The 138,341-nt window shown below is 42.2% G+C and overlaps 4 protein-coding genes across 6 annotated transcripts; 1 reads left to right on the top strand and 3 right to left on the bottom strand.

Annotated features, from left to right (window-relative positions):
- Nucleotides 1-27,898: 27,898 nt before the first annotated feature.
- PLRG1 (pleiotropic regulator 1) lies at nt 27,899-63,153 on the bottom strand. Of its 2 annotated transcripts, none has more exons than XM_034771111.1 (15): nt 63,023-63,153; nt 56,710-56,816; nt 55,238-55,380; nt 51,747-51,800; nt 50,551-50,644; nt 46,563-46,653; nt 46,210-46,311; nt 40,890-40,982; nt 39,879-40,028; nt 39,688-39,789; nt 38,793-38,895; nt 37,695-37,803; nt 35,768-35,907; nt 32,976-33,169; nt 27,899-31,787 (listed from the first exon to the last, which is right to left on the bottom strand). In XM_034771111.1, exons 1-15 carry the CDS (start codon nt 63,029-63,031, stop codon nt 31,728-31,730), a joined length of 1,551 nt encoding a protein of 516 aa, XP_034627002.1. In that variant the 5' UTR covers nt 63,032-63,153; the 3' UTR covers nt 27,899-31,727. The 2 variants fall into 2 exon arrangements, with proteins under 2 accessions (XP_034627002.1, XP_034627003.1); XM_034771112.1 differs by lacking the exon at nt 63,023-63,153 and adding an exon at nt 62,867-62,999.
- An 11,755-nt stretch (nt 63,154-74,908) lies between these two features.
- Nucleotides 74,909-86,498, top strand: FGB (fibrinogen beta chain). The gene is made up of 9 exons (XM_034772939.1): nt 74,909-75,049; nt 75,321-75,341; nt 76,564-76,767; nt 78,711-78,894; nt 80,053-80,280; nt 80,837-80,950; nt 83,480-83,602; nt 83,793-84,078; nt 85,771-86,498. The coding sequence occupies exons 1-9, from the start codon at nt 74,954-74,956 to the stop codon at nt 85,997-85,999; spliced, it is 1,485 nt and encodes a 494-aa protein (XP_034628830.1). The 5' UTR covers nt 74,909-74,953; the 3' UTR covers nt 86,000-86,498.
- Nucleotides 86,499-89,914: 3,416 nt separating this feature from the next.
- Nucleotides 89,915-99,137, bottom strand: FGA (fibrinogen alpha chain). Its single transcript, XM_034772940.1, has 6 exons — nt 98,982-99,137; nt 97,073-97,201; nt 95,381-95,564; nt 94,129-94,274; nt 91,087-92,203; nt 89,915-90,714 (listed from the first exon to the last, which is right to left on the bottom strand). The coding sequence occupies exons 1-6, from the start codon at nt 99,030-99,032 to the stop codon at nt 90,005-90,007; spliced, it is 2,337 nt and encodes a 778-aa protein (XP_034628831.1). The 5' UTR covers nt 99,033-99,137; the 3' UTR covers nt 89,915-90,004.
- A 24,824-nt stretch (nt 99,138-123,961) lies between these two features.
- FGG (fibrinogen gamma chain) lies at nt 123,962-131,494 on the bottom strand. 2 transcript variants are annotated; one of them, XM_034772185.1, is made up of 10 exons: nt 131,320-131,493; nt 131,173-131,217; nt 130,491-130,674; nt 130,296-130,389; nt 128,232-128,362; nt 127,297-127,430; nt 126,999-127,183; nt 125,780-126,060; nt 124,588-124,760; nt 123,962-124,206 (listed from the first exon to the last, which is right to left on the bottom strand). In XM_034772185.1, the coding sequence occupies exons 1-10, from the start codon at nt 131,386-131,388 to the stop codon at nt 124,192-124,194; spliced, it is 1,311 nt and encodes a 436-aa protein (XP_034628076.1). In that variant the 5' UTR covers nt 131,389-131,493; the 3' UTR covers nt 123,962-124,191. The 2 variants fall into 2 exon arrangements, with proteins under 2 accessions (XP_034628076.1, XP_034628075.1); XM_034772184.1 differs by lacking the exon at nt 123,962-124,206 and having other exon boundaries at nt 124,359-124,760; nt 131,320-131,494.
- Between the last annotated feature and the right edge of the window lie 6,847 nt (nt 131,495-138,341).

The raw sequence follows: 138,341 nt of genomic DNA on the forward strand, positions 1-138,341 counted from the left end.
GCGCCGCCGGACCCCCCCCCCCCCCGAGTGCCGAGCCCCGCGATGCCCGCCGCGCTGCCGGAGCCCACCCCCGCCCCCTGCCAAGCGCTGCCGGAACCCCTCTCCAGCGCCGCGCCCCGCGCTGCCCCTCCCGTCGAGCGCCGAGCCCCGCGCTGCCCCCCCCCCCGTCGAGCGCCGCCGCGCCCACACCGCCCCCTCGCTGAGCCCCGCATAACCGGAGTCCGCCCCCCCAGCGCCACGCCGCCGGAGCACGCCCCCCGCGGAATGCCACGCTGCGCTCCCCCCGCTGCCCCTTACCAGGTGCCGCCCCAAGCATGTGCTTGGGTGCGTGGTGCCTGGAGCTGGCCCTGACCAAGGGGTGCAAGGCTCCAACCAAGCCAGCGAAGCACCTCCTCTCCAGGTCAGCACTGAGAGAAGCTGGGCACAGGCCCCCGGGCTGCACTAGCAGCTGCACTGATACTGCCCTGCCAGTGTCCTGCCCTGGGATCCCCGCCTGGCCAAGTGCAACACTGCAGCCAGCCTGGAGACTCACCAGCAGGCAGGCAGAGCTGGAGTATCACACCAGAAGTGGGCAGGCAGGAAGAGGCCAAGCAGGGGTGGGGCCTCAGGGCAGAGTGGGGTCAGAGCACAGGCTGGGCCACAGTCCTGATGCCAGTGACCCCCCTATGTCTAGGGAGTTTCCAGTGCTCCTGGCTGGTGCAAAGGCAGCGGGCCAATGCGTGTCTAAAGGAGGTCACCTGTGCCACATCTGGCATTTGGCCCCTGCATGGTCAGCCTCCCCAAGCCTCCTATACGCATGGGCCATGCTCCTAGGCACAAAGGTAATACAAATTAATATAATAATGATGATGATGATGAAGTGGACAGGTCACTGATATAGAGTGATCAATATGCATTTAATTATGGCCAAATGTAAGGTTATACATTTAGGAACAAAGAACGTAGGACATACTCATAGGCTGGGAGACTATCCTGGGAAGCAGTGACTGAAAAATACGTGGTGGTTGTGATGCTGGCAGACCAGCAAACCATTTACATGGTAAATACCCCCTAACTAAATAACACATACGACATCAAAGAAGCCTTAGGGAATGCTAATGAAGGACTTCATCAGAAAAGGTGCTAATTCTAAAGCAAATGGCCACTGAGGTGATGACCTGAGGTCAGAGACTCAAAGTGCATTCCTCACTCATCATAATTAAAGGAAAAGCCCACATGGGTAGAGACACTATCAGCTTACTTTCTGTGAGAAGATACCATAAATATGAATTCAAAGAAAGATCCTGGATCTCTGGAGTGTTTGGATGCTAACAGGGCAGAATAACTGAACAAGACGACAGATCTCCAGAATTCTTCGTAGCCGTGACAGACTTTTGGGAAACTGGCAGATTACTACATCTCTGCTACCATTTGGAATTATAGACTTTAATTCACCTGTACATGTGTTTTTCCTGCTTTAACCACTCAATAACTCTCATTCTTTTTTTTTCGCTAATAAACCTTTAGCTAGTTTACTGTAGGATTGGCTGCCAGCATTTTCTTTAGTGTAAGATCGAGAGTACCAGTTGATCTGGGGTAAGTGACTGGTTCCTTGGGACTGGGAGAAACCTGATGTGGTGTGATTTTTGGTTTAAGTGATTATTATCACAAAGTCCGGTTTGTCTGCGTGGCAAGATAGACTGGAGAAGCTGAGGAGACTCCCTATGACTCCATGGTAAGATTGGCATGGTGATCCAGGAGTTCACATTTGTTACTGGCTTGGTGAAATCTAATTATAGAATGTACCATCAGTTTGGAGTGTCTGCCCTGTTTTCTGACAATCTGCCCTGATATAGGCACTCACAATTGTGAGCCAACCCACACAGCGTAACAGGGATCATGGTAAATAATCAGCTGAACATGAGCTTCCAGTGTGATGGTGTGGCCAAAAGGGCTAATTCCATCCTTGAATAGATAAACAAGGGAATATCAAGTAGGTAGGTTATATTACCTTGTATGTGCCTTTGGTGCAACCACTGCTGTGTCTGGTTCTGATATCCACAATTCAAGAAGTATGTTGAAAATTGCAGAGGGTTCAGAGAATAGCCATGAAAATGATTAGAAAAAAAACATACTTTATGGTGAAAGGAGCTCAATCTAATATTTAGCTTATGAAAGAAAAGGTAAAAGGGTGATCTAATAAGTCTGTAAGGACCTTCATGGAGAACATACATTTGATAATCTATCAGACAATTGTATAACAAGAGCCAATGGCTTCCAATGACTGGAAGTTGAAGCTAGACAAATTCTGACTAGAAACAAGGCACAATTTTTTAACCAAGAATGTAATTAACCATTGGAACAAATTGTCAAGGGTTGTGGTGGATTCCTCATCATTGGAAATTTTTAAAATCAAGACTAGATGTTTTTTCTAAAAGACATGCTCTAATTGAAACACAGCTATTGGAATTAAACCAGGAATTAATTCAGGGAAGTCCTATGGAATGTCCCTGCTCCTGGCTTTAAATCTATGCATCTTCAGGATCCAATTCCCTACTTTTCTTTTGGATTTAAATATCCAAAGCCTTATGGTACTTTTTATCGAAAAATATACAAAATAGAAAAAAATTGCCTAATCTTTACCAAAGCAAAGTTAGCATGTCCTTAAAATCTGCTCATAAGTGCATACATTTCTTTGGGTCTGTGTTGTCCTTGAGAGCTTGTTCTCAAACTCACAAAAGTTGATGTAAAAGCCTTCTAAGACTTCCTGGACTTCAGCGGCTCTGGATTTGACCCCAATATATCAGGAAATACAGACATTTTGTGTTTAAAAAAAAAAAAAAAGACACTACCTTTCTCCCCACCAGGAGTTATTTTTCTACTGCAAAAAATAAATAGTAATATGCGTGCTGGGCTTTACAAAGAATAGAGATGTAATATTCTTAATAGGAAATTGTCACAAAGTGAAAGGGAAGGCACTTGTAACTGATAGCCTGCTACCCAATTGACTGAAAGGTAGGATGCCTGGGTTTCATAAGGCAGGGAATTGAGAGCTCCCTGTGAAAGATAACAGCAGAGGAGTGTTTTTGCAGACCTGTTTGAGCTGGGACTGAATTCCTGGTAGGATTCTGGAGGGAAGCAGTTGGGGGAAAACCTTCTGGAATTTTCCCAGCCTGGGAGTATGGGCTCAAAGAGGGGCTTGGGTAACCCAGGTGGCTCCAAAGGGAAACAGCATTTATTTTCAGCGACTCCTTCCTCTGTGTTTAGCTGGGGAAATTGAAACCAGACCTCAGAGAAGAGAGAGTGTGAAAGGGAAATAGACATCACAAAGGAGGGATGGTGCCCAGTGGAAGACTCTGAAATTTTTTTTTTATTTGAAACTGCAAAATAGACAGACCTCAGAAAAGAGGGGCGAGTGGGGGTGAAGGTGATTGTGTTTGAGCATACTGTATGTTAATACACTAGCCCCCAGGAAGGGATGTTATTGTGGGACACAGACCTCTAAGGACATATTGGGGAGCTTTTGGGTGAAGGGAGACTGAGGCTGGGTGCTGCAGAACCATCTGAGGGCCAGAAGGAGGCACTACAAAACAGCTGTGATTTTTTACAGGAGTCTAAAAATGATGCATTAGACCCTGTTCAGAGCAAACCTAATAGCATACTGTTATAAATGCCTGTGGCTACCCTGCCTTGTGTTCACAATGGCACAGAACTGTTACAAAGTACCACTAGTTCACTAGCATAGACCTTGATTCTGCAGTCCAGCCCCATATTAAAGCGTTTAAGCACATGCTTAACTTCAACTTGAATTCAGTGGATTTTAACCATATGCTTAAAGCTTTACTGAATTAGGGGTGGGACATGTTTTTCCTCTCTACATAGGCAAGGATAATCCATATTGTAACGTGGTTTTCCCAGTACCATTTTATACACGGTTTCAAAACACTGATTTCTGTAGCATAGACGGGGCCTTTATTGTCTTTGATAACATTTTTCTTGTTGTCAAGCATCTTAACCACGAAACTTTTGTGGCTTCTGCCATTGGCATGTAAGTATCCCAGAAATCCTTTTTGGCTAGTTGATTAGGTTTTACCAAAGCTCTGAATTTATTTTTTTGCCTGATTTGGTTTCAGTAGAAATGTTGTGGATTATTTTTACCTCTTTTCTCCTCCATTATTATGGGTTATGATAGACAGCCCAACTGTTAGAGTTCACGCCATTGTAAGATGATACTAAAGGTTTGGGGTTTTTTTGGAAGAGCAATATACAATAAATGGGCTGTCAGTTCCATTTTATATCTCAACACACTCATGCTTTGCACTTCCATCACAGTTTTATTGCTGACCTTCCTGTATGAATAACAACGTAAAACTAGTGAGTAGTTAACAACCCTAAGTAGTGTTCTGAAACACTGCCACCTTGTGCCAGCATAGAAGGGAGTGGAAAAATAGCCTTTTCTCTTTTACTATTTTTTTACCTGATCATTTCACTTCCTGCATCACTGTCGTCATCACACCTGTTTTCTGATGGCTCTATTTGTAAACTCTACAACTTTTAGGTAATGTATCTTGTCACAATAGCATCTTAAAAAGAAAAAGGGCAAGTACAAAATTCATCCATATGTGTTCTTTTAGACTTGGCTACAAGATGATATAATGCCCATAATAAAACCCAATGATTTTTTCCACACTTCTGACCTTTAACATCTCCCAGTCCTCATGCTTATAGCTGCTTCAAGTGGGAGGATAGAAGCAGGAGATGTCAGAGAGCTGGATCCACTGGTGACTAGTTTATAATTTTCAGTTTGAGAGCAGCTTGTAAATTGGATTCTGATACTAAAGAAAACAAAACACATTTAAGTGCTCTTCTGAGATTCAATCTGTTTTCCCTCTCAGGCTCAAAGCTCAGTTTACACTCATACCAAATATTGTAGCCAGCATGAGCTCATAACATAGTGATTCCTTTCTCAACACTCACTTTGGCTCTTGTACTTGGAACAGTTTGCTGTTTTCTCTGCAGCTCAGTCGTGTGATATTATCTCACTCTTTGTCAGGAATCAGGATGGGGTTTATACTCCAAAGAAGTGAAAAAATGACAGTGGTTTCAAATTACTGTGCACATTTTTTAGAAGGACTATTGAAACTACTGTCACAATGTTTATTATAACAGAGAATGAGATCCTTCAATTAATAAGATTCTATATGAGGTGCATAATTCAGGTCCATCGTCACTTTCACTTCTCTTTCTCTGTGTCTACTTTCACTCATTGACACAGTAAGGATTTCAGAGCATGAAAAAGATTGCTGCTAATGCATGGGACACTCAAAGAAATAAACCATGTACTTGAAATATTTTTCATTTGAAGATCCCAAAGCACTGACAATGAATTAAGCCTCACAATAACCTTGTCAGATAAGTAAGTAGAATAAACCCATTTTCTAGATGGAGAAACCAAAGCACAAAGAAGGTAAGAGACTTACTTAAGGTCATACAGTAAAGGCCTGTTCCAAAGCCTGTTGAAGTCTATGAAAGGACTCCCTCTGACTTCAGGGGGCTTTGGATCAGTACCTGTCAATAGAAGAAATAGAATAAAACGTATGATTATCAGATCTGTTATCATATTGCTATATTAGGCCACATTCTTCCCTTCTGTCTTCAACTGGACTTAATTCAAAACATTAGCAAAGATATTGAGAATGTATTTTGAGAATGCAATATATAAGAGAATTTATGTGTGGGCTATCCAGGGAAAAATACGTACATGTAAACACAACTAATGGTGCTTTGTGGTCAAGTTTATCTTTGAGGGAGATCAGAAAAATCTGTATTATCCCTACAGGTTTCAACTCCTGAGCACTAAAGTGCTTATCTGAAATACTTATTTAGTGCATCAATTTCATGCTATTATTTTCTAGATTAATTACCTGACAAAAGTTACAGTGGAGGTATCGGCTAGAAACTAAGGCACACTGGTGTGCTCTCCAAATCACTCAGAATTACACATCATTAGGTTACTAAAACAACAGCGTGCAACATAATCTCATGCAATGAATAAAATAATCTCTTTATTCATTTTTAAAATATAGTTATTTTCTTGTACCTAAGTAAATCAGCACCTCACCATAGCCGTACAAGTCCATAGCCATTTTTAAATATAGTTATCGTAATAGATAACTTCACAATTACCAGCCCCAGCCAATAATAGCCTAGCAACAGAAACTACTAGAGACAATAACCTCACCTTCTCTACTCTCTCTCTCTCACACACACACAAACTCCAAACCACTTATTCCCCTAGTAGTTCTCCCCCTTTCCCAAAAGCCAGTGGAAATAGATGGGCTTCATAGAATGCCCTAAAGATCAATCCATTCAGATTATTTCAGATCAAGGGCAGGAGTAAGTTCCAACACCAAAGGACTTTCACTGAAAATGCCTTCCCAATAAACCCCCTTTCACTTATACCAAGGAGGCTTCAGCCTAAGTACCAGCACTGACTGTAGTCTGGCACAGGGGTAGAGGTCTCTCACATAAGTTGGTCTTTACAGACCAAAACCTACATCATAAAAATATCAAGCCAAAAGGCAGCCAGGGCAGCTCATGGAATGCTGGTATAATATGCTGGCCACTGATGCGCCTGATATAGGACTCCAACCAGAATCTGTCTGGAAATCCAGCCAGCCCCCTGGGATTGTGAATTTGGAACAACCTAAGGCAGACACATATATATGATGAAATCCTGCCCCAGCAAGGTTAATGGTAATATATATATATACATATACATATACACACACACATATTATATATATATTATATTACATACATACATACAGAGAGAAAGCGAGCTAGCTATAGATATAGGGTGAAATCCTGCCCCAACAAAGTTAATGGCAAAACTCCAATTGACTTCAATAGGGCCAGGATTTCAACCATCATGTTCCAAAATTTTTTGTTTCCTTGGACATTAGGCAACACAGCACCTATCATGCCATAGCACTGACGCTACTGAATGGTCATCAGGCACTTCAGAGCATTTCTTTACACTAAAACATTTTCTTCCCTTTCAGACCCATTAGAAAGTGTTCCTTGGAACAGATTCTTCCAAAACGAATGCAAAAGACTAGTTATCTGTATTGCATAATTTGGCAAATCAAGTGATCATTTTGGCTGTTAGCACTGCTGTTAATAGTGTGTAACACCACAGTTTGGACATTTTCCACTCTCATAATGTGTTGCTGTGCCCAATTTCAAATACAGTAAAACGTGGAAGGAGGAATAAAGAGTAAAGTAGAAAGGTTAAGCAAAAGGAAAATATAGCAGAATTTGTTTCATACAGTATAATATCAGTATTCAAGTGTCAGAGAGATGGAGTAGGGAAGAGCATAAGTTTGGCTGTTTGAGGCTTCAGGTAAAAGAGATTTCTCAATGTAAAACACGAAAGGACATGAAATTATTTCAGATAACAGGTAGCCAAATCCCCATAGGGAGTCAGCAGAAAAGTTAGTACCTCCTGGGAGAGGAAGAATGGTCTTGTAACCAAGATGCTAGTCTGGAACTCAGGAGATCTATAGCTAAGTCCTACCACAGACTTCCTGTGTGAACTTGTGCAAGTCACTCAATCTCCGTGCCTCAGTTCTTCAACTATAAAATGGATATGATTTTTCCCTGCCACATAGGGGTGTTGTGAGGATAAATTAACTAATGTTTGTAATCTATGAATCTATGTGGGGGGAATCGCAAAGACCAGAACAGAACACTGTGATCATCTAGTCTGACCGACTGCCTAATACATGCCATAGAACTTCCCTGAATTAATTCCTGTTTGAGCTAGAGCATCTCTTTTAGAAAAACATCCAATCTTGATTTAAAAGCCAGTGATAGAGAATCCTCCAAAATGCTTACTAAGTTGTTCCAATGGTTAATTACGCTCACTGTTTAAATTTGTGCTTTATTTCCAATCTGAACTAGTCTAGCTTCAATTTCCAGCCACTGGATTGTGTTATACCTTTGTCTGCCAGATCAACAATCTCATTATTAATTTTCTGTTCCTCATGTAGGTACAGAAGACCCTCGCAATAACGCCCTTTGCAATAGTGAAACTTGGGCTACAGTGAACGTGGTCTCTGGATCCCACCTCCAGCCCTGCCCACTGTGGTGGGAGGCTGAGAGCTACTCCAGTCCCAGGGCTGTAAGGAGGGGGTCTGTGCCTCCAGCCCTGGTGCCACCGCAGGGGACTAATGAGTCCTCAGCCCCCGGGGCCATGACCAGGGCAAAGTGTGCCCCAGCAGTGGCCCCAGATGAACTGTGTCTCCCTGCCCCAGTCCCTGTCCTTGCCACAGCCCCGGGGCTGGAGAAGCACTCTGTCTTGGCCGTGGCCCCAGGGCTGGAGGAGCTGTTCTCCACTCCCCCACTATAACAAACCCCTGGCTATACTGAACAAATGGCTTGGATCCCCAGGGTTTTGTTATAGCATGGGTGTACTGTACTTATAAACTGTAATCATCACCCTTTAACCTCATCTTTGTTAAGCTGAACAGGTTGAGCTCTTTCAGTCAATCACTAAGGCATGTTTTCCAGTCCTCTTATCATTTCTCTAAATCCTCTCCAATTTTTCTATTCTTCCTGAACTGAGGATACCAGAACTGGACACAGTATTCCAGCAGCAGTTGTGACAGTGCCAAGTACAGTGGTAATAAAACTTCCTTACTAATGATTGATAATCGTAAATCACTATAATAAGAAACATTGGTAATTTGTATTGTTATACGATATGTTGAGCTTCAACCCTAGTCTACAACAAGTGCTTGCAAGACTACATTTGTGTGTTCACTATATGGCTAGAACATTTGTTGTAGCCAAACTTGATCTATAAATGCTGAGTACATACATATGTGCTTTTAGTTAAGAGCACCAAGCATCCTGATTTGAGAAATCCTGTCCAAGGTCAAAACTGACCTGAAAAGAACCTAGCATTAAACTAGTAAACTAACCCTAGTAAGCTAACACTACTAAATAAATTTAGTTATCCTAACTAAATTCCATTCCAATATTGGCTATGGCACATAGTAAATTGGCTAATCTAGTCTGTTAGATTTCAGCTTTAAAATCTAACTGGCACCTTGGCAAATTCCTAAAATTGATCTCTATTCACCTTCACAGCTGCAAGACTTCTGTATTGGCCCAGGCCTTTGGGAAGAGTGAGGATGAATAGCTGGGTGGATTATGTAAAGCCTTTTGCTGGGGATTTGGAAGGGCCAAGGGATTTTTAAAAAGAGTGCATGTATACCCACACTACTGGAGAGCACATTAAAAACAAAGCTATAATCCCGCTATAGTTGTTTCTCAGCACTCATTTACTCCTGTACTTTGATTTTTCACTTCCTCCTGCTGAAACAGCAAAGCCCCTAAGCATACATGAAAAATACATATAAAATAAATTTTAAAAAAGGGATCTCTGTCAGACAGCTGACTGTTTTTAAAAATGATAAAATTCTTTAAAACTAATTTGCCCTTCCTTTCTACCATCCCTCTTAACCTCACACCTCAGTTTCCATCCCCTCTCTACAAATCAACAGGACTTTCCTCCATCTATCATATATGTGTTTACATTGGAAGAATCTCAGCTTTCTCCTCTCAGTTCTGAATAAAGCACAAAGTACATGAAAATCCATCATTCTAACTGGGGGTGGGGAAAAGAGGAAGCAGGGGGAGACCACCTTAGTTAATCTACAGGGAAGGAAGTGGAGGGAAAATGAGGAGGGAAAGGAAGGTAGTGGGAGAGAAGAGAGGAAACACCAAAAAGGAGTTTGAACTTTTTATTAAGCAATTTATCTTTCAATAATTTGACAGGCCATTCTGGAGGTTTTGATGGTTCATTTAAAATTTTAATTTGAAGTAACAAACTCTTCAAATGAATACAGGCACTAATGGAAAACAAATGCACATCTCCAAAGTGCCAGATATTGAGAAAACATCAATGAAGATACTTTGGCATGAAAACGAAACTGTAGGAGGGGAGTCTTCATAGTGACACCCTCCTCCTCCCCAGGCACGCTACAGTAACAACAGCTGGGAGCAAAGGCATATTTAGGCCTGACAGAAGCTTGCTATGAATGTCAAAGAGTCTGTTCTGATTGCGTTTAACAGCGTAAGCAGACCCATGCACGTGTAAGAAACTGCAGAAAAATAAAAAGATAAAGTAACTAAAAAGCTAGAAAAGACCGGTTTGAACTAACTGTGACAGTATACCCCATAAGGCTTTATGGGGAGGGGGTGCTTATAAATGTATGTATGACATAACTGGAATATGTTTTGTGCTGCCAGTGCCATATAATATATCTCCGTAAAGGTTATGGTCTACTATATCTGTTCATCCTATTTGTACATATATATATCATTTTCTACTTGAGGTTAAGAATATGGGTTGTATGCTTGCTTGGTTTCTAAGTAAGCTTTGGGAGGCATTTGGTCAGCATCTTTAGGAAGGAATTCGCAAGGTTAAGTATCTGATCAGGAAACACTTGGAGAACAATGCATCTTGGAATGCTCCAATCCACATAAGAAGTCTTCCTGGAGACATGCCAGATACCATGTGGACAATGGCTTTGGCCTGTAAAGACTGAGTCATGCAGGGACATGTGACTTGCCCAGGTGACTCCAGAACTCCATCTTGGAGCTGGACTTTGCATAGGAGGGAGGAGGGGGGTCTCCACCCACAAGAGAGAGTCTATTTAAACCCATGGGAGACCCCTCCATTTTGTCTTCAGCTGGCTAAGGAAGGACCCTCTCCACCCCCCAGGATACTTGAAGGGAACTGGAACAAACAACAGTAACTACAGGGGGTGTGAGTGATTGCTGGACCCAGGCTAAAAGGGGATTAGCCTGTAAAAGGGAGCATTCTGGAACTGGTGAGGAACTTATCTGTATTCAGTTTGATTAGACATAGATTTGCGCATTTTATTTTATTTTACTTGGTGACTTACTTTGTTCTGTCTGTTACTACTTGGAACCACTTAAATCCTATTTTCTGTATTTAATAAAATCACTTTTTATTTAGTAATTTACTCAGAGTATGTATTAATACCTGGGGGAGCAAACAACTGTGCATATCTCTCTATCAGTGTTATAGAGGGTGAACAATTTATGAGTTTGCCCTGCTTAAGCTTTATGCAGGGTAAAAGGGATTTATTTGGGTTTAGACCCCATTGGGTAGGGTTACCATACATCTGGTTTTTCCCGGACATGTCCGGCTTTTCGGCAATCAAACCCCCGTCCGGGGGGAATTGCCAAAAAGCCGAACATGTCCGGGAAAATGCTGGCTGGGCACTTCCCCTCCCGCGGCTGCTCTGCTCCTCCCCTGACTCTTCGGCTCTGTTTAAGAGCCAAGCTGCCCGAGCGCTATGGACTTCAGGCAGCCCCCTTGCCTCCGGACCCCAGCCGCTGGCCGGGCACTTCCCCTCCCGGGCTCCAGCGGCGCAGGGTCCGGAGGCAAGGGGGCTGCCCGAAGCCGGTAGCGCTCGGGCAGCCCAGCTCTTAAACAGAGCCGAAGAGTCAGGGGAGGAGCAGAGCCGCCGCGGGAGGGGAAGTGCCTGGCCGGTATTTTCCTGGACATGTTCGGCTTTTTGGCAATTCCCCCCGGACGGGGGTTTGANAGGGCTGCCCGAGCGCTACCGGCTTCACGGTTTGCCGGGCAGCCCCCAGACCCTGCGCCCCCGGCCGGCGCTTCCCCAGCGCAGCTGGAGCCTGGGAGGGGAAGCGCCCAGCTGGGGTGCAGGGTCTGGGGGCTGCCCGGCAAACCGTGAAGCCGGTAGCGCTCGGGCAGCCCTTTTCGCGTGGCTGGGAGTGGGAGGGAGGAGGCGGCGGAGTTGGGGTGGGGAAGGGGCGGGGTTGGGGCGGGACTGGAGTGGGAAATGGGCGGGGCCAGGGCCCCGTGGAGGGTCCTCTTTTTTTATTTGTTCAATATGGTAACCCTACCATTGGGAGTTGGGCATCTGAGTGCTAAAGACAAGCACACTTCTGTGAGCTGTTTTCAGGTAAACTTGCAGCTTTGGGGCAAGTGATTCAGACCCTGGGTCTGTGTTGGAGCAGATGGGAGTGTCTGGCCCAGCAAAACAAGGTGCTGGAGTCCTGAGCTGAAAGGGAAAACAGGAGCAGAGGTAGTCTTTGCACATCAGGTGGCAGCTCCCAAGGGGGTTTCTGTGATCCAACCCGTCACACTAACACTAACCCTTTACTGACAGTGGAGGAGAGGTAACATGGATATGAGAGACTAACACACATATATAAGAAAAGATTATAAATAAGTTTATGTTAAAAAAAAGGGAGGTTGAAGCTGTATTGGCCGGTGCTGAAGTGACTATGATGATATCGTGCAGATGACCTTCCTACTTGTAACTGATCACCACTTGCTGAATGTTTTGCCTTAATAAAGATTTGCCAGACTCATCTTCTGAGTAAGTGAATCTCAAACCAACATTCTGGTGAGTCAGCCAGTTTGTAGATTGCGCTAACACCCAATATCCCAGGGACTGCAACCTAAGAGTATTGATGGGTTTAAAGCATTTTTAAGGGACAATGGAGTCACTGTTAAAATACATACATAAATATCTGGCCGGACATGCGGGGGGGGGGGGGGGGGGGGTCCTCATAAAGAGGTGGATATCCTCACAACCCAGAATCCACTTGAAGCAGTAGCTAATCTGCTGGAAAGTAACTTTTTTGGCAACAAAAATGTTGCTAAGAAGAGGGTAAAAGCCACAGGTTTTTTTTCAGGATTTGGAAAGTGACAGAGCTTTTGTGAAACAAAATGAAGCATTGAAACTGGAATGCAGAACATATGAAACTCAAGTTAAAGAAATGCAAAAGGGTGAGAAGAACTGAGAGACAAGATCACTGAGCTACAGCAGCGTCTTACAAATTCCGAGGCTTTGACTGAAAAGCGCAGGAATGTGAGTTTCTTGAGCAAGGTAGTGTAGTTGGATATTAGAGACACAAGGTGGGTGAGATAATATCTTTGATCCTCAAAAGGAAACTTGCACTACACTTTCAAAAGATGAGCCTGGGAGCTTAAATTCATTACTCTGACTCGACACTAAAAATCATGGATTGAACAGAGACACTAGATTTATGGCTTATTACAACAATTTGTAACCCACTAACCCCCTCTTTTTGTCTTCTGACTGCAGAGGTATTAAAAGGTCCTGATACCATCAATGGTCCCTTACAACATGCGTTAACTACTTATGCTAAACAATCTGTTCCTCCTTGCATTGTGCTGGGACACTGGGAGAACCTTTCCCAGACCTGAAACTCTGTGGGTATGTCTAACCTGCAGTTAGACATCAGTGGCTGGCCCATGCCAGCTGACTCAGGCTCAGGCTGTGGGGCTGTTTCATTGCAGTGCAGATGTCCAGGCTCAGGCAGGGGCCTGGGCTTTAGGACCTTGCGTGGTAGGGGGTGGGTCTCACCGCTTCCTGAGCCTGGAATCTACACTGCAATTAAACAGCCCTGCAGCCTGAGCCTTGCAAGCCCCAGGCAACAGGCAGGGGCCAGCTGCAGGTTTTTAATTGCAGGGTAGACATGCCCTGTAGGGCTCAAAAGCTTGTCTCTCTCACTAGCAGAAGTTGGTCCAATAAAAGATGTTACCTCCCAGACCCAGTCTCTTGAGGAGCAGAAAGGTGTTCTGCAAGCACAGCTAGAAGCAGTGCAATTGGAGCATACAGAACTGACAGGCACTTTTAATCAGACAGCGAAAGTTTGGAAGGACAAAGCATTAATGTGGACAGTGTTGTATTGTCTGAGAAGGCTCCACCTCAGAAGCCACTTTTTCCTTCCTTGAGTAATCTGGCCTCTAAAGCGGTCCCTATGGTGCCTGTCTCTGTAGAGCCTATAATCATGTCCTAGTCTCAAACAATCAGGGTGTACATGTTCAGAGGTGAAGGTTAAAAAAATGTCACCAGAGGAGATATCAGCCATAATGAAAGAAATAGGTCCTTGTCCCAGAAGCAGGGGCATAGAGGGAGTGTTAAAGTGGCCTACAAAAACTAGCAAGTAGGCTAAATGTTGTGATCTGACTGGAGGAGATTGGAAGAGAATTTTGCAGAAGGTAATTGGCTCTGGGGTTTGGCTGCATATTCCACAGGGCTATTGAGGTCAGGGACTGTGGCAGTTCCTGTGTTCAGAGATTATCAGAGTTTTATTTGGAGCTGATGCAGCAATCACCACTGTCAGTGCTGTTCAGCAGAACTTAACAAGCCCCATGCAGAATAGGAAGAGCAACTTTTTCTCCCTTATTCTTTGATCACGAATAATCCAGTTTGTGACGATCCAGGTTACCAACAACTTATTATAGATGGACTGCTCCCAGAGGTGAGAGAGCAGTTAAAATGGTGTTTGACAGGAGTCGTGCTAATGTTCAGACTTTGGCTGAAAAAGCAGAATGTGCTTTTTGCCATGCCTTGGAGGGTAAGTATAAGGACCCAGTGGATGAGACTAAAATTACAAGGTTGAAAGTGGGCAGAACCCAATTCAGAGGGCAGTAGAGGAATCCCTGGTTATTGTAGAGGGCATGGCCGAGGGAAAGGAAGTGGCCATGACCATGGATCCCCTTTTATGAGGTAGAGAAGCATAACGAGGAACTAGAGAAGGAGGTGCAGAGGCTTTAGGAGCTGACCTTGTGGATGGGGAGCAGTCTGCCATCTGAAACTGCTTCCTCCATTTCCCAGTAGAGATATTGAGCCTTCTCCCAGTTATCCAGGATTCTTACCCACATTCCCTGGTGTGATGGGAGACCCCCTCCCCCACCCAATGTGTTATCAATTAGAGGAGGCATTCATAAGCAAGCTTTGCTTGTTAGTGGGGCATCTGTCTCTAACATCTAGAATTCAGGTGGAGTATGTCACACACCAGTGTATTACCATGACCAGAATGACAGGGTAAGGAGCCACTCATTGGCTGTCTAGACCCTTAGATGTCACAGTAGGCAGCTTTTTTGTTACTCATGTCCTTGTGGCTGATGCTTCTGAGGAAATTTTAGGAACAGATTGGATGAAAGGTGGGGGTTATATGGTGGAGTTGGCTAATCCTTTGCTGTGGGACACTTCACAGGGCAATGAGAAGATGTCCATACCAATGGCTCACACAGTGTTTACAATTAAGAGGATTCATTCTTTAAATTAGAAGAAGCATGTGACGGATGCTGAGGTTCTGGAACTGTGCATGCTACTTCCTGAAGTTTTTGTTTGAAGTTTTGAATGTGGGTGTATGGAACTGTGTATCCAGGTGTGGGACAGGATCCCACTCCCCAGTAACACTATTCTTACCCTAAAGAAGTAGTGGATTCTATTCAGGTGGGTATTGACAACCTGAGACAACAAAAAGCAGCTGTCCTTAAAGAGCTGTATATGCAGTAAGGCTTTGCAGTCACAGCTACAAAATGTGCCAAGCTGAAAAATTAGAATAAAAGATAGAGATAAGCTTAAAGCTGCCAGATATATTGGCTGAAAACTGTGTCACTCCAGGCAAAAAGGTAAAAAGTTTACAACCCCAGAATGTAGTAGGATATTTCCCAAGGCCTCACTAGCTATTTCACAATTAAAAACTGAATCTGAGTGGTTTAAGGAAAAGTAACGTGAAGTTGAAAGAAGGTTTGCACAGATTCTAAGAAACAGCAGAGCTCGGAATGGACTAGGCAATTGGGGATAGTGCAAGTGTTAAAAGGTCTAAGTTTCAAAGAAAAAGTTGATGATTTAAAAATAAAGGCGGGAGGAGAATATCTGGTAAGTTCAATAAGAAAAAATGAACACAGCAGCTAAGATTGCCTGTCAGAAGAACACGTTTAAGTGTAGCAGCAAAGGTACAGATATCTAAGTTGGATGAAACTCAGAAAAGAGTAAAGAAATAAAAGTGGCAGTAAAACTGAACATTGCTAAAATATAGCATTTAACAGGCCAAAAAAAAAATAAAAAATAAAAAAAGTTCTCACTTTTGAAAAATATATTCAGAGCTGAAATACAAAAATAAAATTGCAGTTTAGAAATGTGAGCTGTTTAATTTAGAGAAAGTCCAGTGAAAAATGAAAAAATATTTTTATGGCCAAGCTTCTGGCAAGGAGTATGAAGTAGGAGATCAGGAACTTGTGCAGCGTGTCCAAGATAAAAAGCGCTTTCCAAAAGCCATTTGAGGAGATCCCTGTTATTTAAAGGACAAGACTAGTCCATCAGGTAAGGGATGAAAAAGGGGTGGTGAATTGATGACTGCATGCTATGCAGTGAAACCATACAAGGAGAAGGACAGAAGTGAGTCAACTAATGTAAAAAGAGGGAACCAAGAATATTTGTTTTCTCTTTCAGACCTTGATCACTGTGGGAGGCATAATATCCACTGCACTGGGGTCTGTGAAATTTGGGATACAGCAGAGGAACAAAGCGGTGGCAGTGCACAAGGGGAAGAATGCCACCTTAGCCTTATGGTTCCCGGTAACCATGCAGGACATTTACAGTGTTCTGGTACAGACTGGACTGCAGCCAAGGTGGAGAATCTTGCAGCACAGGCAATTCTCAGGAGCAGGGACAGGGAATGGGGGACGGTGGGGGTGGTGTGTTTAAATGGGATGGTAATGGCTACCCTAACCATAGCGTGTAGTTATTACATGCTGTATATGTTACAGTTACTTCAGAAAATCATCAGACTACTGCCCAGGAGTCAACCTACTGTCCCAGGAAAGTATCTGACACTTTGACCTTCTCTGTGAATGTGATTAAGGATTGGCAGAGTACCACTACCATTCCTGAACATACTGGAGGAACAATGCCTCCTAACTCCAGAATTGAAGCAAGATGATGAACCATGCTCAGAAATGGAAGCAGGACCTGACATTTATGAACATCAGATCATATATAATATTGTACAGTACCAAATGATACCTGTAGTATTGAATTTAAGAAATCACAACAGTTCTGTCATGCAAAATATGTGAGCTTCCATATGCAAATGATAACAAAAGTGGTGCTACATTTCAGACACTCAATGGATGGGGTGGAATTGGAGAAAAATTGGTAGCCTGAGAAGGGAAAAAGTCAGGGGGAGAGAGATAAAAAGAGATATAGGAATAATACTAGGAGTATTATGGGAAGAAAATCAGAAAATGAGAGCGTTCAATTACAAAATCTGTTAATAAAAAGTTAAACAGAATTAAGACATAGGGTGGGCTTCAAAGGGTTTTCAGGATGCGAGAATAACAGGGAACAGCTGTTTAAGGAACTGGAAGCAGCAATCAATGAAATAGGAAAAATCATCCTAATGTATCAAAAGCGATTACCTCTTTGTAGTATGGCAGCTTCCTAATACAGGTGCTACAGGAAGGACTAAATGAAATTCAAGGTGGGGAAGTGCCTGGGTTCATAACAAATAAGATATTGGAACAATGGACAAAAATAAAAGAGTAGATTGGTGCAAGGTGAGGCACTACTCAAGAGTCTATAATGCTGAGAAAAAAGCCTTCCTATTGCACTAGCAGTACCAGTGGCCACAGGACTAAGTGAGGCATTAAGAGTGTTAGTGTCCAGTCCATAGATATGTTGGAAACTACCATGGCAAGTTATATCTTAAAGGAATATGTCATTCATCCTCAGATACTGGTAAGGATGTGTGAGGCGGGGTCTGGAAAGCCCCAGATACCTCATGTTGTTCCAAAAGGTGTGGTACATGGTTATATCATTGTGATCTATTGCAGAGCACATTGCCGGTGTTCACCTTGGGTTCAGCTTGGATAAAGAAACCCAAAATTGTACAGTATAGCTGAGGCAATGGAAACAAGGTCAAGCCAAGGTTGCGAAGGCTGTAGAAGGTACATATTATGTAACTTCTTGGATTAGACACTTCAAATATGGGACACAAACACATCATTGTGGCTGGCCAATGTTCTACTTAGTTCCAAGAAAGCTTACCGAAATAGGAAACAAGGTATTTTTTCCTGTTCTCCAGAATGAGATCCACAACTGATTCCACTCTGACAGATGCTGTTCTAGACACTGTGGTACTGCTAAACCAACTCGTACCACTATTGCATTTAAATGTGCAGGCCTTAATAAGTAGGCACCCTGATCTTAAGACAGGAGAATTGAAATATTCAAAATGACAGATGCACTGGGAAATGCCCCATGGCAGGAGTTAGCATACAATATTGAGGAACATCCATGGATATGCATGATATCAAGAGGCTTTGTAAACGTGCAATGTTTTGAACTGATCTTATTTGAACAACAAATCCATTAATTCTACAAAGGAATGAGGCCCAGTGAGATCTACAGTATTAGGGATTAGAGGTGCATGAGCTCCTTCCAAACTGCAGAGTAATGGGATATACTGGCTTTTAAGAGCAGAGGAGGCCAGAAGACCCTGTTCCAGGAAGCTGGGATGAACAAAGGCCCAGGAAATGGCCTTGTAGTGGAAGTGAGGAAGAAGTCCTGGGGAACTAGTAGTTGGATGGGGGAAAAAAAACCAGTATACTGGACCTGGGACCAGGAGCCTTTAGTGTAGGATGGGGCCTTTCTTGCAGCCAACTGAGAGGAGCTCTTTGGAGAAGGGCAGTATATAGCCAGCCTTCTTGCACAGAACAGGGGAGATGTTGATAGAAGGAAGATAGAGCCAGAAGGCTGAGCTCCCATTAGAAACTGCTAGGAGGGGTTACCCTATCGAGAACAGACAGTGGCAGGAGAAGAGCTCTGTGAGGGGAGCAGAAGAGCCAGAGGTAAGTGTGAACTCCTGGGTTACAATGCTGAACTTCATTTCTGAGATGTTAAGGATTATGTGGGACTGTTTGCAGTCGTTAAACCAGCCCCAAGTGGAGGGTGGTTCTACTCAGAAGAGAGACTGTGTAGAACTCATAAGGGCACTGCAGGACATCCTCTGGCCACTAGGGGGTGCTGAGTAAGTGGCAGCCCTGTGTACTATAAGAAAAGAAAAAAATATGCACCATCACTGGAACCTATCTGATCACTGGAGAGATGAGGGAAAATAACTCCCTCTGCTCCAGATAATTTTGTTGGTAGTGTTGATAGATATGTACAAAATGTTGGTGAGCTATTCCACTATGGGATGAGGTGGGGTGGGGTCAGGGGCTCCTCCTTGGTGCAGGGTAGAGCTGAGTGAACCATTTGTAGCAAACAACCAATTAATTAAGTTAGTTATCCCTATCTCCTGTTCATGAGTGATCCAGGCAGACTCCGGGCAAGATTCTGCCCTAGAGAAAGGGGCCGAGTTCTGGCCATAATCTGCCAGCGGAGAATTCTCTTGGAGGAGAGGAACTCTCTGACAGCATAAAGCCATCAGAGCTCTTGTGACAGCTGCCTCCCACCCCAGTGTAGGGGTCAAGCTGAGGATAGGAAAAGACATGACAGGAGCAGAGTGGGGGAATAACAGATCTCTGCTACACCAGTGCAAGTTCCCATAACTACCCTGCCAGCAGTGTGAATTAGAGAAGTCTAAAAACTCTGAAGAAAGTTGAATGCACAAAAAGGGTCAAGACAACTGAAGCAAGCTGGTGGGTTTTATGTGAATGAATGTAAGTATATATATTAATATGCACCCAGCCTTCGCATGGAACAATGGGTTAAGTGAAAACTTCTTTTTAAAATGTTTCTTTTCCCGGGTTAGGCTTTCAGTGAGGTTCCCTTTCATTTTCCCTCATTTAGTAATATTAGCTGTGATCAGTTCGATACTGAAGGATAAAGGAGGACTTATGTACATGTAACACCAACAAGTGGGCAGGATCGAACCTGGGGCCTCTGGAGCTTAGTGCATAAGCCTCTACTGCATGAGCTAAAAGCCATATGACTATTAGCTAAGGCAGTAGAGCAAACTCATTAATCTCTCTCTCTAAGTGGTCTTGGTGCCACTAGATGGGACAGAACACCACACCCAGAAAGTGTGTGGGTTACACACACTTCGCATAAGAATGTACAGAAACACCTTTTACAGGCAACCAAGTCAAAAAATGAGGACAATGTCCTGCTCCTATAAATTCCCATGCATGCCAAGTTCCAGCACACATTACTTAGGCCTCATCTGGAAGTGCACCATGTCAGAAAACATGTCAACTAACATGTCTTAACTAGCACAGTATTAAACACATTTTTGCCCTCAGTCTGGGCAACAGTTGTTTTAAAACAGCTGCAGGTGGCTAATCCTAAAGTGCCTCCTAGGGTAAAGTTAACATGTATTTCAAACATGACTTGTCCCTGTTTATACTAGGCACTAAGTTATGTTTAACATCATGGTTAGCTTAAATGTTTTCTAATTGATACATTTCAAGCAAGGCTGAAAGTATACATTTGCAGGACAGCACCTAGATATTTCCTTTCTACTATTTTCTTTTAAACAGAATGAAAACATCTATGGTTTCTTAATATAAAAAGATGGATTGAGAAGTATTTGGGAATAAAGCTATTAAAATGTTCCCAATTTTCCATGACCTTCTTAATTAATTTATTTTGACCCTCTTTTGCATTACAGATAGTGGCTGTTTGTTATTTTAAAAGATTTTTTTTCCATGGGTACCATGTCTTAGAATATTCTTGAGGCCACATTTTTAAGATGACCTTAAATTCTGTCTTGACCATTTTTTGTGGTCTGCATTACCTGGATCCCTTATTGTGCCATTTACAGCAATTACCTATGGGATTTAAAAATGAAAGTAGAAAACATTATTAGTCTTTCTTTAGTCAAAAGTGAAAGTAGCCTATAAACAGGATTTTGACATTCCTTCCTCCACCCTGGCCTCCTCCTTCCCATACCTCATTACCCAGCTTCATCAAAACATAGCCAGTCTAGCTGAAATTTCACATGGACTGTGTTGGGCCAGGGTAGAAATTTTTCTGGAAAGTCTGAGGCAAAATTGGACAAGATGGCGAAGAGAACTGAAGGTTCAGAAACAAAGAACAGACTCCCCCTCCACCCACAGAAAAACTCCAGAGATGGTTTACTTCAACATCATCTTAACTTTGGTTTGGTTTAAGTTTAAAATTCCATAACGACTTGATTGAGTTATGGATCTATTGGTCTTGGTGCCTTTGACTTTTTGGGAGACAAGGAAGAAAGAACAGTTGGCATAATTATTTAGTTACTAAAGCATTTGTAGTTATTTTAACCTCAAAACATTTACCAAGCATGGTCCCAGCATACTGACGAGGAAGGAGGATCAGGCAGGGAACCGGGGTGGAGGAGAAGAAACAGTGGGATCTGAGAGTAAAGAGGGTAACAGGAACATGTGGGGAAGCATCTCTGGGGAGAAAATGAGACTTTATCCAATGGTCTAGAAACTGTAGCCCACAAAAACCACTTTACAAGCCTCGATGTGTCACTCTCCCACCATGCTGGGTGGAGCAGGCGGCAGAGAGTCATATGGGGGACCTGGAGGAAGAAACTAATCCTTCCCTGCACAAAACCTAAGCTCCCCCAGAGCTGTTGAGCAGCTTGCAGGGTCCACCAGGGACTCCTCTACTTGAGATACTACCTAACCCACCTTGTCTCTGAAGAATTTCTAAACACAGGATTCCTCAGCTAAAATCTTTCATCAAGTCAAGACTTGTCGATATCCTTTCAGTTTCTCAATTCCTCCTCCTTTGAAGGTTGTAGTTGCCTTAAAAAAAAAAAAAAAAAACATTATGGAAATTTTAAGTGGGAGGACAAAGGTGCAACACTTAAAAAAAAGCAAACATTACAAAGTATGGAAAAGTTTGTCACCTAAGTTACCTTAATTCTGCCACTGTATCATCCATCACCTACAGAACAACCAAAAACCAAGAGTCAATTCTATACTCAGCCAACTTCACTGAATCAGTGACTGAAAACAGAGCAATCTAATTTTACTAAACCACCTTACTCTTGTTGACAGACTGTATGCTGCTTTAGCTTATAAAGGTAAGGGCACTGGACTTCACTTTATTGTAGCATGTAAAATAGTTACTGGAAAACAACTAGCTTTTGTATCTATCAAAAGGGATCAAATTCAGGTCATTTCCCCAAAGGTGTAAAGGGTCTGAAATGTGGAGGTACTGTTATACTGTGAGACTAAGAGCTATTATTTGGGTTATGAAACTTAAGGGCTGGACCAAAAATTAGATCATTTATCTGATGTGCAGAGTGGCAGGGTACCACACTTGTGTATCAGACATATCGGTACAAAACCAAGACCACATACTCCATACTTTAATGCTACAGACAAATCGAAGCATAAATGCAGTCCTTCATGCCCCCTCCCCTCCTTTTAAACAATTGATAGACATTTACATCTTTAAGTCCAATTTAACAAAGGCTTTCCTTTTGGAACAAGAATAAAAATTTGCACTGTACTGCATTAACTTTGATCATCAGAAAGAACATTTCTGTTTAAAATGGTTACATATAGTAGCTTCAATTTACTGATAATTGTCAATATTCCTACTAGAATAGAGATGTTGATTTGGAGTGACAAAGTAATAACTCATTTGCCAAGGTTTTCAGTCTTCTTCCTTCATCTGGCTTGGGTAAGTAGCAACAACTACAAATTTATATCCAAGTTCGATAGCCAGCACATTTCCACAGCAGTGAGCTGGTGAATGTCCTTCAGGCCCCCAGCAAAAGAATGAAGGGGACACTCAGAAAGGATGTGCTGAGGCTCCATCATTTGTGACTGGTGACCACACTTGCATACAGATGTTTGCCTCATTTTCCATTTAAAGAGGGTTTGTCCATATCTCCCATGAGATGTCCTGATGCAATTCAATCTGTACCAGTCTTTCTGGCATAAATCAAAACTCAGTGGTTCCTCAACAGGATCAATGACAAGCTGTTTGTTTTGATTGGTCAAAATGCTCCATGTGACTGTCCACTGAGCCTCAGCATTGAAGTTGGGCATAAGGGTGTTGATACGGTTCCACAGAGGGTTGCGGGATTTTAATCTAGTCTTTGGTGGGTTGTGCAGGTCATGGTGCAGCGGGATCTTTGCGTTTGCATTGACATGGTTCAGAAAGTGAGACGTCTGAGCAGTTCTTCTAATTTGTGGAGGTTGGATGTGCGATTGGACCAGCAGCCAGTCAACTGGAGTCGATTTGAGCATCCCCAACACTATGTGCATAGCATTATTGAGTTGAGTGTCAAGGAGTTTAGTGTTACTGCTGTGAGACCACACTGGCACACAATATTCAGCTGCAGAATATACCAAGACAGTGCTGCCCTATTGAAGCCTGGGAACCTCGCAGAGGATGCAGGCAGCTATTGCCCCATCTCTCTCCTCTCAACCACCAGCAAGCTCATGGAACAGGTGCTGCTCCACCGTCTGTCTGATATTATCGAAGATATCCTCCCAGCAGAGAAGGCAGCAGTTACTCTTTGGATGAAATCCTGTGACCAAGTAGCTTCACTTACTGGCCACATTGAGGCCAATTCCAACATAAGTTGGAGACAGGAATCACCCTTGTTGATCTGTCCTTGGCATAAGACACTGTTAGGAGACAGGGCCTCCTCCTCAAGATCTCCTGCATCATTCACTGATGGTGAATGATCTGCCTCTTTGCAGCAATGACTTGAGACCGACTCTTTAAGGCACACCTTAATGGCCAGATCAGTAAACCAAGAACTCTTAGCTCTGGCATCCGTCAGGGCTCTGCCCTGGCCCCAATACTTTTTATACCGCGGATATACCAGTGATGGAGTCAAGGAAATCTAGGTACGTGGATGACATTGCCCTAGCTGTTCAGCATACAAGCCTCCATACCCTCAGCTTCACCCTAACTCCAGATCTTAGCACAATGGCTGATTATTTCCAGGGCTGGAGCACCTATGGAAAAAAAATTGTGCATGCTTAGCACCCACCAGCAGCCAGCCGCCACCCCCGCGCCTGCTTGCTACCTGGATCAACTCCTCCCCCTCCCTTCCAGGGCTTCCCACCCACCGCGGATGAGCTATTCCGCAGGGTGCAGGAGGCACTCTGAGGGAGGAGCGGGGATGGGGCACGCTCAGGGGAGGGGGTGGAACTGGGTGGGAAAAGGTGGAGTGGGGGTGGGGCAAAGAGGGGTGGGAAGGGGTGGAGTGGGGGTTGAGCACCCATGGGGAAAGAAAGAAGCCAGCCTGTGAAGCCAGGTATGGGATGTGATACAAAAATATTTTTTCCAGTTGTGCAAGCTACACCCCTATTTATCTCCTGGCATTCTCACAACAGCAACACATGCTCTTGTGACCATGAGGTTCAATGACTGAAATTCATACATCACTACAATGCCATCACTTGCATTGTGCTCAGAATGCAGCAGCTCATTTATTTGCTCATAGGTTTGAATAATTGTGAGCAAATTACACTATTCTGCAAGCTTTACATTACATTGACCACAAAATTAGCCCTTTTGGTTTTTAAAGCTATTTAACTACATTACCAATAGTGTACAGCTTGGCTATATTCAAGACCTCATTCTTGAGCCTTGTCCAGACATATCTGTACTTAGTTTCCCTCTTTGTAGGAATCCCACAGCAGTATCATACACCACCAGAGTCCTGTCTTTGCTGTGGTCTCCTTATGCAACTAAACTACAGTGTGTTTATATTCAATATATCCCTTGACAACCTCATCTCATCCCATGCCTTCAACGACTAATTCTATGCTGGTGACTCCTATACTCTATCACTGACCTCTCTCTCTCAGCTCAGTCTGGCATCTCTCAATCCCAGACAACTCCACACAACGTCAAAGCACAATCTCAAACTCACGCTCCTAAAAACTAAATATCACTCTTTACCTTCTATCCCTCTCTTCCGCCTACCTTCTTTTCATTGACAACTGCACTCTTTTCTATCTCTCATGCCCATGAAATCCATCTCTTCTCTAGCCCAATATCAGCTGCTTTATATTTTTAAACTTCTGTTTATAATGACACTAAATTATTATAAAATGCTTACAGAAGAAACCACAAACAAAAGCAAAGTATTTAATATTTGGATTTTTTTATTTTAATGGATGCAAACACATTAAGTAATCCTCTTTTTAAAAACAGTTTTATAGGAGGGTTTCTCCTACTTCACACAAATTTAAGACCTTTTCCATTTTAACCCACTGGCTCTTTGTCCACATGATTTTTGCCTTCACTATCTAATAGTAGATGAACTATTGCCTGAATTGCCAGGATCGCAGACAGACCTAGTTAAGCCATGCGTGACTTATCTACACACCTGAGAGAAATAATTCAGCTTTGCAGGCCATTACATTTAAAAAATGCACTGTGGCAAGAAATGATTTGTCCTTGACAAATCAAAGCCAAATAAAGATTCCATTGCTACAGAAGAGGTAAAGGTGAAAGCTTGTCAGCAACATTCATAGCATCCAAGGAAGTTAAAGGAGGCAATAAATGTGTCCAGAATTCACTGCAAAATAAAATGCAATATACGTGTAATAATGAATACAGTTAGACACATTCAAATGCTATTGAATTCCAGGTTGACTTACATTTAAGCATTACAGACAGAGATAAAAAAAACAGGTATTAAATAAATTCTGCATAGGGAAGTATTGGGAGAAAGAGTCATACCAAAGGATTGACACTGCAGCTGCTCTATGAAACTCCCATTTAAGTCACTGACTTCAAAGGGAATTTCTTGTGCAGAGGGCTTGACAAATTGGGTCCTATGTTTGGAAACCAAAGGGAGGCTGAAGCTGAGGTCCAAGTATATTTTTCATGCCCCTATTAGATAGTACCTTTGAGAATTGAATAGACTTTGCTATTCAGTGGTTGCTAGGATACTTGCCCGTTATGAGAGGAAAAGTCTTCTTGATTATGTCAATATGGTATTTTTGCAGGAAAAGCGTTGCATGCTTTTCCAACATAAAAATTATTTCATGAATGCTTGTTCTAATGTTTTTAATTTTAAGTTCTTGAAACTCATTGAATGGAAGTTATAATGCTGTCAGTGACCAATCTCAGAGGTGTGGTTTTTTGTTTGTTTAAAGAAAGCATAGGGAAATGTATTGTTCCATCATCATGAACATAACTGAAAAAAGTGTTCATGAAAGGAATCACAAGCTCTGAGCTTAATCCCAGAAGAGATAGCACAGGGAGTGGCAATGCAAACTTCTCCAGATGGTCCAAACCACTGTGCTTCAACATTATCCTGGGGAGACCACTTCTAGACGTGAGATGGTAGCCCACATTCCATACCCACTCTCGGACCTCTCTATTGAGACTGCTAGTAAAATGCCAGTCAATTCTGTTAGTTCTCATTACATAGGCCAGTGCCACGTATACAACAGTTTAAGTCCACTAGACCACCAGAAAGCCGCCAGACTATAATTATCCTTGATCACTATCCAAAAGGTAGCTTCAAATTAATGCAGTGCCCTAGAGGTGCAAAGCTCTGCATCAGTAATAGTGATCCATTTAGTTCCCCTCCTGTCAAGTTCTGTAGCTATAGATAAACTGGGTCAATATCTCCCCTCTCATCACATGCCAATTCACTTCAATGAGAAGTTGTTTACATTAAAAAAAAATGTTGATCCACAAACTACAAATTCCATTTAAATGACAATTGCTATTAAAATAACAGCATGCTTTCAGTTGTCATTCTTTGCAAGGATATCTTGCTTTTAAGTGTTCAAAACAGCATTTAAATGATAGACCATCCAGTTACTTTTGTTGCTTCCTCCAAGATATTCACCTAAAATACAATTATAAACCTCAGTTAACCTGTAAAGAATCTACTATCTACTTTTGATAATAAAAGGCAAAAAGCAATCTTTGAACTTGAACTATTTTTCTGTTTCTCTAAAAGAAAACGCTGTATCCATTTTTGTTCATCATTCAAAACGTTAACTTTTCACATATTAATTTGTACAAATAAAATGGTTTTCATGTGAATTGCATACTGTGCTAATTGGATGCTTCAGCAACATGGTAAAACTCTCCACTACTTAATAAAGCAAAGAAGTAAAAAGACCAGTAGTTAGACGCCTATATTTGTTTAAAATATACAGAGATCTCATGTTATACGATAGGCTGTTTGTTTTGTAACCTCTGCTCCAAAAACTTTGAATCTCTAGTTTGTATCAAATTGAAAATGAAAGCTATAATAAAAATTGCTTCTCCTGAAACAAATGTTTGAGCAGCATACAAGATATTGCAACAATGTGAAAGAACATGTTAATAGTTGGAGAATACCTGAATTGTTTGTAGGCTTTGAATTTCAGGAAGGTTAAAAATTTAGTAGTTCATTCACTAGTACACACAAATTAAAATTTAGGGTTTCTGGGTTTCAGTTGAAGGCATTAATGCAATACACTGGAATTTGTCTGTACAAATAAACTCTCAAAAATGTTTATTAAAAAGATCTCTACAAAAATTGTAAGTGGCAAGAATATAAAGACAAAATTGATCCAGGCCAATTCTTCCCAGAAGTAGGTATCATTCCTAGCCTATGCTCTGGGTGAAATCCTGACTACAGAACAATACCACCACCACAAACATATCCCTTGCCTTTTATTGGTAACTCAAACCCCAACCAAAAACAAACTGTCACCTAAGCTTTCTCCACAAGCTTGGCTGTTCCTAGGTTCTGGTTGGAGACTTCTATATCCCAGGGCCTATGTTTATCTCTTTCAGAGAGGCTTCAATCCCGTATATGTCCCTGTTGAGGCTAATGGAATCCACCTGTTAATGACTCTACATTAGTTCTACTGCACCTTCATGTAGGGTTGAATCACCTGACAGAGGAACCCAGCCTCCTCAATCCTCTGTTACACCTGATCAGCAAAAAATATTCATGCTGTACTAAAGGAAAACAGCACATACTAAGTGATGCTACCCATTGTTTTATCTTGACTTACCTTCACTCACTGACATAGTTTGTTTTGTTGTGTTATCATAACTGAAGAACAAACTGAATATGAAAAAATGACAAATCATTATTTTGTATTTAAAATTTTATTGGTTATTAAATTGCTGTCACTTAAAAGTTAGGCATAGCAATTTTTTTTTCAAGAGGAACTGGACAAAAAAAGATGATTAAAGACTCATTTATGTATGCTGTATCAGGAAAAATGCATAATCTTCTTCCACAGCCTTCATACTGCCATCTAATGACAACTTCCTAGTGCTCTTTAATTTACACTGTATGCTTTACTGTACAGCATAAGAAGATTATAAAATCACATCACCCTTGCCAATTACACAATTTTGCAATTATGTTACAATCAGAAACAGTTTCTCTCACTTTACTGTAATTGTACAGTAAAAAGCAAAACAAACTTTTGTGGGTAGAAATGGGTATGATTTTACTATGTATACACAAACACAGAGGCAATAATGGATTTTACAAGATACTGGGCAATAATTATCCACATATCAGATTAGATTCCAATCCAAAAGTACTATAACAAATTGTAGCATGATACTTCCCAGCAACATGGAAGTTAAGCTATGAGCCTTATCCTCTTGTATTGCCCCATTATCTTGTGATTTATTTAGATGTACAAGAAAAGACTAAGATGCTCACTGTACATCTATAGGAAGAACATCACAATTGTCTATAGCTACTTATTAAAACTAACCTTTCAATAGAGGAACATTTAAAAATGAATTAATCTGCACTCGGTGTATTATAGATAATTCATTAGAACTAAATCAGGTGTAATGATATTTACATTACTGAAAAAACTAATAGAAAAAATGAAACTGCTGGTAAGAAATGTAACACTCAGGTCAAATGTTAAGAAAGCAAGGAGAGCTGAGTTAGTATTAGGACAGTGTACTACAGAACCAGAAAGGAAAACTGTAAGGCCGAACAGTAGTGACTACACACCTTTTAAATTGCAAACCAAATCCATGTGCGTTAATGAGAATTATGTACATGTACTGCTGCAAAGAGATTATGACCCTAAATATTTGGTGCTGCCTCACCGTGCTACCTCACCATGCTACCGGTGTTCTGCCAAACTGTACGTGAGAAGCACAGGTTCTGCAGTGGATTATTCATCCATCTTCACAAAGTAGTACAACAGTGCAATGACAGAAGCTGTTAAGGGAAGGAAGAAGGAACTAATCCAGAAGGACAGGCAAGTCATGAGCCCAAGTCTCTAATTTTTCACCTTGTAACTTCAAATGGATGTATCCTGATAAAGGAGACTAAGATGTTTCAACAGTAATCTAAGATTTTCTTGGGAAAAATTATTATTTCTTCCTACTCCTTTTCCCTAAAGAGGGCTTTATTCCCAACCTGAACATTTTGCAACACATGATGCCAAACTTGTGAATTTCAGGGATGCAAAAGAGTTTGTGGTCATAATAAATTTACAGAAATACAATACACAAGAATACAACACGCTTTCCATATAACTGAGGTTACAATGGCTGACAGCTGTTCTTGAGAGCGCCACAACTTCAGTACTCATGAAATAATATCGACTTAAATAATACGGCACTTACTATCCCGATTGTTAGTAATTTTGACCAGCAGCAACATGCATCTGAATCTTTGCTGATTACTTAACTTTTTAAGTCAGGATTCCGCTTGAAGTATATTTAAATGAAAATATATATAAAAGTTACCTGTATGTAATCTTTTTACATATCAATACACTGACAAATATATTTTACAAGGACCCAAATTATCTGTATAATCACATTTATGATTTGTTGATGGTATAATGTATTTCTCCACTACATACTAGCATGAAACCACTGCTCAGGCACTGCTCTGAGGGGAGTTCACATGCACACACTTCCCTAAGCTCTGCAAGGTGTGTTTACCAGTAACAGCATAAAACAGCCAGCACAGGTAAGAGGCTGCAGGCAAGGTGTGTGCAGAAAGGGGAAGGCGGGAAAAAGAGGGTGGGACTTTTTTTGATTTTAAGATTCGGGACGTTCTATCAAATGTTGCATTTTTTTAAAAATTAGACAAATTTCAAAAGATTAGAGTTAGAAGCATCCCTTTAAAAGTGAGATGTTCGTTTATTTTCAAAGCAGCTTTAACCCAAAATTTAATATTGACAGTGTTTCAGATTTTTTTGCTTTTAAATATGTCTTCTTTTGAAGAATTGTGGAAATGCTACTTATCTCTCCCAACTTTTTTTTCTTTCATACCTTGAAGTATCTTGACCTAAAAGGCAATAAAACTTGATGTATAGCAACTGAACAAAATTATTGCAATTATATGTATAAAACATTGTGGACATAACAGTTTAGGTAATAGTCTTAAACCAAAGTGCAACTGTTTTAAGCTGCATGGACTATTTAAAAGGACACTATCCAGTCTATTATTTTTAGATATAGTATTCAACAAAGGATGTATACAAGACTGTGTTCCTTCTAAAATCTTTTAGATGGCAGTAAATAATGTTTAACTATTCTTACAATGTTAACATACATACTTGCATTACAAGTGACCCAAAACTAAAAATTCTCTGAAACAGAGGGCTCCGGGAACTGGCAGTTCTCCCACCACTAGTTCACAGCTTTGAATATCAAGGCCAGGTTGGCAGCAACTAGAAGTTGTTAATATCCAACTAGTGGCCATAGCAAAGTTCTTAATGGACAGGTACATATTCACAATGTGAAAACAAAGACAGTTGTGATGGTGGTTAACAGTATCATCTGGAAAACCAAGGATTGAGGCCAAGGTCAGGGTCAATTACAAATACTTTCTCCCCTATGTGAAATTACTTCAGAACAGGACTGAGCTCACTGACAAAATAATATAAATTTGCTTGCACTTCTGCTTCCCATCACTTGCATGTTCTGTAAACAAATTAAAGACTTGCCTTTCTAGGGTTACTAATTCATCACCTTTCATGAATACTAAAAGTTCTTTTTCAAATATTACAAATGTCTCAATAATGCAGTGATAAGCTGCAACATTAAGATATGATTTACAGTCTCCAAATCTAATTCAGAAGAGTTTTAGCACCAAAAGAACAGTTTAAAAAAGTTTTATAAGATGACTCATGTATGATTTTGATCATTGATAAAGACAAAATATAATTTAAAAAGATAAGTCATTTGGTCCTGAACATCCTGACAATGACGCTTTCAAATATAAAACTATAAAATATTCACTGTAAAGGTCCAAACAGATTTTACTTTCATACCTTACTACCCAAATTTTAGGTACAAGGTAAAAGTTTTTCTAATGGGAAAAAAAATTTACTTTAAACTCAGTTTCACCAAACAGTATAATCTCTGGCAATGCTCAATGGCTCACGTTCATGAAGCAAAGCACATAATTGTCATACAGTCCTGACTCCTCATTGATGGTTTTATTATTCAGTGACAGAGTAATTTAACAGTAATAAGGGGTAAACAATACTGCTCTAAAAATCTAAAAATTTCATTCTCTAACCAAAAAAAAAAAAAAAAAAATATCCTGTAGAATGTTTGACTCCAAGAACTTGTCATTAGTTCTTGGAGACAAACAAGAGTATTCCAGAAAAACTGGCTCAACAAAGTATCTTCAGAGCTCTTGCACACAATGAATATATAATGAAATAACCACCTGCACGTCTATCCTATTCATGAACTATACATGCGCAACAAAGTCAAACAGTTAACAGCTGCAGCTGGTTTCCTGGGATTATTATTATTTAAAAAAGACAAAACCCTAATAGAAACAAAATTTATTGTAAAACAAGGTGAAACAACAATGAATTTAGCTGAGTTCCTGCTCTGCAGTTCTATACAGAACATAATGCTCTCAGGAAAGCCAAAACAAAATGAAAGCATGACTATGCAGATGTTGCCTCATTAAAATCGCTTTCTCTTGATAATTTCTGGTTTCCAGCTGACAGGATGAGTTTCTTCAGTCTGGGGGGGAAAAAGTAACAAAAAATAAAGACTGAAATTGTAGTAAAGTTATTTTTAACTGTAAACTAAACTATAATTAGTTCATGGTTTAAAAATCAGTTACACATTATATACTATAAATTTCATAGGTACACTATATTCATAATACTGAACAGTTTATGTATTTGCTTTAGTTAGAATTTTACTTAAGAATGCTCAGTGGCTTCATATACTCGTGAACTTTGTTCCTCCTCCCTCTCCCACCATTGGAAGTCCTGGACGAATCTCGTTTTTGTGAATTTTTGGGGTGGGAGAACAAGATCATGAGAGGTCAATGACAGGTTTAGAAGAATGTTCTGGGGATCAGGGCACAGGACTGGGAGCCACCAGAGTTGGGCTCTACTCAGGTTCTGCCACTGATATGCTATGCGACCATGGGCAAGTTCTTTAACCCCTGTGCCTCATTTTCCCCCAAGTGGGGAAAACAGCTACCTCCAAGGGATATGGAGGTGCTAATTCATTATTTGTGAAGCACTCTTAAAATCCTCAGATGGAAGGCACTATGTAAGTGCAAAGTAACATTATATAACCCTATCTATTATTATTTGTATTATAGTAGTCCCTAGTGGACCAGAAAGTCCTAAAATTATTATTAGAATCCATGTATTACACACACACTTATTATATACAGTGACTATACAGTAACTGATCCCATTCCTTGATGTACTCAGTTTTTAACAAAGTGTGGTATTTCGAAAATAAGCTGTCTACACTAGATTCCAATCTGCTTGCCTTATAACTATTCTATAGGAATCACATAAAGATTATTAATATACCCATTTTAAACTGCATCTTTGTCTTGAAGATTACAATAAGGCACACCACTACATTGGCCTCAATTTGCAATGCACACTCTTTTTGTAATGAGATATCCCCATACTGCTTCACAAGGGGAGTTCTGTATTTGAATAGATGGACCTCCTTTAGACAGGCTTGTATACTACACTTAACAGGTAATCGCTAGTGCAGAAACTAGCCACGATCCACATATTATTAGACACTACTATATTCCTCTTGGATATAAATGTTGCAACCTTAACCTGACTAAAACAGTTCTGCAGAAAACCTGACTGTTAATTTAATGCTTTATATTAATTTTGTCTTGAAACTGTGGACTTCAGGAAAATGCAATTAAAAACTTCAGCATACCGCAGTATCATCTTCTCTGTACACTTTTATGGTTTTATCAGCTTCAGCAGTGAGCAATCTGCTTTCCGACTGGTCAAATGCACAAGCAAATATTCCTGATTCACTGTCCAAAGAACCAGGCTGTACAGCTGCATGTACTCTCTGGAAATTATACCCAGTTCTCCAGTCCCAAAGATGCATAGTGCCATTATCAGCTGAAAAAGAGAAAAAACAGCATTTCAATCAATCCATTTCTGCCACCCTGTAAGAACAGCACTCTGAACTTCTGACTAATGCACGAGGAAATCGACTGGTTTGAACTGGTTAGCTAAAACACTCAATTAGAGTAGTTTATTGCACCTCAATAGGTCCCCCATTTCCTTTTGGTTTCCTTGTTCCCTTTCCGACGAAGAGGGAGGGATGCAACTTGCTCTGGAGTTCATCTAAGTTTTCCCTAGTCTGTCTGGGAACAGATAAATGGTGCTGGAATCTTGAACTCCAATTCCCCACTTGGTAGCATATGGCATTACAAATAGGCTGGTATTTCTATATTCAATTATGAATTAATTAAAAACACTACAGAATTTATGACCTTGCATAAATTTAAAGTTTATAGAAGGTCTTTCAGATTAAACTAGAGCCAATATCACTGCCAGTAACATCAGTTTAAGGGTAGTTTCATGGATCAGAGATCCACTTTTGGAAAGACCCATTATCAAAGCAATGTTTCAGTTATGATAAATGTGTGCCACCTAGTCAAACCAGAGCTTAATTTGACCACCAATGCCAGCCAGATATGGAATCCAGACATTTCAGGAAGAGTCTTTTCTAAAGTAAGACTTCAAACATTAATGTATCTTATTTCAGCATCAGTTTCTTTGCAGTTGTGGCAGATTGTGTACTGATTTTCAAGAAAACTTATTTTTGTAAGGTCCCAGTTTTTTAAAGAAGTCTTTACAATTTAGTTCTTACTAGAACAGCAATTTTGATCTGTGGAAAGAAACTAGTTTCTCCATAAGCTTCAGCTATTTCAAAGGGGCTGCCTGCAGAATAAGAGCAGCCCAGTTTTGTACTAAAATCAGTACAAATGCTCCTACAAGGTCCTTGCAGAATTTATCCTTCAAAATTATCTAGAATTAAATAAAAAAGAACCCATTTTTAAAAGCTTTTACCCACACAATTTGCAAAAATCCTTAAGGCTATGAACTGTTATTTATGGTGACAAATACAGATTTAATTGACATTTAAAAAGAAAGCCCACTTATTTATATTTAAAAACAATCAGAATAAAGTGACCGCCCTCCATGCTTAATACTACATTAAATGTGACGATAATATTTAGGTGTTTAAATATTATGATTCTCCTCTGAAAAGTGACTTCTCTCGACTTCCAGAGCAAACATGCTCCATTTACAAATAAAAAAAATGTTTATCAGTAACAGTCTTTCTACAAACTCATCCTTAAAGGAAGGAAAGCCGCATGTTCTGGCTCAGACATGATTCTGTGAACTAAATTCTACTCTTGGTTACACGTGTACAACAGGTTTGCCCAAGTGAAACCAAAGGCAGAATTTGCCCCTGCAATTGTAACTTAGTTAATAATTCTGTGAGTAGTGCATAGAATAGAATCTCAGTTCACTCTCCCATAGCTGTGCTGGTTCTTCAGTGCTAGCAGGAGCAGAAAGAAGTGAAAAGAAAGTTGGTCTTGTAGTTAAGGCACTGGACTGGGACTCTGCAGATCTGAATTTAATTCCTACTTTGCTTCTGGCTCCCTATGTGATCCTGGGCAAGATGACAATCAGCTCTCTGTCTGCAAACAGGAGACAATACTTCCCTTAGCCCACCCTTTGCCTGTCTCATCTATTTAGACTGTTAGCTGTCTAAAGTCATACACTACCCTCTCACTATGTTTGTACTGTACCTTGCAGAATAGGGCCCTGAGTTCACACACACGCACAAACGTATAGCTTTGACAGTATGTATTTTCATCAAAATTATTTACACTACAGTAGTTGATTAAACCTTGTTATTGGGGAAAAAAGTCACCATCAACTTGAGCTAATCAATGTTCTAATAAATTAACTCATAACAGATTTAGTTAGGAAGTATTCAACATTTAATTAAATAATATACACCATTTGCAAAATTTCCAAAAAAGGTAGATGGATTCAATGTATGGAGAAACAAATAGTGGAATTTGAATACAGCAATGTGGTTACTTTCTTCAGTTTAAAATATATGCACACATCTATATATTGAGTAAGACAGACTTTGATACACGAGGCTGTGTCAAGTAGATTGTAGTGTATTCATTAAGGGGCATATACTGTCTATCCAACTTTCATCCCCACCATGATATCAAAGATATGCAAAGGGCTTTCAGGAAACAGAACCAATGCTCTTCTGCTGCACATGAAGTGAGGGGTTAGGATCTGGTGGTCTTCACAGGAATGCATGCACCTTGTGTTTGCAGACCTCTGCTCCATGTGCACTACCATGCATCAAGCGGGTAGGAGTGAGGCAGAAGTAGGCCAGGGAGAGCTACTGCTATATAGATTTGCCCAATCCAACCCATACCTATAGGCAACATGTTAAAAAGGCAATGGCTGCTTCAGGCTCAAGAGTACAGTAGGGTCCACAGAGTGACTCTGCAGCCACTCCACAACAGCAAGTGGAGAGTGAGAGAGAGGACAGGGACTCCTCTTCTTGCTCTCCAGGGGCTACTTAGCCCACCTACTTAAGCTGCATCTTTGGCTAAGGATTTAGGCTTAAATGCATACACATAGGAAAAAAATCAAGATGTTTAAATTTACCTCCTGATACCAACACTCCATCGGAATTCACAGCCAACGTATTGATAATAGCATTATGACCAGAAAGGTTTTGAATGAAGTTTCCATCTGGGAATTTCCACTGTTTAATGTTATCTGGAGAACCAGATGCAAATGTATAACTGGAATAAGATTAGCACAGTAAAGGAAAGTTAAAAAAGTATTACATCATATCATTTTATTAATAATTCATTTCAGTGTGGCACATCACTTCTAAACATTCAGCATCTGCCATGTAGCTTATTTCCAAAATTACTTTATCACTAAATTACCATGTTTCTAAAATAGCCAGTTTATAAAAACATAACCTTTTATATTTATATACATTGCTTTCTTATCATGCAAATGTTAGTTATGTAATTCTGCTATGTTTCATTACATTTGTTTTTCATTTTATTAATTGGACTACATAACCACACAACCTTATGGAAGGTATTGTTTTCAGGTATGTATTAATGGTGTAATGAAGATAATAAAAGTTTCAAAGAAATAGTAATTCTCAATAAGAACACATGAACATTAGCTTTTACAGTGTCCCAAATTTAAACTGGCTTGCATTTTTATTTTGGCAATACTCATGCACAGAAGTACCATCAAAAAAGGTAACAGACACAGCATTTTCAAAAGATATCACACATTACTGGATAAGAGCACTTTTGCAGATTTTCTTGTTGAGAATATTAAAGACCAAGAAAAACTGCCAAGATGGTCATTCTAAATCTATGCAACAGTGTGTAAGACACCTCTACAGAGAAACAGTTAACTTCCAAAAGCTAAATTTGTATGAATAGCTGACTCACCCTTAAATAACTTAAATTCCCTCATTTCAAACGAGTCTTCACATATTTGATCTGGGCAGCGAAGTTTAAAAGCATCTTAGAATATTTTTAATCAGGCATCCTCAAGCAGTTCACTGACTTTTTACAGAGATCATCACATCAGAACAGGGGTTACTGGTCAATTAATCCAGATAAAGGATAGGATAGATTCAGTAAATTTAGAGTTTGTGAAAGGTGCGCAACTGACAAGGCCTTGTGATGGAAGTTTTCTATCCCACAAGACACAAACAAACATAAGCTCTCTAGGTGTGAGAGGGTAGTTCAGTCTCTGTGTTCAACACATCTTTAGTTTATCTGCTAAGTCTGCTAATAATGGTAACAGAGAGGTGGCTCTGTAAAATGTTCAGTACCGGAGCTGAACTGGAACCAATTCACTTCACACAGATTCTGAAGTTTTGTAATCAGGAGACTGAAATTAAAAGGAATCAGATGCAGCCATATCATAATCATGTGTCATCCTTTTCTAGATCATTAATAGGGTAGGTATCCTAGGAATCTTTATTGGAATTATGCTTCAATTCATAAGCCACTTCTAACTGAGGGAGATTAGGAAGAAATTTTCTAATGGACAGATTATTCCATCACTACCTAATACAGGGCTTTTTTTGCACCTGCCTTAGAAGCATCTGATACTGGCAAATGCAGAGACAGGATACTAAACCTTACAGCCCATCACCATGGTATTAACTACTCTCAACTCAGGGCTTGCGTACCAAAGAAAATTTGTAAAACCTTCCCATTTTCTTCTAAGAAAGATTCAGCTCCACCAATATTGGGAGTCCTAGTGCCACTGGTTGTAAGTACAGTGTCATCTAACACTGGTGCTTAAGAATCTACACTAGAGCTCCACAACAATGCTAACCCCAGTGGAGTTGAATCGGTGCTGTTAACAACTGCTTCTCAGATACCTTAATTGCAATGGTTTCCTGCTGAGTACATATTTTTGAACTCTATTTGCTAGGCTGAGTAGTACATATAAAACTAATGTTTTACAAGGTATCTAATGTTAGCTTGCTTCTCCTGTCACATGTTACAAACTGTGACGGGCTAAAGGAACAAGGAAAACTTACTGTCTTGGATGCAATACAACTGCTCTTACAGATTTCTTGTGATTTGTCAAAGTGACACGAGTTTTTCCTGCCACTAAGTCCCACAGTCGTATTGTGGTATCATGGCTTCCTGTGATTTAAAAAGACAAAAATGGTATATACATAAACACTGCCAACTTTTGTTTGGAAAACCAAATCAGATATACAGAAGTTGCTAATAAATTAAAACAAGACCTTTCATCCTAAAAGTGCTTGAAAAACATACTCACTAGAAACAGTGATCTTTAGTAACTACTGATATATAACCACCTCTGAAGTAGACTGTTAAAAGCCAAAATGTTTTACAGCAACATTATAAATGTTTAAGAGAACGAATGAAGATTATTTTATCTAGTTTGAAACTAAAAGGAATGCAAGTTGTCATCATGCAATTAAGTTGAATTTTTACCATATATGGCTTTTGATATACTGGGGTTGACGCCATCATTTTTACACTTAACTGTACAATCTGAAATTCTTCACTTTAATTGTTTTGTATTTCCTCTTATTATTTACACTTACAGTGACTCTTCCCCTTGCATGATTTCATGGACATGAAAAGAACCACTCAAACATCATTTTACATATTAAATGAAAAGAAAAGTTAAGAATATTTAAGCACAAGAAGAGTCCGGAAATGCAGAAAGTAAAGTTTTCATTGAATACATACTACATATAATTAGGCACATTACTAGTTGGCCAACTAGTAATTGGAAATACTGTATATGTGCCGTGTTACTATCAGAACCTTTACTTCTGCATTACCTGACATGTACTTAAACACATAACCTTATTTTTCCATTAATGTTGCAGTTCTTTTGTATTATTTATTATTTGTATTACATTAGCTTCAAACAGACCAGAGCACGGCACAAACATCGCAATATATGGTCCTTGTTTGCCTCCAACAGCTTACAAATTGATTTAATAGAAGACACAGCAAATGGGAAAAACAAATATGATGAATTGGTATTAATCAATGAAGGTAACAGTGATATGAACGTGTGCTTATACAGACTAGTTATATGCACAGTTAGTTGGTTTTGAGTAACTCAATTTTGGAAACAACATATACCATACCTGTAATAATCTGTGGTTCCGCAGCTTGACACTTCACTGTTGCTACTGCATTTGTGTGTCCCGCTAATGTATGCACGCTGGCTTTTGTCCTCACATCCCAAATCTATGAGAGCACACTAAATTCAATTAGTCAAGAAAACGTATATTCATCATTTTTTAGGTCCTATCATTGATTGCATGGATTACATGTCACAATCCTGACGAATGAAACTACTATACTTTTGACTTATAAATTCATCACAGAACTGTGCAAGCTGGAGAAAAAACATGGAAAAGCTGCCATTCAATGTATTCTAAGGAATCAGGACAACTTTATTTAAAGCCAGTCACCATAAAGCTGTACTACTCTCTCAGGCCAAGAAACTTTAATGACTAAAGGTTCTTAACTGTCTAAATGATCTTTCTTAGTGGCCTCAGGTGTAAGTAATATATAAGAATCCACTAGCCCTCTATACACTGTTGAGCACAATTTCAAGGCTTCAATTTTAATCTATAGAGACCAACATGGTTTGGATCCTGATTACCAAAACAATCCCTCTCTCCATGAGCCTTTGCAGGACTTAATTAGCAGAGGAGCTCAAGAGTTAAAAGTTCCTAGATTTAAATGTTTGGAAACTGGAGGCAGAGTGCTCTTGGTGGAGAGCTCTCAATACTGGAATTTTTGCTCATTTATTGGACTGTCAGAGCCCAAGTGTGTTGACATTCAACTTGCGGTTTTCACTCAGGCAGGGACTTAATGCAATAAGTGAAGGTAAAAAAGGTATGACATTTTTGGTAAAAGAGTTCATGTAGATAATACAAGTTGCCTATTTATGTTTTAATTTTTCTATGCTTACAGGTTTTTTAATTATAAAAATGGACATGTAACAAAGTTAAATCTCACTGTTCTACTTACTCGTGCAGTTGAATCTCTGCTACATGTTACCAGCACATCTATTGTCGGGTGCAAGTCCAAACCGTAGACTGCGCTTAGGTGACCATGGTAATGCCTAATAACCTAGATGGATAAATAGACTTTAGTTAACTGGATATTTTAAAGGGCAATCTTTCATTCATTGTGCCTTGACCAAAGAAGTCTAAACTTACCTTATTATATTCGAGATCCCAGCACTTCACCTGTTTATCTTCTCCACAAGAGAAGAGGTATGGACTTCTTCCACTTACTATCACCCCTCGTACAGTACTAATGTGCCCCGTCAAAGACAATTTTAATTTGCCACTAGCAAGGTCCCAGATCTGGTATTGATAGATATAAATATTTGTAAGTTAGCCAGATATCAAAGCATTATATAGTTATACCTTAGGCAAATCTATCATGCATAATTAAGGTTTAAGAACTAAATTAGCATATAGACTTTTATCTCATTGGCATCATAGGATCTAGAGCGGTGATACTCAGACTGAGGCTCATGAGCTACAAGAGGCTCTTTAATGCGTCTCCTCTGGCTCTTTGCCGCATACAATATTAAAACACTGTGTAATTTAATTATTCTTCTTCGTATAGGTGCAACATGCCTCAGCTGGCACATGACCAACATTCATCATCGAATTTGGTCCACCGGTTGGATCACTGGCTTCCCTGGCCTGGTTGGGTACTAACAGGGAACGCGACATGAACACTTAAGCAACCAATTACGATACTTTTACTGTTATTAACCAATTGTAGTTGATAAAATAATATTTGGTCAGTATTTTGCTGAGAATAATTATAAATAATTTATATACAAACTTTTTTTATATCTATATCTATATCTATATATAAATAAAAAAATGAAATGATGAATTCACATACAGTGGCTCTTTTGGGTAATGTTGATTGCTAATTTGCCTCCTGAATCACTGAACTCTGAGTATCAATGGTCTAGAGGTTTCAACATTAATACTAATCCTAACTTTTAAAATCAGATCTCACACAGAAAGTAATCTTCCAGAAGATGACGAGTGAAAGAAAATGTGTTTTATAGCTGACTGTTCTGTGCATGGCAGTCAAGAAACCATTTCAAACAGCTGAAAACATTTAAGAAGCAAGTGAAAAAGTAAAGTTAAACTGGGACCAATCCTTCCCTCCATTCGCCAATCCTTCCCTCCATTCCTTACCTTTATAGTTCTGTCAGCAGAGCCAGTAACAAACCACTGATTTCCTGGTTCAACTGCAATACATCTCACCCAGCCCAGGTGTCCACTGATAACCTTTACAAATAGTAATAAAAGCCTTCTGAATCAAAATAAATGTACATTTGTTGACATAATTATTGTTAACTCTACTTCTGAATTTCCATCAGTATTATCCCAAGAAACAATGTTTCACAATAAAATTGGAGATCTAAAATTCGACTTGGAAAATAAAGTTAAATATTGACTGAAATAGAAGCAACATTTTCAGAAGAAGAATGGACACTTAAGTGTCAAAATATGAGAAACTGGATAATACAGGGGATTTGTAGTGGGAAAGAAACCTTCACCTATAAATCACTGATTCAAATCCATATCAGGTCAGAAATGATTGTAGATCACCATTTAGATTCCTCAGGCAAGGACCATGTCTTGGCTGCCTCTCTTCTATATTCCCATACAATTGTACATGAACTGCCAGTACTCATCAACATTTACAGAAAGATGTTACCATCAGCTGACTGACCATCATAGCTGGGAAGTAAATCTGGCAATTTCAGTCCAGTTCTCCCCAGATAGATGTGTCCACATTAAAAAAATACAAGTCATAACCAGCAACCTTGTTGGGTTGATGCACCAGTTAATGAGTTGATAAACTGAGAATGAATTACCATCCCATTTGTGATAGGGTGTATCCACCCCACACAGGTGTAGAAGGGATTAACTGTGCTCTACCCTAGAGTGGAAGTGAGTCCTTTAAGAGGCCTATAGAGGCTACAAGGGAAACAGCCAATGGGAGAGATGCTGCAAGGAGTAGCCAATCGAGGGTCCAATGGGCTCACATAAAAGGATCTGTAAGGACAGTCAGTCAGTGGGCAGCTGGGAGCTCAAGGAGAGGTGACAGTAGGCCGAGAGAGCTGGAGTACACAGTGGCACAGCAGGCTACTGTGGGGACACTGACCCTGAATGAAGGGGGCACTGAAGGGCAAATAAAGGAGCTTCAGGAGAAGCTGGAAACTGCTGAGAAGGCCTTGCAAACAGCCAAAGGAGACTTAGTGTTCCAAAGCTAATGGCTCAAGTATGTTATGGAGGACCAGAAAAATGTGTGCCTCCAGTTGAGAGAAATAGAAAAAGTGAAGGATGATCTGCAGGCACAAGTTAGGTAGCTGCAGGGCCGGAGGTACCCATACCCCACCCCGAGGGCTGCAGGCTTGAAAGGAAGGGTGTGTGATGGGGTGTCCACCCCACGCAGGTGTGGAAGGGATTAACCATACACTACCCTAGAGAGGAGAAGTGGAGGTGAGTCTTCCAAGCAGCCTAGGGAGGCTGCAAGGGAAACGGACAATGGGAGAGAGGCTGCAAGGAGCAGCCAATCAGGGCCCAGCAGGCTTACATAAAAGGAGCTGCAGGGACAGTCAGAAGTGAGGACTGTCCCCCTAGCAGGCTGAGAGAGCTGGAGTACTGCTGGCAGGGAACAGGGGAGCAAGAAGGAGCTCCTGGCTGGCTGAGACTGGACAGCTGAAGGCCTCAAGGTGAGTCTGAAGAAGGTACCAAGGCCATGGGGAAGTGACCTAGGGAATTGTAGCAGGACAGAGAGAAGGTAAAGCAGCAGCCTCCTGTTGTACTATCTACAGGGTCCCTGGGTTGGGACCTGGAGTAGTGAGAGGGCCTGGGTCCACCCTGTTAGCCACTGGGGAAGTGGCGGACTATGGACAGTGATACCCATCCCCAACCACCAATACCACCCATGGCTGGAGGGCCAACTCATAAAGAAGATGCTGCGGTTCCTGGAGTGACGTCGGTCTGCAAGTGGAGACGATAGCAGGAGCGGTATCACCGGAAGAGGGTGCACCCACTGGCGGAGCTAATCCCTAGGACAGCTAGCAGGAGAACATGGCAAATAGACTGTGATACACCCTCCCTAAAGTTGGCTCTTCCAGTTGTCGGGTGAGACAAAATGACATTACCCTTGCCCAGGTGCTACCTGTTCTATAAATAGCACGAACGTCAGTTTCCAGGGTAATCAATCAAGGACCTTACAGTAGCATTAAAAATCAATTAAAAAAAAAAATCCAGTAAAATTACAGGCTATATGAACATGAAGGAAAAAAATAACTGAAAGGCTATCTATTTCATTTCCATAACCATAGCTGTAGTCCATGTCTTCTAAAGAAAACAGTTTTCATTGAATTATGTGATGGTTTCTTGCAGATGTTACTCATACATAGCTATAGAACACATATTAAATAATAGATAGGACTTTACCACTGGTCTCTGGTCCACTAAGGCCCGATGGTTCAAAGTGGTCTTAAAACAGCTGGAGACCACCAGTCGCCAATTCCTCTTGCATAGGAAAAACTTTCCACCAGTGGAAAGCTGGTGGAGGTGGCTCTGCTGCCTCCTAAACAAGCCACTTCCCCCACCCCCCCCGCCCAACATAAGGGGAGACTGTGGGCATGTGAATAGGCTGAGAGGAAGTATGGTGAAGCGGAGCTTCACTAAACCTCCTCCTCCTGTTGCTCTATTTTCTGGGCAGCGCTGGATCTGGAAGCCACATTCTATTTTCTGTGGCTATCACTCTCCATTATATCAGAGTGCAGCTCAGGGTACTGGAGAATCAGGGCCAGAGTGCTAAAACAAACTGAACCCAATCTAGGCTCCCCTGTACACATGGGTTCACTGCACCTGGTGACCCAGCCTTGCTCCCTTTTGGGGTTTTAACAGCTAGTGCTGGGCCATAACTGAGCAGGAGCTACAGGCAGACTATGATATTGAGCCTTCCACCATGTCATCTTCAGTTATATACAAGAATTCTCTCTAAAGTCCTGTTTTCCTTATTAGACTGTCCCCACCACTATTCACTTGTTTCCTTTTTGACACTGTTGCACCAAAAATAAAATTTGCCTCTATTTTTTATAATTGAATTGCTGCAGAGCTATAATCTTACATCAGACTCTTACACATTCCTTTGTTCTCAACGGTTTTTCAAAAAGACTTTTCTTTAGATTAACCATAGGTTTCATAGATAATAAATCTTCAGTAAATGTTTACAGAATATCAAGTGTACATAAAAAGGCACTATACACTAGATGAACTGTGCTAACAAAATAAGATAGTCCTCTGGTAACTCAGCATTATTGAGATTTTCCAGTCTCTCACAATTAAGTCTGATCTTCCTTCAGTAACCAGACCATTTCTTTGAGCATGGTTGAAAGCTTCTTGAGTTTCATATTACGTAAACTTTTCCTTCAAGTAATATCTAATTCTAAAGGGAGGATTTCATCGTTTTCAGTTTGTTTTTTCTACCACATACCTTTAGAATTTTTCCCTTCATGCTTATTTTCCCATATACTCATTTAACAAGGTATTCAGATACCAATTAGTATTTCTCAATTATCACCAAGGTATCATGTGAGAATAAAATTAAGGCAACAATTAACATTAATGCAACATTTAGACTGAGCTCAAGCACATACAAGTCAAGCAGTTCTAAATGAAGTGATAATTCAATAGTGTTCAGACAGTATTCATGTTAGGTAAAACTGGTCAGATTTATTGAAAAATTCTCCAATAGTGTTTGTATTTAAAAATTATATTAATGCTTTTATTTCATTATGATCTGTTAACACTGTTAGAGCAGCAATTGCAGGGTTGCCTATTTGAAATCTAGTCAATTTTAAAAAATAAGTTAAAGTAGTTTCAGGTTGTGACATATGACCAGAAAGGGTTAAACATCCTGCAGGATAAATTACTCAAATTCAACACTTAAAGATATATGGGGAGATAATGTTTCTGTTTTTGTGTATTTACATATATATATATATATGGGTAATGGTCAACAATGTAATCAACAGTCCCTGTCTATGCTGTATTCTGGTAATTCAGATATCAAAAGAACATCCTAGCATTTAAATTAATTGTAAACATGGGATATCACTGTATTCATCTCTCTTTGAAATGTATAGCAAATCACCTGTGAATGGTGGAGGAACAGGCAATTGCCTTATGTTAATTTGTATAACTAAGTACCGCTGATGAACCTACTTCAAAGTCGCCCTAATTACATATTGTTCCCTGAGAGACTCCGCCATGTCAAAGAAGGCTTGAAATTGTATAAAAGATCCTTGGGTCCCAATCCCTTTTATCTCAGATCTGCTTAAACTCCATCAGGGGAAGTTTGAGTTGCAAGATTGAGGTCCCAGTTCAGCTGGAAACACCCTGAATATGATATTGGACTATAACCTACGGACTAAATTTTAAAAGAACTCTGCAACTACAAAGCTCACCATCTTTGCTATAGCAAGGAGTCCTTGTGGCACTTGAGAGACTAACAAATTTATCTGGGCATAAGCTTTCGTGGGTTCTAGCCCATGAAAGCTTATGCCCAAATAAATTCGTTAATCTCTCAGGTGCCACAAGGACTCCTCATTGTTTTTGCTGATACAGACTAACACGGCTACCACTCTGAAACCCAACTCTGCTATGTATCTGAACCTCAAGAACTGAACTCATGTCTGTATGTATACTGATCTTTTAACCTATACTCGCTCTTTTCTAATAAATTTTAGTTTAGTTAATAAGAATTGGCTATAAGCATGTATTTGGGTAAATTCTGGAATATTCATTAATCTGGGAGGTAATGTGTCCAATCCTTTGGGATTGGTAGAACCTTTTATTTTATATGGTGAATAAGATTTTCATTAATCTTAATCATATTTGACTTGGGTAACTAGGTGGAGACCTGAAGCTGGGTTACTTTAAGGGAACTGTGGTTTGGACTGCTGAGTGACCATAAGGTGTAACAGAAGCTGTTTAGTACTGACTTGGTAAATCTAAGTATTAAAATAGCCAACAGCTATGGGGTTGTCTGCCCCATTCTTTGCAGTTCACTCTAATTGAGAGACCGTGGCTGGCTCCCTGGGAATCCAGTCACACAGATATTACATCTGTCCAGGAGTCACTCTAAGTTTCTCTCTCTCTCTTTTTTATTTTTCCCCACTCACTGTTAAAGTGAAAGACCCACAAAAACAAGAGGGGAAAATGAGTAATTATAAACAATATGCTGCGAAATGTACATAGTAAACAAAATGGAAAAAACCTCAAATAGTTTATTCTAATTTCTCTTTTCAGGTGATACCTAGAATAGGGAGGAGGTACACTCACATTTCAGACAGAGGCTTGATTTTTAAATTGACTGTCTAATTCCCTTTTGGGGTAAGATAAGTAAAATTTTAAAATATGGACTTTAGTAGATCTATAGAAAATGTAATACTCCTTTTTATTTTGTTGCATGCTTCCAACTTACTCTGTACAGTTTCCATGGTGGATGCCATTGAGGTTTGGGCATTGTTGGAGCTTTCTTTGCAATCAACGCAGAATTTTTGTTCCCACCTGCTTCCATCAGAGCCTATAAATTGAACAGAAGGTTACGATTACATTCTATGACAAACATTCTCCACTCAACTCTGGAGTTTCTTGCACCCCTTTCAAAGCCTTGAGGATGCTCTCTCCTCTCAAGGCCTCACATTTTGGTCAGCCTCTTTCCATCAAGAGGACTGCATAGGACTACTGCATGGAGCTAACTGCAGACTCTGAACCCAACTAGGTAAAAGATTACATCATCAATATTAGAAGTGTTATGTATTATAAGTATCTCACCATGGACAAACCAGGAGGCTGTGCACGCTCCGGAATCCCAGCATGTCTGTAAATATCACCCACACCAGCAGCAGTACGATTTGCCTCTAACCTGGATAGAGAAAAAAGTTCTGAACAATGAATAGGAAGCACTTTAAAATAGTGAGGGAAGATTAAACAAACCCAATTTTTTCAGTCTGGAGAAGAGAAGACTGAGAGGGGACATAATAGTTTTCAAGTACATAAAAGGTTTTTACAAGGAGGAAGGAGAAAAATGTTCTTAACCTCTGAGGACAGGACAAGAAGCAATGGGCTTAAATTGCAACAAGGGCGGTTTAGTTTGGATATTAGGAAAAACTTCCTAACTGTCAGGGTGGTTAAGCACTGGAATAAATTGCCTAGGGAGGTTGTGGAATCTCCGTCATTGGGGATTTTTAAGAGCAGGTTGGACAAACAACTGAAAGGGGTGGTCTAGATAATACTTAGTCCTGCCTTGAGTGCAGGGGACTGGACTAGATGACCTCTCGAGGTCCCTTCCAGTTCTATGATTCTAGTCTATTCTAATATGCCTTACTCAAAAATTAAATTTAAGTCTATAAAGCATTCAAAATATTTGTATTGAAGAATCTTTTCTTTGCAGATCTCTGCTCAGCTTGGGCTCGCCGTACATCTAACAACTGGTCTGAGGCCAGCTGAGAGAATTAAAATGTGGATTCTTACAAACTGGTGATGAGAAGAGGAACAACCACAGCATAATGGGTTTTGCAAGCATACAGGCAGGAGTGGAAGCTGTATAAAGAGGCCCCAAACATTATTTTGTACAAGGCCAGCACTGTTTCGCCCCTTCCTCCCCCACCAATACCAATGGTGACTTAGTAATCTGACACCAGGAGGCACTACTGTAATAAACATTAGCCATTATCTCCTAAGTCCCAGTTTCAGAGATTTCATTCCATGCCAGAGAACAAGAGATCCAAAATAATTTCCCCAGCTCTAGCTATCTGGTGCTATAGTTCATAGTGCAGCCGCCAGCCAGCCAATTTTCTTATTTAGTGTCAGTAATGAAATTAAGGTAAATGATCACTTGGAATCTACTACATTAAAAAAAAAAAGTTTTTTTTAAAGGGAAATGTGATGGAAAAGCAAAAAAATTGTCAGGAAGACTCATAAGGCCAGTGTAGAACCTAAAAAAACTTAAAAACAAAAACGTGTTCTTTCCTCTGGTACTGTGTAGGGAAAAAACTACAAACTAACAGCCGAAACTGGTGATATACATAGTGCTGTCAAACAAAGTAAACAGACTGAATTAACAGGGAAATTCCACCCACCCCTCCACCCACCCTTTCTGTTGTATTAATCTCAGGTATTACTTTTGTAGGCCTGGCTAGAGCTCTAGGCAGTGTGAACCAAATGCTGTGAACTAGAGTAGGCCTGGCCTTGGCAAAATAACAACACACTAGATATTGGCTAACCAAGTAAGCACATTCCTGTCTGGAGAGGATGGTACAAGAACACCCAGAGTTCTCAAGTAGCTACATAAACACATTCTTAAGAGATGGTACAGGAACACACTGATCGCTCGTAAAATAAGGATGGGATAACAGGATAATGGAGAAGGATGTTTAATTCGGACTAGCAGATACAAGGATAAGGGTGGTAACTAACTGTGTTGGGAGTGTAATACAGAACTTGTTTGTATCAATGAACAAAAGGATAAGTCATAGGAGGGGCACCTTTGTCCAGCTTAGGCCGACAGCGGAGACTCTAGCTGCTATCTGAGCCGGTCCATTTTCACAGGCATACATGTGTTAGTGTACCTGTAGCTCCTATGGGGTCTAGGACCATGCTTCACAGACAACAGGGTTACCATACGTCCGGGTTTCCCTGGACATGTCCGGCTTTTTGGTGCTCAAATCCGCACCCGAGGGGAATTTCCAAAGATCCGGACACGTCCGGGGAAATAGGGAGGCATAAGCCAGGGTCCGCCCAGCACGATCTGCCGGGTCCGCAGCGCAGCCCAGCTGCCCTGGCTACAATGCTTGGGCAGGGAAAGGGAGGGGGGGGGGCCCTCAGGTTTCCCTCGCGGGCGGGGACCCCCTGGCCACTGAGGGACCCTTCCTGTGGCCCCATTGCCCCGCGCAGCTCGGAACCCGGTGCCGTAGGAGCTGTTTCCGGCGGGGACAGACAGGCCAGGGAACGTGCTCGGCAGCAGGAAGGAACCTGCGGCTGGGGCTGCAGGGACCCGTGCTGCCGAGCGTCTGAAGCCCCCAGCAGGCAGAGGCTGCCGGGGGAGCAGGGCAGGCGGGGGCATAGAGGCTGCAGGGGTAGGGGGTGCAGGGGCTGCAGGGCGAGTGGGGAGCAGGGGTCGGGGGATGCAGGGCAAGTGAGGAGCAGATGTCACAGAGGCTGCAGGGGTGGGAGGGTGCAGGGGGGTGCAGGGCGAGTGAGGAGCAGACGTCACAGAGGCTGCAGGGGCGCTTGGGCTGAAGGCAGAGTTGGAGGCAGAACTGGGGATAGGGGAGCCAAGGACAGAGGTGGAGCTGATCTGGGAGTGGAGAGGGAAGGAGGGCAGAGCAGGGGGCGGAGTGGGATTGGAAGCGTGGTGCTCCCTCCCCGTCCCCTGGTGGGGCTGGAGCCTGCCCCAGCGTGCTCTCCCCCGGAATGTTCCTCTGCAACCCCCTGGGGGCACATCCCAGTTTGGGGACCACTGCACTAAGCACTTTAACAGCCAAGCAGCCCCTCCCCCCATATAGTGTTACCATGGCAACGACATTCTAGCCTTCAGCACTTAACAACTTTTACCAACAATAGGTAAAAAAACAAACAAACAAACAAACAAAAAAAACACACTCCAGGAAGGTGTGATTGTAAGTGGAAAGTATCCCTTTAAAGATATACTAAATGTGAAGCCCAGGTCTGACTATCACATGCTTTGATTGTCGGAAGGTAGATCAAAAGTTAACAAGGATTTCTGTACAGCATATCAAGAAGTTGTTCTTATGAACAATTAAGTCCAATGAAAAATTACTAAATACCAGCAATGAAAAACAGAACTATTTTGCTTGAGATAGGGTATCCTATATTGTTATTAGCTATTGTGTGGCAGTTCAATAATGTGTGAAAACAAACAATAAAACTGGAAATAAGATTATTATTCACACTCAACAAATACTATGATTAGAGATGTACAGAACAGAGGATATATAAATGACTGTGAATCTGCATGGGAATTGGGGCCAAAAGAGAGAGAAATTACAAATCAGACCTAGAATCATGTATATTAAAAGAACAACATTACTTATGGTGCTGGATTAAAACTCATAGGTTGCAGAAAAGGAGGGCATTTTGACAGATATGTAATCAGTTACTGCAAGCAAAAAACATTAGCTCAGAGTTAAGACCAAAAAAGACTGCCCTCTACATTAGTGTCTTCCCAACCACCATAATAATAATAAATCAATCATCTTGAGAATACTGTACTTTTCTAAAACACCCACAAGCATCGAAAAGCTTGGCCATTCCAAGTAAAGGCTCTGCTTAGGAAAAAACAAAATATATGCAAATGCAGTTATAGTCATCCACATTCTTCCTCACACTGCTAATTCAGGATTCTGTGATAACTTTACTCTTCCATCCAAACAAATTAATCTAATCACCACAAAAAATTAAATTCTTCATCTTAAAAAAACCTGTTTGGTGGAAGGCTAAGAACACTATAATCTGATTGCTATATGCGGCACAACTGGAGCAAAATTAAGATTGCTTGGGTGACATTAATTTTTGCATGAGCATATTTTCTAGTGATTTGGTGTTTAATTGCAAAATGCAATCTTAATTTGTAATTTCCAAGCTAATGTTAGTATTTTTATTTATTGATTTAAAAAGAAAAGTATATAATTTTAGGGTGTTTTTGTCTGAAGAAAGGTTCTTTCATCATTAAATCCAGGTTATGTTTTTTAACTTGGTTATAGGTTATAAAAAAAAGTTTCAGAAAATAATTCAGCAGTACCTGGACTGAGAAGGAGGAAGTGCCACAGCTAAGGACTGAGCAGCTGATTCACTGGGCATTCTCTGGATCTTGGTGTCTGCTGTCAGAGCCACACCTTGTAAAAGAAAGTATACAAAAAGCACAAATTAATCTGGTCAGAGATGCATTTTTGTATCTGAACTGTTACATATAACTGAATATTTTGGTAACAAAGAAATCTTTGTCATTCACTGACATGGCTGACAGATAAGAATATCACAAAGCTAAATAAAACAAGGTTATTGTTCATTTTGGTCCAAATCCTTTGCATGGTGACAACACTGTACAGGGGCACATACAGGGTTTGACTGGCAGTGGAAACGGTGTGGTTCTATTACAAGAGACAAGAAATACCTACATAGAGACAGTGTGCACACCCCTTCCTCTAAACACTGTGGAACAGAGAACCCATCATGAGTGGAGACTGTTTCTGTATAAGTTGCAGAAGAGACAGCCAGAAAACCCATGATTTTCTAAACCCACTGGCTGATACTGTAGGGGTAGTGTAGGAACTATGAAAGCATCGGCCCTCCATAAATTGCAATATTAGGGGTTGGGAGTGAGATTCTGTCTCCTTCCCTTAAGGCATACCTGTTCAAAATGCTTTTACTTTGCTTTTGCACAAGGCTAGAGAATTTGTTCCACCTCTCTTAACCAACGTTTTAAATATTGGACACTAGCATTCAGATTAAATTAATTTTTTCTATACCAAAATAACAGTTTCAATTTCTCTTACAGCATATACTTTAATAATGAAACTATTAATAGAATTGGAACAGTGTAGTAAAGATGGCCCACTTTCTGAAACATTCCATTTAAACTGTAAAAATATATGGGGTATGATACCACAGACCTGTTTCAAACAAAACTCCCACTACTCAAGTCAATGTAGTTGAGGCCTCCTGTAGATACCCAAAGTAGAATATATTTTAGAGCTACTGCCTATCTATTTTTCCACAACTTTCTTCTAATATAGCCAGTCAGAAGAGTTTCATTAACACCCAAATGAGAACATCCTTATTAGAATTTGTTTATCAATATAATTCACAGCTGAAACTAAACCTATCCAATTACTGTCTAGATTATCGGCATAAACTCAGAATTTCCTGATTTTTTAAAATAGTTTTTATATCATTTGTGTGTGAAAAGTAGATATTTTTATATAAAATTTTACTCACCAGGACCAGGTGGATATGGATGTGTACCTGTTATCAAATATTCAAGTTCTTGTCCTAAATAACAGAATATTTTTCTTAATTATTGCTTTTTGTTGTAAACACTAAAATAAAGTGATCAATTACAAAAATCATAGCATGTCAGCAACCAGCAAAAATGGCAGTCGCATCTAAGTTGTAACACTGCAGTACCTGAGTGCTCCCTATTTCCCTTTGTTTCTTTTACTCTCCACTGTGTCAGTAAGATATCTGGCATAGACCAGAAAAGCACCATTCTTTGAAATGCTGATGCTACTGCTTACTACCAACAATGACTTTGCTTTAGGAACACTCTAGTCCCCCACAAAAAACTAAAAAGAGTATATTTTCATATAGATAAGGATGCATTAGAGAAGCTCATCCAGCAAGAAAGGATTCTGTTACCCAACAAATGAATGTTCCACATGGAATGTAAGAGAATTTTAGAGAAGAGTTTATCAAGTTATTAAGCTAAGACAATGAAGTTTACATGAGATTGGAGAAGGAAAAAAAGGAAGGCAAATACAAGTTCTTTTTAACTTCTCTTTTTAAGACAGTCCTCATCATGCCAGCCTCTCTCACTACTTGTAACTCTCTCAGAAGGTAAACATCTCAATTACAGCATGAAGATGTGAGACACTCTTGAGAAAAGAATACTTGCACTTCCTGGTACAAGTGCTGGAAGGACAGAACTCTTCTTGACCTGCTGCTTACAAACAGGAAAGAATTAGTAGGGGAAGCAAAAGTGGATGGGAACCTGGAAGGTAGTGACCATGAGATGGTGAAGTTCAGGATCCTGACACAAGGAAGGAGAGCAGCAGAATATGTACACTGGACTTCAGAAAAGCAGACTGACTCCCTCAGGGAACTGATGGGCAGGATCCTGTGGGAGAATAACATGAGGGGGAAAAGGAGTCCAGGAGAGCTGGCTGTATTTTAAAGAATCCTTATTGAGGCTGCAGGAGGAAACCATCCCAATGTGTAGAAATAATGGTAAATATGGCAGGCGACCAGCTTGGCTTAACAGTGAAATCCTTGCTGATCTTAAACACAAAAAAGAAGCTTACAAGAAGTGGAAGATTAGACAAATGACCAGGGAGGAGTATAAAAATACTGCTCAGGCATGCAGGAGTGAAATCAGGAAGGCCAAATCACACTTGGAGTTGCAGCTAGCAATAGATGTTAAGAATAACAAGAAGGGTTTCTTCAGGTATGTTAGCAACAAGAAGAAGGTCAAGGAAAGTGTGGGCCCCTTACTGAATGAGGGATGCAATCTAGTGACAGAGGATGTGGAAAAAACTAATGTACTCAATGCTTTTTTTTGCCACTGTCTTCATGAACAAGGTCAGCTCCCAGACTATGGCACTGGGCAGCACTGCATGGGGAGGAGGTGACCAGCCCTCTGTGGAGAAAGAAGTAGTCTGGGACTATTTAGAAAAGCTGGACAAGCACAAGTCCATGGTGCTGGATGCACTGCATCAGAGGGTGCTAAAGGAGTTGGCGGATGTGATTGCAGAGCCATTGGCTATTATCTTTGAAAACTGGTGGTGATTGGGGGAGGTCCCGGATGACTGGAAAAAGGCTAACGTAGTGCCCATCTTTAAAAAGGGGAAGGAGGAGGATCCTGGGAACTACAGCCAGTCAGCCTCACCTCAGTCCCTGGAAAAAATCATGGAGCAGGTCCTCAAGGAATCAATTCTGAAGCACTTAGAGGAGAGGAAAGTGATCAGGAACAATCAGCATTGATTCACCAAGGGCAAGTCATGCCTGACTAACCTAATTGCCTTCTATGACAAGATAACTGGCTCTGTGGATGAGGGGAAAGCAGTGGACGTGTTATTCCTTCAGCAAAGCTTCTGATATGGTCTCCCACAGTATTCTTGACAGCAAGTTAAAGGAGTATGGGATGGATGGATGGACTATAAGGTGGATAGAAAGCTGGCTAGATCACCAGGCTCAACGGGTAGTGATCAATGGCTCCATGTCTAATTAGCAGCCGGTATCAAGCGGAGTGCCCCAAGGGTCGGTTCTGGGGCTGGTTTTGTTCAATATCTTCATTAATGATCTGGAGGATGGCGTGGACTGCACCCTCAGCAAGTTTTCAGGTGACACTAAACTGGGAGGAGTGGTAGATACGTTGGAGAGTAGGGATAGGATACAGAGGGACCTAGACAAATTAGAGGATTGGGCCAAAAGAAACCTGATGAAGTTCAACAAGGACAAATGCAGAGTCCTGCACTTAGGACGGAAGAATCCCATGCACTGCTACAGACTAGGGACCGAATGGCTAGGCAGCAGTTCTGCAGAATAGGACCTAGAGGTTACAGCGGACAAGAAGCTAGATACGAGTCAACAGTGTGCCCTTGTTGCCAAGAAGGCTAACAGCATTTTGGGCTGTATAAGTAGGGGCATTGCCAGCAGATTGAGGGACGTGATCATTCCCCTCTATTCGACATTGGTGAGGCCTCATCTGGAGTACTGTGTCCAGTTTTGGGCCCCACACTACAAAAAGGATGTGGAAAAATTGGAAAGAGTCCAGCGGAGGGCAACAAAATTGATTAGGGGGCTGGAGCACATGACTTATGAGAAGAGACTGAGGGGAACTGGGATTGTTTAGTCTGCAGAAGAGAAGAATGAGGTGGGATTTGATAGCTGCTTTTAACTAGCTGAAAGGGGGTTCCAAAGAGGATGGATCTAGACTGTTCTCAGTGGTACCAGATTACAGAACAAGGAGTAATGGTCTCAAGTTGCAGTGGGGGAGGTTTAGGTTGGATATTAGGAAAACCTTTTTCACTAGGAGGGTGGTGAAGCACTGGAATGGGTTACCTAGGGAGGTGGTGGAATCTCCTTCCTTAGAGGTTTTTAAGGTCAGGCTTTCAAAGCCCTGGCTGGGATGATTTAGTTGGGGATTGGTCCTGCTTTGAGGAGGGGGTTGGACTAGATGACCTCCTGAGGTCCCTTCCAACCTTGATATTCTATGAACATATCACAGTAGAAGGGATTGACCAGAAGTTAAAAAATCTCAAGGTACATGTCATTTGCCACTAGAAGAGTTTTAATTGAAAGGGAAAAGGGATTCCTCCTTCCGTGAATAATTCATACTTAAATATAGGGTATTTTTAATACCTACATGTCTAAAGACATTTGAAAAAGTTCTATATAACTCTTAGCCAACACTTCACACATTCTTTACCACCACCATTAGTGGCAAACTAGAACACCACAATGTCTTGTTCCTTCTTTGCCACCTACATGAAATAACCATTATGTTTTTGAGCCTTATTATTTGTATAACATTGTACCACATAATATGTTCTGATAAACACCTTCCCTGTTCCAAACAGTTTACGTTGTATGGGCATATGCCAGAATACAAGACAATGAAAAATAGATGTTTTCCTTACAAATATTTCCCTTAGGCTATATCATAGTGATCTTGAAATTTAATTTCAGTTAACAAATAATGGCACACTAACCTTGATTTGCAGGATACTGTTTATGTCCATAGAGATCCCCTGGATTTGGAGAATCCTTCTCTCTAAAATTTTCCTTCAGAATAGGCATGTGCAGCACAGAACCATAATCTGTGCGAAGCTTGATTGACATCTTTAATTTGTGGCTGTTTACGAAAATATATATTAAATCTTGATCTTCTAATACATTATTCATTTTAAAATGTTTATATTTAAAATATTTGTAAATATTAGCTATGCTAATATTTTCCTTTCACGATCACCAGATAGCAGTTTTGTCCAAGAGTCTGAACATACACTATCAGACTTGTATGACAATTAAAGCTAGTCAGAAATTTTCCAATGAAACTCCTTTGTCAAGTCTGAAATGTCTTACAGAATAGAACCAGATTCAACTACCTTTTGGAGATATCCCATCTCCTAGAACTGTAAGGGACCTTGAAAGGTCATCGAGTCCAGCCCCCTGCCTTCACTAGCAGGACCAAGTACTGATTTTGCCCCAGATCCCTAAGTGGCCCCCTCAAGGATTGAACTCACAACCCTGGGTTTAGCAGGCCAATGCTCAAACCACTGAGATATCCCTCCCCCCCTTTTGCAGAATCATAGGCAGGATTCTTACGGAAACCTGCCTGGTTCCCCACCAACTCACCTGGCAGCTGCTGGGGACCCTGAGCTTCCACGGTCTGAAGCTCCATGGCAGTTGCACCATGCAGGCTGCCCCAGAGCCGGCGATCCCAGGCTTCCAGGGTCCACAACTCCATGGCAGCCCCACCACGCCGAAGGCTGTCAAAGTTCTTGTCAGAGCTGAGAGCTGCACAGCCCTATAAGCTCCAGACCTGGCCAGGATGGCTCTCAGAACATAGGCTCCTGGCTCCACAGCAGGGAACCTGTAAGCCCTGGGAGCTTCAGCTTGAGCCAGGATTTCCAGGCTCCCTGCTATGGAGCTGGGAGCCTGGAGGTCCTGGTACTGGCTTCCACACACTGGATCTGGGGAGCCCCACCATGAAGACTGCCCTGGGACCAGGAATCCCAGGGCTTCCAGACTCTCAGGCTAGGAGTCTGGAAGCCCTGAGATCACTGGCCCCAGAGCACTGTTCACAGTGAGCAGCCCCAGAGCTGCAGACCCTGGGAGCCCCAGCAGCTGCTGACAGAAAATGACATTTTTGTCAGTTTCAGCACAACTAAATGTCAATTTCAAACAGCAGCTGCCTGTCCCCAGAATCATATTTTGTTTTAGAAACACCATATGTAGGTGTTTCCAAAACTAATTTTTAGAGGAATTTTCAGTTTATAATGAAATCTGAATTGGACCAAATTCAAAATTTTTTAAATGAAACCAAATTTGAAGTGAACTGGAAATCCTGAGTTTCAGCCAGCGCTAGAAACAGTTGCAAAGGAGTGCCTGCCTCACGTTAACTAATATTTTATGATAATAAATAATAGACATACCAATATTTTATGATAGCTGTTCTTACCTTACATCGTCTAATGGTATAGGCTTTGCATTATCAGCCACAAACATATCATGGGTTCTCTTCAAGGATCTGAACACTAATGTGTGCACAGAATGTTTCTGCACTTCCTGCAGAGAAGATACATTTAATTATACACATGGCAATAATTTAATAAAAAACGGCAATGAAAATTAAAGTGATTCTTGCCTTCTGTATGTAAGAAATGGACTTTAGTTTGCTAAAGTACACAGTTGTGCTTGAGTGCTAAAAACTTATAATTTGATGTGAGAGAGAGTTTCACCTCCCTCATCTCCAAACTTAAATCAATACTTAACTACTTCCCCCTTTCATGGGATACTGTGATGATCAAAAATAGCAGGCCAAAACTTGCATCAAAATTCTGTGTTTCCAACTATAGGCACATGTGAATTTAATGAAGAGACAAACAAAAAAGCTTTTCACTCATGCTTGCCAGCTCCATTTTTATAAGTCGCCAATAAAGCAAATGAGTCAGAGTGCAGGACTCCCTATAAATTTGATTTTATTGCCTAAATAAACAAGCAAAAGATTTATAAAGTGCCATGTACATTATGTCACCTTTGTGTATGCCTCTGATCAGAAAACTGTACAGTAGTGTTATTCTGGGCTCAAAATCATTAGCACTTGTTTTCATTTAATTAATCAAATTGTTTTGTTTTTAAAAGAAAAGGTCTAGAACACCATTGAGCTGTCAACAAGAACTCATAGGCAGATTAACGAAACTTTAATGGTAATTCTAATATCAAATGTTAGTTTTTCTACCACAACTGTATTAGCATTTTCTCTTTCCCGAAGACCCAGGAAGAGGGCCATGAGACTTAGACATGCATCAAGTTTCAAAAACATTAGCAATGTCTGAGTGACTTGCTTAGTGCCATGTTTTCACCCCTCAGCTCACAGGGAGCTCTACACTATATCTCTCTTTCATAAACACTTTAGAAATACGTGTTTTATAAGTGCTATGTAAACAACTGGCAACTAAAGCATATACACCTCTACCCCGATATAACACGGTCCTAAAAAGCCAAAAAATCTCACCGTGTTATAGGTGAGACCGCATTATATCGGGGTAGGGAGAGGAACCACTCCCTGCCCCAGCTCACCTCCACTCTGCCTCCTCCCTGAGCTCGCTGCCACTGCTCCACTTCTCCCTCCCTCCCTTCCAGGCTTGCAGCGCCAATCAGCTGTTTGGCCTGGCAAGTCTGGAAGAGGGGGGAGAAGCAGAGTGGTGGCAGCGCGCTCAGGGGAGGAGGCAGAGATGAGCTGGAGTGGGGAGCAGTTCCTCAGCGCCCCCCCCCCCCGTTACTTGCAGCAGCCCTCTCTGGGGCCCCCCTGCCCCAGCTCACCTCCGTCCTTCCTCCGCCCATGAGTGCACCACAGCTCTGGTTCTCCTCCCTCCCAAGCTTGCTGCGCCAAAACAGCTGATTGGCACAGCAAGCCTGGGAGGGAGGAGAAGCAGAGCTGCAGTGTGCTTGTTGGAGGAGGCGGAGCGGAGGTGAGCTGGCGGGGTGGGGCGCAGCAAGTAGCTGGCGGGCACAGAGGAACCGCTTGCGGTAACATGAATTTGGATAGAATGAGGTAAAGCAGCCCCGTCCCCCAGAGCACTGCTTTACAGCGTTATATCCGAATTCGCGTTATATTGGACCTCATTATATCAGGGTAGAGGTATATTACTTTCTTTTACTGCTGGAAATTGAATCCAAACTAAAAACAGAAACAAGAATTAAAACAGATGTTAGAGTAACTATGGAACATGGACCAAGAGTCAGGAAACTATAGTACTATTCCTAGTTCACCCGCTGACCGGATGGTTAGCTTGGGACAAATTACAATCTTTCTCATGTGCCCCACGTGTAAAATGGGGACTGACGGTACTCTTCACCTTGAATAATGGGCTCAGTTCTCGTCCCCTAACCTAAAAAAAAATAGAGGTAGGAGCCCAGAGATGGATGGACAGAATTGATTAAAAGCACGTAGAGATTGCAAAGTCTAGGACCGTTTAGGTTAGAAGCACAATATACTGACAAAAAATATTATAGATCGGTAAAGTAAGAAAAATGCTGCTTGAGAATTTATTAGAGTGTGATTTAAGGACATTAATTCCTATATTTTGACATGTGATGTTGACAATTGGTGTTTTAACTATCATCATCCTTTAATTTTTTGTATCAACATCTACTGTCATTAAATAGCAACATAGGGTCCTGTGGCACCTTTGAGACTAACAGAACTATTGGGAGCATAAGCTTTCGTGGGTAAGAACCTCACTTCTTCAGATGCAAGTAATGGAAATCTCCAGAGGCAGGTATAAATCAGTATGGAGATAACGAGGTTAGTTCAATCAGGAAGGGTGAGGTGCTCTGCTAGCAGTTGAGGTGTGAACACCAAGGGAGGAGAAACTGCTTCTGTAGTTGGATAGCCATTCAGTCTTTCTTTAATCCTGATCTGATTGTATCAAATTTGCAAATGAACTGGAGCTCAGCAGTTTCTCTTTGGAGTCTGGTCCTGAAGTTTTTTTGCTATAAGATGGCTACCTTTACATCTGCTATTGTGTGGCCAGGTAGGTTGAAGTGTTCTCCTACAGGTTTTTGTATATTGCCATTCCTGATATCTGACTTGTGTCCATTTATCCTCTTGCGTAGTGACTGTCCAGTTTGGACAATGTACATAGCAGAGGGGCATTGCTGGCATATGATGGCATATATAACATTGGTGGACGTGCAGGTGAATGAGCCGGTGATGTTGTAGCTGATCTGGTTAGGTCCTGTGATGGTGTTGCTGGTGTAGATATGTGGGCAGAGCTGGCATCGAGGTTTGTTGCATGGGTTGGTTCCTGAGTTAGAGTTGTTATGGTGCGGTGCGTTGTTGCTGGTGAGAATATGCTTAAGGTTGGCAGGTTGTCTGTGGGCGAGGACTGGCCTGCCTCCCAAGGTCTGTGAAAGTGAGGGATCATTGTCCAGGATGGGTTGTAGATCACTGATGATGCGTTGGAACGGTTTAAGCTGAGGACTGTAGGTGATGGCCAGTGGAGTTCTGTTGGTTTCTCTTCTGGGCCTGTCTTGTAGCAGGAGTCTTCTGGGTACACATCTGGCTCTGTTGATTTGTTTCTTTATTTCCTTGTGTGGGTATCGTAGTTTTGAGAATGCTTGGTGAAGATCTTGTAGGTGTTGGTCTCTGTCTGAGGGGTTGGCGCAGATGCGATTGTACCTCCGTGCTTGGCTGTAGACGATGAATCGTGTGGTGTGACCAGGGTGGAAGCTGGAGGCATGAAGGTAGGCGTAGCGGTCGGTGGGTTTTCGGTATAGGGTGGTGGTAATGTGGCCATCGCTTATTTGTACGGTGGTGTCTAGGAAGTGGACCTCCCATGTAGATTGGTCCAGGCTGAGGTTGATGGTGGGGTTGAAGCTGTTGAAATCATGGTGGAATTCTTCCAGGGTCTCCTTCCCATGGGTCCAGATGATGATGTCATCAATATAGCGTAGGTTGAGAAGTGGACGAGAGCTGAGGAAGCGTTGTTCCGGGCCAGCCATAAAAATGTTGGCATATTGTGGGGCCATGCGGGTGCCCATAGCGGTGCCACTGGTCTGGAGGTATATAGTCTCACCAAATTTGAAATAATTGTGCGTGAGGATAAAGTCACAGAGCTCAGCAATAAGTTGTGCTGTGTCATCATCAGGGATACTGTTCCTGACAGCTTGTATTCCATCTGTGTGTGGGATGTTTGTGTAGAGAGCCTCTACATCCATGGTGGCTAGGATGGTGTTTTCTGGGAGGTCACCAATGCATTGTAGTTTTCTCAGGAAATCTGTGGTGTCATGGAGATAGCTGGGAGTGCTGGTGGCGTAGGGTCTGAGTAGGGAGTCCACATATCCAGACAGTCCTTCAGTGAGAGTGCCAATGCCCGAGATGATGGGGAAACAGGATTTCAAGGTTTGTGGCTCTTAGGTAGTAGATAGAATAACCCCGGTCGGGGCTCTAAGGGTATGTTGATTTGTTCCTGTGTTAGTGTAGGGAGTGTCCTGAGTAGATGGTGCAGTTTCTTAGTGTATTCCTCAGTGGGATCTGAGGAAAGTGGCCTGTAGAATTTGGTATTGGAGAGTTGTCTGGCAGCCTCCTTCTGGTAGTCAGACCTGTTCATGATGACAACAGCACCTCCTTTATCAGCCTCTTTGATAATGTCAGGGTGGTTTCTGAGGCTGTGGATGGCATTGCGTTCTGCACGACTTAGGTTATGAGGCAAGCGATGTTGTTTTTCCACAATTTCTGCCTGTGCACGTCGGCGGAAGCATTCTATGTATAGGTCCAGACTGCCATTTCGACCCTCAGGAGGAGTCCATGTGGAGTTCTTCTTCCTGTGTTGTTGGTGGGAGGGTATCTGTGTATCAGTGTGCTGTTCAGTGTTATCTTGAAAGTATTCTTTGAGTCGGAGGCGGCGAAAGTAGGCTTCCAGATCACCGCAGAACTGTATCATGTTCGTGGGGGTGCTGGGGCAAAAGGAGAGTCCCCGAGATAGGACAGACTCTTCTGCTGGATAAATTGACGATATTGCTGGGTGAGTTAGGTGCGTGGTTTCATATTCTCACCAGCAACCACGCACCGCACCATAACAACTCTAACTCAGGAACCAACCCATGCAACAAACCTCGATGCCAACTCTGCCCACATATCTACACCAGCAACACCATCACAGGACCTAACCAGATCAGCTACAACATCACCGGCTCATTCACCTGCACGTCCACCAATGTTATATATGCCATCATATGCCAGCAATGCCCCTCTGCTATGTACATTGGCCAAACTGGACAGTCACTACACAAGAGGATAAATGGACACAAGTCAGATATCAGGAATGGCAATATACAAAAACCTGTAGAAGAACACTTCAACCTACCTGGCCACACAATAGCAGATGTAAAGGTAGCCATCTTACAGCAAAAAAACTTCAGGACCAGACTCCAAAGAGAAACTGCTGAGCTCCAGTTCATTTGCAAATTTGACACCATCAGATCAGGATTAAACAAAGACTGTGAATGGCTATCCAACTACAGAAGCACTGTCTCCTCCCTTGGTGTTCACACCTCAACTGCTAGCAGAGCACTTCACCCTCCCTGATTGAGCTAACCTTGTTATCTCCATACTGATTTATACTTGCCTCTGGAGATTTCCATTACTTGCATCTGAAGAAGTGAGGTTCTTACCCACGAAAGCTTATGCTCCCAATACTTCTGTTAGTCTCAAAGGTGCCACAGGATCCTCTGTTGCTTTTTACAGATTCAGACTAACACGGCTACCCCTCTGATACTTGTCATTAAATAATTATTGTCCGACTCTCCACCCACAATTTCCTGGAACTGTGAAAATGCAAATGGATAAAAATAGAAATGAAATACAAAGGAAAATGGAGATTATCTGTCAATGATAAAACAAAAATCTAATTCTGACAAGCCTAAACATAACTCTACAACACGATTAACTAGGTAATCTGCTGGTCTGATCCAGTACTGCAATTCCTATGTTTGATGATAATGATACTTGCTTTTGTAAAGTACTTTGAGATCTATGGCAGCTAATACTTATTATCTGATGATGTGACCTAAGTGAAGTGAGTGGCTTTCTGTCCAGTTTCACCTGCAAGACCTCCACATAAACGCAGCAGCATAATCTTAACTACTTGTCAAACCCACTGATAATGTCAACAAAGGCCAGGGGCCAGAGAGACCGGCAGAGTCGTTGTCGGGTTTAAGGCTGACTGGGCAGCACGGGGGTGCTCGCACTGTTGTCAAGGGACAGGGGCGGCGACACCTTCCTCGAGAACGGGAACGTTTTCCGCTGAAACTCGCCAGCGACCTCCGAGGCACCTTCGCTTCGTGCAGACGCTGCCCTGGGGAGAGGGACAACCCTCCCCCGACCGGGACTCAACACACTCGCCCCCTCGCTCGTTACCGTACACACCACATGGGCGACCGGCAGCTGCCCCAGAGCCCGGTTCACCCGGGGCCGCCACTGCTGCGCGAGGCTGGTGGCGGGCGGGTTCGGTCCCACGGGGGATGCCGGGCCCCAGCCCCGCACACACGCCTGGGCCTGCGACTCGGCTCAGCTCATCCCCCCGGGGCACAAACCCCACCACGGGGCATACCGGAAACGGGCCGAGGGGGCTAATCGCAGCCTCAGGGACAGTGGGAGGCCGGAATCCCCCGCCCGGTTCTCCAGGCCGGGCGCTCCTCGCTTCGGCAGCGGCAAGCCCCTCAGCCGGGGTTGGGGGTTCGGGGGCGGGGCGAGGCCGCTCTCTCACCTCCACCATGGTGCCCGCTGCGCCCAGCAAGAGACTGACCGCACACACCCCCCGTCCGTTCCGCTATGGAGACACTTCCGCCGCCTGCCCGGCTGACCCGGAAGTGACGCGCTGACACAGACACATGCGCCATCGATCGAGAAATGGTAGGGCTGAGGGGGCGGGGCTCTTGCCCGGCGGGGCGGTGGCAGATCGCGTTGCTTGGGGAGCTGCGGATTCGATTCCTTTCCCCCCCCCCCCCCCCCCCCCCCCCCCCCCGCGTGGTGCCCGGAGCAGGGGGTCAGGATCCGTTTGTGACGCTGCTACACCTGGAGCGGTGGACACGGCAAGGGGCATTGGGCGCTGCGAATGGATGAAGTGTTTTTAGCCCACAGCAAGCCCCACACGCAGCTAGGGGGCGTGGTTTAGGGCCCCTGATTTCAGGTGAGCCTGGCCTGTCAATCACTGTCAGCGCCCCTTGCGGCGACACAGCGCTCGCCGCACGTGCTGGGGGCGAGCCCGCTGCGGACTCCGGAGCGAGCCGCTGGCGGCGAAGCCTGTGGATAGGACGGTAGAGCTTCCAGGAGAGCCCGCTGCCGTTCCACACCCCAGAGCTACTGGACCCGCTCCCTCGGGCGAGCGAACTTCCCCTGCCAGCCGGGCTGGACGGGGCTCGTTTGAACGGAACGACGAAGCTCTAGCCAGTTGAAATGCGCACCCAGAGCCTGTATTAGAAGATCTTGAGAGGAGCGATGCTTTGCAAACACGGTTTTTACAGTCTACTCCAAAACAGGTTGAGAAGCAGCTTTAATTTAATAAAGGATCAAAGCTTGACCCTTACTTCTCCAGCTCCACTTGCCACACTTAGAGACTAGCCTGAACATTTCAGCCAGATGGTAAAAAAAAGTGTAATAAACAACTGAAAAAAGCTGTTTAGAAGATACACTCTTAGGCAGCTTTAATTTAACTGACGCTGCTGCAACATGTTTTAGCCAGGCTACATTGTGTCATTTCCACTCAGTCTTCGGGGATTACGTGATAAATATATATAACCATGTGGCGGCACAGATGTTTTTGTATAAACAATTGTTGTATGGAGCAATTAACCATCAGAACATAGCAACTGCAATTACAGATACTGAACAGAAGAGTGCAACAGTTAGCTTTCTAAAAGATACAGGGTATTTCACTGAGCAGCTGTAGTAAAGATCAGAATGCTGAAAGGCATTTTAACAATTCCAAAATGAGAAATGTCTCTGGAGTATTGGTTTCTGAATTTAGGTTTGATTTTATAAAACTTCATCCAACTTTTTAATTTTATTGTAGAATGCAGAGAAATATTTTAGGGGAGGTTTTTCTAATTCATAGGATTTGTAATATATTAAACTTTATGTATGAAACAAGCCAGAGTAATGTGGACAAGGGAGAAGTGTTTTTAATCCCAGGATCACAATAAGAAATTTGCAAAGGAAAACTGCATTGTTATGTGATACTTAGTGTTATTAGGTGTAATGAATATAGTATCAGGAAGTAGCCGTGTTAGTCTATATCCACAAAAACAACAAGGAGTGGCACCTTAAAGACTAACAGATTTATTTGAGCATAAGCTTTCATGGGTAAAAACCTCACTTCTCATCTCCATGCATCTGAAGAAGTGAGGTTTTTTACCCACAAAAGCTTATGCCCAAATAAATCTGTTAGTCTTTAAAATGCCACCGGACTCCTTGTTCTAATAACACTAAATATTTTTTTTTAAAGGAAGCCTTTATTTGAACTCATAGAGTATTTGTTTTTCCCCAAAGACTTCGTATAAACCACAAAAAAGATGTCAGCTATGGCCATATATGGGGGGGAAAGATTGTCCTGTTAATGTCCATGTATTACTATTATTATTCATTCATATAGCACTATAGTCATGCTTGACACTTTACAAGTAAATAAAAAGACAAGCCCCCTACTCTGAGGAATTTACAGTCTCAGTTGATTTGCCAAAATCCTCAGGAATTGAAATTCCTGCTTTAAGAAGGTTCCTCTGCATGGTGGCACTCCAGGGAAAATATGTATCTATTGACCATGTATGGACTTTGGAGACCAGAGTGGCTGAACTGGAGGAGCTGAGGAAGACAGAGAGGTACATAGATGAGACTTTCCAGCAAACATAGAACAGTCCCACCCCCGGTCTGACAGCCTCTGTGCTGTTGAGGAGGATGAAGGAGAAGGAGAGGAGAGCATCTAACGAGCAGAGGGAAACAATCCCATAATTGGGACCCTTCTTCCAGATGATGTTGTGGTATCCTCTCACACTGAGGATACCTCTCCGGGGGAGGGAACTCCATCTATTAGAAAGAGACAGGTATTAGTAATGGACAATTTGATCATTAGAAACAGATAACTGGCTTTGCGATGACCGGGAAAACCACATGGTGACTTGCCTGCCTGGTGCGAAGGTTGCGGATCTCTCGAGACTTATGTGTAGGGCTGGGGAGGAGCTGGTGGTCATGGTACATGTAGGTACCAATGACATAGGGAAGGATAGGAAAGAGGTCCTGGAGGCCAAATTTAGGCTGCTAGGTAAGAGATTGAAGTCCAGGACCTCCATGGTAGCATTCTCTGAGATGCTCCCAGTTCCATGTACAGGGCCAGTTAGACAGGCAGAACTGCAGAGTCTCAATGTGTGGATGAGACGATGGGGTAGGGAGGAGGGGTTTAGATTTATTAGGAAGTGGGAAAACTTTTGGAAAAGGAGGAGCCTATTCAGGAAGGATGGGCTCCACCTAAACCAAAATGGAACCAGATTGCTGGCACTTAACATTAAAAAGGTCGTAGAGCAATTTTTAAACTAAGGGCTGGGGGAAAGCTGACAGGAGTGGAGGAGCACACAGTTCGGACATCCCTTAGGGGAGGGAATAGAGAATCTCTATCTCCTAGTGAGGACAAGAGGATGGAAAATGATAACATACAGGCCGGGTCTAATCAGAAACAGTCAAATAAAATAGAGTCCCATTCAATTACATTGTATAATGGCAGACAGCTAAAAGGAGACATGTTTTTAAAATACTTATATACCAATGCTAGAAGTCTAAATAATAAAATGGGTGAATTAGAGTGCCTTGTATTTAAATGAGGATATTGATATAATAGGCATCACAGAAACTTGGTGGAATAAGGATAATCAATACCAGGGTACAAAATATATTGGAAGGACAGAACAGGTCGTGCTGGTGCGGGAGTGGCATTGTATGTGAAAGAAAGCATAGAATCAAATGAAGTAAAAATTGTAAATGAATCAAACTGTACCATAGAATCTCTCTGGATAGAAATTCCATGCTCTAATAATAAGAGTATAGCAGTAGGGATATATTAACAATACATGGAGATATACCTATCTCATAGAGTAGAAAGAACCTTGAAAGGTCATTGAGTCCAGTCCCCTACCTTCACTAGTAGGACCAATTTTTTGCCCCAGATCCCTAAATGCCTCCCCCCAAGGATTAAACTCACAACCCTGGGTTTAGCAGGCCACTGCTTAAACCACTGAGCTATCCATCCCCCTCCCATTACCTGACCAGCATGGTGATAGTCACTGTGAAATGCTCAGAGAGATTAGAGAGTCTATTAAAATAAAAAAACTCAATAATAATAATGGGGGATTTCAGTTATCCTCATATAAACTGGTACAGGTCATCTCAGGACGGGATACAGAGATAAAGTTTCTTGAGACCTTCAATGACTGCTTCTTGGAGCAGCTGGTCCTGGAATGCATCAGAGGAGAGGCAATTCTTGATTTAGTCCTAAATGGAGCACAGGATCTGGTCCAAGAGGTGAATATAGCTGGACTGCTTGGTAATAGTGACCATAATATATTAAATTTAATATCCCTGTAGCAAGAAAAACACCACAGAGGCCCAACACTGTAGCATTTAATTTCAGAGAGGGGAACCACACAAAAATGAGGCGGTTAATTAAACAGAAATTAAAGGGTACAGTTCCAAAAGTGAAATCTCTGCAAGCTGCGTGGAAACTTTTTAAAGACACCATAATAGAGGCTCAACTTAAATGTATACCCCAAATTAAAAAACATAGTCAGAGAACCAAAGAAGAGTCACCGTGGTTAAACAACAAAGTAAAAGAAGCAGAGAGAGGCAAAAAGGCATCCTTTAAAAAGTGGAAGTTAAATCCTAGTGAGGAAAATAGAAAGGATCATAAACACTGGCAAATTAAGTGTAAAAATACAATTAGGAAGGCCAAAAAAGAATTTGAGGAACACTTAGCCAAAGTCTCAAAAAGTAATAGCAATTTTTTTTTAAGTACATCAGAAGCAGGAAGCCTGCTAAACAACCAGTGGGGCCACTGGACGATTGAGGTGCTAAAGGAACACTCAAGGAGGATAAGGCCATTGCAGAGAAATGAAATAAATTATTTGCATCAGTCTTCACAGCTGAGGATGTGAGGGAGATTCCCAAACTTGAGCCATTCTTTTTAGGTGACAGATCTGAGGAATTGTCCCAGATTGAGGTATCATTAGAGGAGGTTTTGGAACAAATTGATAAATTAAACAGCGATAAGTCACCAGGACCAGATGGTATTCATCCAAGAGTTCTGAAGAAACTCAAATGTGAAATTGCAGAACTACTAACTGTAGTCTGTAACCTATCATTTAAATCAGCTTCTGTACCAGATGACTGGAGGATAGCTAATGTGACTCCAATTTTTAAAAAGGGCTCCAGAGGTGATCCCGGCAATTACCGGCCTGTAAACCTGACTTCAGTACCGGGCAAACTGGTTGAAACTATAATAAAGAATAATATTGTCAGACATATAGATGGACATAATTTGTTGAGGAAGAGTCAACATGGTTTTAGTAAAGAGAAATCATGCCTCACCAATCTATAGGAATTCTTTGAGGGGGTCAACAAGCATGTGGACCAAGGGGATCCAGTGGATATAGTGTACTTAGATTTTCAGAAAGCCTTTGACAAGGCTCACCAAAGCCTTTGACAAGGCTCACCAAGCCTCACCAAAGGCTCTTACGCAAAGTAAGCTGCCACGGGATAAAAGGGAAGGTGCTCTCATGGATTAGTAACTAGTTAAAAGATAGGAAACAAAGGCTAGAAATAAATGGTCAGTTTTCAGAATGGAGGAAGGTAAATAGTGGTGTCCCCCAGGGGTCTGTTCTATTCAACATATTTGTTAATGATCTGGAAAAGGGAGTAAACAGGTGGCAAAATTTGCAGATGATACAAAATTACTAAAGATAGTTAAGACCCAGGCAGACTGTGAAGATCTACAAAGGGGTCTCTCAAAAACTGAGTGACTGGGCAACAAAATGGCCGATGAAATTTAGTGTTGATAAATGCAAAGTAATGCACATTGGAAAGCATAATACCAACTAAACATATAAAATGATGGGGTCTAAATTAGCTGTTACCACTCAAGCAAGAGATCTTGGAGTCATTGTGGATAGTTCTGTGAAAACATCCACTGAATGTGCAGCGGCAGTCAAAAAAACAAACAGAATGCTGGGAATAATTAAGAAAGAGATACATAATAGAACAGAAAATATCATGTTGCCTCTATATAAATCCATGGTATGCCCACATCTTGAATACTGTGTGCAGATGTGGTTGCCCCATCTCAAAAAAGATATATTGGAATTGGAAAAGGTTCAGAAAAAGGCAACAAAAATGTTTAGGGGTATGGAATGGCTTCCATATGAGGAGAGATTAATAAGACTGGGACTTTCCAGCTTGGAAACGAGACGGCTAAGGGGAGATATGATAGAGGTCTATAAAATCATGACTGGTATAGAGAAAATAGATAAGGAAGTGTTTACTACTTCTCATAACACGAGAACTAGGGGTCACCAAATGAAATTAATTGGCAGCAGGTTTAAAACAAAAGAATGTATTTCTTCACACAACACACAGTCAACCTTTGGAACTCCTTGCCAGAGGATGTTGTGAAGGCCAAGACCATAACAGGGTTCAAAAAAGAACTAGATAAATTCATGGAGGATAGGTCCATCAATGGCTATTAGCCAGTATGGGCAGAAATGGTGTCCCTAGCCTCTGTTTGCCAGAACCTGGGAATAAGTGACAGGGGATGGATCATTTGATGATTACTTGTTCTGTTCATTCCCTCTAGGGCACCTGGCACTGTCCACTGTTGGAAGACAGGATACTGGGCTAGATGGAACTTTGGTCTGACCCAGTAGGGCCATTCTTATGTTCTTATGACCCATGAAGAAGTACAGTGCAAACATTGTGACAAAGGTGCATATTTCCGAAAGGTCAAAGCTTGTCCCTGTAGCTTTAAAAGACCAAAGGCCAAGTTCACATCTCTGGTAATTTCATTTGTTCCGGCAAATTTATACTAAGGATGAATTAGGTCCCAGATCTTAATTAAAAAAAAAAAATCAGTTCCGCGATAATTATTATAGGCCAGTGTCTTGACTATAATATGCAGGAATCTGTTTTATTTTTTGCGAACCACTTACAACTGGAATTTTGGAAATTTTAATCAAAGGAGAAATGTTTGTTAATCATTATTTAGAGCCAGTTATAATCATTTGCACACATTTTGTAGTGCTGTTTGCAAGACTGATGTAAACAGTTAAGAGTGTCTCACAAATTTATCCTTAAGAACGTGCTTGCTCCCAAGGTAAGGTGACAACATTATGTTTAGTTTGAGTATCATTTACAAGAAACCTTTGGAACTTTGGAAATATTTGCTACTGGTAAGAACAACAATTTGAGGGGATGAGAGATTAGTATCTGCCCACACTATTGTTTTCATAGTCAATATATTCTTACAACACTATTTGTTTAAAAAAGACATTTCTAAATCAGTTGCTAAGCAACAGTGGTCTTTTTTTCAAATTTAATTCTGTAAATATTATGACTTATCTGTGGCCTAAGAAAGTCCTGTTGCCTCCCACATCTAGTCTTATGCCAAGGACAGATTTATTTTTGATATGAGAGTCACTAATTCAATGCCCTTGACTTGTCTGACTTCGTGGGCTGGTTTAAAGGGCATTGTACCATTGATCAGGCAAGTCAACAGAACAACTATTGCAGCTACTGAAGGAAGTATCCATTCATTTTTTAAACTCTAATGGTAAATATCCTTTTTGTGTCATATATGACATAGTGGAAGTAGAGATCCTGATACACCATGGAGTTTACTATTTTGTCATCGCATGGCAAACTTGCGACAATACCATTACACCTGTAATTCAGGAGAAGTTTCTATCCTTTGAAGTCATGAAGAATAAGGAGGGGGAGACATGAAAAATAAAGCGTTAACAAACTTTTCCTTGTTGGGGGCTCTGAAAAAGTTGGTTTTTGAGTATTACTAGTTACTATAGTGTGGTCCCCATTGTACTGTAGCGTATGCAATTTGAAACTACAAAATATCAGGTACATTGTCAAAAATTGTTAATTTGTTGTGCTTTCCTGGTAAATCCCTAGAAAAACACAACAAATATATCATGATATGCTATATTTTGACAACTGTACAAGGGAAGCCAGACAGGCCAATTGAACATACTAGAGTGGGATAGGTCAAAGATTGAATTCAACCAGGAAGAGCAATGAAGCCACATGGGGAAGTTTTCTGTGGCTTTCACACCAATGCCCTATCCAGGAGAGGATCAGAAGGACTGGATCTTGTTCTCAAAACTGCATGTTTCTTGATCTGTGGGAATGAATTAAATTTTATTTAATCTTTATAAAAAGCACATTATAAGTACCAAGTATTTAAGAATGTAATTATCAGTTTCAAAAGAAGAACCAAAGTGGAAGACAATTAAAAACTTGTAAATTTATTAGCAACTTTAATTATGAGGAAGGATTGCCTGGTGGTTAGGACCTTAGGCTTGGACTCATGAAACCCAGTTTCCATTCCCTGCTTCACCGCAGGTTTGTATGTGGCTTTGAGCAAGTTTCTTAGGCCCAGATCCTCAAAAGTATTTATGCCCCTAACTCCCATTAATTTAAATTGGAGATATGAGCCTAAATACCTTTGAGAATATGAGCCTTAGCCTCTCTATGCCACAGTTCCCCATCTGTAAATTGGAGATAACAGTACTTCCCTTTCTCAGAGGGGTGTTGTGAGAATAAATACATTAAAGATTGTAAAGTGTTCAAATACTATGGTAATGGTGGCCATATAAGTACCTAGGATAGATTCTAGGTGATGCCTTTTAGTAGTACCCAATCAAGTAAAATCAGTACAATAGGCTACTGTAGTACTATTGCTAGTTTTTGGCTTCTGCGCATTCTTTCAACACACATTAATAGGAAATGTGAGTGGTACAAAAGGTAACAGTGATATGGGTGTCAATGGACATGGGACGAAATTCAATGGAGCAGCCCCTGCTTTAGGCCAGGCCTGCTTTTAGTCCAGGATGTTTAATAATTAAGCCCAAAGTCAGGTTAAACTGCTCCCATATTTCCTGGGTCTACAGGAATTTTGATAATGGAACATATACAGAAAAAGAGTCTGAGACATGAGCTTTATCTGTTCCCCTCCTTGTTTTTCACTAAAACTCCCACCTAATGAAAGTGTGTCTTTACAGTGGAACTTATGTTCATTCCCAAAACTATTTTGGATTGAATACAAATATCTGTCACCATAGAATGACAATGTCCTTTTTAGAATGTTCCTTAGTTTTTGTTCTGTTTGTTTTATAAATGTTCATTTGCTGGACAGCTACCTTATTATTATAAGAAAATACTCTGCATTTCCTTTATAATTTACAGAAAAATTACAGAGGGAAATAGCCAGGGGTATGATAAAACCGTGGCTATATGAGAGTTTTGAATAACTGGGAAGTGTTTTATAATACCTATTGGACAAATGTGGGACAGTATTTATAAGGATCTAGTTTAATAAAATGCATGCTCACAAATTCCATATGTGTCTTTTTAGGGGGAAAAATGAGAATAAATGAGATTATTCATTTAAATAAATGAAGTTATGAATCTATGGTTGTATTTATATACAGATATCACAGTTGTCATTTCAACTCCACACACGCAATAAAGGGGGACAAAACCCATGATCTTCTTCTCCTAAAAAAGGCCCCTACTATTTGAACTCAAGAAGAACTAGCTATAGTAATTGGAGAACCTCATTATAGGGCACCCACTAGCAGGGTATATAACTATACATTTGGGGAGTTCTGACCTTCAGTCAAGTAGAAGGTGACAGGACATACCACTGGCTTTTATATTATATAATATACACACTGAGGTGAGGATTTTTTCTGCTTCAGTATGAGTATGAAACTTCCATTAGCCTTTGCAGGAATTATGCACACATCTAGGACCAAAAAGATAAACACCCACTGTATTTGTCACAAGTCCATATTCAGCATCTAGTAGATAAGGATTGGAAGCCCCAGGGAACTTCTTTTGAATAGTATTCTTTGGGTGAGATTTTCAAAGGCAAGGAGAATTAGGCACTTATCTTCCATTTGTGCCTTTGAAAATCTCACCCTTAACATCAACTGAATCTTTATTACCTCAAAATGTGGATGCCCACTGTGATTATACAATTCAGCTTCAAGATAAGGATTCCCATAGTTTTCTCTAAAAATATAATAAATTATATATCCAGTAAGTTAAATACATTCTCTTATGTTAATGGCACTTAATGCTTCTTTTGACACGTTGTGATTGTTGCCATTTAATAAGACACTTTAACTATACAATATGTTCTTTAAAAATGTCTTTATGCACATTTAATTATTTTATTAATTATCATTAACAAATATAAGATGTTTCTTTTGATTATGTACTTTGCTTTTGCAGTTAAGAAGGGGAAAGAGTAACTTAAATACGTGAAATTTAATTAATTAAAATTATTTTTATTTTATGTTATTTTTTAAAATCTAAGTATGACTGAAGTAATATGAAGTAGTGAATGTTGTTTTGTGCCTGAATTATTAATCTGCCTGTTGAATAGAACTGAGCAACTATTTTACAGTGAATTATTAATTAAATGAATGTAGACTCTTTTCTGCTTGTGAATTTCCTCAGCAAGCTTATGATTTTTTCATACTTACTTGATATTCAAATTTCTTCACCATATTAATTGTAATTTCTGCAAATTATTTTTGATCTGTAGATTGATTGTGAGCAAGTCACTAGGAATATTCAAAATTCTTGGTTTGTTGGCTAATGTTGACTGTTTACTGATTGTGCAAGTACAGCTCTTAAAATCCAGTATGGATATTCACAAATTGTAAATTCATAATTATCCTTCTATGATTGTTCTCTTATATTTGCTTAAAATGTGCTGCTCCTGTGAAAATTCCTGCTTGTCAAATTGTTTACTAGAATGCTAATGACAGGAGAACAGACAGGGTGCAAACACAGCATAAATGAAGTCAGGTTTTATGGTTAAAATGAATATTTTCAGAACATTTCTTGAGATACACAAGCAACATCTTGGAGTAAAAAAGATATACTAAGGATTTTGTTTTAGTGAGGGTAAATGAGGCCCAAGTTTGTATTTCTGATATAATAGATACCCATTGGGGTAGTGCTAACATCTGTGATTGATTTTCAAATATTTTGCTTAGTATTAAACCCTCCCCCATCTCTTCTAATAACACCAATATTAACTAGGACATTTATGAGTCAGCTGAATCTTTTTTGGCACTCCACTCTTCCTGTTTATCCCAGGAGTTATGTTGCATATTCTGGGTCTGATTCTGCCAACAATTTTGTGAGCACTAGTCAACTCAAGTGAGTAGCCCCTATAATGCCAATGACTACTTTCTTAAATAAGGTTTGCAGGTTTGTTCTCTCAGCTTTTGGTTTGTTTTCCAATTTTGTTTTGTGTTTTTAAAATATGCATAGGTTGTAAACTCTGGGCTAGATTATGAAAGGTACTCAGCTTCCTTTTGGGCATCTTAATGACTTTTCAAAAGGGCTCAGCATTCAGTGAATCCCACTGATAACAGTTGGGTAGTGAGCAGTTTTCGAAAACTGGCCACCTTGCTTAGGTGAGTAAAAGGAAGCTGAGCTCTTTTGAAATCTGGCTCCAGCTGTGGGTGCTGAGCATTTCTGGAAATCAGACTTTTTAAAAAAATTAAGTTATTAGATAGGAATCAACTTTTATCAATTAAATTATATATCGATAGGCCCCAAACTAACAAAGTACTTAAGAATGTGCTGAACGTTTAAGTTCATGAGTAGTCCCATTGAAACTGAAATGCTATAGTGCTTTGCTGGATATGGGCTATATTTTGTAAGTTCTTCGGGGCAGAGCTACCTTTATTATATGTGTGTGTGGTTCCTAGCCCATTGGGACTCTAACCCCTGATCAGGACCTCTAAGTGCTGCAGTAAGAATGATAGTTATCCTGTAAGCATCATTGAGGCTATTGCCTCAATAGCCTTCCTGAGGTTTGATACTCATAGAAATGTATGTTGACGTATGCACTGTACAATATAGCTTAGCATTGTGTATTATATGATTTTGATACATATTTAATGAAATATTTTAAAAAGTCTAAGGTTTCCAAGAGGAGAAAGTAAGTAACTTGCTTTTTTTGTGACATTTGACATTATTTTCCTCACCTCAGTTGGCTGGATGTGCACCTTTTCAGGTGTTTCAAAAGGCTAATGATTTTTAGGAAAATATTAAATTCACATATTTGAAGAAGAGGTGATTTTCAGGATTTATACATTTAAACTATGCCATCAGATATGTGGGGTATGTGTAACATGTAGATAAGGCCTCCATGTAGATGTTGCTCAACTGGGGAATTTGTTCAGGCACAAAGTGAACAAAGAGATTAAATATTAACAGTGGAACGATAACTCTTTTTTTCTGGTTAGACCTATCATTAGCAAGCCAGGAGACTTCAGACTGTCTGGTATATATATGAACACAAAGTGCCTTTCACTGTCAGTACCTTCAGCAGGGGAAGGTTACCAAGATGTTTAAGCAAGCCAGCATCATGAAACTGCTATTGCTGTGTCTGCTCTGTGTTTCCATAGTTAAATCCCTGGCTTCTCTAGATTATGATGATGAGGTTGTAGTAATGATGATAATAATTAATAATAACAATAGTAATGCTTGATCTTACTTAGTTGTATGTATGATTTTATAAGCTTTATAATTTAGTTAAATTACAAAAATAAAATGTTTAATTATCTCAAAAACATATTCATCCTCAGCTTAAGGTGTTCAAGGAAAATTGTTTGTAATTATTTTTTTCTCATATGTGTAACAGCAAACTGTAGGGTTTTTCCCTCCTGTTTTCTGATGTATTTTCCTTCTCTTCCCTCTCTCTCTCTTTGTAGGAAAGTGACAACGCTCCCAGGGTAAGATTGGATTTAATTACATGTTCAGACATATTCAAGTAAGGATATTTATTTAGCAATTTTAACATTTATTTAAGAGCATGAGAAACAAACTCTGCGTAAGTAAAAGAGTAGCAAAATGTGTGTTCAATAATGCCTTGAGACTATTGAAGTCAATAGGAGTCTTTCCATTGATTCAGTGGGCTTTGAATCAGGCTCTAAATGAGCAACAAAAGGAAGGAACTGGTTCCCAGTTCATACTGCACTGGAGTTAGAAAGAGAGAAGTAACATTCTGAAACAGAATTAAAAAACAACAAACAAACAAAAAAACCCACCAAGGCCAGTCTAAAATTAAGGCATAAAAATGTGTATAGCTGGTATATTAATTTTGCTTAAGGAAAGAAATTTAAAAGAAGTCAATATTTGATTTAAAATTGGACTTTTAAAAATCTTGTACAAATCCCTAAACAAATGAATACCAGGTTCAAAAATAAGAAATTATTTCATATGTGGCATAATTGGCTGGATCTATAAATTGAATATGTTTCTGATATACTATTTTACCGAATAACTTCCCAGCCATTTTCTACTGTACACTGCTTATTTCTGATGTTTCTAAGAGTTTGATCTCATAGCCATTACACATGTGGGTCTTACTTGTGAGAGTAGTCTCATTGACCTCACTGGGCTACCCAGAGTGAGGGTGTGAAGGATCAGATCTGAATTTTTTGGTCTATCCTATTTCCCTTATTCAGAAGATTGTTATCCATATAGATGCCTAATTCTTTTTTGAATCCTACTAATAACTTGAAACTCCATGTCCAGTGGCCATGAGTTGTGCAAAATAATCTATTTCTTTTTATCAGGTTTAAGTTTCTCGCTATTTATTTTTTCTGAACCTTTTCTATTTTTGCTATTTCTATTTTGAGATTACAATATTTTCAGTATTAGTTTCAATTTCATCTTTTAACTGTCCTAACAATTTGTTCACTTTTTTAATGCCAAAGTACATCGAACAGATGTTTTCATTCAGCTACCCAAAATGATACTCAGGTCTTTTTCCTGCATGGAATTAGTGTATTTCTTGTGTCTAAAATGTGAGAGATAGAGAGTAAAATGACACCTAAAATATGCCAATAAATTGATGTATGCTATTTTTTATATTTTATACAATTGATGTACCTGCTTTTAAAATAATGATCCTAATTATAAAGAGTTTTTTCTCCCTCTGGCTTTGTATAGGCTAATGGCGAAAAAGTGGATGCTCGAGGTCACAGACCAGTAGATAAAAGACGGGAGCCAATTCCAACTCTCAGACCAGCTCCTCCTCCCATTAGTAAAGGTGGATATCAGGCTCGTCCAACAAAACCACCCACTCGGGGCCAGAAGAAAGAAATTGTCGTTTATCCTGATGCTGGAGGCTGCAGGCATGCATCAGATGAGCTAGTAGGTGTATTTTCCTTGTAATTGCAGTGGAGACAGATGCACTTAATAGTAATTGTATCCCTGCTTTCAGAAATGTACTAAACCTCACAATGGTACTACCTGCAGCTCAGCAGGTATCTTGAGCTTGGAATGTTCAGTAGCATTCAGGTGGTTACAGTGAATTCGATGCACTTCCCTTTCTAGTGCTTTGATGATACCCCTCCAGAAACATTAGTCATCACTATTTTTTCAGAACTCATCTTTTTAAACTGTTGTGCCCTTTAATATTTTTTTCTTTCTTTAACAGTTGTGAAGAACAGACAGTTTTCTTAATCAACCAAACACCAAGAAGTGACCATTGTAGTTCACTGACAGCCCAACTCTGCTCTCCCTTGCTCATGTTGAGCAGTACCTGATTGAGCAAGTAGTCTTGTTGATTTCATGGGATTATTTGTTGAGTCAGATCCTACTTATGATGAGCAGGGAGGCAAAACTGAGTCCTGAATGATGAATGTAAATAATTATGAGCTAGATTGTGCCCCCCCATCACTTACATGGCTGTGCATTGGGAGGGAAGGAATAGGGAGCCTCTCTTCTCACTCTTCATGGCCTGCAAAAGGGCTGTATAGAATTGCAAGACCTGTGGTTGAGGAGGCATAGGGACTGCAATTGAGATGCTGCCCTCTACTTGAGGAGCCACTCATTGGAGAGGTGCAGTGAAGTAGGCAGAGCCAAAGGTTCACTTCTCACCCCCACTCCCACTGATTTATTACCCTAGAGATGAAAGCAACGAAGATGGAAATATGTAGCTGTGTCTTTAGGCATTACGAATTGAAAGAAAGATATAGCACAGATCTGCTTTAACATATTAATACATTATCCAGGGCATCTTCACTATCAAACATTTTTGCATCTATCCTGTATGGCATGGCTCTGTCCAGGTGTCCAATATTAAAAGGAATCCCCCACTTTTTAAATTCTTCAAGCATTCATTACATTCTACCATCAGTCTTTAACCCAAGCTCTTTTAGGTGGGTAGTATATGCAAAGACAAGTAGTATGTCTAGTAGAATGCTAACTTCCCTATACTGAACCAGTTGTGCATCACATTACCCCAGTCTTGGTCTCCAGTAAAAAGCATAAGTTGTTACCATGCTGCTAGGCATCTTAGTATTTGAGAACTTATTACTTCTAACTAGAGATGACTCAAACAAGTTTGTTAAAGTTCAGTTAATCAGAAACGCAGGATTATTTTGGAGGCCTTTAGTAGGTTGGGTACTTTCGGTCTCATACTGCTTCGAAATTTGGTGCTTTTGTATTTTCTTCAACCGTTTTGGTATATTTTCATCCTTCAGAGGAATAGTGACTGATGCTATAATAATAGTGCAAGCTTCCAGAGGAGATAATTGTTTAAATCTTTTGGTGTATGGTTGTTTCACATGAAAGATACTCATACCTTATGTACCAGACTAAAGTTAATACTTAATTTTGTGATTATGTGGGGGACATATATCTCAATATTTTTGGGTACCTGGTATGGCTGTAGTGCTTGATGAGTCATAATTTTGTAGCTGCAGATGGTTAAACCATGAACAGTTGGTAATCCAGAAAAATTAGCCAAAAGCATGTGGTGGATCACAGATATGAGGGGGTCTCCCCTACCCAGAACTTTAATGAGTTATCAGAAGGGATCCCCAACTGGAGCTTGAGCCTGTTTTCTCCATTTAAGATGGCAGGGTTTTTTCCAATAAATTGAATGTCTGAAGTATTTTGAGACCATATTGAGACAACTAAATAAATGGCTTAGAGTTGCTAGATGCTCAGCACATTTAAAAATCTGGTTACTTGTTTAGGTGCCTAAAGATGAGATTGGGAACCTAACTTTAGGCACCCAGTTTTATAAATCTTGGCCCTAATCTACAGCACTTGTAGTTGACTCTCCCCCCCCCCCCCTGCTTTTTTAGGGAGTGTTGTGTCCAACTGGGTGTGAGCTGCAAACTACATTGGTAAAACAGGAACAAAGTGTGAAATCCGACATTCGGGACCTAAAGAACAAAGTAGAGAAACAGTCCGAAACCTCTTCAACATTCTATGAGTACATGAATACACTAGAAAATAAACTGCAAAGAAGACAAAAACAAATAAAAGGTACATTATTGTTATGCATCATTGCAGTAAATCAGTATTAGAGACAAATTTGCATTGCTACAAGTATTAAATATATAGGGCTTATTAAAAAAGGTTACAGATAGGAGCATCAGTCTAAGTAGCTAAGGTGTCACAAGTCCATAAAACTAAATCTAAAAAATCCTAGCTGAGGGGCCAAGGACCTGATCCTGCTTTTGATGAAGTCAAAGATAAAACTTGCATTGGACCCTTAGGCCTGTGTCTACCCAACAATTAAATACCCAGGTCAGCTGGCTCGGGATCGCAGAGCTTGGGCTGTGGCACTGTAAAATTGCTGGGCTCCAGCCTGAGCCTGAACGTCTACACAGCTATTTTTAGTCCCACAGCCTGAGCCCTGTGAACCCAAGTCAGCTGATCAAGACCAGCCACAGTCGTGCTGCAGGTCTTTTATTCCAGTGTAGACATACCCTACATGTCCCCAGCTCCTGGACAGCCATAATAAGCTTCTGTGAGGATGTTTACTACAGGCCCTTGGCAGAATATGGTTAGAAGGGGTGGGATCTGAGTTACTACAGATAATTCTTTCCTGGGTGCTGGCTGGTAAGTCTTGCCCACATGCTCAGGGTTTAACTGATCACCATATTTGGGGTCGGGAAGGAATTTTCCTCCAGGGCAGATTGGCAGAGGCCCTGGAGGTTTTTCGCCTTCCTCTGCAGTGTGGGGCACGGGTCATTTGCTGGAGGATTCTCTGCACCTTGAGGTCTTTAAACCACGATTTGAGGACTTCAATAACTCAGACATAAGTTTGGGGTTTGTTACAGGAGTGGGTGGGTGAGATTCTGTGGCCTGTGTTGTGCAGGAGGTCAGACTAGCTGATCATAATGGTCCCTTCTGACCTTAAAGTCTATGAGTCTATGAGAATATAATCACAGCAAGAAATTTGTCCATTTATACTGAGCCATAATACAAAGTATGTCCCTGTTACTGGGACAAAAGCTCTTTGCACACTGTGAAATCAGGGAAGAGGGGGAAAGGACACACAGAGCACTCTTTTCATTTCTACAGCAGAAGTAAAATCTCAAATACTACTGACTGGATCATGGTTTATAATTTGGATTAGAATATGCTAGTTGGAAAACGTTGAAAATTGTGACAGTTGTTATACATTCTCTTTTCTAGATAATGAAAATGTAGTTTCTGAGTACAACACAGAGATAGAGCAGCACTATACATACATCAGAGAGAACATGGACAACAACATCCCATCTAGCCTCCGAGTCCTCCGTTCAGTTGTGGATACCTTACACAAAAAGATACAAAAACTGGAAAATGCTATATCATCCCAAATGGAAAATTGCCGCTCTTCATGCATTGTTTCCTGTAATATCCCAGTGGTATCAGGCAAAGGTAACTCATTTACATGTACAGAAATCTCTCCCTTCCATCCTTTATATCAATGTACAACTGGACAGATGCATTATGGGCACATGTTCACATTCCTCCCAAGCATATGACACCAGTCACCAATCAGGACACCAGAGTTGATGGACTACTGGCCTGATCCAGTATGGAAAATCATATGTATTACCTGTCTTATTTATCTATTGTGGGTGGGATTTTCAAAAGCACCTAAGTGATTTAGGAGCATGAGTCCCACTGACTTTCAAAAAGGCATTGTGCGTCAGTGGGACCTGTCACTAAGGAGTTTTTGGAAATCTCATCTTATAAGGGATTGTGGGACAATACAGGTATAATTTTCTTTCTTTTATGATTCCCTCTTATGTCATTTTAATTTATAATTTAAATCAAAGTGAAATCAAGCAGAATTAAATGTTTGTAAAATAATCCTGTATAATTAGCAAATAGAAATCTATTCTGTTAATTATTGTCTTTATGAAGAGGATTGTTCTACTAGAATTTCATAGATCCCTCAGAAACATAAACTGTTGATTTATGATTGCAGAATGTGAAGACATTATCAGAAAAGGAGGTGATTCATCTGAAATGTACCTCATTCAGCCTGATGCTTTCTTCAGACCTTACAAGGTTTACTGTGATATGACCACAGCAAATGGAGGTAAGTGTGAGATGAACTATGGTGCTGTGACAGGGATAACTATAAATATGCACAAAAATGAATTTGCACTGCTCCTGTATTTCTTTGCATTTGTGCTCATCTGAGATTATAACTTTTGGCACTAATTATTAGTTAATCTAAAGCAATTGTTCTCATGCTATGGCTTGTGAACCATTGCAGAATGTCGCCTACAGAAAGTTTTGAGATCTACGTGCTGAGGGATCTGAGTGCTGGAGTGGAAGGTGGCCCATGCATAGTAGGATCTTTCTCTAATTAAGTGGAGAAAGAATTGTTGGCTAGTCACTGACTGGGCTTGGTAAATGAAATTTTGACTCATTGTATATTTTACTGTGGCTAGATTGAAGTGAAATATCACAACTGTTCTAGGGAGGAAGAAAAGCGTATGACTGTCTCCATCTCCACATCCTCCAGGTTGGCTGTGTTAGGGCTTCTTGGAGCTTGGGTCCAGGCCCTGTGCAGAATGCAAGGACTGAGCCCCGGATGCTCCCAATTTGGAGCAAGTGGAAGGGAATGGGCAGATAGGGAAGCTTTGACTCCTTCCCCACCTTGCCCCATTCATTGGCCAGAGGAGTTGGCTAGGTGCATGAAGGGGAGTAACTTGCACACTTTCAAGACTTGCAATGTATTAAAACCTCCAATGATGGAGATTCCCCAACCTCACTGGGTAATTTGTTCCTAACTGTAAGGGTAGTTGAGCACTGAAACAAATTACAGTGCAATCTCTGGTACTGAAGGTTTTTAAGAATAGGTTAGATAAATACCTGTTGGGGATGGTCGAGACCAGTGATGCTCAGACTGAGGCTCGTGAGCTGCAAGTGGCTCTTTAATGTGTTTCCTGTGGCTCTTTGCAGCACATGATATGAAAATGCTGTGTGATTTAATTATTAACCAATCTAAGTTATTAACCGATCAGGATGCTTTTACTATGTTATTAACCAATTGTGGTTGATAATAAAATAATAATATGTGGTCAGTCATTTTGCTGTGAGAATAATATAGATATAAACTAAATATTTCCCCATCATACTGTTTAAATATGAACATATAGTACTATAGTGAATGAAACAATGAATTCACATACAGTGGCTCTTTTGGGTAATGTTGATCACTAATTTGGCTCCTGAACTACTGAGGTCTGAGTATTGCTGGTCTAGAAAATACTTAGTCCTACCTCAGTGCAGGGGACTGGACTAGATGACCTACTGAGATCCATTCTAGTTCTACATTCCTATGATTCTGTGATTCTACTTCTTCCCTCTATGCCCCAAGCAAGAGGGGAAAATGGGAAGAATTGTGCCTCTGAGACTTTCTCTGCCTTCCAGTGCTCCTCCTGGGGCAGCATAGCTACTCGTCACCCACAACTCACAACTAAGTAAATATCTAGCCAAATATAAAAATGTTACAAGCATTCTTTGCTTCTGACATGAAGATAGGCATTCAGGCCAGCACAGCAGTTTAACTATTTATAGATTATTTCAGATTGCACTCTTGCTTCATTAGTACTGTGATCACATCTGTAATAAGGGACCAAACATGTCCCTTTTGGCCTCCCTCTTCCAGCCTGACTCACAGGATATGGTACCACTCAATGTGAGTAGGGTGGTAGAACCAGGCCCTTACGCTCTGGGATCCTCCCACCGTGCAGGGTCTTAGAGCCCGAGCTCCAGCTCGAGCCCAGAAGTCTACACAGCAATGAAACAGCCCCATGATCCTGAGCCCTGCGATCATGAGTCTGCTGTCACGGACCAGCCATAGGTTTTTCTTTTCTGTATAGACATACCCTAAGGGTTCAGTCCTGCTCCAGTTGAAGTCAATGGCAAAGCTCCCTGTAGTAGGGTTGACTCTCTCCTGAGAGCCCCCTTGTGGTCAGAGGTCACTCTGCAGTGCCTTGCCTCTGTTTCCCCCTTTTTAAAACTCCTTACACAGACTCCATACATTTTTTCTGTGGTCAGAATACCCATTCTTTGGGTCTGGATTTACTCACAGAACATAAACTAAAAATAAAACATACAGTCCCAAATTAAAGTCCAACCGACAAACATTTCTCTTCCTACTCCCAGGCCTTTCTGCCTAGGGAGGCCTTTTTGCCCCCTGCTTGCTCGGGTCTTTCCCAGGCCTGCCTTCCTTCCTGGAGAGCTTTGCAGTTCCTTTCTTTTTGTCCCCCTGCTTGCTCAGGATCTCTTCTGCCTTAGCCGGCTATTCCCTAGCTGGAGTTTTAGTCCCAGATCCCAGGACTCTGCTGGAACCTGCACACTCCTAGCAGTCTCTGCTCTCCCTGAGTGAGCACCCATCCATCCACCCCCTTTACTGCAGCTTCCAGCTGCTCTTTCCAGGGTAATCACCTGATGTCTCTTGAGTTGTGCCTCTTTCAGTAATCAGGGTTGGCTAGTCCCAGACCCTCCAGCTCCTCTTACACGCCCCTTGACACAAACAGGAGCAAGATTACATGCTAACACTATTTGTTCTCTTGTTAATTGCAATTTAATTCAAATATTGTTGCCCCTGCAGGATGGACTTTGATTCAGAACCGCCAAGATGGCAGTGTTGGCTTTGGGAGAACATGGGATGCATACAAAAAAGGATTTGGAAATATTGCAAAAAGTGGAGGGAAAAAATACTGTGATACTCCAGGTAAAATTCTGAATACAAACCTTAAAGTGCTTCTTTTTTATTAAAACTTTTTTCTCAGGTTTCTTAAAACTGTCCACACTTGATTCAAAGGATGTTCATTAACTGTAGCAGATTTATGGGAAAATAGTAAAGTTGCCTTAAAACATATTCTGAAAGTGGTTTCACTGAATTTCCTTTTATTGGTTGTCAGGTGAATATTGGCTTGGAAATGACAAAATCAGCCAGCTTACCAAAATGGGACCCACTGAAGTTTTAATTGAAATGGAGGACTGGAATGGTGCTAAGGTTTCAGCTCATTATGGAGGATTCACCATACAAAATGAGGCAAACAAGTATCAGATATCAGTTAGTAACTATAAAGGCACAGCTGGCAATGCTCTTATGGATGGAGCTTCACAACTGTATGGCGAGAACAGAACAATGACAGTTCACAATGGCATGTTCTTCAGCACTTTTGACAGAGACAATGATGGATGGTATGTACTTGCATTAGCAATTTTTTTTAATATCAAGATAAAGCTATCAAATTGGAGATATTACTGCTTTATGTGCATCTGAATATGCATTGTTCCACAATCTTTTAGAAAAGGGTAATATGTGCTAATTCTGCAAAATGTCACAATCTCTTAGAATATGTTTACTATCTGCTAGTCACCAGCCAAATGCATGCACTGTGCCACTGAAGTATCCAAGAGCAGAATTTGACCAAATGAAATTATGATTTAGTCTAGAGCTGTACCAGAATCAAATACAGAGCACCTGCAGGTACACTGGAGTAGTGGGTTGAAGTTGTTCTAAAAATCACATCAGTGTCCACAGACTGGCACCTTTGGACACTGTATTATCATTCACATTAACTCATGAGATTATGGCCCCAATCTTGCTGTCCCTGAAGCCAATGAGAATTTTGACACTGAAGTCAATAGGAGCAGGATCATTGGGCCTTAGTCAGCGTGAGCCAAAAACGAAGGAGATCTGCTCCTGAAATTAGCAAAATATCCTGTTCTAAAAGATAAATTCTACCTAATCAAGAATAGAAAGAATTTCAATTGTTAGTGATAAAATGCATAATTTAGAATCTCTTTGGCACTATACCTGTAAAATGCCCTCTAACCCTTTTACATAGTCATTTACTCTATTATAATGTTTACTAATAGAGGAATTGCTTGTGTTGGCAAATCCATATGGTACGTATTGTTCGGTACCATTAAATTACAATGATATTTGCATTAGAAACACATATGCATAATATAACATACTATAGGAACGTTGTGTGCCAGTTTTCTTAGTTTTTAATTAAATTCAGTAGGTGAATCCTTATTACTGTGCATGGACTTACGCATTGAGTACCAGTGGTAGCTATAGAATATTTGATGTGGTAGCTCTCTTCTCTACCACTATCTTTTTCAGCTGTAGACATGCAAAAAAAATGTGCATTGGAGTGATCTATCATAAGCAGTTTTCCACTTTGTTATTTTTAAAATGTGTGTCATTTTTTATGTTTATCAGAATGAGGAATCAGGTATAGTGCAAATTTTCCTGTGCATTTCTACCAATGCACCTCCAAAGTCCAAGTCTCATATCTCTCCTCATATGGAAGCCGTTCCATACCCCTAATAATTTTTGTTGCCTTTTTCTGAACCTTTTCCAATTCCAATATATCTTTTTTGAGATGGGGCGACCACATCTGCACACAGTATTCAAGATGTGGGCGTACCATGGATTTATATAGAGGCAATATGATATTTTCTGTCTTATTATCTATCCCTTTCTTAATTATTCCCAGCATTCTTTTCGCTTTTTTGACTGCCACAGCGTATTGAGTGGATGTTTTCAGAGAACTATCCTCAATGACTCCAAGATCTCTTTCTTGAGTGGTAACAGCTTATTTAGACGCCATCATTTTATATGTATAGTTGGGATTATGCTTTCCAATGTGCATTACTTTGCATTTATCAACATTTAATTTCATCTGCCATTTTGTTGCCCAGTCACCCAGTTTTGAGAGATCTTTTATAGCTCTTCGCAGCCTGCCTGGGTCTTAACTATCTTTAGTAATTTTGTATTTTTTTTAATTTTATATTTTGTAAAAATGTATTGTATTGTTTAGCTACAGTGCATCTGTCACTATTAACTGTGTGTTTCCCCCCCTCCCCCCCACCTCCCAGGGTTCATGCAGATCCAAGAAAACAGTGTTCTAAAGAAGATGGTGGTGGTTGGTGGTACAATCGATGCCATTCAGCCAATCCCAATGGCAGATACTATTGGGGAGGGCAGTACAGCTGGGATATGGCAAAACACGGCACAGATGATGGAGTTGTATGGATGAACTGGAAAGGGTCATGGTATTCATTGAAGAAGATGAGTATGAAGATTAGACCATTCTTTCCACAATAATCATCATTAAAATGAACAACATTAAATGTTTTCAAGTGCATATCAAAGTTAACTTCTTTAGTGCATGATATTTGATTTTGCCTTTACATAAGAGAAACAAAAATTCCAAAGTTTATATGTCTGACTATATTGTGACTTGAATTGGAGAAGTCATGCTGAATATAAACCTATGTCTGACCCATTAAAAAAAACTTGCAAGTGTCTTTTGTACCCTTTGTACTTGATCCCAGGATGGAAGTAACTGACAGCTATCTTGTTAGTCCAGAAATAGATCAATATCAAAAATATCCATTCCTTTTTCTTATAAAACAATTCAAAATCAGATATGAGGTGGGAGAGAATAATTTATCTTCACAGAAAATGTTTAAAGTAACTAAAATCTTAAAACAAAAGTGTCTTATAAATTATACTTATTTATATGTTACCAGTGAATAAGCAAATGTGTTCAAATAGGTGGCAGAAGATATATTGATGTTCATTAAATGTTTTCTACTACTGCAAAAGAATGTATTCTTATTCAGAAAAATGCACAAAGTAGCACAAAACAAAATTATTTCCTTGACCAACACAGGTTACAGGGATCTCGTGACATTTCACTCAGCACCCCTCTCTCCACTTCAGGACCAGTCCCAGAAGCAAACCTCACTCCTGCAGCCCTCCTCCAACTGAGATCTCTCAGCCCTTTATAAGTATCACCTGACCCCTTCCCAGCTGGGTCTTACAATTGGACCTGCCTGGCTAAGGTCCCTGGCCCATAGAGGGGCAGACTGCCCTGTTACAGCCTCCATAGGGAGGCAGAAGCCCTCTTTCTATGGCCACAGGTTCCTGTCCACACCTGGTCATGGAGAGGACCTCAGTCCTTCAGCAAAACCTCCACTGATGTTAAGCCAAGAAGCTTAGTCTGACAAGAACTGAGTGAAGACTACAAGAGTGTGTCCATGATTACCCCTTTGTCAGTTCCTAAAGATATTGTTACAATACATGCTAATCCATGTGATTAGAAACAGGGAGAGTCCACTCACACTCTCAGTTATCAGTCACACAAAGAAAACTCATGCACAGTACATATTTGTTGGTTAGCTTTAACCTTAAAGGCAAACATCTGCAGGATAAGCACAATGCATCCTTGTTACTCACAGGATGTAATTGTTCTTCCATACAGATAAGCTTTTGATTAAAAAAATTCTTACCAATACACCGTTGTATAAAAAATAGCACATTTGTATATGAACCCTAGCTACACACTTCAGGAAAGAAACATACAAAGAAAAAATGTACTATTAAACTTAGTATGCTATTATGAACCATTCAAACTGAGTACTAGTATTCTGTTACTAGTCCTATTAAAGTCAATGGGATTCCTCTCACAGCAATGTACTACTGAATGTGAGTAAAAGTGGCAAAATCAGGCCCTAACAGAATGTAGAGGCTTTCAATCAAATGCTTTCCACACCCTGAATAAGGTTGTTTTGGGAACCTTGCTTTGGTGAGTTACAGTGATGTATCTTATTTTAAAACTGTAGTATTTATGGTGAGCTAGCCACCAGGCAGAGATGGGGTGGAAGTGACACTTGTGTAAGTGTTTGCAGGACTGGGAACTAAGATGTCCACAGCCATCTAGAAGTCATTCCCCCAAATGCATAAGTGTTTTCATTTATTAAAGGTAAAGCCTGCCTTCCTTCCCCCTTTGTGGCTATGAGAGACTCTGAATCCATCAGAAACAATGTTGTTCTGCTGTGCAAGATGGGACACTCCTAGCATACCACACTGTACGCTGTGTGGAGATTCACTTCACCACAGTGTGCAGGGACCTTTGGGAGGGGCGCAGCATGAGACTGTTCAATTGTTGACTACACAAATCCACTGGCCAAAACACACACAGAGAGGAAATAATACAGTACTATCCACACTTTGCAGATGGGAAACTGAGGGACAGAATGCTTCAGATTTCCTGTCTGACCTAGGGCAAATCTAAATGACTTGCCCCGGGTCAAACATGAAATCTGAAGCAAAACGGGATTGAACCCACATTCCTGGAGTCCCAGTCCAATGACTTCTCCACAAAAGCAACCTTCCTCTCTAACTGAATTGCTCTTATGTTGGGAGTTTATGACAGGCAAATACTGGATCCAACAATGCTATTTGTACAGTGACTTTCAAGAGCAATAATTGCATTTTAATTTAGTGGGCATTTGTAAAGGGTTGTAAAGGTTTTATAAATTGCCTATGTGACTTATGTGATGTCCTGCTTGTGAGTAAAGGATGTTCATGTGTTGGAAAGAAGATACTCTAGATTTTTTGGGTTTACCATTGAAAAGGCCCAGTGTTAGTCTAACAATTCATTCTGAAAAAATATAAACTTTGTATTGTAAGTGATGTATTGTATAATTTTGGGCATGGGTACCCACTCATTTTCTAACTTGTTAAAGGAGGGCTCCCATTCCTAAGTGTCCCTTTTCAAGGAATATTTTAGAATATTGCAATAAGAGTTTGTGTGACTTTTAAAAAATTCTTCAGTGTAGTTGAGGTAAATGATTAAGTTCAGCAAATCGCCACCCTTAAGCAGGGAGGAGTTTGGCTGGCTGGCCGGGAGAAGAAGGCAATGCTTGGGGGAGGAGGGGAGACGTAAAGCTGCTGAAAGAGCAGCCAGCATGATAGATGACTTACCACCTAGGAATGATGGGTTTAAAAAGATCAGCTGGGCCTGGCCACTCCCTCATCACTCAGAACGCAACTCTTTATTTAAGTGTATAGCGGATGTTCAGTGCAGGTACTCAATAAATTAAGGCACAAAAGAACGAAAAAATGGCTTGGAAAAGGAATTAAGGAGAGGTACTTGGTAATTGAGCAAACCGGGGGCAGTTGGGGACTCCTATAATTGGTACAGCAGTGAGCCAACCCCCGCATCATTATAGTCCACCTTAACCCCTCCTATGAGGGGGTGTGGTTGGTAAGGTCCCTGCAAGGGAATTGCTGGAGGGACCTGGATGAGAAGGGGGAGGAGCTGGTGAAAGCCCCCCCTCCCACTGGAATTGGCTGGAAGTGGTAAGTTCCCGGCAAGGGAATTGCTGGAGGAATCTCGATAAATGGGGGGGAGGGAGCTGTGGAAGCCCCCCCCCCAAAAAAAAATTGTCTGGAATTAGTAAGGTCCCAGCAGGGAATCTGCTGGAAGGACATACATTTTGCACCTGTACTGCACACATTTTATCCACCAGGTTAGTCCCAGACATCTGTCTAATAGTAAAGTTGCAGCCTGATTAAACCCATATCTAATGTCTCCTGTCATTCTTTCGGCATAGCCAGACAATGGTATGTCTTAAAAAGAATGTGGAATGGAAAGGGACTACTATGGGAACCAGCTGGCTTGTTGCAAAGCACTGTTCAAATTCCACCTTTTGATGTTATTTGATTTTTTCTGTGTATTGAATGTAATTCTTGATTTAAAATGTGATCTATTGACCCCAGAAATTATTTATCTATCTATCTATCTATCTATCTATTAGCTTGCCCCCTCCGAATTATCAGCAAGTTGAACTCCAACTATGTCCTGAAAAAATCACTGTATATTAGTGTATTTTTTATTAATTAACTTCTTCTAGAATATTGGTAACTGATTAGAAGAGACCAGCAAGCTACAATCATTATTTGACTTTATCACCTTAAGTGTATGTGTTTGCTTAATTTGTGAAAATACTTAACAAAATTCAGCAGAGAAACACTTTCCCCATCAGAAATATATGTTTCCTGAAATCCTGTAATAGCTATGCTTACTATAATATCATAACTTTATTATTCTTTATAAAGATTTATAAAACTTGACATTTTTTGCAAGCTGTATTAGTTGTGAATAAGAAGACAGAAGAAATGCTTTTACAATTAAACAATGTTTATTTTTTTAAAGCACAAATGTGTCTCAGTTGTCTTCGGTTTGATTGGGTAAAGACACACCATGTATTTTGAGGTATATTAAACAAAAATAAAATAACCTGTCTTACTGTAGTTTGACTACTGGGTTTCTATGGGCCTGATTTTCATTCTAACAACTTTGAGAGAATAGTCTGAGGCTCTAAATGGTATCCAGACCACTCCATTTTCAATCTCATAAGGAACATTGTTCCTTGGGTCATACTGGCCTCCTTGGTAGTAAATGCCATTGAGATTAGCAGCTTGACAGTTGTTGTACCACCAGCCCCCTCCATACACTTCAGCACAGTTCTCCTCCCATTGGTCCCTGTCCCTGTCAAAGGTGCTGAACTTCATGTTAGCATGTGCTGTGTATTCACTACCTTCCTCCACTGAGCCTATGATCAGTGCATCCCCAGCTGTCCCCTCATAAGCAGAGACGCTGAGGACATAGCCTTCTGACTCAGAACCTACATGTATATTATATTCTGCATAAGCATCATTGCCAGCCCAGTCCTCTAATTCGATTCGAAGGACAGTGTCCTTCTGGGTCAGTAAGTGGATGTTTTCATTGCCCAGCCAGAACTCTCCTTTCCCTTTGTCATCCACGCTGCCGAAACCTTTCTTGTAGTCTTGCCAGGTCCGGTTAAAATTCACTGATCCATCCAATCTCTGTTGGATCAAAAGCCATCCTCCCAAAGTGGTCTGTTGGTCGCAATAAACTGAAAAAACTTTATCGGATCCTGCTGGCTTGATTCTGAAAATGCCACTTTTGGCACCAGAAGTGTGTTTCTGGCGGACATCATCACAGTCTAAAAAAAAAAGTTGATCTGGTTCACAGAAGTTATCAGTAAAACTTTACATAGGCTCACGGGAATCCAAACAGTAATAATGTTGAGGGGAACTTGCTAACCATATTTTGGGAAATGTGCCATGCAACATTAAAAAATAGAGTTTACATGCAATTTAAATGGCAGATAACATTCTCTGTGCAATTCATTTAGTATCCAATTATTGATATAAAATTTTGTCTCTACCTATCCTAAATGGCAACAAACAGACACATTGCTTGCATTGTATAATCAAATTAAATGAATTGCAGTGTAACCAGCGTGTCAGTTTGATTGTGGACTGAATCTGGCTCTGCTAATTCAGGATCTATTTTCAGTCATGTGGATGGATACCTGTCCCAGTGTAGCTTGTTCCAAGCTTCTCTCCTCCTGTTCTCAAGCTGCGTGCCCGAAAGTCTGGGGTATCCTCTCCACTCTCATCATGTTGCAACCCACCTAACTCCTCAGTCACTACTCGGCTCTTTAGCAATTTGGTTTCAAAAGTGGAGCCACCCTTGTTGAAACTAGTAGAGCTGCTACTGCTGCTGGTCTTTATTGTCTTGGAATGAGCCGAACTGCCACTCTGAACTTTGCTGGAAGGGACTTTAGATGTGTCAAAGACATCCTCTTCCCCCTCCCCTAGATCTGTGAAACTCTCCGACCCTCCAAAACTCATAGTGTGACTAGCAGATCCACCACTGCTAAAACTTCCAGTTCCAGTTCCACGGTCAGTGCCACTAGTGCTTGTGTAGGTGGTATGGAATTTGCTACCAGCAGACCCAAACCCTGGGGTAAAAAATTTTCCAAAGTCTGGGGTTAAGCCATCAAAGTCAGGGAAGTCTCCTCTCTCACCCTGAGAGGTCACTCTGACATTCAAGGTGCCCCCTTGCTCTGCTACTTCTTCCTTCCCTAAACCTTGAAATTTGGAGCAGTCAGAACCATCAGGTGAAGTCATTGTTTCAACAATCTCTTCTCTAGGGCCTCCAGGACCACTGATAATTTTTTTGGTGATAGTTTTGATACATGTACGGTGGATTACAGAGGAGCTAGGTCTTTCTCCCAAACCACCAGATGCCTTTCCATGATCAGAAGTCACTATTTTGCCATCTCGTGGTCCTCCACCTACATCTGATCCTACTGAAACATGTGAAGAAGTCTCTACTGACGATCCTTTTGCCTCTGCTTCTGGCCTTTCTAGGGTCATCACAACCTGTTTAATATCATCAAGGATGGTTAGCTCTTGGATTTCTGGCAGACCCGTAGTTTTATAATGCCCAGGAACAGTAGAGTCCTTCAGTGGCCTCATTTTCAGCACCTTCAAAGAACTAGTTTCAAGTTCAGACTGCAGGTTGATTGAATTGGCCTGTGTGAGCTGCTTCTGGATGTTTTCATAGCTCTCTGTGTCCACTTGGTAACTGAAACTTTTAGCACAGGATCCTTTGCAGGCACGTATCTTAATATCAATGTCCACCTTTACAAGAGATAGAGAGAAATACATTTGTTTAGATGGTGATCCCTGTCTCTTTCAAACAACTCTCTTTTTACCAGAGTGAGAACTCTGGTGATTACACTAGAGCCCACTGCCTCTCATTCAACTGTGTGTGCTCCAGCCTACAATTGAACTTGGACTACTCCAAATCTCAGTCTTTAAATCTGAAGCACCAAAGATCCACTGATGGTTACAGCATGTATAATTGGCAATACTGGAGCCCTAGAATCATCCCTGCAAGGGCCCAATTTTTGCCATTCTTATTCACACTGTGTAGTATGGTCCCACTGATTTCTGTAGGAGTCTTCTGGAGTAAGGTACTACTCAGAGCAAGGCAGAGTGGCAGAATTGGGCCCTTGCAGGTATACCTACAGTATACCTGTCAAAAAATCACATGGTTATGCTTAGGGCCCTACCAAATTTACGGTCATGAAAAACACATCACGGACCGTGAAATCTGGTCTTTTGTGTGCTTTTAACCTATAATATACAGATTTCTTGGGGAAACCAGTGTTTCTCAGATTGGGGGTTCTGACCCAAAAGGGCTTTGCAGAGGGGGTTGCAGTATTGCCACCCTTATTTCTGCACTGCCTTCAGAGCTGGGCAGCTGGAGAGCAGCGGCTGTTGGCCAGGCGCTCAGCTCTGAAGGCAACACTGCACCAGTAGCAGCGCAGAAGTAAGGGTGGCAATACCAAACCATGCCACCCTTACTTCTGTGCTGCTGCCTCCAGAAACGGGTGGCTGGAGAGTGGCGGTTACTAACTGAGTGCCCAGCACTGCAGTCAGCAGCAGCACAAAGGTAAGGATGGCAATACCATACCATGGCATCCTTACTTCTGCGCTGCTGCTGGCAGCAGCTCTGCCTTCAGAGCTGGGATCCCGGCCAGCAGCTGCCACTCTCCAGCTGCCCAGCTCTGAAGGCAGAAGTAATGGTAGCAATAACCTTGCTACAATAACCCTACAATTACCTTGCGACCTCCCCACAACTCCTTTTTGGGTCAGGACCCCTACAATTACAAGCCATGACATTTCAGATTTAAATAGCTGAAATCATGAATTTTCCGATTTTAAAAATCCTATGACTGTGAAATTGACCAAATTGAACTGTGAGTTTGGTAAGGCCCTAACTCTACTGGTATGTATAATGGTGGTGGGAATAACTGGTTCAAAGGAGTGACTGATGAAAAGAAGAATTAGCCTCTGGATCAGGGTTCAAAATGATGTTGCTCGCCCTGCTTGGTGAGCCAGGACATATTTTGGCAGCCCATCATTTTGGTTTTGCTCCTCAGCCTGTCCTACTGCTGTCTTACAGCCACCTTGTGTTGTCATCAATGCAACTAGCTAATCAAAAGGCCAAAGATCTTAATACAAACATAGATGGGCCATATGCCAGCTGTGAGAGCCCAGAAAAGAGATGAGATACCTTTATAGGTGCTCCCTCCTACCCTAGCTGCTCACAAGTCTCTCATCAGCCACACCTACAGCTCCTTGGAGAAGGAGGAGCATCACTCACTGAGGCCAATCAGTGCCAGTTGTAGGGAAATGCAGCACTAACTATTCTTGTTTCCTGCCCGAGAGAGGGCAGTAGGCAGAAACTCTCCCACTAACACAAGAGGAACAACTACACAGACAATAACTCAGAGGGAGCCTACAAGCCTGCTAAGGCCACAGGGGCATCTGAATCTCACATAGGAGGATCTAAGCCTCATTGAGCAGAAACCAAGCCTATCTGAGTCTGAGGGGACATCTGTCTCATATAGGCGGAGTTTGGTTTGAAGGTAGAACTTGTGAAATTATTGGTCCATTTTCTTTTCAGCTGCAGAATTCCTCTGGATGTAAGGACTGATAGGTCCTGTTTTTTGTAGCTGTGCTTTGGAAATAACAGAAGTTACATGACAGTCACCTACCTCCAAGCGCTTCATCTCTACAACCTGATCTCGGATACTGTTTTGCAGTTCTTTAATCCTGTTTACTTGGACAAGAACTTTCTGCTTTAATGTCACAAGTCTCCTTCTCAGATCTTCTGAAACTTGTCCATATTTAATGTCACTCTCTGGAACAGAAAAATGTCCTTGTCAGCCTCATGGGAGATTTCTCCCCCAAGAATAGCAGATACAAATTAAATAAATAAAAATCAGAAATACATTTACAAGGATCCAAATTAACATGGAAAAAGATCCTTTTAGAATTTTAAGTATATATGTATACCATAATATTGGATAGGTAGAAATTAGCACAAGATTTTATTTTAGTTAAGAGTCTTGTTATTATGTATGATCTGCCTTTTTGATAATAAGCAGTATTATAGCATATTTATTTTAATTAAATATTAATTGGTTGTGCAAAATAGTGCAGGAAAGGAACCTAGTGTGTTTTGGAAACATTAGCCCAGCTGTGCTGGAAAGAAAACACACATTTTGATTCCTTTTGTAGGACAGAATTACCATTTTTTAAAAAGAAAATATTGCAATAAACGTATGAAATTTATGTGGTTGAAACAAACATGGACTATAATCATGAAGATTTTAGATATGTTAAATTAGATACGAGATGCAAATATAGTCTTGTTTTTGCACAAATATTTTTCTTGCAAAAGTATAATTCTGAAAAGGAAACATTCATGTTTTCAAAAATAATTAAGCATTCTCTTCTACAGGGATGCAGCAATAGTCTCAAAACTATGGTAAAAGAACAAGTGACTTTTTAAAAAAATCAATGAGAGTTTCTCTTTCAAAGGGATTACAGGATTCAGCCCCATGTAAATTGCTGTGTTTGAAGATCAATACTGCAGAAAACTATTGTTGTTCTAATTCTGCACCTGCCATAGCCAACAGCTGCTATCTCTCCCCCCAGGCCTGCTTTTCAAATATTTCTTTCAGATATAGATTTAGGGCCTGATCCTGCATTTCTTGCACACTCAAAAATCTCATTAACTGCAGGAAAGGCATAAAGTACAGGTCTTTAAGATGTATTATTCCATTTCTATGTAGTTTCACTAACATAAAACTGGCGCAATCCGGAGAAGAATCAGGCCCAATATTTTTAAGTCATGGTTATCTTACAAGAAGGACAAAGTAAACCTGCTTTCAACTGGCTGCTTTTAGCAGAAGTTAACATAACGTTGGTATATATTTTAGAACAGCGCATGTTAATACTTACCATGGCCACTGGCCACATTTCCTTTCAGGATGTTAATTGTTTCCACAGTTAACACGTTAGATTTTTTGTACTTGTTTTCATTGTCTAACAACAGGTTCCTAATTCTTTGTATTCTGTGATGAAAATCTTTATCAGTTTCATCAATCAATCCTTGCATCCTGCAGCCTGAAGGACATTTGTGACCCTAAAATGAGCAAAAATGAAAGATAAATATCTTAATGATACACATTTCTTTAGTATTATGACTACCAAGTTTTGTACAAACCTGGAAACCCACTAATGAGCTCAGGGCCAGATTCTGCCTCATTCCCTCATTTATCTTACATACTCCACTCATGCCACTATTAGGCCAATTATTTTCAGTAGAAGAGGGATGGTCTTGTGGTTAAGACTCTGGACTGGGACTCAAAAGACCTGCTTTCAGTCCCTAGCTTTGCTACAGATTTCCTCTGTGACCTTGGAAATTTAATGTGGGGCTGATTCTTTATCCTGTTACATCGGTTTTACAATGGTATATTTCCGTCAAAATCACTGGAGTTAAACCAGTGTAAAATTGCTGTGATGGAGTGGGTAATCAGGCCTTCAGTCTCAGTTCCCCATTTTACAAATGGGGATAATGGCAAACCCTCCCAGAGGTGCTGTGAGAATTAATTCATTATTCAGTCTGAGGAAGAGTGGCAGAATCTGCACCTCTATAAGAGAAGTTTGCCTAAGAAAAGCAAAATGTTCCTAGAAAAGCAAGGAGATTTGGAAACACACCAAAGTACAAATGGCAAGTGCCCAAAGGAGGATTAAGATTGAGAGGACTCAGAAGAGCACCAATTACTATTTTCAAGGCAACAATCACTATACATAATGCTCATGCTCTTATTGGTGTTAATGGCAAAACTCCCATTAACATCAGATGGTGTAGGACCTGACCTCTTATGATTGGGTGCTTATACAAACATACATCCAGTCAATCAAACAGTGTGTATATTTTACTGAACATTTTGTCATCAGATTTTATATAAAGTAACTTCTTTTTGTTCTTCCTTTCCACATTTCTTTCCTGCCAGTAAATATTCCTTCCCACCACCACCCATTTAGTCCTTCGGTATCAATACTCTTGAAAATTTCCCACTCCTATCTGTTCTTTCTCTTTAAGGCACTTTTCTGATTCTGTCTTTCTCTAAACTTACTTCAATTTCTTTTTTCCTTTCCTTTCTCTCTCTCTTTCACTGGCTCATTTTTAATTCCTCTGTGATCTTCTCACCCTCCTTGCTCTATCCCTTTGTCTCTTTTTCCCTCTCTCCACACAAAATGCTTGGAAGTGGGAGGCTCTGTGCCACTATTCGCTTGGCACATGGCAAAGGGTAGCCCTGCAGCACTCACTGAGCCTGGATCCTGGTGCTCTGAAGATCCAATAATGAATGCACTATTGGTGTTATAGTGGATTCTAGTGGCGTGGTGGTGGGACTGTAACTATGAAAACAACTCTAATGCACTTACAAGTACTTTGCTGACCCATGAAGCAGTTTTTCCTGAAAATCAGGTAAAACAGCTGTGATAACTGATGCATTACAGATATACCATGTCGGATCTAAGATATATTTAGTAAACGTTCATGGCACCAAGGAAGTGTAGTGCACCTAAGGTCCATTTGAGTAGCAGTGATTAGCTAAGCTTTCTGCTTCCCTCCTCTTTTCTTACCCAGTCATCATCTGCACAGAAAGGCCAGCTCTTATCCTGTTTGCACTCAGATTGGATTCCATGTTCCATCACCCTCGGGCCACGCACACCTCCTCCCTCCTTCAAAAATAGGCTATCTTCATTTGTTGCCTGCCATAGAGACAAGGGGAAAAAGCAAAAGTGAGATTAGTTTTATAGACAGCAGTACAATGAAGTAATAAAACTGAAGTCACTGAACATTCTATGAAACAGTTAGCCTATGGCAGAAATAGGCATGTGGAAAAATATAATCAGTCAGTGTAAGTAATCTAATCCATAAGTTTCCTGCATGAAATTATTTTGTTTTGTCCAAATAAGAGTCTCCTTCTAATCTAGTTAAAGCATATAACTATGGTATTGGATGATGCTTAAGATATTTTTAATAACAGAATGATTAAGCATGCATTTAATATTATATGTTTACATAAAAACAACTGCTTTAAACTGAATTGATAGTCTTTTAATTAAGCCCCTCAGTGTTTCTAAAATAAACCTCTATTTTCAGTCTACACTTTAGGCTACAACTAGGCAAAGAAATGCTATGTGGTGATCTCTCTTTATTACTTCTGGTGGTTTTAAATTACAAGGGGTCAAAATTGTTTATAACTCTTTATTGGAAGGCATAGCTTTAAAAGCACAGGAAAATAATACTAATATGGTGTCTGAGGGAGGAAATAAACATACCAAGATTTTGTTTAATCCTGAAAGAGGAAAAAGTCCTTGTTCACCAATTCTAAATCAAAATGTCATAAGGATTTTTGACCATGCATACTAATCTTTGTTCAGGAAAGTGATCACAGCAATATTTCTATTTCTCTAACAGATAGTACAGATGTCTTTGGGAGGTATCAGGTGTCACTGGGTACCTTTGACCACATTACAAATTATCATAGTAGAATAAAAATTAACTCAGAGATGAGGAAGATCTTAGCTTCCAGAGCCAGCTCCTCAGTTAGTTTGGGGTAAAGTCATTAAATCAACAAACTACTGCTGATTTACACCAACTGAGGATCTGGCCCATACATATCTTTAATCTAATGAGCAAAAAAAAAATTAAGTTCCTAAATATGTTCCATGGGCTTTTAAAAATTGACTTTACACACAAATACATGATAGATTGTAATAGCTCCAAATTGACCCTTTCTGTTCGATCAGATCACCCCCACACACTCTGACTTCTTCATTTCTTTCAAAAAGAATAATAAGGAAATGTGTATATAAGAATTTACCAGAGTATTATAGGCTGAATCTTAAACTAGCCAACAGCAGGTTTAAATTAGCATAGCTGGGAGCTAAGGCTACTGCTCTTCTTATTGAAAAAGATATTACTCCTTAGCTCTCCTTCAGCCTGACAATGCTGCCACTGAAATCAATGGCAACATTCCTATTCTGTGCCTACGTACTACAGCAAAGATGGGACCAAATTCTGTCTCATGTACAACCAGAGAATCCCACTGAAGGCAACTGGGATCCAGGGGTGCAACTGAGAGTAGAATTTGGCTAATAACATCTAAAATACCACACAGTGCTTGGAGACCTCTGTACCTAGGTGCAGTGGAATAGGTTAAGGACTTACAGCCTCACCTCTGAATCTACTGATTATTGGCCATTTATCTTCTTCGCGCTGCCAGATACCTTCAGCAAAATTCATCTCCAGTTCTTCTTGAGGAACCAGATTGGCAGTAAAATGCAGAAGAGACTCAAGAGAGAAGGGCCAGTAATGAAGTGGTTAGGGTAGGCTTGTGTGCGTGTGTGTCTGTCTTTTTCAAGCTATGTCATAACCAAAGAGTATTTGTTTTAGTTTGTTACGTGAATATTCATTCAAAAAAATGCCCTTTTTTCAAAAGAGAAAGCCAAGCTATCAAAAGAGTCAAATAAAGTGAAATCATACCCAGACTATGCTGAGGCACAGCCATGTGCACAAGATCCTCAGAAGTATCATCTTCGGTGGCAGGCTGAGGAGGAGTCTGACAGAAAGGATACCTTCCACTTGGTTTTTGCTTCATTTTAAACCTTCCTGAACTGCTTAGATTAATCATTATGTTCTCTTCTGTTTGAAGAGTTGCATGCAGCACGCCCCCAGTTGATTACCTGAGGCCTCTTGCACAAGCTCCTGAGTTTGTTTGCTCTAGATAAGTTTGTGCAATGCCAGCTTGGGGGTGGGGTAGAACCCACATTCCAGGAAAGAAATTGTCTACAGCTTCATTTCTGGTAAATAAATTTTGGAATAACGTGTATGTAAAATAGCCAACAATACTTAACCACTGGAAGATATTCATGCTGCAAATCTGGTATTTAAATAGCATAATTAAGCAATCATAAAATCATAAATTTGTCCTTAATTGTATGATTATCTTCTGTGGACTTCAAAGTCAATGGGGCTACTTACTGCAGGAAAGGAAGCAAGATCATAGTCTAATAAATGTTAATTCAGGATATATATGGTCATCGACATAAACTAATTACTGAGAGATGTTTCTATGGACGTCCCATGCTCAGCTCTGCCATTTTCATAATTCTGGGTCAGTCTCATTCTGCGCTCTTTACTCAGACAAAATTCCCATTGACGTCAAATAAGGACTGAAGAGTTGACCCTACTTGTAAAACTGTGCTGTTTACACATTTATATAATTAAACTGTATTTGCTTAGTATGAAATACATATATCCCCATGCTTTATTTTATCTGGCTACTAAAATATAATTTAAATTAAGAAAAGAAAAAGTAGAAGTTGGGTCTGAAACTTTTCCCATTGTTTTCAACTTGCACTGCTAGATACAAGATACAGTATATGGCTGACCAAATCTTCCCTGAGCAAGTGTCCTGTGTCCTATGTTTTCCACTTGATTCCTTTGAAATAAACATTGATTTATAAACAGCAATTGTACAGCAGCTTAGTACCTCTGAATGGCTGGAAACAAATATAAAGGATAAAGCTGTCTCCTAATGACACCCACTTTTATGTAGACCATACACTTTAAGAATCAGACATTTTTAAAGGAAAGTATGAAGAACAGAAAATATAAGAACAGTCCTATATTATGAGATAGGGCTAGGTGCTGGAGGGTTATTTCTCTCAAGTCATTTTTTCTGCTGGGGAAATAGGGATTGGTTCAGTCTTATTTAGTATCACTGATTTAATGGCAATGTAATTATTCTTAGTGCATAGTTTCATATTTTGATTGAAGTGGGAGCTTTAGCATAGGAGAAATATTTTTAGAATTAGTACATCCCATTTAAAATCCCTGTAGCGTGTGATATGGTGACTTATTGCAATCATATCAATATGTGTAATAATATCAAGGAAACCCTTTAACGAATAACCTGGTGGCACAAAAAGTTATTTCAACGTGTTCTGTTTATTCAGTAGGTATTGGTCTATGAAGGCTCTGTTGTATTATTAAATGTGCTTTGGCTGTCACACAAAAGAAAATATATTCATTTAGAATTTATGCTTTTACTGGTTCACCTTTTTTATATTTTGCTTCGTAGGTTTTTGGAGGTTATAAATCACATAGGACTCCTGGCAAAGTTATTAAGATCCGGTCCATGTGGAGGTTGCTACAGAATTAATAACGATGGTTCATCAGTTCATATGAAGTTGTATATTGAGCAGAGACATGAGCATATTTTAACTGTAAGTCCAACACACTAGCAGAGTTTATAAACTCTGCTGGTGAAATACTGTGCTTGTGGTGTTTATAAACTTCATTGGCTGAACCTTTCCTACTGGATTAAAGAAGAACTGGGTCCAGACTGGATAACAGATTTGCATTTGTCCTTAAATAGTAGGAGAGTTTCTCCTTCACTTATGTATATTCCATGTATCTCTTCCACTCATCTTTGGCAATGACCTGTTTCTTTCAGTTAAGAGGCAGAACATTATCAGCTGCCATAATAACTTAAGAGCAGAGCATATGCATGTGTCTTTGCCGGAATGGGATCTTATTCTGTGAACTCGTCTATATATGAATCATGTCTTTCTATCTGTGGTTCTGGGTGCCACTGGAATATAAAACAAAGATGATGATGATGATGATGATGATGATAGCTATTTCAAAACAAAACTTAGAATTTTTAAGGATGTGGGGAAAGAAGTAAATATTATACTGCCTGTCAAATACTTGACAGCGTTTCTTTTTTGGAACAAAAAATGTCACCAAAATATAACAAAATCTAGCATATGCAGATGTGGGACTATGCAATTTAGAAAGTGAATAAAACTTTCTCTTGTGTTTTTAAAACTGCACCACAGTAGGCATTCACAAACATCCCCACCACGCTGAAGCTGCACCATTGTATCTGTGTGCCATCCTGTAGCCCCATTTTAAAACTTACTGCTAACTGCGTGCAACAAATTTAATTCGTAATAACTGCTTCTAATTGATCCAGCAGTCCTTTCATGTTCCCCTTCTCACCCTCTCACTTCTTATGCTCCTGCTTCTCCTCCTGTTCATTGTTCCCTGAGGGGTCAATTCAACTCCTAGTGAAAAAAGGGAGTTGAACTGAATCCTTTGTCTCCCTCTTCCATTCTTAACTTCATGCACCATTTCATGCTGCTCCTATGACTGTCAACAAAGGGCTAGATTCATACAAAGGGACTTTGGTGTTGTAATGCCTAACTCCTAGGCACCCTGCTGCCTCGTAGAATTCTCAGCACTGAGTTAGGCATCCGGGATGCCCATACAACACATGGGGAGTGCTGGGCATCTAACAAACAGATTCTCAGAAGCCAGCAAGCTGAGCAGGGAGGTGCCAAAGCTAGACAGGAGTGAAATGCAGAGGGAAGGGACAGGGTTCAAGCCACCAACCACAATGGAACTTAGGTGCCCTAACCACAGGGCTATTGGGTTTTCTGGGACACACACCCAGCCACAAAAATTACTGACCTGCTCACTCTTGGCTGGGGCCTGATCCAGTATATATATGATCCAGCAGGTGTGGTCGAGCACACCCACTGAATCAGGACCCCAGGTGAGATAGTCAGGGGAACACCTAGTTTGAGAATCCCACCAAAGACCCAGGAAACAGTTGAAAAAGGGGAACAGAAAGGAACAGCAGAGACCCAGTGAGAGTTGCCAGGAGAGAGCTGCATGAGACTGAGGGAGAATTGCTGAGAGCTGTTGGGAGAGTGCTGCAGATGAAAACTATCAGGAAGAACTGACCAGAGTGGAGAAATCCTGCCAAGTAAAAGGGAAGAACTCAGAGAGGCAGGCTGAGCCCAGGAACAAGAGTATTGATTCTGGAGGGAAGTTTGAATGAGCAGGGGTAGGACTCACAGGCAAAGGGGAATGGGGATGGAACACTGCAGGGACCAGAAGATGTGAGTTGAGGGCTGTGGGAGAAGAGCAGCAAGAAGAAAGGACAGTTACCTGTTCCGTAACTGGCGTTCTTCGAGATGTGTTGCTCAGGTGTATTCCGCAGTAGGTGTGTGTGATCGCCACGTGCACCGGTGCCGGAAGTTTTTCCCTTAGCAGTACGCGTAGTGGGGGATCCCCACTGTGCCCCTGGAGTGGCGCCTCTATATCACGCCATAAAGGGGGCTGCGCACTCCCCTCACCCTCAGTTCCTTCTTGCCAGACAACTCCAACAGAGGGGAAGGAGGGCGGGATGTGGAATACACCTGAGCAACACATCTCGAAGAATGCCAGTTACGGAACAGGTAACTGTCCTTTCTTCTTCAAGTGACTGTTCATTAGTATTCCACAGTGGGTGACTCCAAGCTATACCTGATGGAGGTGGGTAGGAGTTTAAGGGTTACCAGGGTGGAGTACCGCCCTACCAAACCCGGCGTCATCCTGCATTTGGGAGACGATCGCATAGCACAATGAAAAGGTGTGGACAGAGGACCATGTAGCAGCTCTGCAGGTGTCCTGAATAGGGACATGACCCACATAGGCAGCCGACGAGGCCTGCACTCTCGTCAAATGAGCCTTCACTAGAAGAGGCGGGGGAACTCCTGTCAGGTCGTAACACGTGCGAATGCACGAGGTGATCCAGCGGGAGATCCGCTGGGTGGAAACCGGTTGCCCCCTCATGCGCTCAGCCGATGCAATGAAAAGCTGAGGGGATTTCCGGAATGGCCCTGTCCGGTCTAGGTAAAAAGCCAGCGCTCTATGCACATCTAGCATGTGTAGGCGTCGTTCCTCATTGGAGGAATGGGGCTTGGGACAGAGAACTGGTAGGAAGATGTCCTGATCCATGTGAAAAGCCGAAAGTACCTTTGGCAGAAAGGCTGGGTGCGGGCGGAGTTATACCTTGTCCCTATGGAAGACCGTATATAGGGGATCAGAGGTCAGGGCCCTAAGCTCCGAGACCCGGCGGGCTGAGATGATAGCCACCAGGAATGCCACTTTCCATGATAAGTGGGACCAGGAACATGTGGCCAAGGGTTCAAAGGGGGGGGGGGCATGAGGCGGGAGAGCACTAGGTTCAGGTCCCAGAGTGGGACCGGGGGTCTGGTGTAAGGGAATGCCCGATCCAGACCTTTCAAAAACCGGGAAGTCATGTGGTGGGAAAATACTGACTGACCAGACACCGGAGGGTGGAAAGCCGAAATTGCCCGCTAAGTGTACCCTGACCAAGGTGGGCGCCAGTCCTTGGGTCCTAAGGGACAGGAGGTAATCGAGGATGAGCTGGAGCAATGCGGATGAGGGGAAGGAGCCCCTCTCCCTCGCCCACGTGGAGAACCGATACCATTTGGCCAGGTAGGTTCATCGTGTGGACGGCTTCCTGCTCTCCAACAGAACTTGCCTAACATCCTCAGAGCACCTCCCCTCCTCCTCGTTTAACCATGGAGCAGCCACGCTGACAAGTGAAGTGCGGCCAGGTCGGGGTGGAGTAGGGATCCTCCCTCCTTGGAGAGGAGGTCCGGTCAGAGCGGCAGCCTGCGCGGAAGGGCCACTAGAAGTTGTAGGAGGGTCCCAACCAATGTTGACGGGCCCAATCCGGCGCTATCAGGATAACCCTCGACCCATCTGCCTTCACTTTCTGTAGGACCTTGTCTATCAGGGGGACGGGCGGGAAGGCATAGAACAGGCAGCCTGACCATGGAATCAGGAACGTGTCCGATATCGCTCCTTCGCCCCCTCCTGCCCTGGAGCAGAACTGAGGGCAGAGGCGATTCTGGTCGGTGGCAAAAAGATCCACCTGGGGAGTGCCCCACTCTAGGAAAAGCTGCCTGGCAACCTCCCTGTGAAGTGACCACTCGTGCTGTTGGGAGAAAACCCTGCTCAGGCGATCGGCTCGCGTATTGCACACGCCAGGTAGGTTAAAGGCCCTCAAGGAGATGTTGTGGGCTATACAGAACTCCCACAGGTCTAGGGCTTCCTGGCACAAGGCCGAGGACCTCGTGCCCCCTTGCCTGTTGATGCAATACATCGCGGTCGTATTGTCTGTGAGGACTCTGATCATCTTCCCCCGCAGATACCGGTGGAAGGCTATACAGGCTAGGCGCACCACCCTGAGTTCTCTGACATTTATGTGCAGGGACAACTCTGAGGCCGACCATCTGCCCTGGGTCTGGAAGCTCCCCACGTGGGCTCCCCACCCCAGGTCCGAGGCGTTCAACACCAGATGTATCGAGGGAGGGGCCTCTCGGAAGGGAATCCCTTGCAACATATTGCTTGGGAGGGACCACCACTCCACGTCGGCCACCACCGCGGGTGGAAGCGTGACGACCTTGTCCAGGCCGTCCCTGGTTTGGGAATATTGGGAGGCCAACCAAAGTTGAAGGGGCTGCATCCTGAGTCTGGCATGTCACACCACCGAGGTGCATGCCTCCATATGGCCTAAGAGTTGAAGGCACACCCTTGCCGTCATTACAGGGAAGGCTGTGACTGAAGCTATGAGACCTCTGAGCATCTCGAACCTGTCTTGGGGGAGAGAGGCCATGGCCACTACTGAGTCTAACAGCGCCCCATGAAGTGTATGCACTGAACCAGGACTAATGTGGACTTGTCCTTGTTTACCACTAGGCCTAGACTATTGCAAGTGGCCAGGAGGAATTCCACCTGGGCCTGTACCTGGGATCGAGACTTGCCCTTGAGTAACCAGTTGTCCAGGTAGGGGAAGATTTGCAGCCCGTTCTGCTGAGGTGGGCTGCCACCACCACCATGTATTTGGTAAAAACCCTGGGGGCCATAGAGAGGCCAAAGGGAAGGACCGTAAACTGGTAGTGGTCCTTCCCTACCAGGAAACGGAGGAAGCGCCTGTGACCCTCGAAAATATGGATGTGAAAGTACTCATCCTGGAGGTCCAGGGCTGCGAACCAATCCCCCGGGTCTAGGGACGGAACAATAGAGGTCAGGGACACCATACAGAACTTGCAACGGACCAGAACTGGTTAAGATACCACAAGTCGAGGATGGGTCTGAGCCCGCCTTTCGCCTTCGGAATCAGGAAATACCGGGAGTAAAACCCCTTGCCCTGGAATTCCCGAGGTACCATCTCCACCGCGCCCAGGGTGAAGAGGTGCGCCACCTCCTGGTTTAGAAGGAGGGAGTGCTCTGGGTCTCTGGGGACCTCCCAGGACAGAGGATGGTGGGGAAGGGGCGAGGCGAATTGCAACATATACCCCTGGGAGAGGATACTGAGGACCCAGCAGTCCGACGTTATACGGGACCATTGCCCTCGGAAGGCAGATAAACGGTTGCTAAACACCAACTTTATTAACTGCGGGGCTTCCCAGGCAACAGGCCCAGTGGTCCCCTGCAAAATCAAAAGCGCCTCTTCCCCTGCCTCTTGCCCTTCGAGGGGCCAGGTCGTGGGGCCGAACGGGACTGGCGCTGAGATCTACGCCTCTGCTCCCTCTGCCTCTTAGGCGGGGGCTCATATCTGCCCCTAACTGGGGGAGCCGAGGTCTGAGGCCTGGGTTTGTCCTTGAGTGGCGGGACATACAGGCCTAGGGTCTGCAGGGTGGTGCGGGAGTCTTTCATTCCATGCAGACGAGTGTCTGTTTGGTCCGCAAACAGGGCTTTCCAGTCGAAGGGCAGGTCCTGCATAAGGGACTGGGATTCCACGGACAGCCCGGACAGCGAAAGCCACGACGCCCTTGGCATGGAAATAGCTAAGGCCATCGAACGGGCCGCTGTGTCCGCCACATCCAAAGTCACTCGAAGAGCTGCTTTCACCGCTGCCGCACCCTCGTCGACCAAAGGTCTGAATTCCCTCTTGTCCTTGTCTTGGAGAAGAGGCTCGAATTTTGGCAGAGACCCCCACAAGTTAAAATCATACCGGCTCAGCAGCGCTTGGTGGTTTGCCACCCTGAGCTGAAAGCTCGCCTATAAATAAACCTTTTCCCCAAAAGTGTCTAGTCTCCTGGCGTCTTTTTCTTTAGGGGTGGGTGCGGGCTGGGACTGTGGCCATGTCTCTCACGGTGGTTAACGGATTCCACCACCAGTGAGTTTGGGGTTGGGTGAGTGTACAAGTACTCATGTCCCTTTGCTGGCACGAAGTACTACCACTCCGCCTTCTTAGAAATGGGTGCCAGGGAAGCCGGGGTCTGCCAAAGTCCGGTAGAAATATTGGCTACCCCCTGGTGAAGAGGCAAGGCCACACGGCCCGGTGCCGAGGAGGACAAGACATTAAACAAAGTGTCCAACGGCTCCTCCATCTCTTCAGCCTGGAGCTGGAGATTTGAGCCACCCATCTAAGAAGCTCTTGATGAGCCCTAAAGTCCTCCTGCGAGACAGGGGGCAGTGCTGCTGTGGACTCATCCAGTGCCAACGAGGTGACCAGTGCTGCCTCCAGGGTGTCGGGCAGTACTGTTGGCTCAAAACCTGCATCCAGGCCTGGGTGCGATGCCAGTGGTTCGGTGCCCGAGGACTGATCTCGGTGCCGAGACAGGGATGCCGAGTGGACCTGGGATGCCCCTGCCACAGAACGGGATCTCGCTGGTGCGGTTGCTTGAGGCCACGGTGCCCATTGGCACTACTGTCCTTGTAAGAGCGCCCCTTGCCACTGACCCATATAGGGTCCTAGCAGAGCCACTTGCTCTTGAGGGGCACTGCGGCCTGGGGAAGGATGGCTGGAAGCCAAGGCTGAGGTCACCGATGAACGCACGGTGCCATATGAGCGGCTGGACCAGTCCCGGCCATGTCGACGCCAACCTCGGGATTTGGACCTTGATGACGACGACATGTATACATCAGAGGTACTGTCTCTAGAATTCCTCCGGTGACCGTGGCTACGAAGCTTCGGTGCCGGTGACAGTCAGGATGCACTCCAAGTATGGCATCTATCTCGGCAAACACTCGAATATGAGTGGCGGTGCCGACGGCGTCGAGGACTACTCCTGTCACTCCTGTCACTTCTGTCCCGGTGCCTGTGGCCCCTCTGGGCAGTGGAGGCCTCCGGTGATTCGCTCTCAGGTGACCCGGCCCGTGGAGTAGAGGTCTGTTGCAGGCTATGGGAGGGCCTCTCAGAATGGGCAGGCACCTCAGGCTCGGATCTGGCTGGACATGGTTGGTGCGCGCCCCGGGGTGGTTTCCCTCGGGACCAGGGGCCCAACTCAGGCGGCGCGCCCGGCACTGGAAGGACGAGGATGTCATGCGCTGCCTGTGCTGCCTCCAGCGTCAACGGTATCCTCACTGCAGGAAAGGCACGCGCGGATGGGAGCGGACTACTCCGCTCAGCACGAGTCAGAGGTCTAGGTCCTGATGGGGATCGTGGGCTGCCCAACTCGGGTCCAGCCTCACCCCTATCCTTGTCTCGGCACCACTGGGTCTTCCCTTGCTTCTTAGAGGGGGAGCGGTGCTGACTGGTAGATGGGGCCTCACTCCACACTGAGGGCACGGTGCCCGGTGCTGTGTCAGGTCGGCGCGCTGGTGCCGGGGCCAATGCCGACTCCATAAGTAGAGCTCGGAGTCGGATATCTCGTTTGCGCTTCGTCTGAGGCTTGAACGACTTGCAAATTTTGCAACACTCTCTTACGTGACTCTCGCCCAGACAGCAAAGACACTGAGAGCGTGGATCGCTTCTGGGCATGGAATTGCGACAAGAGTCGCATGACTTGAAGCCTGGGGCACGGGGCATGCCCCGAGCCAGGCTACTAACTAGAGAAACTATCTACGGTCGAAGAATCGTACCACTAAGGCTAGAGGTGCTACAGCAAAGCTGGAGCACAAAGTTCCGACTACTTTCACTGGCGGCAAGAAGGAACTGAGGGAGGGGGGAGCACGCAGCTCCCTTTATGGCGCGATATAGAGGCACCACTCCAGGGGTCGCAGCGGGGCTCCCCCACTATGGGTATTGCTAAGGGAAAAACTTCCAGCATCGGTGCACGTGGCGAGCATGCACACCTACTGTGGAATACACATGAACAATCACTCAAAGAAGAATGGAGAATTGCCGGAGTTGTGGAGTCCCTGAAACAGTGGCATAGGAATTGGACAAGAGGGATTGTTGACCGTTTGGTGGGCATCCTGGAGATGGTGATCCTGGAGTGTGGGGCTGAAAGGCTGCTGCATTTTAACCTGCTTTACTTTGAGAGTTTGGAGAATTGTCTTACTTTGAGAACTTGTTGAAGGTTTACATTTTTCTAATAAATTATGCCTGGAAGCAGGGCTTGTTTTGGACTCCAAGAAGGACAACACTCCTTGCCTGGGTGAGTAAGGTGACCATCAAGCTGATCCATGGTGAAAAAATTGTGCAACTCAATCATCACTAGGAGGAGGAGAGATGAAGGGGAAACTAAGGCAGGACTTGCCTATTTTGCAGTGGTTGGCCACAAGAGGGTGCCCTGGCAGGGGAGGTGAACCCTCCAGTGTCTTTCCCTTCCACTGTGGTCTTTCTGCTTTCTGTTTGATTTATTATTTTTGAGTTAATTGGGGCAGGGACCTGGTCTTTTTCTGCTTTGAAAGTAGATGTTTCATTTCTGTCTCTTGGTAAAGTCTGGTAAAATTATCTATTGAAGTCTAGTCTGTAGATAATAGTAATTTGATTCAATAGTCTCTTCTAGCTTCAGCAGTGGATGTGTAAAATGATCCCTAAACTGTATTCTCATAAATTTCAGGTCAGTCTATAATTATTATGTTGGCAGATTACATCAGAAAAGAGTATGTAAGGCTCTTCATGTATAAACATGGTATCAGATTAAATCATTCTCACAAATAAACAGACTCTTTAGGTCCAGGTTTTTATAGGTATTTAGGCATTTTGGTGTTCTGTGTTGCAACATCTAACTGATTAAGGAGCCTAAATTGTATTTTCAAAAGTAATTTAGGCACTTAGGGATGTAAATCCCACAGACTATAAATGGGATTTTGGCTCCTAAACCCCTTTTGAAAATGAGATTTAGGCTGTGAAATCAATTAGGCATTGCAATGCTGAGCACAGCAATGCCTAAATACCATTAAAAATCTGGACCTTAGCTTCTAACTTTAGCAATACTATGATTCATGGCGCATTCTCACTTTGAATCCTCTTCAATTTTGTTCCCTCTGTCTCAAAAATGTTATAACAACCGTTCCTGCTGGGCTCTTTACCTGTGGCTGAACAGAAATGTTCCCCGCTGTTAGCCAGGCAGTGGGGGGAGGGGTAAAGTCATCATCCCAGAGAACTGTGTGTGTGTGTGTGGGGGGGGTTAGTTGGGTTTGTGCTGCACGTTAACCTGGAAATCGCAGCCCCTCCTTTTAAATTGCCAACCCATTTTAAATGACCAACCCAACAGCTGTTTGATATGGGAAATGAGGGCGCTGCTGTTTGAAACCATTTCCACATGTTATGAAGGTTAAAGAAGCCAAAAGACTGTGGCTTACCATGGCTGTCTGCAAGCCGAATTCTGTTGTCCGGCCCTGCATGAGTGATCTCTCACCCCAAACCAGCATACACTCAATAAGAGGCAAAATGCAACCTTGTAACGAAAGCACATGTGCTATGTAATGTTAACAACAAGATTTACCATGAAAGAGTGTACCCATTGTTCTATAAAATGTGTCTTTTAAACTACCACTCTCCCTTTTTTTTCCTCCACCAGCTGCATATGTTTCTCCTTCGCAGAGGCTAGTGAAGATTAGAAGGCGAAAAAAATGCACTTGGGATGAAATGTTCTCTGAGCTCATGCTATCCTCCAACACTGACAGACCACAGCAAAATGCGTGGAGGCAGACAATGTCAGAGTGCAGGAAAGCACAATATGAATGTGAGGAGAAGTGATGGGCTGAAGAGAGTAAGTGGCGGGCTGAAGATGATCGGTGGCTTCAGCTTGCTGACAGAAGGCAGGAGTCAATGCTCAGGCTGCTGGAGGATCAAACTCATATGCTCCAGCGTATGGCTGAGCTGCAGGAAAGGCAGCAGGAGCACAGACCGCCGCTACAGCCCCTGTGTAACCAACCGCCCTCTTCCCCAAGTTCCATAGCCTCCTCACCCAGATGCCCAAGAATGCAGTGGGGGGGCCTCCGGGTACCCAACCACTCCACCCCAGAGGATTGCCCAAGCAACAGAAGGCTGGCATTCAATATGTTCTAAAGTGCAGTGTGGCCATGTCCTTCCCTCCTCCCCCACCCCTCCCGGGCTACCTTAGCAGTCATCCCCCTATTTGTGTGATGAATTAATAAAGAATGCATAAATGTGAAGGAACAATGACTTTATTGCTTCTGCAAGCGGTGATCGAAGGGGGAGGGGAGGGCGGTTAGCTTACAGGGAAGTAGAGTGAACCAAGGGGGAAGGGGGTTCATCAAGGAGAAACAAACAGAACTTTCACACCGTAGCCTGGCCAGTCATGAAACTGGTTTTCAAAGCTTCTCTGATGCGCAGCGTGCCCTGCTGTACTCTTCTAACCACCTTAGTGTCTGACTGCGCGTAATCAGTGGACAGGCAATTTGCCTCAACCTCCCACCCCGCCATAAATGTCTCCCCCTTAGTCTCACAGATATTGTGGAGTGCACAGCAAGCAGTAATAACAATGGGAATAATGGTTTCACTGAGGTCTATCCGAGACAGTAAACTGCGCTAGCGCACTTTTAAATGTCCAAATGCACATTCTACCTCCATTCTGCACTTGCTCAGCCTATAATTGAACAGCTCCTGACTAGTATCAGAGGGGTAGCCGTGTTAGTCTGAATTTGTAAAAAGCAACAGAGGGTCCTGTGGCACCTTTGAGACTAACAGAAGTATTGGGAGCATAAGCTTTCATGGGTAAGAACCTCACTTCTTCAGATGCAAGTAATGGAAATCTCCAGAGGCAGGTTTCTCTTTGGAGTCTGGTCCTGAAGTTTTTTTGCTGTAAGATGGCTACCTTTACATCTGCTATTGTGTGGCCAGGGAGGTTGAAGTGTTTTCCTACAGGTTTTTGTATATTGCCATTCCTGATATCTGACTTGTGTCCATTTATCCTCTTGCGTAGTGACTGTCCAGTTTGGCCAATGTACATAGCAGAGGGGCATTGCTGGCATATGATGGCATATATAACGTTGGTGGACGTGCAGGTGAATGAGCCGGTGATGTTGTAGCTGATCTGGTTAGGTCCTGTGATGGTGTTGCTGGTGTAGATATGTGGGCAGAGCTGGCATCGAGGTTTGTTGCATGGGTTGGTTCCTGAGTTAGAGTTGTTATGGTGCGGTGCGTTGTTGCTGGTGAGAATATGCTTAAGGTTGGCAGGTTGTCTGTGGGCGAGGACTGGCCTGCCTCCCAAGGTCTGTGAAAGTGAGGGATCATTGTCCAGGATGGGTTGTAGATCACTGATGATGCGTTGGAGAGGTTTAAGCTGAGGTGATGGCCAGTGGAGTTCTGTTGGTTTCTCTTCTGGGCCTGTCTTGTAGCAGGAGGCTTCTGGGTACAGGTCTGGCTCTGTTGATTTGTTTCTTTATTTCCTTGTGTGGGTATCGTAGTTTTGAGAATGCTTGGTGAAGATCTTGTAGGTGTTGGTCTCTGTCTGAGGGGTTGGAGCAGATGCGATTGTACCTCAGTGCTTGGCTGTAGATGATGGATCGTGTGGTGTGACCGGGGTGGAAGCTGGAGGCATGAAGGTAGGCGTAGCGGTCGGTGGGTTTTCGGTATAGGGTGGTGTTAATGTAGCCATCGCTTATTTGTACGGTGGTGTCTAGGAAGTGGATCTCCCGTGTAGATTGGTCCAGGCTGAGGTTGATGGTGGGGTGGAAGCTGTTGAAATCATGGTGGAATTCTTCCAGGGTCTCCTTCCCATGGGTCCAGATGATGAAGATGTCATCAGTATAGCGTAGGTAGAGAAGGGGCATGAGTGGACGAGAGCTGAGGAAGTGTTGTTCCAGGTCAGCCATAAAAATGTTGGCATATTGTGGGGCCATGCGGGTGCCCATAGCGGTGCCACTGGTCTGGAGGTATATAGTCTCACCAAATTTGAAATAATTGTGCGTGAGGATAAAGTCACAGAGCTCAGCAATAAGTTGTGCTGTGTCATCATCAGGGATACTGTTCCTGACAGCTTGTATTCCATCTGTGTGTGGGATGTTTGTGTAGAGAGCCTCTACATCCATGGTGGCTAGGATGGTGTTTTCTGGGAGGTCACCAATGCATTGTAGTTTTCTCAGGAAATCTGTGGTGTCACGGAGATAGCTGGGAGTGCTGGTGGCGTAGGGTCTGAGTAGGGAGTCCACATATCCAGACAGTCCTTCAGTGAGAGTGCCAATGCCCGAGATGATGGGGCGTCCAGGATTTCCAGTTTTGTGGATCTTAGGTAGTAGATAGAATAACCCCGGTCGGGGCTCTAAGGGTATGTTGATTTGTTCCTGTGTTAGTGTAGGGAGTGTCCTGAGTAGATGGTGCAGTTTCTTAGTGTATTCCTCAGTGGGATCTGAGGAAAGTGGCCTGTAGAATTTGGTATTGGAGAGTTGTCTGGCAGCCTCCTTCTGGTAGTCAGACCTGTTCATGATGACAACAGCACCTCCTTTATCAGCCTCTTTGATGATAATGTCAGGGTGGTTTCTGAGGCTGTGGATGGCATTGCGTTCTGCACAACTTAGGTTATGAGGCAAGCGATGTTGTTTTTCCACAATTTCTGCCTGTGCACGTCGGCGGAAGCATTCTATGTATAGGTCCAGACTGTCATTTCGACCCTCAGGAGGAGTCCATGTGGAGTTCTTCTTCCTGTGTTGTTGGTGGGAGGGTATCTGTGTATCAGTGTGCTGTTCAGTGTCCTGACTACTGTCCAGGCTGCCTGTGTATGGCTTCATGAGCCATAGCATTAAGGGGTAGACTAGGTCCCCAAGGATAACTATAGGCATTTCAAAATCCCCAATGCTTATTTTCTGGTCTGGGAAGAAAGTCCCTTCCTGCAGCTTTTGAAACAGACCAGAGTTCCTGAAGATGCGAGCGTCATGTACCTTTCCCAGCCATCCCAGGTTGATGTTGGTGAAATGTCCCTTGTGATCCACCAGTGCTTGCAGCACCATTGAAAAGTACCCCTTTTGGTTTATGTACTCACTGGCTTGGTGCTCCAGTGCCAAGATAAGGATATGGGTTCCATCTATCGCCCTACCACAGTTAGGGAATCCCATTGCAGCAAAGCCATCCACTGTGGCCTGCACTTGATATCACTACCGTTGATATCAGCAGCTCTTTGATTGCGTTAGCTACTTGGATCACAGCAACCCCCACAGTATATTTGCCCGCTCCAAATTGATGCCCGACTGACCGGTAGCTGTCTGGCATTGCAAGCTTCCACAGGGCTATCGCCACTCTCTTCTCAACTATGAGGGCTGCTCTCATCTTGGTATCCTGGCGCTTCAAGGCAGGGGAAACCAAGTCACAAAGTTCCATGAAAGTGCCTGTAAGAGGTCGAACTCGCCCCTGTGGTGCCTCCTGCTGGTCATCCATGGTGTAGTGGGGCAGCTGCCCCATTCCCTGAGAGTATGTGCTTGGGCATTTAAAAAAAAAGGAGGTCCAGCATTTGCTCTATAAAAGAGGTAACCCACCTCAATAGAGTATCTCCGTTCTCACTTTACTCCATCTCCATTTCTCCTTACTTTACTCCATATGTATTTCTCACTATCTCCATTCTCACTTTACTCTATTCTCATTTACTTCCTCCACTCTATCTGCAATAACTGCTACTATTTGTAGACTATACTTGTTCTTCTTAAACTTTTTAAGTTTCAAAGAAACTAGGCTAAGCTTGGTTTCCTTAAGTTTTATTCTTAGTTTGTTTAAGTTTTATTCAAGTTTAAGTTAGTCAAGTAAACCCTAGTCAGCTTTAATAGCGCTTAGCATTCTCTAAGCACTGCATCCCTCACTCAAAAATTAAGAAATCTGAACCACAAGGCTGGTCCTGTGTCTCTTACCACCAGGTTATCAAGAAAGAGTGTAAGTATGTTAACCAAAGCTTTGTTGCATGTAATACTATATTATCATATGTATCTTTTTAAATAGCAGTAATGCAATTGTAACTTTGTAACTCTGGGTATTTTACAATTTACTTACTATTATTAATTTTAATAAAAAGTCTTTAAGGCTATATCTGTCTCAGTGTAAGCTTCCTGTCATACCCCCGAGGGTCCTTTATAAATTCTGTGAAGCCTAATTCAGAACAAAAACTTTTATCTTCTAATCAAACAAATTGGCAAGCCTAAACCCATACTAAATATTAATAATAATTATTATTATTATTAAAATAAAATTACATAAACTAAATTCCCATATTATCCAAATTAATATTATCAGTACACCCTAAATCAGGCTACAACACACACAATTGACTGTATAAAAACGATTTCTAAAAAACTGACTTCTATAAATTCGACCTAATTTCGTAGTGTAGACATACCCCTGGGGTCTTCAGTGAGGTCTGGATTAGGCTCAAAGAGACTGCAAGACCGAAGCATATATATAAAATAGCACATAAAAAAAAAAACTGTGCAAAGATCTCTAAGACTGCAAAACAAAGCACTCACTAATTAAGAAAAACCACCATTCAGATTGCCTATGCAATCTTCATTAGTCTCCTTTGTCAGTCTGCGTTAAGATAGTCTTTAAGAACCTGATCGCATACTATTTTTTCCTCACAGGATGCCAGCCTCCTTCAGTGCACAGGACAGACAGTGCTCAGTTAATGAGTAGCTAGTCAATATTTTGTTTTAATCTCATCATTCAGTGCATGGCTCTGGATCTTATTTACCATGCACTATTCAAATCCTCCTGGGCTTTCCTGTGGTGCTCATCTCTATAGTATCTAGTGCTTCACAAACTTAAATTTAGTTATTTTCATAAGACTGCTATGAGTTGAGATAGTATTATTCCTGTTTCAGAGATGGGGAACTAGGGCACAGGTGCCTAAAGCCACCAAGATATTTAGATGCCTAACTGTGTCTGTGGGCCTAAGTCCAGCATTTACGTGCCACTAACATTATCAAAGCCACCACTCAGTTGTTGCCCAATTCTGCAGGTGCCTATCAGGTTCAGGTGTCAAAGTGGGCACTTGTAGGCATTCCCAAAGCCGCCTAAGCATTGATACCACCCCACAGCTAATGAGCATCCATAGCCCTGGCAGCCCCAAAGCAAGATTCTTAGGCCTGGTCTACACTATGACTTTAATTCGGATTTAGCAGCGTTAAATCGAATTAACCCTGCACCCGTCCACACAACGGAGCCATTTATTTCGAAATAAAGGGCTCTTAAAATCGATTTCTATACTCCACCCCGACGAGCGGAGTAGCACCAAAATCGATTTTGTCAATTCGAATTAGGGTTAGTGTGGCCGCAATTCGATGGTGTTGGCCTCCAGGAGCTGTCCCACAGTGCACCATTGTGACCGCTCTGGACAGCAATCTGAACTCGCATGCACTGGCCAGGTAGACAGGAAAAGCCCCAGGAAAATTTGAATTTCATTTCCTGTTTGCCCAGCGTGGAGAGCACAGGTGACCACAGATAGCTCAGCTCATCAGCACAGGTAACCATGCAGGCCGATAATCGAAAAAGAGCACCAGCATGGACCGTACGGGAGGTACTGGATCTGATCGCTATATGGGGAGAGGATTCAGTGCTAGCAGAACTTCGTTCGAAAAGACGAAATGCCAAAACTTTTGAAAAAATCTCCAAGGGCATGATGGAGAGAGGCCACAATAGGGACTCAGATCAGTGCCGCGTGAAAGTCAAGGAGTTCAGACAAGCCTATTAAAAAACAAAGGAGGCAAACGGTCGCTCCGGGTCAGAGCCGCGGACATGCCGCTTCTACGCCGAGCTGCATGCAATTCTAGGGGGGGCCGCCACCACTACCCCACCTATGACCATGGATTCCGGGTCGGGGATAGTCTCATCAGCTACACCTGAGGATTCTGCGGATGGGGATGATGAGGAGGAGGAGGACGAGCTTGCAGAGAGCACCCAGCACTCCGTTCTCCCCAATAGCCAGGATCTTTTTCTCGGCCTGACTGAAGTACCCTCCCAACCCTCCCAAGCCAGTATCCAAGACCACGACCCCATGGAAGGGACCTCAGGTGAGTTTACCTTTTAAAATATAAAACTTGTTTTAAAAGCAAGGGTTTTTAATGATTACTTTGCCCTGAGGACTTGGGATGCATTCGCGGCCAGTACAGCTACTGGAAAAGTCTGTTAACGTGTCTGGGGATGGAGCGGAAATCCTCCAGGGACATCTCCATGAAGCTCTCCTGGAGGTACTCCAAAAGCCTTGCCACAAGGTTTCTGGGCAGTGCAGCTTTATTCTGTCCTCCATGGTAGGACACTTGACCGCGCCATGCTTGCAGCAAGTAATCTGGTATCATTGCCTGACAAAGCCTGGCAGCGTATGGTCCCAGTGTTTGCTGGCATTCAAGCAACATCCGTTCTTTATCTTGCTGTGTAATCCTCAGGAGAGTGATATCGCTCATGGTAACCTGGTTGAAATACGGGAACTTAATTAAGGGGACAGAGGTGGCCGTTCCTACTGGGCTGTTGCCTGTGGCTGAAAAGAAATCCTTCCCTGCAGTTAGCCAAGCGCAGTGGGGGGAACTGGCCCTGAGCTTTTCACGTTTGGCTAGGAGGGATCTTCCCTTGTTACCAGCCACGCAGTGGGGGGAGGGATAAAGCGATCATCCCAGAGAATTGGATGCGGGGGGCGTGGGGGGGGTTAGTTTGTTTTCTGCTGCTGAAGGTTAACAGGAAAACCGCAGCAGTCAACGGGCTTTGCTTGGTATGTGGGAAAGGAGGGCGCAGAAGCTGAAAGACAATGGCTTACCATGGCTGCATGCAAGCTGAATTCTGTTGCCTGGACCTGCGTCTGTGATCTCTAACACCAAAGCCACAGGCACTCAATATTAAGATGGAAAATGCGACCTTGTACTGAAATCACATGTGCTATGTAATGTGAATAGTGTTTTTCACCATGAAAGAGTAAGCATTGTTCTGTAAAATGTATCATTTTAAAAACTTCTCTCCTTTTTTTTTTCAACCCTCCCTCAGGCAGCTGCAAATTTTTCAAGCCTCCCTCCTCCAACCCTCAGATAAGGCGTCGGAAAAAGAGGACACTAGATGAGATGTTCGCAGAAATAATGGAATGCACCCGCAATGAAAGAGCTCATTTGAATGAGTGGAAGGACACTGTATCTAAATTTAGGAAAGATGCCAGTGAATGTGAGGTCATGAGGGACGCTTGAGATGAGAGGTGGCAGGCTGCAACGCTGGGGCTGCTGCGTGAGCAAACGGACATGCTCTGGCGTCTGGTGGAGCTTCAGGAACGGCAGCAGGATGACAGAGTGCCACTGCAGCCGCTGTATAACCTCCCTCCCCCCTCACCATGTTTCATATCCTCCACACCCAGACGTGTAAGAATGCGGGGGGGGGGGAGGCTCCGTGCACCCTCCCACTCCACCCCAGTGGACAGCCCAACCAAAAGGCTGTCATTATATTGAATTTGTTCAGTGGCCTTTTACTTCCCTCCTATCCTCCTCCCAAACCTCACCCAGATTACCTTGTTGGTTCTCTCCCTATGTTTATAATCACTTAATAAAAATACATGATTTTTAAATGATAGTGACTTTATTTCCTTTGAAAGAAAGCTGGGGGAACAGGGAGGGTGGGTTCCTTACAGAGAATGAATGAGTCAATAAAGGGGGCGGGTTTTCATGAAGGAGAAACAAACATAAAGTTCACACTGTAGCCTGGCCAGTCATGAAACTGGTTTTCAAAGTTTCTCTGATGCACAGCGCTTCCTGGTGTGCTCTTCTAATCGCCCTGGTGTCTGGCTGCGCGTAATCAGCAGCCAGGCGATTTGCCTCAGGCTCCCACCCTGCCATAAAGGTCTCCCCCTTACTTTCACAGAGATTGTGGAGCACACAGCAAGCAGAAATAACAATGGGGAGATTTCTTTGGCTGAGGTCAGAGCAAGTCAGTAGCGATTGCCAGCGACCTTTTAAATGGCCAAATGCACATTCTACCACCATTCTGCACTTGCTCAGCCTGTAGTTAAACAGCTCCTGACTCCTGTCCAGGCTGCCTGTGTATGGCTTCATGAGCCATGGCATTAAGGGATAGGCTGGGTCCCCAAGAATAACTATTGGCATTTCAACATCCCCAACGGTTATTTTCTGGTCCGAGAAGTAAGTCCCTTGCTGCAGCCCTTTAAACAGAGTAGTGTTCCTGAAGATGCGAGCATCATGAACCCTTCCCGGCCAGCCCACGTTGATATTGGTGAAACGTCCCTTGTGATCCACAAGTGCTTGCAGCACCATTGAAAAGTACCCCTTGCGGTTTATGTACTGGGTACCCTGGTGCTCCGGTGCCAAGATAGGGATATGGGTTCCATCTATCACCCCACCACAGTTAGGGAATCCCATTGCAGCAAAGCCATCCACTATGACCTGCACATCTCCCAGAGTCACTAGCTTTCGTAGCAGCACCTCAGTGATTGCTTTGGCTACTTGCATGACAGCAGCCCCCACAGTAGATTTGCCCACTCCAAATTGATTCCCGACTGACCGGTAGCGGTCTGGCGTTGCAAGCTTCCACAGGGCTATTGCCACTCGCTTCTCAACTGTGAGGGCTGCTCTCATCTTGGTATTCTGGCGCTTCAGGGCAGGGGAAAGCAAGTCACAAAGTTCCAAGAAAGTGCCCTTACGCATGCGAAAGTTTCGCAGACACTGGGAATCGTCCCACACCTGCAACACTATGCGGTCCCACCAGTCTGTGCTTGTTTCCCAGGCCCAGAATCGGCATTCCATGGCTATAACCTGCCCCATTAACAGCATGATCTCCAAAGCACCGGGTCCCGCAGTTCGATAGAATTCCATGTCCATATCCTCATCACTCTCGCCTCCGCGCTGCCGTAGCCTGGTTTTCCAGGTTCTTGTTCAGCATAAACTGCACGATAAGGCGCGAGGTATTTACAATGTTCATGACTGCTGTCTTAAGCTGAGTGGGCTCCATGCTTGCCGTGGTATGGCGTCTGCACTGTTCACCCAGGAAAAAGGCGCGAAACGGTTGTCTGCCGTTGCTTCCTGGAGAGGGGTGAGGTTATACCCAGAACCACCCGCGACAATGTTTTTGGCTCCATCAGGCATTGGGATCTCAACCCAGAATTCCAATGGGCGGAGGAGACTGCGGGAACTATGGGATAGCTATGGGATAGCTACCCACAGTGCAACGCTCCGGAAATCGACGCTATCCCTGGTACATGGACGCACACCGCCGAATTAATGTGCTTAGTGTGGTTGCATACATTCGACTTTATATAATCTGTTTTCCAAATTCAAATCATATAAATTCGGATTAATCCCGTAGTGTAGACATACCCTTAAACTAGGCATGCCACGGCAATTCTCTCTAGCAGGATCAGATCCCATAAGCATGTTCAGAGCATACCCAAGACCTGATAGAGAAGTCACAGAAGACAGTTAGCAGCAAACAGGCTAAGAATCTTTTGAGTGTGTGTGGGGGTCTCACACATTCTAGTGGTTAGGGCAGTCACTGAGATGTGGAAGACCGCAGTTCCCTTTCCCAAGTGAGTGCCCTAATCGGCAGACTATTTGTTATTCTATGGTTGGTCCCTGTCAGTCTCTATTGTTGTGAAGCTGTTCTACTTTGCATATATAACTAAATGTTCTTTGGGTCAGAGAGAAAATGAGAGTGCTTCTACAGCTAGGGTACTCACCTAGGATAAGGATTTAAATACTTGTTCCAAATCAAGAAAACTCAGGTCTTCACAGCCCACGTGGGCTAGTCTACTGGCTATACTGGATTGAGGCTAGCTCTCTTGTCTGTATTTCAGCTAGTCAGGCACAGGTTACTTAAATGGCAGATCTGTCCTAGACAACTAACTCCAGGAGACCATTCACAAGATGAAAATCCCAAGCAGAAGGAGGTGCCTCCATCTGTCCCATCACTCAGGTGCTGAAAGCCCAAATCAATGGGATTTGGCATCTAAATACCTTTGAAGTCTAAGCCCTGCCCCTTTCCTCTGCATTTCACTCCTCGCTAGTGTAGGCAGCTCCCCACTCAGTTTGCTGGCTTCTGAAGATCCCTTCCTTAGGTACCTACTGCTCCCATGCACTGTATGTAGACCGAAGAGTGCCTAGCTCAGGGGTGAGAATTCCAGTAGATGACAGAGTGCCTAGGAGTTAAGTATTATGCTGCTGAGCAGAACAATGCCTAAGTACCTTTGTGGATCTGGCCCAGGGAGGTTAAGGCCAAAGTGTCCACTTAATCTGAGATGTCTGGATCCTGATTTTTCTGAGCACTCAGCATTTTATAGCACTTTACATATTCAAAGCACAGCTTCCACTGAATTCAGTATTATCTGTAATGCTCCAGGGTCTCAAGTTGTGTATCCATAAAATGAGGAACATACAGTAGCCTATAATCCCATTTATGCTGAGTAAAGGGGCTGAAGCATCATTAAGGGGCTCTAAAAGCCTGGATACTATTAGAGGAGAATGCCCCTGTGCAGGAATTCAGGAAGAAAGCTGCAGGCTGGGCTTCCAAAGACACCCTGGCATAGGATATATACAGCGAGGCAGGGATCCCAGGATTCAACCACTCTAGCCCCTGGACAAGTGAAGTGAACAGGGACTGTCCATAAATTATGGAATGTTTAGGGGATGGTTGAGTCCTTCGTTTTTTGTATTTGTTGCAGTTTTACAAAGCATTACAAGGGATGAGTGAGTCTTGAAAATCACCACAAATGTGTTACATAATTTCTGGACAGCCCAACAACCAAAAGTGAAAGATGTTCAAAATGCTAGACCAGCACTTAAAACACCATTTTATAAGTCACAGGGAAAGAAATTTCAAAAACAGTATCAGGCTGGACTGCTACAGACCAATCCACTATCATCCTACCTCATCACAGTGAAATGTACGTAACTAAGACAGACTCTCACCAAATACAGATTTGTAACCAGAAACTAGAGATGTAAGTCAGGAGACACCCATCTAAACCCAGAGAAGACTATCTGTGGAGTCACAGAATCATAGAATATCAAGGTTGGAAGGGACCTCAGGAGGTCATCTAGTCCAACCCCCTGCTCAAAGCAGGACCAATCCCCAACTAAATCATCCCAGCCAAGGCTTTGTCAAGCCTGACCTTAAAAATCTCTAAGGAAGGAGATTCTACCACCGCTCTAGGTAACCCATTCCAGTGCTTCACCACCCTCCTAGTGAAAACGTTTTTCCTAATATCCAACCTAAACCTCCCCCATTGCAACTTGAGACCATTACTCCTTGTTCTGTCATCTGCTACCCCTGAGAATAGTCTAGATCCATCCTCTTTGGAACCCCCTTTCAGCTAGTTGAAAGCAGCTATCAAATCCCCCCCTCATTCTTCTCTTCTGCAGACTAAACAATCCCAGTTCCCTCAACCTCTCCTCATAAGTCATGTGCTCCAGCCCCCTAATCAATTTTGTTGCCCTCCGCTGGACTCTTTCCAATTTTTCCACATCCTAATTGTAGCGTGGGGCCCAAAACTGGACACAGTATTCCAGATGAGGCCTCACCAATGTCAAATAGTGAGGAATGATCATGTCCCTCGATCTGCTGACAATGCACCTATTTATACAGCCCAAAATGCTGTTAGCCTTCTTGGCAACAAGGGCACACTGTTGACTCATATCTAGCTTCTTGTCCACTGTAACCTCTAGGTCCTTTTCTGCAGAACTGCTGTCTAGCCATTTGGTCCCTAGTCTGTAGCAGTGCATGGGATTCTTCCGTCCTAAGTGCAGGACTCTGCACTTGTCCTTGTTGAACCTCATCAGATTTCTTTTGGCCCAATCCTCTAATTTGTCTAGGTCCCTCTGTATCCTATCCCTACTCTCCAGCGTATCTACCACTCCTCCCAGTTTAGTGTCATCTGAAAACTTGCTGAGGGTGCAGTCCACGCCATCCTCCAGATCATTAATGAAGATATTGAACAAAACCAGCCCCAGAACCGACCCTTGGGGCACTCCGCTCGATACCGGCTGCCAACTAGACATGGAGCCATTGATCACTACCCGTTGAGCCTGATGATCTAGCCAGCCTTCTATCCACCTTATTGTCCATTCATCCAGCCCATACTCCTTTAACTTACTGGCAAGAATACTGTGGGAGACCGTATCAGAAGCTTTGCTAAAGGAATAACACGTCCACTGCTTTCCCCTCATCCACAGAGCCAGTTATCTTGTCATAGAAGGCAATTAGGTTAGTCAGGCATGACTTGCCCTTGGTGAATCCATGCTGACAGTTCCTGATCACTTTCCTCTCCTCTAAGTGCTTCAGAACTAATTCCTTGAGGACCTGCTCCATGATTTTTCCAGGGACTGAGGTGAGACTGACTGGCTGTAGTTCCCCGGATCCTCCTCCTTCCCCTTTTTAAAGATGGGCTACATTAGCCTTTTTCCAGTCATCTGGGACCTCCCTCGATCGCCATGAGTTTTCAAAGATAATAGCCAATGGCTCTGCAATCACATCTGCCAGTTCCTTTAGCACCCTTGGATGCAGTGCATCCGGCCCCATGGACTTGTGCTCATCCAGCTTTTCTAAATAGTCCTGAACTACTTCTTTCTCCACAGAGGGCTGGTCACCTCCTCCCTATGCTGTGCTGCCCAGTGCAGCAGTCTGGGAGCTGATCTTGTTCATGAAGACAGAGGCAAAAAAAGCATTGAGTACATTAGCTTTCCACATCCTCTGTCATTAGGTTGCCTTCCTCATTCAGTAAGGGGCCCACACTTTCCTTGACTTTCTTCTTGTTGCTAATATGACATCCTAACAATGTGACCAAGGGCAGAATGCGACAAACTCTACTCCCGTGTCTGAAATATAATAAAAATTAGCTCTTATATAGCACTTTTTATCCACAGATCTCCAAGTGCTTTACAAAGCACAGTATCATTATCCCCATTTCACAGATAAGAAACTGAGGCACAGAGGGATGAAGTGACTTGCCCAAGGTCCCCCAGCAGACCTTTGACAGAGCCAGGAATAGAACCCAATGTAAGTCCCAATTCACTGTGCTATCCATTAGGCCACATGGATACCCCATACAATATGAGGAAATGCAAGAAAGATACTCCTCAAACTACAATTTACCATGACAAAAAATCTCATTAAAAACAATGAGGAAAAATTGGGCTTGACTCAGGGAGAAGGGAGATGTCATCATGTTTTACAGCAATCTGTCACCAGATAAGGAATGGACAGTAATAACAAGGACCCATAGGATCACAAACACCATGTGTAACCAAATCCTGGGTGGGCTGTACCTGCCTCTGACAGGTACCTGAGTAGTTAAAAATGTGTTAAGGCAGCATTATGAGGAATCCATAACAATGTGAGAAAAACAGTTAATGGTTTGCATGTGCCTTGCCTCTAAATGAATAATAGGAAAGTACCAGTGTATAAACTTGGGATGGGTGAACTGGAACAGATTTTTACGACAACTTCTGTAATTGTTTTGATTTGTTTACATGCCACTGGATCATTAATGACAAGTTTTATGTGTTCTTTGTAATCAAATTTTATTGAAAGTGCATACAGAAAAATAACCCCACACAGAGCAGACACAGTAACTTGCTCACGCAGAAAAGCTAGGGCATTTAATGATTTTGTTTTAATAGTGAGCATCAATTAACAGCCAGAGCTGAACTGAAGAAGTTTAGATGAAGTCATTGTCCCAGAGGTAAAAGATTTTGTTTTCCTGTCCAGATAAATCTTTGTTAAACTGTCTCTTTAAATGTCTCCAACCTACAACAGAAGTAAAAAAAAAAAGTATTATAATATTCTCCACCAAAGGATGAACTATGTATGGTTATGATGGTATGTTTATGGTGGTCATGCATATTTAGACAAGTTGAATTTCAAAAGGGACAATGCTCAAAATATATAAAGGCAAAGAGTCATTTCTGATGACAAGACCATATCCCTTTATTTGTCAGTCAGCTGAAATAAAAATTGTACAAATATACTAACATAAAAGTAAAAATGGGTTTCTGAGAAAATGCTGCACTGTGATAACGTTTATAGGCTATACCGGAATGCCAAGTGGAGCTATAAATATATTATTGTTAGAACTGTTATCTGCTGTCTATTATCTTTCTAAATATCGCCTCGGCCATCTGATCCAACCTGTTTGGAGCCACCTAAGTTGTGCTGCTGTCCATCTCCTATTGAAAGTCTGTTGAATGGGATGACTTTCATTGTAGTTTTCTTCATGGAATACCACCGAGAACGCCAGGTTGCCCAGATAATCCCATTGTCGTATCCAGCTGGACCAACCTCTTTTGCTGAGTAAGTGCCACCTAAAATATAAATTGTAGCAGAATATATAATTGTTTGTAAAATAATTTATATGCACATGCATGTCTGTAGTAATGAAATCTCTGTACAAAACTATACTTATCGTGCACCATTGACTGCCTCTACCTACTAATCTATCTCCTCCAGGATTTATTCTAACATTCCAAATCTCTGAGCAGCTTCGAACTGCTGTCACTGTAAAAAAATATCAGCCCGCCAGAAGAATGTTTCCTTCTCCTCTCCAAATGTAGATTTCCCCTCAAATTACACTGGTTTTAGGTACAGACAGCCAATATTCAGTCCTGCATGAGTGACAGGTTTAAGATCTGAAATCTCAAGATCAACCATGAATCCATGACGGTATGGTGTGGAATAAAGGTTTTATTGGTACTTGATGAACATGATCTCCATAACTCCTTCATGGCTACATGATTTATGAGTAATGTAGCCATCCTAAACTTATACTGATAAACTCTTTCTACTACATCATATCATCATGTATATATCCCAAACACACTGCGATTGCAGATTCCCTCTCCTCTTCTCCCTTTGTACAAACTTCTGTCCTATCAAGTCTGTTTCTCTCCTGAATTCCCTATCTCTCACCCTTTTTTCCTTATCTTTCCGCCTTGCCTTGGGTTTTTTTGCCTGTCCTCCGGCAACGGGATTATGATTGGGACTCTGTTGCTGGAGACAATACTTTTGTAACCACAAAGCAAAAGGGAGAAACTTCTTGTCTTTGCCTCTAGCAGCAGTGGAAGACAGCACCTGTGCTTTAGCTCTTGCATACAATGCTTCCCCCCAGGCTCAGCAGAAGCTACCTGGAGTAACATATAAGGGCTGGGAGAGTATCAATTTGTGTTGCTCAGCAGCAAGGATCAGCTATGAAGTGTAAGGAATGGGATGGCCAAAAATAAATAAACAGCTAAAATCTACACAATGTTTTTCTCCATCGCTAGAATTTGTTGTAAAGCCATGAAGTTATTTTTTATATGAAGTAGGTACCCAAAGCATGTATTACCTTGATAATATTTGCCATTGAGGTTACCAGCATGACATCTATTCATCCACCATCCTGCTCCATCCTGTTCAGCACAATTGCCATCAAATTTATCATTGTCACTATCATAGGTACTGAACTGCATGCCATTATGGGATGTAAAAAATTTGTCACTGGGATCATCTCCAAAATCAAAACCATCAAGGGCATCCCCAGCTTCACCACCAGCAACAAAATAGGCATAGGTCAGTCGGTACTTGTCTGCTTCAGGTCCCACTTTGAACACAGCATAGTCTGCAGTACTGTTAAAAAAATAATGGTGAATTTGTGTATACTGGATTCCCAAAACATTCACAATTAGACTATAAATGACAGCATTTTAGAGTCAGTTCCTGTGTCACTCTATGTCTAATTAGAAGACATATCTAATATCTAATTAGATATTTCCTTGCCAAATTATAATATGTCACTTTAATGAATCATTATGAACCCTTCTAAACCCCCCCAACTTTAGGTAGTCAAAGATAGGTAAACTGGGTCATCTCAGTGGTCTTAGAGTAGTGCTTTGCGATGGCTTTCAGGAGATCTGAGTGGGATAAATAATCACTGTCTCTCATTGTCCATGCTGGAATGAAATGGGGATGGTGAGAGCAAATTGCTCCTGGAAGGAGAAAATGGCTTGCACCACTCAACACCCATCTCTTTCTATGGAATAGCGAAGTATGACAACAACAGGTTCTGAATGGAACCTCATCTAATTTCCAGCAGTTAGAATGATGAGTTATCAAATGGGATGTCAAGGGTGTCATGGCAGGCTAACCCAGGGGGGAAAGTAGAACATCTTAAATGCTACACATGGGTTGTGAAGAAACTGTGTAAGGAAGAAACAGACACATTCTACAGAGTAAATTATATTTTCCAAGGAAGATGCCAACATGGAGCTTTCATGAGCATATGTTGCTTCCTTTTTGATCACAAAGTTGCAGGTAGTGAGAGAAAATTCAACTGCAAATATATTTATGGTTTTATAAACTGATAGAGAAGGTAGTTTGATACAAATAGGCTAATGACACTGCATTATCCATTCTTCTGAAAGTTGTACAAACTGATCTGGCAGTGGAGACAGGTATCTGATATCTGGTAGTAGAGACAGATATCTGTGGCTGTACCAAAAAAATCAGTACACATGACAGGTGTGTATTTTAAGTTGACTTTTTTAGAAGGCTCATTAGTGAAATACCTTTTTTTATTCTCCCAGTCTTCCAGTTCTATCCTTAAGGCATATGGAATAGTAGACTGAGTGGTTATTAAATGAATCTTTTCATTTCCCAGCCAGTACTCTGACTGGTCATCTGGTGACAGGTGTCCAAATCCTTCTTTGTACTGAACCCAGTTTTTCTTGAAGTCCATGCTCCCATCACGTCTCTGGTAGCAGATTAAGAAAGAAAGAAAGTCAACCAAAGCAGCATGTGCCCATGTAAATGAAATTCTGTTATATAATCAGAATTATTCATGACCTGAATTTACAGATTACATACTCTCTGGAACACTGTCCATCCATTGCCAAATGTGTCAATCTCACAATAGACTAGAAACTGCTGCTTAGCTTTTAGAGGTTTGATGAAGTAAAGACCACTGTGTCTGGCACCTTTATTTGCAATGTCTTGACAATCTGCAATAAACAAACACCATTGTTAGTATTTTGGCTAAAGTCTCATCTTGTTTTAAAGGTGATTTTAAAAGCATCTGATCATTTTCTAGTACAGTGCAACATACACAGTACATATAATAATTACTATGGCAAAGTTATCTCTGTAGGCTAGGTCTTCATCACACAGGAAGTCCTATTGAAGTTAACGGGACTTGTATAAGGATGAGTAAGATTTTACTATTAGTAAATATCTAGGTAGCATAACTTGAATGTAAAATACAATAATTTTATTTGTTTCTGCAGTCATAAAAAGGGCATTTTTAGGTCTAATGTATTAGATTAATTATTTCTGTGTGGCTGAGCGGAAATATTATAATATAGTATCCTTTCTGATCTTATAACTCCATAAAAGCACTTGCCTGGTCTATGGACTACAATAAAGAGAGGGTTTACTGGGATAGTCAAATCTTGGCTAATCATGCCCAAATGCGAAAATAAGATTTGTTCCACAACATCCTAGATGAAGAACACCTGTCTAGTATTTCTGTTGAATGACGCACTAGCCAACAACAAACAAACATAAAAATAGCAGTAATACAATGTAAATATGGAAAAGCATTATTTACATTGGTCATGATGCTGAGTCCCTTATTCCCATGGGTAATTCTTAGAGAAATTAATGGATCATGTGATTAAGAATAACTCCTGTAAGAAAGTTTTGCAGGATCACCCATTTAAGTACTCAGATGGCCCTCACCACTATATTGTCGACAGATAACACTTAAGAATTAATTTAAGCCACACAATAAGCATTTCATGTACCTCTTCCAGTTGTTTCCAGTATTTGGACTGTGTCTTTGCATGGCTCCTGACATTGTGATGTAAGCTGATTAGTCATCTGTTTTAGTTGTGAAATCTTCTTAGTGTTTAACATCAACACATCTGTCAGTTGCCTAGAGATAAAAACATAAAAATTACACGTTATGCCAGTTTTTCTTAATGAGAACAATACATATTTCCCTGAAATATGCCTTACATATCTAATGTACGAATCTAAAATATGTTGCTTTATTTAATGAGACAATGTAAATCATTTTGGGCTACAGTGTGGTATTTAGCTACAGCCCTACACTGTGGGGCAGTGCAGAGCTGCCCCATCCCCATATAAGCGTTTGTGCATTCTGCCTTACACTGCTAACCATTTGCACTGGGAGGACAATAATTTACTACAATCAGAGCCTTGCTGGTGCACAAGAAAGTGGAGCCAAGATTCTGCCTACTCCTCTTCTCTATCTGCCCCCTTTATTGCAAGTTGCTTTTGAGTGGGAGCAACTTGGTAGCAGTTTTTGCTCTCCTGAGAGCAAATACTACTGTTCTGGGTAGCCCATAAGAAGGCTGTACAAGGTGGGTAGTCTCCCTCCGTGCTCTCATTTTCACTATGCTGTTGCATAAGGGCCAGCCCACATTCCAGCCCTTTGTAAATACCTATTAGAGCTTCCATGTATATACACGTTTTCTAGAATTTTGGCTTTGATTTAACGTGACCATTTCAGATCTTATCCCTTCACTACCTCCCTGTTGTTTGAATGTCTTTTGCCTTGTCAATTCTCCAACGTACTGCGCACTCTGGCCCTAATCCAACAAAGTGCTTACATGCATGCTCAATTTTGAGCAGGCCCATTGCCTGATTCAGGAAATCACTGAAGCACATGCTTAACTTGGACATGTTTTACTTGGACCAGTATCTCTTTACCCAGTAAAGCCCATTCTTGCAGTCAGTGCATGGACAAAGCTCTATGGGAATTTTTATTTTGTGAGAATTGCAGGTCTGAGTTCTGGAGGTAAAGTATATAGTAAGGTACAAGAAAGTACAATAGAAACCTGATTTTTATGAAGGTTTGGAGGACTCTTGAAACCTTCATAAAACTGGGAGTTCATAAAATTATGGGAACTTGAAATAACATGAAAAAATAACAGGAGTCTGCATCCATGGCCCTACATATTATGAAAATTAACTATTGCATATTTCTGTTTTTAAAAGAGTAAACACATTTGAGAGCAATTCATTCTAATATTATATAGAGTGTATTAATTAAAAACAATATAAACCTAAATCTAATATGAAAATTAAAAACTGTCATCAGTGGGTGGTTAAATAAAAAATGCTCTCAGACCAGGTGATGCAAAGGCATTTAAGATAAGATATAGTTACATTAATTCTAAATGTCAAAAACTCAGACTTACTGTATATTAACCAATTCTCAGTGATTCCTGGCATAATGTTATCACAGGAGTGACTTTGGCATTTAAAGTTAAATAGTACAATTACAATTTATAAATAATAATTCATTATTATAATTTAGATAAGTTAAATATGTTTTCAAATATATAGAACAGTATAGACTTAAGATGAACACCTTTGAGTTTAATAGTTATTCTGGATTCAGTCCAATGAAACAGAGAGCAGAATTTGGTTCATGATGCATGTTCAGCAAAACCAATAAAAAAGTACCAACTGGCTAAACAAATCTTTGGTAAGATCCATGTTACAGTTTCATATTACTAAAATCTCTGAAGTCTAAGAATAATAAATGGAAACATTTTGAACAATTACTTAAACAAAAATACTGATTGAAAAAAAAAAAAAAAAAGAACAGCCAAACTTTCCCATGTTCTTACAGCCTGGTCTTGTATTCCAGTGGGAGATGTGGGTATTCAAGAAATGCAGGATCACATCCTAATTATGCAGTTATGAGTGAAAAGACACCAAAATGGTCTTTATATGCAGAAATGAAGTGCTGTGAAAAAACTTCAATTGCAGCTGGTAAAATAAAATAAAGGAACAGATCTGCATAGTTAAACAATATCAAATTGGAAAATACCTACTGTATAGTATTTTCATGTTCCACAATAGTGTTTTCATATCTGATAATTTCATCGATTATTTTCCTGTTTTTTTGAGTAAAACCATTGATCACATCTGTAGAACAGGAACAATATATTAATGCAATTACATGTAAAAGTAAGAAAACTAAATTTTACATATTTTTCTCGGTTTTCTAATTGTCTTTCTGTTCTCACCTGGCAGACTCAGTTTCTCTGGGAGGCTGTGGATTTGGATTTGGCGGATCAACTGTTCTGTTACAGTGGAAGAGTTAGTGATCTGTTGCAAGAGATTTTCAAGGACCTGCAGCTCCTTATCCACACCAGGGTGGTATTTAGTTAAGAAGTCTGCAATGCCGCATGTAGTTGGGCAATAGCTACCCTAAAGGGAAAAGAATAATTAAACATAATAATAATAAAATAATAAAGGACCAGTCCAGTTTCTACAGTGAGGCAAAAGAGATGGTCACTCAGGGCAGGAAAATATTAAGGGCAGCCCAACATTCAATAAGGATTTATGTAGGTAACTGTGGACACGTAGGACTGGGCATTTGCTACTGTGCTTGCAGTATCAGAATCTGTAGAGACAGTCCTGATAATGCATATTGTTATTAAATATTAAAAATAACAACATATGTTATTGATAATAGTATACTTTAGAATAATACATGGTATTATTAATGGAATTTACAGTACATTTTAGAACAATGAATGCTGTTATTAAGAGTGAACCGTAAAGCATAATATTACTTTTAATAATAGTAGATATTGAAAATAACAATGCATGATAAAACAAAATAATAATGAATGTTAATTATAAGTGGAACAATATTTTATTCAGTTCCTTAATTTAGAAGAAAGGAATCACACATCTACTTACAAATCGTTCATCTAAGATGCAGCAGTTTTCTCTGGTAGCAATATACTGAAAGGGGGAAAACAACATTATTTTTTAGTTATTGTTCTCCTTATGGTATTTTTGGGGCATTGTAATTTTTTACTGGTCCATTTGTACAGTTTCACTTACTGCCATGCAAGTTGAAAAGAGTAAGGACAGAAGATGCGCAGTAGCCCATCTGTGTAACTTCGGCACCATGGTGTCTATACCAAAGTGTGCTTCCAGCTAGTATGTGTGCAGAGTCAATGACTGAGAGATTCAGCTGTACGGGCTGCTGGAATCTGCCCTGACTCCCCTGCACTTCACAGCAGCAGTTTAAGGGAGCTGGCTGAACCTGGGGGCGGGCACCGTGATGCAATGTGTAGGGGTGGGACAGTGGTGGAGGAACAACTTCTCAGTGCCTTTGTCCTGGATTCCCAGAATTTGCACTGAAGCTCCTGCTCCTCCCATTTTTAGCAGCAGTCTCCCACTTGCCCACACTATGTCCTTTGCAGCCAGGGCAGTGTTAGGATCTGGAGAAAGCTAAGGGGAGGCATGGAGCAATCGCTTCCAGTAACACTGGAGTAATAAAACTAACATATGATTCTGGACAATGTTGGAATGGTGCCTGAGATGAGCCCCGGTTGTTTAGTTCAAGGAGAAGCCCCAGTTACTCTCAGGGCCTAAATGTAAGAGGCACAGGTTATTCAATAAGGACAGGCTGCTATTTTTCAAGCAGTTACGTTCTTACAATCCACAGATTCCATTCTGGGGAATTGTGTGTGTCAGTTGTAGGATCAAAGTGTTTTCCTTTCTAATCACCACTGGTTCAGAACCCATGCTTTGAAAAGAGCATTCCTTCTGTAAGCAAGATTGTACACTCTTAGAGGCAAGGACTGTCTTGTATGTCATGTTCGTACAGTGCCTTGCCCAATAGGGCTAGAGAAAAGACAGTCTTGTGGTTCAGATATTGAACAAGGACTCTAGGCTCCATTCCCAGCTCTGCTACAGATTTCAGGCTAGGTCTGCAAAGCACTTAGGTATTCCAATCCTCAGCACTGCGGGGCCTCCTTTTTAGGTGCCCTGCCCCCCTAGTGGAATTCACAGCCCCAGGCTAGGTATCTAGGATCCCTATACAATGGATGGGGAAAGATTGGTGCTTACAGAAGGAATCCTTAAAAGACAGCAGTTTAGCAGGGTGCCACCTAAGCTAACCAGTGGGCAATGCCAGCCAAAGGTAGTTAGTGCTTAACTCTGAGCCGAAGGGAATTGCCTACCTCTGCTTGGGATTCACAGGCTTGTGCCCTCTCCTGGAGCTGGGCATCGAAGCCAGGTCAGCCCTTTCTCATGAAAAACCACAGAAAGAATGAATCTCTCAATGGCCAATAGCTGACTGGTTCAGGCACTTGCCTAGGAGACCTGTTTTCAATATTCATAGGCGTAAGGACATGATCTTGGTCTCCCACATCCCAGGTGAGTGCCCTAGCTATTGGGTAGTCTGAGACACACACTCACACCAGGCAGCCCCAAAAATTCGCAGTCAGACAGCCCTCAGCTGTCTTTTGTGTGAGGCCTGTTTGGGCCCCACAGATGAGACAGGCAGGGAACGTCTAATTTAAGACTCTTGCCAGGGCTTAGGTGTGAGCTAAAGCATGGAGTGGCTTGGGGGCCTCAGGGTTTAGGTGGTTTTGCACAAACCCACCAGCAGAAACTTAGATGCCCATGGGGTCTTTACTGGTGGAAATTTAGGTACCCACAGAGTTTAGGCACTTCCAGGATGTGGGTGGCATCTGAGCAGGGATTTTGAAGCTCTTGATGTTGCTTAAATGTTAGACCTAGGCACCTAACATGGCAGGAAGGTTCCTAAGTCCTTTGTTGATCTAACCCTTCCTGTATAACCAGCGGCAAGTCATTTTACCCCTCTGTGCCTCAGTTTTCCGTCTGTAAAATAGGGATAATAATATAGCTATCTCATATTATTTGCTTATCTCTTCTATTAGGATTGTAAATCTTATGTTAGAAGGTATAATGCTTAGCGTTCTGGGGCCTCTAGCTGCAATTAATAATTGACTAGTTGGTGAGAGGCAATGTGGCCCATTCAGCTGGCACTTAGGAGTCCTGGGTTCTATATCTAGCTCTGCTACTGGCCTACTATGTGACCTTGGGCAACTCATTTCACCTCTCTGCACCTCAGTAAAATGGGGATAATTACACTTACCTTCTTTGAGACATGCTTTGAGATCTATAGACAAGTTATGCTAGATATCATTGCTAATATGCACCAAAAACATGAGGGTTTATAGCTGCTATATTTTTATCCTATCTAATATAACTGTGGGCGGGTAAATATCAAATCTTATTTGTATCCTGATAAAGTTTTATGTATTGATGACATATTTTATATTGGTCTGGCCCAGCCTGGATCCTACCATATACAAAATTGGCAGAGAATATATATATAGATACCATCAATCAAGCTGAGAGAGACATCAACAAGATGGTATAAAAGTTGTGTACATAGATGGGGGGATCATCTTTCTAGGGGTTGCACTGAAATTCGATTAGAGTTGGGTACCTAACTCCCTTGGGCTTGTCTGAAAATGCCAGCCAAGTGCTGGCAGCTCTCCCTTCCAAAGAATGGCATTAGCCATCTTCATCTGTAATGGACTCTGCTGGCTTTAATAAATTATGAAGGATATGGCTCCATCTCATAGTTAATTTGTTCTGTTCTCTGGACACTTAAGCTTGTGTAAATAAAAATGGAAAAAAGCCAAGCAGTACTTGTGTATTCCCCCACCACCTCACCAGCACTGTTCACACAGAAATGGTCAAGCAGACAACAGCTATGGTATACAAATGTGAATCTTTGCCTATAATACGTTCCATTTGTCTTGCAGTGAGTCTCCTGCCGCTGGTACTCCAACATTCTCCCTTGTTGCTTCATCAGATGCACATCATTTGTAAGTCATGGTGACCTCCTGGAATGAGACTGATGCAGGGTCCAGAGGCATCTAGAAAGCACTGTTTCAATGCATGCAGACAACACAGATTGCAATGTTTCCATTAGACTATGAACAGAATGGTTCAATGCCTAGGCAGTGTAAATTGAAAACACCTATGAAAAGTCACTGGACTAACTTGAGTCATAACTGTGCACTCACAAATGGACTTGATGACAGGAGAAGGCTCCTGACCCATATAACAAACTATAGATATATTCTGTACTTTGTCTCCTCCACAGAAGGGATTTTATCCAGGCTTGAGGCCCCCAAAGGAGCCTTCAGTGACAAGCGTACGGGAGGTGTTATTTATTCTGTGCAGAAGTTTCAGGGTTCAGAAAAAATGTTGAGTCTAGATTGGTGATGATAACTACTAGCACCCCTTGGGGGTAAAGGTATTATTTCCAAAATATATAGCTTGAAAATGGTTTTGAGGGTAATGCAATAATTCTTAAGGAAGTAACTATCCTCTGCTACCCTTACTAAGGAACCATCCACTGCTAAGAGTTTGACTGTCATAGATAATTGGCAAGTTGAGGTCTGCACATGATATTACAAGAACTAGCACAGAATATTTGGGAACTAAATTTATGGTGAGTTGCTTGTATTACACAACAGAGATATTATTAGGTCTATAGAGTTAAAGTGTATGGAGAGAATAACTGGCCCATCTGTATAATGATTGTCAGGTATCTGTTTAATTTTTAAATGTTGCCATTTTTCATTCCCAACTAGCACCTAGTTTACTACTCAACAGGAGCTGCAGGTTTTACACCTCATGAAATATACATTCTTCCTGTTCTTTGCAACTGTTTATGTGGTCATGATCTGGCCGAATGGGAATTAGGTGCCTAAATATGGTTGAGGATCTGGATCTAATCTATTGTATCTCCACTTCCTATACTCTCCTTCTGAGCTTTCACTTTGCATAAACCTGGAAATTATTTATTCCTGGCTTTCTGTTGGCTCCAAACCTGAAAATGAGATGTGTTCTTAGCATAAAGGATGTATGGTGTTTTATTACCTCCCTAAAATTACACTTTCTTTGTGTTATTTATGCCCCAGCAGAGTTAATCCATTTATAAATTGAATGTTCTCTTAGAGAATGGATTATTCACGTTTTTGGAGATCTATTTGCTCTACTATGTGTCCAATTTAACTTGCCTATATTGATTTTTTGAGCAATTTTACCTTTCCTGTGGTTTATTTACTGATTTGCCAAGAAACGATCAATGATTAATGTAATGCAGACAGAAGGAAGATTTCTTAAATTCAGTTTGCTTTTTCCATGGAGTTTATTTTTTGACTAGATAGCAAAGGTGAATCAGTATTTAGTTAAAAGGGGATTGCTAATCTAGTTCAAAAGCCGAGTGGTATACTTATTAATCAGATAAGGTGACAGAATGTGGGTACATTTGTTATGCAAACACAGTTTTAATTCAATCATGAGGCTTTTTTTGTGTGAGTGTTTTGTCAAAGAATCATTGGAAAGCTATCCAACACTTTCCTGTTATTGGTGATAAATTCTTATGTTCAGAAAAACAAAATAAAACCATGAAACGTGTCTGTGATTGTGAAATAGTTGCTGATATCTAGGACATTATTTTAATTTCTTTTGGGAAAAAAAAACTAGCTTCTACTTATCTATCTCTCTTAGATTTTGTACATAGCATTTATCGCTGTGGTATCTAATCATTGCTGCACTGATCACATTGCAAAAGGCCTATTGTTGTAGCTTCCTACCAAACATAAAAGCAAATGCACTTAAGTGGGCAAACATTAATGTGCAGAAGCAGTACTATTTTATACCCACATTTTGGGGTAGATTCTGATCTCACTAACACTCATGTAAATCCAGACTCAGATTAAATCAGTGAAGTTACATTGTTGTAATGGATACCAGAATCTGGCCCTTTAATTGGCAAGCCTTGCCTCTGACCCCACAACCATTCACCAACATATATGATTCCTGCTTGAAGCACAAATCATCTGTTCTAATAAGGGTGCATAATTCCCAAGGGCATGTCTACACTACGAGAATACTTCGATATCACTTAAATTGAATATGTGGAATCGATATTACAAAGTCGAACATGTGTTTCCACACTAAGGACAGTAATTCGACTGTGTGAGTCCACACTAACGGGGCAAGCGTCGACATTGGAAGCGGTGCACTGTGGGCAGCTATCCCACAGTTCCCGCAGTCCCCGCTGCCCATTGGAATTCTGGGTCGAGCCCCTAATGCCTGCTGGGGGAAAAAATGTGTCGAGGGTGGTTTTGGGTAACTGTTGTCATCCAACCGTCACTCCCGCCCTTCCTCCCTGAAAGCGCCGGCGGGCAATCAGTTCGCGCACTTTTCTGGTGATTGACAGCGCGGACACCATAGCACTGCGAGCATGGAGCCCGCTGTGACCATCGCTGCAGTTATGGCCGTTGTCAACACCTCGCACCTTATCAGCCACCTTTTCCAGAGGCAGATGGTGAGAAATCGGGCGAGGAGGCTACGGCAGCGCGATGAGGACATGAAGTCTGAGAGTGGCACAGACCTGTCACAAAGCACGGGACCCCGCGCCGTGGACATCATAGTGGCAATGGGTCATGTTGATGCCGTGGAACGGCGATTCTGGGCACGTGAAACAAGCACTGACTGGTGGGACCGCATAGTGCTGCAGGTCTGGGATGAATCCCAGTGGCTGAGAAACTTTCGCATGCGGAAGGGAACTTTCCTTGAACTTTGTGAGTTGCTGTACCCTGCCCTGAAGCGCAAGGACACCCAGATGCGAGCAGCCCTGACGTCCAGAAGCGAGTGGCCATAGCCCTCTGGAAACTTGCCACACCAGACAGCTACCAGTCAGTCACAAACCAATTTGGCGTGGGAAAATCTACCGTGGGGGTTGTTGTGATGCAAGTAGCCAAGGCAATCGTTGATGTACTGCTGTCAAAGGTAGTGACCCTGGGAAACGTGGAGGTGATCATAGATGGCTTCGCAGCGATGGGATTCCCAAACTGCGGTGGGGCTATAGATGGAACTCACATCCCTATCCTGGGACCGGACCACCAGGCCAGCCAGTACATTAATCGAAAGGGCTACTTTTCCATGGTGCTGCAAGCACTGGTGGACCACAGGGGACGTTTTACCAACATCTACGTCGGATGGCCGGGCAAGGTTCATGACGCTCGTGTTTTCAGGAACTCTGGTCTGTTTAGACGGCTGCAGGAAGGTACTTACTTCCCGGACCACAAAATAACTGTTGGGGATGTGGAGATGCCTATAGTGATCCTCGGGGACCCAGCCTACCCGCTATGCCATGGCTCATGAAGCCCTATACAGGCACCCTGGACAGTGAAAAGGAACTCTTCAACTACCGTCTGAGCAAGTGCAGAATGGTGGTGGAGTGTGCTTTTGGACGTCTCAAGGGGAGATGGAGAAGCTTATTGACTTGCTCCGATCTCAGCGAAACCAATATCCCCATTGTTATTGCAGCTTGCTGTGTGCTCCACAATCTCTGTGAGAGCAAGGGGGAGACCTTTATGGCGGGGTGGGAGGTTGAGGCAAATAGCCTGGCTGCTGATTACGCCCAGCCAGACAGCCGTGCGATTAGAAGAGCCCAGCGGGACGCGCTGTGCATCCGGGAGGCTTTGAAAGCTAGGTTCCTGAGTGAGCAGGGTAACCTGTGACAATTTTGTTGGTTTACAGAGAAGCTGAACCTGCCCCCATTTCTTTACCCAGTGACTGTTCACTATCCTCTCCAGTTTCATACCCCGTTCACCCCGTTCACCCCCTTCCAACCCACGTTTAAAAATAAAATCACTGAAAATTTGTTAATGAACAACGTTTTCTTTATTACTGTTTTCGCGGTAAAGTGTTGAAACTGGGACGCAGACTGTGGTGGGGAGCGGGCGTAGTGTACTGATGCAAAGGACGCTTCTAAACTCGAGGAATGACAGGCTCCTGCTTCTACAGTGGTCCACACTGGTGAACTGATTGTTTCAACGGAGCCTGCCACCCCTCCTGTTCGGGACTCTGTGTGTGGGGGCTATGTGACTTTGTGGCAGGGGGAGGACGGTTACAGATTCCCTGCTGCGTGGCTCTGTGATCCAGGAAAAGGACCGCTGCATAAGATCTGTAACTGCCCTCCCCCGCCACAAAGTCACATAGCCCCCCCCCCCCCA

The sequence above is a fragment of the Trachemys scripta genome, chromosome 5, assembly GCF_013100865.1.
Source record: "Trachemys scripta elegans isolate TJP31775 chromosome 5, CAS_Tse_1.0, whole genome shotgun sequence".
In the NCBI taxonomy this organism is placed as follows: Eukaryota; Metazoa; Chordata; order Testudines; family Emydidae; genus Trachemys; species Trachemys scripta.

Excerpts from the sequence above, each read along its gene's own strand:
- PLRG1 (XM_034771111.1), bottom strand. Across the intron at positions 51,801-55,237 it reads ACAGTATCCTGCAAATCAAG|GACAAGAACTTGAATATTTG; the intron begins GTTAGTGTGCCA and ends TCTGTTATTTAG. Across the intron at positions 50,645-51,746 it reads TCCATATCCACCTGGTCCTG|GTGTGGCTCTGACAGCAGAC; the intron begins GTGAGTAAAATT and ends TTCTTTTACAAG.
- FGB (XM_034772939.1), top strand. The coding sequence starts at position 74,954 with ATGTTTAAGCAAGCCAGCATCATGAAACTGCTATTGCTGTGTCTGCTC. Across the intron at positions 75,342-76,563 it reads AAAGTGACAACGCTCCCAGG|GCTAATGGCGAAAAAGTGGA; the intron begins GTAAGATTGGAT and ends GGCTTTGTATAG. Across the intron at positions 84,079-85,770 it reads GACAGAGACAATGATGGATG|GGTTCATGCAGATCCAAGAA; the intron begins GTATGTACTTGC and ends CCCACCTCCCAG.
- FGG (XM_034772184.1), bottom strand. The coding sequence starts at position 131,388 with ATGGTGCCGAAGTTACACAGATGGGCTACTGCGCATCTTCTGTCCTTA. Across the intron at positions 131,218-131,319 it reads TCTTTTCAACTTGCATGGCA|TATATTGCTACCAGAGAAAA; the intron begins GTAAGTGAAACT and ends TCCCCCTTTCAG. Across the intron at positions 126,061-126,998 it reads GACTGGGAGAATAAAAAAAG|TACTGCAGACTATGCTGTGT; the intron begins GTATTTCACTAA and ends TTTTTTTAACAG.
- FGA (XM_034772940.1), bottom strand. The coding sequence starts at position 99,032 with ATGATACTTCTGAGGATCTTGTGCACATGGCTGTGCCTCAGCATAGTC. Across the intron at positions 95,565-97,072 it reads TCTGTGCAGATGATGACTGG|GGTCACAAATGTCCTTCAGG; the intron begins GTAAGAAAAGAG and ends TGCTCATTTTAG. Across the intron at positions 90,715-91,086 it reads AACAAGCTACACTGGGACAG|ACTGTGATGATGTCCGCCAG; the intron begins GTATCCATCCAC and ends TTTTTTTTTTAG.